Source organism: Numenius arquata, chromosome 9 (genome assembly GCF_964106895.1).
Source record: "Numenius arquata chromosome 9, bNumArq3.hap1.1, whole genome shotgun sequence".
In the NCBI taxonomy this organism is placed as follows: Eukaryota; Metazoa; Chordata; class Aves; order Charadriiformes; family Scolopacidae; genus Numenius; species Numenius arquata.
Genome location: NC_133584.1, coordinates 9,967,495 through 10,110,390, shown reverse-complemented (window position 1 = coordinate 10,110,390; position 142,896 = coordinate 9,967,495). Strand labels below are relative to the sequence as shown.

At 47.2% G+C, this 142,896-nt stretch overlaps 1 protein-coding gene across 10 annotated transcripts; it reads left to right on the top strand.

Annotated features, from left to right (window-relative positions):
• The first annotated feature begins 25,586 nt into the window (after positions 1-25,586).
• MBNL1 (muscleblind like splicing regulator 1) lies at positions 25,587-103,614 on the top strand. Of its 10 annotated transcripts, XM_074153430.1 has the most exons (10): positions 26,432-26,605; positions 74,018-74,188; positions 80,053-80,253; positions 86,440-86,697; positions 87,658-87,711; positions 88,551-88,704; positions 94,411-94,446; positions 95,143-95,237; positions 98,556-98,630; positions 100,216-103,614. In XM_074153430.1, the coding sequence occupies exons 1-9, from the start codon at positions 26,432-26,434 to the stop codon at positions 98,610-98,612; spliced, it is 1,200 nt and encodes a 399-aa protein (XP_074009531.1). In that variant the 3' UTR covers positions 98,613-98,630; positions 100,216-103,614. The 10 variants fall into 10 exon arrangements, with proteins under 10 accessions (XP_074009534.1, XP_074009539.1, XP_074009533.1 ...); XM_074153432.1 differs by lacking the exon at positions 94,411-94,446 and having other exon boundaries at positions 25,949-26,605; XM_074153433.1 differs by lacking the exons at positions 87,658-87,711; positions 94,411-94,446 and having other exon boundaries at positions 25,587-26,605.
• Positions 103,615-142,896: the final 39,282 nt, after the last annotated feature.

Below are 142,896 nucleotides of genomic sequence, written 5' to 3'. Positions count from 1 at the left end.
TGGTCCTTGCTGGCTGCGTGCACATCAGTTTGGTCACCTCCAGTCACATACGCCTGCCTGCCTATAGGCACCAGGCCTCCGTAGGGTCCCTGAGGCTGCACGGGCAGGCAGCAGGCTGCCAGGATGGCTGCTTTTATGAAGTAATGATTGAAAAAAACAGTCTCTGTGTTGGCAGGTTGCCTTCTCTTGCCCATACTGAATGCCATAAGAAACCCATCGCTGAGGAAGGGCTAGAAATGATCTCTGAAGCTTCCATGATACAAGTTTCTTAATTCTGCAGACTTAAGTCACCTTTCAAAGTATTTATCACATGTGTAATGGCAAAGAGAAAATTTAAATATATTTTCACTTATGTCCCTACTGCCATGCCTGTTACAGGATGACCTGTCACTCAGAGTTTTCCCTTTAAACTTTTTCCTTCAGATCATTTCGAAGTAGGAAATGAAGTGGGAAATGCTTTTATTCTGCTTGACGTGTGGTTGTGAAGAGGATGCCCACAGCTATCCTCATGCACGGCACCCAGGACATGTTGGTGTCCCACTGCTGTTCTGGTGGGGCTTCTGCCAGCCTGGGCTGGGTCCTTGCTGGCCCTGCAGCCTTCTTCGCTGGGTTTCCAAGGAACGGGCAGGCAACTGTTGCACAATTTTTGGAGGTCAGACTCTTGCTTCACTTGTGCGAGAGCTGCATTAGCCCAGCCAAGAGAGTTCCTCTTTTTTGCTCCAGTTATAGTAACACCTAGTGACTCTAAAACATAAAATGTCTCCCAAAATAATTTCTCTGTACACAACATGGTTCTCTTTTCCCTTGTCTCCTAACTTATGTCTTTTTGTTTGAATGACATATGAAACTAAGTGTACAATGATGGTTGGACTAGATGATCTTAAAGGTCCCTTCCAACCTAGACAATTCTATGATTCTATTCTATGATATATTTCTTTACCTTTCTCTGCTGGAAGATAATTAGTCCATTGCTTTGTTTGGTATCCCAGATGATAATTGTCCTTATCAGATGATAATCTGGGATACTCCTGGATCTATGATTTCCTACAGTTTCCTCTTTACCATGTCCTGCCTGAACATCCTGTTACTGCAGAACTTGTGCTTGGCCTCCATACTCTAGGTTTTAACCACCTGTAACCTATATAGACCGATGTGAAAGAGAATAAATTCACTTTATAGGATATAGTGACAAATGACCTCATGGATGGACAGGGCATAAACCCAATGGTAAGGCAAACTGGCCCTGTGCCTTGTCAAAGATGGGAGGTGTTTGAGTGGGGTTCCCAGCAGGAAGGGCTGGCAGAGCTGCTGCCCGCGCAGGCAGCAGGTACTGAACCCAGCAGACAGGTCTCTGCGTGCTGTCACATGAAAATGTATTTGATGGGGAAAATGAAACTAAATAAACCTCATCTAGCAGCTCAACCAAATAACTGCTCTGGAGCAAGGCCCTTTAACATGGGGGTAGAGAGGGCTGCCATTCCAGCTGGGAGCATCTTGGTGTCTGTATCCACTCTGCTGCTGCTGCTGAGGCAGCACAAGGAGACACAGTTTAGACACCAATTATCTTTTAAAGCTACCTCTGTGTGTAGAAAACCTCATTTCTGCAGACACTGGCCTACTGAAGTTATTTAAGAGAAATCTGGGCAGCAAGGAGTTTGTACAGAAAACTTCGTGACTGGAACAACGGCTTTGAAAATGCCCAGTGTACTGATGTAAGCCTATAGAAAGGAAATGGCCTCACGTATTTCTTTGTGATAGAACAGAAACAGGAAGAGCAACAAATGATCCATTATGATATTTGTTCCCAGAGACTATCAAGGCGTGTACAACCAATGCTGAAGTTATCTGAGTGGTACATCTGTACCACCACTGCTTTATATAATGTCAGGCAAATATAAAAATATGATGGGATACCATTTATCATTAATTTCTTACTGATCTGGATGAAACTTCTTTGTAACATGAGTGTAATTTCATGGCATATTCTCCTGGAAGAAAAAGGAGTAATTCTTTATGTCTTTTCAGTCTCTACTTTCTATAAAAAAGCCAAAAAAAGATAAACAGAAAATACCAGAAAGCCCTCCCAGTCGGTGAGGTGCCTTCACTTCCCTGGGCACTCAGCACCCCAGGATGCTCCCCGAGGGTGCTTGTTCTGGGCAGACCCCAAGGAGGGATGCTCAAGGCATACCAGTTCTCACTACCAGTTCAGAAGTGCTGTGTGGTCTGTTGCAGGGTGTGATTAGAGCACACAAGAAGAAAAGTTAATGCCAGGCTGTATAATAGAACAAAAGGCCTTAAGAAGGAAACAGCTGGAGTTCAGATCTCTTGAGCAGGTAATGTTATTTATCTCCCAAAGTAAAGCGAGGAACTATTCATTAAAGCTGAAAAGCAGGTTATCACCTCATTTCACAAAATATAACTCTTTGCTTAGTTCAGCCCTGAGTACAGATCAGGAAAAAAGGCAAATTTAAAGGCAATTTTCTTCTAGTCTCCAAGCCTAATCAATTTCAAAACAAACAGAAAAGTGGTTTGGCTTATTCTGTTACGGACTGAAGGTTGTAGCAGATATAATTCTGAGCAATCATTTGAAATTTCAGAAGTGCACAGAAACTCAGTATCTATAAATGAATAAAAGTGGCATTCAATTGCAGTGGAGATGCCACTTTAGTACTGATTTTTTTCATTTGTAAGATAAAAATAAACATATTCTGGAACAACTGGGTATGGGTAACAAGTGATGCTCAGAATTATAAACACAAATTACAAGATTTGGGGGAATAAAGATAAGGATGAGAGGGAGAAGATGGAAAGACAAAGCTCTCACAGATCTATAACCCTCAGTGTGTTTGCTAGGGAAAAAAAAACTGTTGAAACAATGCGTCTGTGTTGATAGAGGTGTTTAACACGAGCAAGTTACACTCCTGATACTTGAGATAAACGCTTTGCCTTTTTCCTCATCTTGTCTTCTCCGGTGTCAATGTGCCTTGTAGCTTCCTTGTATTCTGCTGTTCATGTTGACTGGAGATGAACACCAGCCTCACAGTTTTAAAAAGTACATGGCAAAGGACTCTCAGTCTGCAGAAACAGGGAGAAGCTGAAATTAAACCATGTCTGAAAATGGGATCCTGCCTGGGAGGAGGGAGGCCGTGTGTTTGTTTTCCAGCCACAGGGCACCACTGCACGACCGCTGCTTGTCACAGCATTCAGCCCCAAAAGCTGCTGTGGCCACCGTGTGCATCCAGTCGAGAGAACCCAGTGTGGTAGTAGCAAATAGAAGGGATCAAAATTCAGAATAAGGTCATCAAGGAGCATAAGGTGTAAAAGACAGAGGTGTTCAGAATATCAGATGTTTCCACACAAAAGGAAGTGAGCAGGGAGAGAGATGTGGTGCACGGGACATCCCAAGCAGCACATGCACTGGAGCATTAAATCAGCCCCTAGGTGATGTGCCCATGCTGGACTGGGGGACTGGCCTGAGCTGTCAGGGAGCTAGAAGTCAGATCAGACCAAATTTGAAAACTGAACTACAGAAAAGCCTTCTATAGTTTCTTGTGTTTTAATTTCTGAAGTGCGTGGTACCCAGCTCCTTACAGTGGCTCTTGAGCCCCTTCTCTCGCTGTTCATGCCCCTGCTCTGCAGTCCCTGATGGTGAAGAATTGATGTCTAACAACTGCAGGACTTCAGAAAAACCTCCTCTATAAGGAGGTTTATTGCCTCCCTATAGACATTGTGATGTCCTTTTGGCATGGTGTAGATTCTGCTGGCAGCAGAACTTGTTCATAGGATTCACACTCTTTCTCTCTGTGAACACTCATTTCTTTGATGGCTCTTAATTTTCATAACCAAAGCAAGGAGAAAGCTCTATGGAGGTGGAGCTGTGAGTGTTTGACATGTCCATTTTGTAATGCTCTCCAAACATAAAAATAGCAGATAAAGCCTCTGTGGAGGTTCCCAGTGGTACCTGTCATTCCTGCGCAGAGGCGGGAGCGCAGTGCTGGCAGCCAGCAGCTGTGGGTGGCCACAATGGTCCTCCGGCAACCTGCCACCAAGATACCTTCAGGGTGGGGACAGGCATTAGCCCGGGCTTTGACACCCGCTGGAGCTGCTGGGGCAGAGCCAGCACCAAGGGGGGAAGAAGGGATTTCCTTGTCTTGACTAATTGGCCTACCATTAAACTTAGTAACAGGGACCAGGGAGGAAGAGAAACTGCTGGAGCAACATAATAGTTCTCTGAATTGTTCCCTATGGAAGAAAACAGAAATCAAAATTAAAAGTTTAAGGGAAAAGAGAGTAATTGAATTTTTTTGCAAACATATGTGTATATGCATTGAAATATACTCAGCCTTATCAATAAACAGTTGCTTCATATGATATAATACTTGGAAAAAAATGCTAAGTAAAATGTGTCCTGGAACCAGTGCAAATATTTGTAGGGTTTGGGTGTGAGTTCAGCTAAGACACGACTGCTGCCTGGATATCAAAAGACAAAGTCAGAGAATCCTGCCACTGATTTTATTAAAATGGTAAAATATAGAGAACTGAAAATCATAGTTTTCAAAGGCATGGGACTCTTTTATGGCGAATGGGAAAAAAAAAAAAGAAAGAAGGAATTAACAATGTAAGAGGTCTATTATGAGCCTCGGGGATGGAACAGACTGCAGACTAAAAGAGAAGTATAGATCAAAAAGAGTAAACCTCGGCAGGGTCAGAGGAAGAAAGAGCTAGAAGAGGGACCACAAAAGGTCACTTAATCCATTCCTTTGCCCCAGGCAGGATGGAACATACCTAAATCACTCCTTGAGATGAGCGTCTAACCTTGATTTAGTATCTTTGCCAGTCCTTTTTTTCCCCCTAAGTCCAGCCTGAATCTTTCTCCCTGCAGTTTAAGCCTATCTTCTTGTCCTCATCACCATAAATACAGAGACGAGATTGTTCCCTGCTCTTTATAGCGTCCTTAAATCTTGGAAGATCATTGCCGTGCTTCCTCCAGTCTTGGTGTTGCAGGCTGTTTCTAGTTCTTTCCATTGTTTTGTCCCCACCACCATCTCTGGAGCTCCTGTCCTGCTTCCTGAGCCCTGGTGGGCTGACACCAATGGCACCGGACCCACGTGTCCCCCAGCGCCCTCTCGCACCCCACTGCTGGCAGCCTGTCTGCCTCTCTGTGGTTTTGGGTGTACGCCCTTCTCTTTTTCTGTCGCTTAGGTTAGTGCCACATTGTTTTGTTGAGATTTCTTTGCGCGTGGCCCTAGATTTGAGTGTCCTGGCAAGGGACACATTTATGTTGTGTCTGACTAATCTACAGCTCTGTGACCCTCAGCACAGGAAAGACATGGACCTGTTGAAGCAGGTCCAGAAAAGGCCACAAAGCTGATCAGAGGGCTGGAGCACCTCTGCTGCGAGGACAGGCTGAGAGAGTTGGGGTTGTTCACCCTGGAGAAGAGAAGGCTCCAGGGGAACCTTATAGCCCCTTCCAGCCCCTAAAGGGGCTACAGGAAAGACGGGGAGGGCCTCTTGATCAGGGAGTGTAGTGATAGGATGAGGGGTAATGGTTTTAAACTGAAAGAGGGGAGATTTAGATTAGACATTAGGAAGAAATTCTTCACTGTGAGGGTGGTGAGACACTGGCCCAGGTTGCCCAGAGAAGCTGTGGCTGCCCCATCCCCGGAGGTGTTCAAGGCCAGGCTGGATGGGGCTTTGGGCAAGGGGTGCCCCGAGGTACCCATGGGTGCCCTGCACCAGCCGGTGCAGCCCCCCGGGGACCCCAGGGGCAGCTGGTGGACTTCAGGCTCACTTCATTGGGACCCCGTGGGCAAAAATGTCCGGCTCACAATGCACTTTATTTGCCAGGACGAAGGCAGGGTGGGGAAATGGGATGAAAGCACGGCCTTTTTGCCTGCTCTGGAAAGAAGATCAGTCCTTTTGCCTCATTAGAGTAAGAGCATTTTGGGGGGCGGGGGGGGGGGGGGGGAGGGAGGTGGTCTGGAAAAATAGTAGTACAATGTCTGGTGCAGTCTGAGGGCGCTGGCGCGGGCGGCGGTGCGGGCAGGGCTGTTGTGACGGAGATATTTTCCACTCGCTTCCCTCCCCCCGCTTTTCTTTTCTTTTCTTTTTTTTTCCCTTTCCTCCGAGCCCGGAGGCGGCGGCGGGGCCGGGCACGTGTGCTGGGGCCCGGGCACCGTGACTCATGAGGCGCCGGGCCGCTCCGCCGCGGGGAGGATGAGGGAGGCGAGTCCCCGGGGGAGGCCAGCCCGCCACGCCGCCGCCCGTCACCGTCCCCTCCGTCCTGTCTCGCCGGGATCCCGGAGCCTGCGCCTGGTTTAGGTGAGCGCGGGGGGCCGGGGCTCCCCGCGGGGCCCTGACGGGGCCCGGGGCCGCGCTTCCGGGCGGGGCGGGGGCGGCGGCGGAAGCCGGGGCCGGGGCCGGCGCGGGGAACCCGGGCCGCTGCCGCCGCCTCCCGCCCGCCCGCCGCGCCGGCGGCGCTGTCAGCATGCGCCCCTGACTGGGCCGGGCCGCCGCGGCCGCCACCGCCGTGCCCGGGCCGGGCCGCCGCCCGCCCGCCCCGCCAGCAATGCCTGAGGTGAGTGCCGGCAGGGGCCGTGCAGCTCCGCCACCCCCGGCCCGGAGGCCTCCCCCCGGCGCGGCGGCTGCGGGCGGCGGGCCTGCCCGGGGCGGCGGCGCGGGGGAAGCGGGGGGAGCGGGGGGGAGGTTCACCGCCCCGCTCGGCCCGGCCCGGCCCGGCCCGGGGGAGCCGCCGTCCTCGGGCGGGGGCGCCGGTAGCGGCGCGGCCCCGCTGCCCGCGCCGCCCTGCCTGGCGCCGGCGGGGCCGGGGGTGCGACAGCCCGGCTGTGGGAGCCGGGAGCGGCCCCGGGGCGCTCGGGGACGGGAGAGTCCCGAGGGCGGGAGGGGAGGAGGGCCGGGCCGGCGGCGGGGTCCGGGGAGGCGGGTCGGCCACGGCAGGCCGCGGTGCGGGGCTCCCGCCCGGCCGCGCCTCTCTCCCGGGAATGCGGGTGCTCCAAAAAAGCGCAGTTATTTGGGTTAGATTTTTAAAGAAGACGGTAACTTCAAAGGGGCGTCGGCGGTGCGGGTGCGCATCGCGGTGTCGGGCGACATCCCGGCTCGATAGGCACTGGCTGTACTGCCCGTCCCCTCGGGAGTTTCTGCGTTAACTGGGTAGAAATAGGTATTTATTTTTTTTTCCTTTCGGGGGAAAGTTCTTGAATTCGGAACTTTGTTTCACATCTAGTTACTGTAAACAAATCAGTTCGTTACAACGTTAGTGCGGTGGAAGAGAAAAACGGTGAAATGTCTGTATAAAAATGTTTATTTTAGAAAAACATGTGATTATTTATTTTAAAATAAATGATTTCTTTTGATGATTGTTTGGAGGGGAGGGAATATGTGCTGCAAAACATGGCAGTAGCAAAAGGACACAGGTGACGAAGTAGAGATAGTGAAACTGCGTGAGAGCAGGTTCAACAAAGATGTAATGGACAGGTACATAAATAATGAATAATAACACTGAATAAATAGCTGGACTATGTATTGTGTAGCACTACGGAAAAAAGGGTTCTAATGAAACGACAGCACGTTCCAAAGTGACAACAAGGAAATCATTTGCATAATGAATAATTAACCGATGGTACTTATTACTGCAGGGGAGGTTTGAGGGTGAGTGCCTGAGGTCCAGCGCTTGGAAGCTGCCACCCAGGCTCTGCCTGCTTGTGGGTGCTGACATATAACAATATTATGACAATTCAAAGTAAACAAAAGAGAAAGAAAGTAAAGGCTTGGCATGCCCAGCTTCACTGGAGTGGGTGACAGAGCTGCTGTCAGTGGAAGGCTGGGAGGTAGCGGTGCAGAAACCTGGGGTGTCGGGGTTGGCATTGTGGGCTGAGTGGGGAGTGCTGCCCGGGAGGTTTTCTGTGGTGTGGAGCACCCCAATGGCCCCTCTGGAGGGGATGGGGTGCTGGATGCACGCCAAGCTGAGGTCTGCAGTTGCAGCCTGTGCTTTTACAATTTAAATTTTGTGAGGCCTACGCCACTCTGCTTTCCTCAGCTCCTGACGGATCGGGCTGGACTAGGACATTGTAAAATGGAATTGGACTTCCCTGCGTTCAAAGGCTGGGCTTCTGATCTACAAAACTTCTTTAGGCTTAGTTGAAGCAAAAGATGTTTAAATAGAAAAGTGATGGCGATGACTGAACATTTGAAGTTTCATAAGCAGTTAGTCTTCAGGCTTGAGAAGATTTTGAAAACTTATTACTCTGTACGTTGTATGTATGAATTAACAGTAATTGTGGAGCCTTCCTAGTTTATGTGCCACCTAAAAATACAGGATTGTGCAGTTGTTATTTACTAGGGCTACTGAGGAAAGATACACAGGCAACAGATTTCTTAGTCTAATAAATGAGAGAGAAAGTGACAGGGCGTATTTATTGTCTCATTCCTTAAAGCCATCTTTGTATTAAATTTATTTTGAATGGCAGGCAAGGGTCTGAGTCCAAGGATGCTTTGTTGTACTCTGAGGCAGTTGTATCAATGGGCAAAATTGGGGCATTGTGTGAGCAATTTGTAATTCACTTGAGTAAGGAAACGGTGCCAAAGCTGTCCTGTGAAACTCCCCCTCAGCTGCAGCGGAGGGTATGGTTTCCATACATCCACTGCACAGCGCTGGCCTTCCCTGCGGTGGGAACAGCCTTGCTTTGTGATTTCTTTTTATTTACCCACAAAATCCTCCTTTATGCTCGCTGTCTCAGAAGTGTTGCGAGGCACAGCTTTGCCACGTGCCGGACAGGCGCGAGCTTCGTGTTTTTCTGGGCTGAAAGCTGTATTGCAAATATGGGAAACGGCCAGTTCAGAGGTATCCAATGGCTGCCTACAGCTCGCACCCCCCTAGGCAGATGTCTGACCCGCGTTCTTCATCCTCGTGGCGGAAGATGTTAGAGTTGTAGATCTGGGAAATTAACGAGATAATGGATAGTATCTGTCTTCAGGAGTATCAACAAAAGAGTTTAATTAGTGGAAGCAGAGAATTTTAATTTGAAATTTCTCTGGTATATTATTATGTAATTGCAAAAGTAATCATAATCATAATTCAGTATAGTCTTTACTCAGAGGTTTTTCTGTAGGCACTCAGGGCTAAGGAGTTACTATTTCACTGCCTCACTGTGGACGGTGTACAGTGTAGAGGGGACTTTCACACCGTGGAGAGTTGGGAGATCACAAAAGCATAATCCTATGCAAGATCCGGACATGGGGGGTTAGTGGGGTGCTGTGCAGGTTCCTGGAGCACCCTCCCATCCTGCAGCAGCCGCACCACAGGCCCCTCAGAAGGGCTGAGGCTGCAGGCTCTGCTGCTGCTGGCCACAGCATGCTGAGGGACACCTAAAAACTTCAGGGTTTTTTGCTGATTTTACTTTAGATTGGATAGGCTGTTAGTTCATTCTGCTTTGGGAACTTCAACAGTTTAATCAGAAATAATTAAATGTGATTCCAGCTGTTTCAAGCTTTAAATGTAGACATTAATTTTCAGTTTTGGAGAAAGGTTAATTTTGCCTTGCATTAATCCACCTCTTGAATTCTACTACTTTGTTCCTTCACTAAGTCTGAGATGCTGTTCATCATTCTCTGGTATTACTAGGTAACAATTACTGAGTTTATATTTTGTTTCCTATAGCGAGGCCAAGGATTGAATAAACTAACGTTTTTAGACACCTCTGTTGCAAATACCACACGCTGACAAGTGTTTGAAAGTAGCAGGTGCTGCTGTTGCTTTCTTTTATAACCTATTTTGCATGGAGGTTTCTGGTGCTTGTCCAGTTTGCACGTCTCAGGAGCACTGAAAACGCTACTTTCCAAAAGTTCATAAGCAGGGAAGATACCACTGAAAAGAACCTGTAACGCCATTCTCTGCAGCCTGCTCTGCAAGGGATTTTCAGAGGACTGGTAAATGTGTTAATCTGTGGCCCTTGCACAATGTCCCAGCGGCATCGCTTTGCACCCCTGCGTCAGGTGCAATCTGACTTCCCTGAGCTTAGAGCCCAGGGATATTGGAAACCTGGAAAATAAATTTGAAGTATGGGAGATGGTGATGCATCACACCAAACAGCTGAAACAAACATTAAACAGTCAAAAGGGTGTTGCTCCGCAGGGCCATTATTTTGGTTGCCCAGAGGAGACAGACCATTAAAGCTGCATGGGTTTTTACCGTCCTGTCTGGGATGGGTTATGTGGCCATAGCAAAGGTTCTTATACGTGTGCTGTAGATGAAGGTCTCACATCCAGTTCAGATTAAAACATACTCTTTCCCCTCTGTTTTTGTTTCCTATAAGTACTTGTTTTATTCTGTTGCTTCAGATTTAATGTGGAGGTGGTAATGACACAGGAATGCCCGTAATTAGGAGGATGAGCCTTAGCACCTCTTGATGTCCAGAATAGAGGATGATTGCTACTTAGGAACCGTGTGTATAAACTCCAAACATCATTTTTCTAACAGTACTAACCCAGGAAGTCACACATGTTGGATTTTAAAAGACGCCTTGCATTAACTATTCATTACTTTCAAAGGCTTAATATGTGTTTTCCTTTGCCCTATGCACATTTTAAATGCAAATACTATGAAGAGGTGATTTTGCTGTTAACAAAGACCAGCTCATTAAGATAAAATTGCAAAAAAAAGTTCTGTTCCCTTTTGTTGTCATATTTTTATGAGTTTTGTCCATGCCAAGGATGATTTCTGTAACTGAATATTTATCAAAAAATTCCTGCACCTACTCCTGTCCAGAAGGAATTTTACTGTGGTTGTATTTTGTATATTTTTATGACGGTTTTCCAGTATGAACAAGGAAGGACACTCATGTCAGCGATCAGGTGTTGCCTGAAATAATCTGTTTTTTTACTGTTGTTCATTTGTAAGCAGTGGCAGAATAATCCTGCACACAAACGTGCAGGTGCTGCCAGAGGGCTCAGAGATCTGCCGCAGCGCGAGCAAAGCTCGGATGCGTAGATCCAGGATTTTGGTTAATGTGCTTTATACACCTAACAGCTGTAAGGTGTGGAATCTGGCTGGGTTCTACCGCTTCCTTGGGGACTCCTGTGTTCAAATCTATCCTGCTGATTTCAGCCCCCCGCAGTGCAAAGGGGCGGCAGGGGGGCCCAGGGCAATGCAGAGGCTCCAGGGCTTTCCTTTGACTGCATGTGTGGTGGTCTCCACTATTTGTGTTCCTTAGGGATTAGAGCAGTTGTTTATGATTATTATTATTATTTTTATTTTCCTAACAATTATATATTGTAAACTTAGTTTCCTAAGTAATGCAGCAAAGTAAACAACATTTCCTTCCTACTATCCTGTAATTATTTACCGAAAGGATAAACATGTGAATGTTTTTTTTATTGCTATCCTTGGTGATATTTGGACACTCTTCTGCTCTGGCTATGTGCAGTTGTAATTCCCATTGGTGTCAATGAGAGTTCGCAGCAATTAACAAGGAAAGAGAAGGGACCATTAAAACTGTATCACAGTTGTGATGAAACATGAATACATCCCAAGATAAAAAAAATACACATTTAATATAAAAAGTTGAAAGGTGAAGGTTTTGCATATGGCACTGTATAATGGAGCGTGATTCCTGGTAAGGCTATTCAAGTGAGCAGTTGACGTCTCCTGTTCTACCTTCAGCTTCAGCAGTTTGCGCAGGGTGGACATCTTAGTCATTGCTTCGTTTGGAGAAGAAAGCCAGTGACAAACGTCATTTTACACTGCTGTGTGCATTCAGAACCAGCAGTAAGTTTCCTGTTCTGTGGCTGGTCTGAAATTTCTCCTGTAACTCCGGTGGAAGTGACAGGAGAGCCCAGCAGCAGCGCTGAGCTGGGGCAGGTCGCTGCACACGAGGCTGCCTATGCCCTTTGGGCTCTTTGACAGCTGTGTGAGGGTCTGGTGAGTGCTGACCTCGGGATGAAATCAAGCTACGTGTCAGGAGAATTGCTTTTCCTCTGGGATCAATTAATTTTTTAAAATGTCTGGTTGCTGTCAGCTACTACCCTGTGAAATAGTCCTGTTTCAAATTATGTGTATATGCTGCATTGTTATAAACGAATATTTTTATCCAAGATATCTTTATTTGAGGTAGCTGGGAGAACTCTCTTTTAATGTACTATAAGCAAAAAAAAAAAAAGTCAAAGTTTGCAGTGGACACAATCTGCTAGTCCTCACTAAAATCTAACTTAAGTTCTCACTAAATGCAGCTTGAATTTTTAATGCCATGATTGCTATTTGGTATTAATTAGAAATAGCAGCAGTTTAGAAGGTAGAAGTATACTTCTGTCACTAGGATGCTAAATAGTGTAGTCAGAGTTTATTTTCCTTTGAATCTACAGAATGCACAGGAAAATTGAGGAAGCCAGGACTGAGTTAACCAAAATTGGCTGTGAGATTCGTGTAGGCAGAACTATCGTTTCCATAAGGCAAGTGTATAATCAGCACCACCCAGCGCGGGGGCATGAGCAGTGCTGTCCCCCTGCTCAGTGTGTCCTGCTGCAGCCCTGCTGCCTCTGGAGCTGCCGGTTGCGGCTGGCGAGGAGTCTCGGGGAGAAACAACTTCCAGCCCTTATTTGAGCACTCTCAGAAAGCGTACAACTGCCCGTATTGCCCTTCGGACCTTACGCTTTTAGCAAATATGCCAAATATTTGTTTTCACAGAGAAATATTTTGGGACTTAAATACGCAAGCTGTATATCGGTGGCCAAATCAGAATTAATTTCAGCACAATAAAAAGCAAGTACCTCTTAAAGTTAAAATATGGGTTAAAATGTCTAGTCATTCGACATCTTGAGAAGGGAGCTTTCCCGTAGCCCTCCGTTGCTAGCCCAGCTGTATTTGACTCCTATTATCAGTTCTTTAGTTGAATTTACAGGTGGCAGTTTAAACTCCTGCATATAGTCCAGGTTTTCCTGTTGGAAGCACACCTCACTGTCTGCCCCTGAGGGAGGCTGCTGTTGTAAAAGGAATTTTTTTCGCTTACGTACTTGTCATTAATGTTACATTCGGAGTTGGTTCTTACAAAAGTGTGTCAGTCTTGCTTGCGGTGGCACAGAAAAAAATTAACAGAGCACGCACTGAATTTTCCCCTTATCACGCTGTACCACATTTTATATATCTTGTAGGGAGATAGTTTGTTTCTACGGTTTCAGACTTTGTGTTTCAGAAGATTAATAGACTTAGCAGCCCTGTTTGCTAAGCTTAGCGATGATAACAATGTCCTAAGTCATGAGACGGTCACAGATCATCTGGCAAGGCAAAATAGGCCTTGGGCTTGAACTTGGAGCAGGTATTATTTAGAGAGAAAAGTAAAACGTTGAAAGCATTATAAATAACCTGTCCTGACTTGGGTGGCTGTGAGTTCAAGTTTGTCTGAAGAGCCTGCGTGGGAAGCTCAGCTGACAGCATCTGCATTCACCCACCCATAGGTACCCACAGATAGAGCAAGCAGTATTTATAAAGTGCATGTGTGGTATTTCATGCAGCAGGTCCCAAGCACAGAATGGTTCCTCTGGCCACGCTCGGTGCAGGCTGGTAGACCCTGGGCTCCCACAGCCCTCGCTGCCCATGTTCCTGCTGCGCCGCTGGCTCTCGCACCAGCGACTCCGGCTGCAAGCAGTGAGTAAGGACTCGGGAACCCCAAGCGTGTTTGGGCTCCAGGCCCAATCCTGCTTCCAGAGAAGTTAATGGGAATTTTTCCTTCTAAAAAAGGCAGAGCGGTCAGAGCTCTGTTCTGCAAGGCCCTCAGTCCTCCTCTCTTGGTAGTCTTGTAGCCCCCAGCTCCCCCTTTGCCTGGGAGGAGGTGGTCCACTGGTGCGTGGAGGTGGTCCCATGGCAGGTTGGCCTCCAGCAGGCACGTGGGATGGGAGCATGCGGGATGGGAGCATGTGTGCTCCTGAGACCACTTTAGCTCTGGCATCGCAGTGACGTTATCTCCGCTGCAGTGACACCTACACAGTGTTCAAGGAGATCAGCTTTTCTTTTAAGTTTAAGTAAATTGCTCTAGGAGAAAATGAAGTTTGCTGCATTAATTGGGTCTAGATATACCTGAGGTCTCGAGCCTTTAAAGTCCATGCTCCCTGGGGGCACTGTGGAGAAGCATGCAGGCTCCGGGAGCTCGCTGAACCAGGCAGATGTGTCAGGTTTTCCGAGCAGGTTGCCAGGCTGAAGGCAGCAATAATTAGGCCTGGATTCACCATAGAAAATACGTGTCTCGGTGTGCGCTGGCGCCCGAGAGCCGGTGCTCCAACATCTGCTGACTGTTGTTGGCAGAGGTGCGGGCGGGATGGGGGGGCTGGCTGTGCAGAACCACCCGCCCTTCCTCTTCCTCATGGAGCTCCAGTGGGTACTCACTGTCCCGACTGCCGCTGGCTATTTCGGTGGTGCTTGTGCCATGTGGTTTCCATGGAAGAAGGGTCCTGTCGACTGCGCGTACTGATAAACACAGCATGATTTAGTTGTGAGACACACTACACTCTACACTCTAGTGGGTTTTTTCTGTGACTCTCTGAGGCTGGGAAAAAAAAATCCAAACAAAAAATGTTTCTTCCGGTGTTTGGAAGGCTCTGTTAGCACCTGGGCAGCATTCTTGACTTTGTGTGGTCACTTTTGGTTTCCAGTGAAATCCTTTCCATATGTAATTTTATACAGGAATCCTTCAGTGCTCAATATGTAGGCAAAGCTTAAACTGTCTTTAAGCCTTGTTTCACAAGCAGTCAAAAATCAGAGGTAGAGAGTCCGTGGTACTGACAATGTAATTTTGTGCTTTTCAGCTTTTTGATGTGTAACAGTTAAAACGTTCTTCTGGGAGTGCAGGCACTTGCTGCTATGACTTAGCTCTGCAAACTGCTTAGAAGAAAGTCCCTGGGAAAATATCTTGCTTGCTGCTTATCAGCATTTTATTGAGCTCCTGTATTTATGTGCAAATATATTTGATAAATAAATCTTTAATGATGTGATTTTATGTGAAAAGTAGACACAGCTCTTTCTTCTAATTAAATACAGCTCATGGCGGCAACTAAAATGCAAGAATTTGAACTTCTTTCACTCATTTTTCTGCCTGCCTGACAAAATTACTGCTTTGGGTTTGTTTGTTTTGTTTTCTACAATTTCTGAGTATTCTGTCTTTAATCACCATCTTTATAAAAATTGCTTTTTCTTAAATCTTTTCAGAAGCTATTTTCCAAATATTCCATGTTTTTTGTATAAGACTAGAACTCTAAACTTTCATGTTTGGTATTTTTAAATGGCTTTTAGAGGTAAGAGTGGGAACACAAGGAAAATAGTAACCTTTTGAGCATTTTCCAAAATTCCTTCCCTGTGTTGTTCAATTTAGGTAATTTGTGCAGGTACGTTAGCGGAAAAGGAGACGCATCGAGAAGAACCCAAGTAGGGGATAGGGAGGAATCTTCCATGTGAGAAATATTTTGGGAAAGCAGATGAGGATGGTGGAGGTGGACAGTGATGAGAAATGGTTCGGGTATGATGCGAGCTTCTGCAAGACAAGAGTTCCTTGGAGTGGAGCTGGGGGGCTTGCAGGGGCTGGTGCGGAATCACTGGGTGCCCTTGTCCCCAGAGGCTGCGGGGTGGTTCGGCTGTTGTCCCCGTGCCGGCTCCCCAAGCGTGTGGGCTTGCAGCTTCAGCATCTGCTTGGCCAGGGGACCTCTGCTGTGGCTCTCCTCTGGAAAGAAAATAGACAAGGAGCTGTGGAGTTAGTGCTCAGCGCGTGAGTGGCACCATTAGATGGGCTTGAGCATTTTTTTATCTTGGGTTTTCATATGGCGTCATTCTTGAAGCTGTTCTTTTGGCTAGTTTCAACATGATGAGTGTTTAAGGTAACTAACAGCAGGGGTTTAACTTGAGTGCTTCAGATACTTTTAAAAAATTGTCTAGCCTTTTTGGTCCACGCCTGTGGTTCTTTGACATGTTAACATTGGTATTTTTATTCTGTTGTAGCAGACATTTTGGGGCAAGTGATCCATTTTTACATGGCATGAATGTATAGAGGCTGTTTCATCTGCAAGAAGAATTAATGAGAGTTTGAAGGTTATGTGTTTTGTGATTTGGCAGCGGTTGAGCATAGAAGAGGTTCCCTACGAGAGCGAGCAGAAAGGACACAGTTCACTTCTTGCTCACGAAGGAGACTATGGGAGCCCAGACTGGTGGCCTTGTGTGCAGGGTTCTGCTGGGGCGGCGGGCAATGCCACTCCTTGGCCTGGCCTTGGCAGGGCGAGCTGAGAGCGAGGGATAACAAACAAATAAAAGCAATCCAGCAGCTATTACAACGTGAGCCTATGAGGAATACACGGATGCAAGAGGGTAATGAAGGGTCTGCATTTGTTCTGCCTGAGACATTCCTTGATTATTCCGTGGAAGACAGGAGGTCAGAAACTCTTCAGACAGCTTAGCTGTGCAACAGCCATAAATAAAAACTCAGCAAGGTAGTGATTACAACCCGATCTATAACCCAGAAACAAAAGTTATTCAAGATCTGACTGGCTGAGCTGAAAACCCCCTGTAGCTACCATTTGCGGTGATGCAGAAGGTGCCACCACACTCACTGCACCTTCCGTGTCGGGCTGCTGCTTGGTCTTTTTTTTTTTTTTATTTAATATGATGTTTAGTGAGCTCAGATGACAGCAGCCTGTGGGAGATGACGTGTGCCTTCGAGTGTTACACCAATGGTGTCCCTGAAGCCATTTTTGCTTGGTGGCCTCAGGAAGAGCCCAGGACCCCGTGGTGGTACCAGCTGGGGTTTCTGCTGCGGCGCTGGCTGCAGGCATGACAGTGTTGCAGCTCCCTTCTGTATGAGCACAGACCCTCTGGAAGAGCTGAATTAACCTGAAATCTCTTTTTCATCCTCCCCCAACTTCATCTTTATTACCCACAGCAACAGGCTAAAAATGAGAGAAAAGTTGTATGCAACCACGTACTGAAGCAGCCTAACACCAGCTGGGTCATTCATTCTGACATCGGGGAATCCATGAGCAAAATGCGTGTTAGCAAAACTCTTCACCAAAGCCAGCTCTTGCTGGAGGAAGGGAGGAAGACTAACCCTGAACCCCGTGCGCAGGGCACCGCTGCAGTGGGAGGGTGTCCCCAGGACACCCTGCTCAGGAGTCACAGCTCGCCTCTGCCAGCCACGGTGCTTCTCTGGGCTGAGGTTTTGTGCAGAAGAAGCTGTTCCGAACAGGGGCCGTTAGTGCGTTGTTTTTCAGGATTATTATTGTTAGCTACGTAAATATCATGATTCAAGATGAACAAGCGTAACAATAAATTATAGCAAATACTGATTTTAAAAGCGGTCTCAAGGACATTTTTCATTTCTTTCCTAAAATAAAGCATAGTCATTCACTTTCTCTTACTTCTTAATACTGGTGACTAATTTGGAGGTTTTCCTTGATATCTGAAGGCGCATGTATTTATTTAGCTTGGGTGAGATTGTTCACAATGCAAAATTAATCACATCAATTAGTGTTTCTGTGCTGCTGAGCACTGTATGTGTAGTGATCTCTGTTAAGCCAAGGAAAGAGTCTCCTAAATTTGATTAGTTTTGCTGTATACTGAAGAATCATTTTGCTCTTATAGTGCATAACAATTATCTCGAGTACCTCAGATGGTGACAGAGCATAGAGAGTAAAAAAACCCTATTCTCTAAGATTTAGAATCTTACATAAATAATGAAAAGAAATTATTTTAATTTGTTGTATTTTCTGATAAGTCGTACAAGATTTTACTGTGCTGGAAGGATATGACGGACAAATATAAATTAAGGCCAGAATGTATTAAAGCATAGAAAATACTCTATTTTGGATTTGAGATTCTTTGAGAAACAGAAAGCTTTGAACTGAAATGCAGTTGGCTTCATCTGCTGTCTTCCAACAGATGCCGGAGTAGTTTTCCAGCACTATCCTTGCCTTGTGATTCATGTTAATATTACCAGGAGCCAGGCAGTGACATCCTCGCACCAAGCTGGCCATGGCTCCCTGCTCCAGGTGGCCCCGGTGTGGCAGCGGTGCCACTGTGGGTGACTGGGGGGCTTTCAGAGGCGTGGGTCCCTGAGCCTGTCCCAGAGGTTCTGTGCCGGGCTGCTGCTCTGTGTGCTGCGGTCCCATGGGGTGCTGCTCTCCTGCAGTCCCTACCACATCAGCAATCCCATTTTCACCCATTCCCATGTCATTTTCTCATCCTTGGAGAGAAGCATGTGATTGTCACAGCCCTGCCACAGCTCACCATTACTGAGCTGAAGTGACCCAGCCATCGAAACCTGCGTTCGAACTTGCTGTCGAAAGCGGAACTCTGTGTAACGTGTTCCTCATTATCTGTATTCATGTTCCTTTTTGTTTGCCCTCAAGTCAGATGCAAGATGAAGCAATGCACGCAATTATAACTTCTGATTCGCCTGGCTAGGAGCGTGCCGTTGGGGCAGCGGGCAGTTGGGGGTGAGAGGGGGTGCCCCACACTGGATTTTGCTGAAGATGCCACTGCGGCAGCCACCTCTCTGCAGGGTGAGCAGGGATGTGTGGCCATTCAGGGGGCTGTCGCTGGGCGTGGGAGTGGGACAACGCACTGGCTTGGAGCAGGGGACATGAATGGCCTGTTCCCTTTCTGGTCATTAAGTTCAGATTTAATTTCATTGATTAATTTGATGTGGTGGCTGCATCCAGACTCCGAATACATAGTGATTCACATAGCAAAATGATCAGCATGCTGCCCTGCAGCATGACGATCAAGAAGAAGAAGGGCAAGAACTTTGAAATCTAGAGTCTGGTGACAGGGACAAACGTGGGAGGAGGTGCCTGGACTGGGGCAGGTTAGCAAAGCTAAGTGGAGGAGCTTGTTGGCTGGAGCAGATGCTATTAATAATAAATTAATAATAATGTTTGTACTGACCATATATATGCTGTAATCCATCAGATGCTCACCTGATGGTCTCCCAAGACTCATTTTACCCACTGCTTTATCCAGCCATTTCTGGAAGGAAATGGGAAGGAAAAAGCCGCCCTTTGCAACCAGGGCCGTGTGGCAGCTGCTTTAGGAAGGGAAGTGAAAAATGATATATCGGATTGTAAAAAGTGGGAAGCTTAGCAGTAATAAGGTGGCAGTATGTTTTCCCTTGCTCTGAAGTAGATATTAAGGCATATGACCTGCAAGATGCGAGGCTGGGTGTCTGCTGCATCTCATGCGAGGGAGAACTCCTCGGGGTCACTTTTCTTCTCTGAAACCATCGGCATCAGCTGAATTCGGTATTACAGGGAAGCGGTTGCTTCCCTTGCTGAGTCATGGATGTCGCTTTTTTCTGTAGTAGTTATCACAGATGATGCTAATAATCATGTTTTTTATATATATATACACACACAGAGGTACAGTTAGAAATCACCTGTCGATATGGCAGTGTTTTTCAGTGATGTATAGCTATCCTTTTTGTCACTGTTACAGTTACCTCCCAGTTAGGGGTCCTAGTTGTGGAACTTGTCCTGACATTCATCATGTGGCCGTGTTCTTGAGGAAAACACCCGAAACCTGCGGCATGTGGGGTGGTTGTTACTAATGTTTGGCTGCATAATCGACAGGCACCCCAGCCTGCCCTCAATTAAACAAGCAGAAGTAACACGTAATATAAAATCACACGCATGATGCAGGAGAGAGCAGGAAACATTTTACAGGTGAAATGTGCCTTTCTGGTGGCAGAGGACAGTGTTGGGTGGACAGTTGGGAGTGACGGAGACACTGGGTTTGTGGGAGACTGATCCTGGTGTGATGCCATTGATGTAGGTATCTCACTCCTTCATCACTTGGTTTATGTATGTTTGCAGTTAATCAAACAAAATGTCTTTCAGTGCAAGTGTCTGATTAATAAATAGCTCTGTACTTTTTGGAAGAGTTGTTTTGTTACGGCTTCTCAAATGTCTTTCTATAGAAACACAATGTTTAAAATTAATATTAATTAGAACAAGCACATGGGCTTTTGGTTATTTCAATTCAGGCTGTTTTCTTTTTTTTAAAAAATCCTTAGAGTTTTTAGTTAAATCACTACTGTTATTTTTAAAGAAAAAAATTCTTTTTAGACTTGCATAGGAAATGTCATGTCTTTTATGGTTGAAATTCTCTTATATCAGGATAATACAGAGCTTGTAATGTAAATGTTATGGTAAAGGAATTGTAGTATGGATATGTTTTTACTACCAGAAATAATATTTGCAGCTTCAGTGGTGTGGATGGATATGGGAATGCTTTGTAATACAGAAATCAACAGCAAAATGGATTCAATGCAGAGTAGTCCTTCCTGCCATTTTGTGTCTCTGGCTTACAAGTTGAAAGAGCAGAATAACAGCCAGTGTGCACATTTCCCAGTCTGGAGACAGACTCTGGCCTTCCCCTGTTTTAGTCCATAAATACACATCCATCTAATGCTGTCAGATAATGTGAATTCTGCCTCTCTCTGAAGTCCCAAATTTTGTAAAGGAGATTGATATATATCATAGGTTATAGAAAATAAAAATTTCAACAGGCATATATCTTGAATTCAGATGGGTTTTTTTGTTTCAGTAACAGTTCATAACCGTCTGCTCTTAAAAGGAAAGAGCAATTTTCAGTATAACTTTCTGACATGAAAATAGCACTACTCTAATTAATCTAAAGAAAGAAAGGATTGGGCTATGGGATTTGTACGTCAGTGTCTTTACACTGTTGTTGGGATTTGATTCACAGTTTGATGAGGGACGTAAATCTTGGAGAACTGATTTCAAGGAAGTAGTTTCTTTCCACACACTGCAGTAGCACATATGAAATTGGGGCCACTTACTTTATGACATGTTGCCTCTTTTTTCATTATTTATCCAGTTTTCATGAACTAAGTACACTTGGATGTGTTAAATTCAGATGTAATATCACAGTTAGGTGTTTCTGCTAAAACGGTTTCAGAAACTGTGAAATATACTCAAGATAAAAACACATCTGATGAGGATCTGCCTAAAAAGCCCACTGAAGGCAGTGGGAGGTTGCATTGCCTTCCCAAGCAACTCCGTCAGAGCTAAAACAGTACTGAAATAACCTTTAAAACACTACTACTAGTACTACTACTACTAAAACTATGTATATGATGCAAAAATATCTGGGTCATAGAAGTAGTGTTGGCAGTTTTTTTACAAATCTGGTGTGGGACTTGCTTAGTAGTTCAATGCTTGTAGTTTTACCAAGCTCTGCTTAAGTCACAAGTTGCTGGGCTGTGGGGGGCTGTGAAATACATCTCAACTGGTGCAGTTACCCGGGCATTAGTTTTACTAAAGAGTATTTTTCTTTAACCAATCCTTCACTGTTGTGTGGCCAAGATGTTAATTAGCTTATTGTTTCTGCTTAATTTCATGACAGCGCTATAATTATATCCCTCAATTGTGCCATGCAGTAATTGCTGTATCTTTTCCAAAGTTTATGTTGAGATATGTTATTGGTAAACTTTGAATTTGGCAGAGGTGTTTTGAAAATACTGTAAGGCAGTCAGTAATTTTTGTATTTCTTTCTTTAAAAGACAGCCATTTGGCAATTTCAGGCTTTGAGACTGTACTGTCAATGTAAATAGAATATTGATTTTATTCCATTTCCTATCTCATTAGAGTCATTGTCATGAGGATAGATTCATGTTGTGTAATTATCTGTTCTTGCTGACAGTTCTCATGTCATTGAGACTGGCATTTTCAGCTTCCACTTTGAGCATAAAAATAGCATTCTTCACTGCCATGTTCTTCTTTAGTGTTGTGCTTTTTTGCCTGTCCAGCTTTATACATCTTTCTTTCTGAGAGACGTGTGTGAATTGAGATGGAGAAAACAGGAATGTCCAGCAAACCCAGTTACAGGAAGAGTGAAAACAATGGCTCCTCGGGAACAGTTCCCAGTGCAGTGAGACACTCCCGTTCAGATAGCTTATTTTTGTGTCAAAGACTGTAATGAAGAGAGGAGGAAAAATGTATCATTAACCTGGCAGTACAATATTTCTTTATAGCAATAATGGGAAGTAATAAAAATTGAACATATTTAATCAGAACTTAGAAACCATAAGCACATGGTCCTTTCTGTGTTACTTTCACTTTCTTGGGCGCTTCCAGATAACCTTTCCATTGATTTGTGAAGCTGTTTCTTAATTGTTTTCATTGACCCAGCTCAGCAGACAACTAAGTTGCCCCTCTTAAGGAATGACTTAGTGTTATTTCTCTCTTTTGCCTTCTGAGAATCACTTTTTAATTTGCTTTCAGTATTTTTAGCTTCATTTTCCTTGTATTCCAAATAATCAGTGAAGGCAAGGTTATGCTTTGTCCAAACCAATGTTGCAACAGTCCCAAGACAAGTAGCAAATACTTTCAAATTTCAAAAGATGAACTGCAAAAACCAGCTGTGGATCAAGAACAGCCTTTAATATTGAATGGCCTACTAGGTGGAGTCTGGAAACTGTCAGCCCCCAAATACATTTTAATTTTTATTTTTTTTTAAATTATTAAAAATCATCTCAACCCCGTTCTTGTCCTCTGACTATGGTTCCTCCCTCTGATTTGTTGCAGTCTTTCCTAGCTTATCAGAGACAGCTCAAAGAGAGACGTCAACGTATCTGCTGGGTTTTTTTTAAACAGTGATATCCTTTAGTATTTGAGGCATATTGGGGACTCCTTATTGACTTGGAATATCACAACATAATTTCAAAGGGAGAGAAAAATAGTTTATGCAGATAAAAAAAAAATATAATTCTATGCCACCGTCTTCCTTTATTTAGTGGAGATATTGAAGATAGGCCACTGGTCTGAAGTCAGTCTTTATTTTTGCTAGAAGGCTATTTTTAAAGCTGACATTTCTGGCTATGTTTTCAGGTAGATAACAAATTCTGACAAAACAATTTTTCTTCAAGTAACTGCGCAGACAAAATATACATCTGGCATTTCTTCGCATCCAGAAGATTTACCTTTGAGGCATCACAGCTCCTCAGAGTAATGCTTTTCTTCTCGTACCTGGCAGCCTGAAGGATGAAGGGTGAAATTCAGCCTCGTCTAATGCAGTTACAGATATGTCACTGACCTCAAGAGGAGGAGGACTTCACCGCAAGTAAGCGGCTAGTCCGACTCCAAATAGAAAACTTATTACAAAGCTAGGAATAAAACATAGTTTTTTGAGTTTTACCAGGGAGATTACTCCTTTCACTACAAGTGAGCACAAAAGATAGTTTTCATCTGTTTTCATTTGGTATGTTGCCTTCATGCTATCTTTCTTTCCTTGTTAGGGCTGACTACTCTTGTAATGAGAATGAAATTAAATATCTTGTTTTGAAAATGTGGTCTTTAACTTGCTTTGGCTTTAGCGTGTAAAATATCTTAATTGCTGCTCTAACTCTTCTTGGTGTTTGGAAAAATCAATGCTTGGTGTGGATTGTATACCAAACTGATGAGCAGGAGAAAATTCCTGCTTAGAGCTATTTCACAGCTTTGTTGTAGAGCTCTTACAGTCTGCATCGGCATCACCCTCTTCTGAGGGTCCCACAGGGAGTAAACGTTCGTAACAAAATAACACTCAAAAGTTGTTGTTTTGTGCTGTGCAAGAGCGATGGTGGGAGGAAGCAGATACATCTATTATCTGTGTCTGTGGAGGACAGGGTGGGTTGTGGTAGACCTTTGCTGGAGGCCGGATGATGTGTTTTGGGATTCCGAAAGCTGTCTGATATGAAGAGCAGTCCCATACAAGGCGGCTGGAGATGCCTGGAGCCTGTCCCACCAGGGTGCCCATATGGGCCCACTGGCATGTGGCCAGGGCAGGTAGCATCATGAGATCCTGGCATATCGTTCGGAGTCGCTTTCAAATCTCTTGGTGCTAACCTGTCATGGCTGGGTAGGGAGGCACAGGTGGGAGACCCAAACTTGTTTGCCTGAGCACTTGTTATGGAATGAGTTTTCAAGACCTGAGTCTCTGCTGTATCCCCAAGTGCTGATTGGTAGTCGCTGCTGGCATGGGATGACTCTGACTTCTGAATTTTAGGCAGTTGAAGCAAATGAATATCTGTGTTTACCGAGAAGGCACCTAGCTGTTAACTTGTGCTTGCAAGTAATTATACGTAGTTGTTTCTCTCCTGCTAGCGGGGATTAAAAATGTGGACATGATTAGAAGTGTCCTGGCAAGGAAACCACAGTGCCCGTTATAATCTTATTAGCTGTATTAGGTGTGCTTTACTTCTGCTGTAGTTTGTTGTTCTAATCACTTAGTCCCTAGAAAAAGACTCCTCAGATTTTCCCTGCCTGTTGGTTTGCATCCATGCTTCCCAAGATGTGTTTCTGATGACAGCGGCAGTGATCCTGCTTTGGGGAGTGGAGCAGTAATGTACAAATTATGGAGTAGTGTCTTAGAGAGATGAAGACATGAACAACCCTTCCCCTAAATGCGGGATGCTGCTGGGGGTCCCGGTGTCGGCAGGAGAATTCCCATAGTCGGTGTTGCTGGCGGGCTCTAGTGTTGTCCTGCAGGCACTGCTGTGAGGGCCCCTCTGCTCTGTGCTCCAGGCACCTCTTCCGAGATCCCCAGGCAGGACAAGAGTTATAATTTATTATGCAGTTATATTTATATGTAGCACCGGATTCCATGGCAAAGCTGGGCATCTGAAACTGGTCTCAAAGAAACAACCATTCCACTTTGCCATCTGAGGGGCAAGGTTTATCCTCTCATTTCTTACATGTCTGGGTGTTTTTTTAAGCGGATGATGTTCATCACGAAGCTGGTAGTTCACCTGCAGTATGGTAATGAGAGGAAGCAACGTGCTGAGTAATCGTTCTCTCCCGGACGGTGCAGCCGCTCATGTGCCATCGCCTCAGCCCTCGGTTGAAGGCAGACCCGGGCTAGCCTGCGGTGACCCCGACGTGACTGTGTGCCAGTGACTGGGGCTACACAAGAGGGCACGGCCGTTGCCTCGGGCAGCCAGGGCCCAGCCGGTCCTGCGAGGAAGCGCCGTTTCGGGTCTGTCCTTAGGCGAGTACCGGTGGGGGCGGAGAGGCCGTGCCGCCGCCTGACCCCGGCCGCGACACCCGCAGCGCTGTAAGGGGATCCGGGCGGGGCGGCGGGCCTGGCTCTCTGCGGCTGTTCCCCAGGGGGAGCCGGTAGCCCGCGGGGAACCGGTGCCCGGTGGCCGCGGTCGGCGAGGCCGGGGGGGGTGGGGGGTGAGGCCCGGCGGGGCGGGGCGCGACGGCGCGCAGGCGGGTCAGCGGACGGTACCATTCCCGGCGCTGCGGCGGCGGCGCCGCCGCCATGGTCCGTCCCCCTCGCTGCATGCCGGGTAGCGCCCGGGCCCGCAGGCTCGTCCTCCGGCGGCCGGGCGAGCCCCGTCGGGCGAGCGAGCGGGCGAGCGGGCGGGCGGGCTCCGAGGCAGCGCAGCCAGCGTCTGACAGGCGCGACCTTTCATAAGACGGCCCCCCGCCATTGGCTCCCTGCCCGGAATATCGCTGCAAGGCTCTCTGCGATTGGCTGGCTCCCCATCATGCCCCGGCTCCGCACGGGGAAGCGGCCCCTCTCCTGGCAGCCCGGCTGGCGTGAGTGCCCTGCGCGGGGCGGCGGGGAGCCGCGGAGAGCCGCCCGCTGACTTGTAACGTGTCTCTTCTCTCTACAGGTTGGTACTAAGAAGTGCCTTTCCTGACGTCTCTGCTGCTTGGGACCGCTGCTAGAGCCGCCGCCGCTGCTTTTTGCCTTGCTTGCTGCCAGCGACGACAGCGCATCCGCCGCCAGACACCCCTGCTGCACCCCGGCCGGGAGAAGGGCGCTGGCGGGCCTTGCCGCAGGCTGCTTTACTGTAAAAATAAAAGTGTGCTGAGAAGGTCAGATATCTTCTGCCCGAAAATCAAGGAGAGGAGGAAAAAAAAAAAAAAAAAAAAAAAAAAGCAACCCCAAAACAAACCCAGTCTCGATCGTTGCTCTAAACTGCTGCATCTCTCTATGCCAAACTAATCGATACCGATTGCACCACAAAACCCCGCTGCAAATTCCGCTGCGTGGAGATTACCTTTCAGACAACTTTACCGAAAGCAGCTTGGAAATCCCGTGTCAGAGGGTCTGCTGTGTTTTCATGCTGGCAGCGTGGGCCCCGGTGGGCGCTCAGGATGGGTTACTGAGCGCACGAGGCTGCACTTTTTAACATTCACCTTGCCGGTAATCCTAGCGTTTCTCTAAGTGCGAAACCTCTGTCGATTAACAGTGTCACACTGTGAACTCCTGGTGGCACGTCTTTGAGGTTGCAGCCACCCAGTTTTACACGTACTTTTAAAATAGGGAGCAGGGGAAAAAAGTATTCTGGAGGTGGCACTTTCATCATTTCCAGTTTATCAGTTCAGCTCCTCGTTTGTCCGTTTTATTGGAAATTTTAACTACCTGTAAAATCTAAAGATGGCTGTTAGTGTCACGCCGATTCGGGACACAAAATGGCTAACGCTGGAAGTGTGTAGGGAATTCCAAAGGGGGACTTGCTCACGACCAGACACGGAATGTAAATTTGCACACCCATCGAAAAGCTGCCAAGTTGAAAACGGACGCGTAATCGCCTGCTTTGATTCATTGAAAGTGAGTAAATATTATATTATTTTCAAGGATATATGGTTAATGAAAGAAGCAGTTGTAGCCAGAGAAACCCTGGAGCCTGACAGGGAGCAATTGCTGGCTGCCAGCAGTGGGATGTTTTGCTGCTGTTATTTTACTGATGCTTGTTGATTTTGCTGTTTTCCTCAGGGGAAGGGGAAAGATAGGGGGAATAAAGGGAAAATACGCCTGTCAGGGCTCAAATCCTCTGGTATGGCTACAGTGACTGGTTCTTTGCCTCCAAATTATTTTCTGCCTGTAGTGGAATAAAGGGCACTTCACGTAGAAACAGCAAAGTCACTGTAAGGATTCTTTGTTTTTAATAGCACAAACCACGTAAGCAATATGATGATTTGTTTCCATCTCGTAATTACCAGCGGGTTGTTGGTGTCTCTGGACAGCTGATGGTGAATCTTAGAAGAGTGTTTTCCTCCCTAGGTTACTTGGGTGCCTGTGAGCACCCTGCTTGAATTTCTGCCTTCGGAACTGCTGTGGTTATAAGCTGTCTTTTTCACAAATGCACTTGCTTAAGGGAAGGGCGACACTCAGCAGAAGACAAGGTGCCTCTAGATGTGCAGACAGGGCTGCAGCAGAGATCAGCCTCACGGTGATTTTTAGGAGGCATATCCAAGTTATGTGCTGTGAATGTATGGCTGCTGTTCTACTGTAGCTGTAGTTTCAGCCATAGGTGTTAAACATGCGAATCCCAGCCCCTTCTCCTTATTTTGTATGAATTAACTTACCTTAACATTTAAAATACCCCACAAACAGTACAGAATTAATTCAGTAGAATCATAAAAAAATCAAAAGTTGGGAAACAGAAATATGCCTGTCAGATTTTTCTGCAGTCTAATTTTCTCTTCTTGGGACCAAATCCTGGGAAACAGAGCCGAGCTCAGGTGGATGGAGTTGGCTCACGGTGGAGACGTGCTCTGGGGAGGGAGTTGTAGCTGTAACCAGCTACTGCAGGTCGCTTGTGCAGCCAGGCCCCGATCGCAGCGGCAGCTGGGCAGGAAGGGTGTTTATAGCCTTTTTATATAAATCCTGCAACGCTCCTGAGTTTAAAAACGTGTCGTGTCTCAGATCAGATCTCCTCCTTTTCTCCCTGACGTTCTGGGGGAAGAGGGGAGCTGTGCAAGTGGCTGCATGGTCCTGGCTGCTGGCTGGAGATAAACCACAACGGTGGTGAACCTTTAAAGTGTTCTTGGCCCAAAATACCCAGCCCCACCACCTCCAGCCATGCTTTAACTTACAGATATTGAAATGTTTTCATTTTTGTCATTCAAATTTATTTTAAAATTATATTATTATTAGGCAGGGGGGAAGAAAAATTCATTTTTATAACGTGGAAAAAAAATGTTTCTATGCATTAAAAAAAGCATTGGTGTTAGGAGCAGTGCTAGGGGCTGCCAGTGCTGATGGGGAGTCCTGGTCCTGAGGGCAGCGAGCCTGCCTGGCACTTCTGCACAGCAAGGCATGGCATGGCGTGGGCCAGCTGCTGCTGCAAGGATGCTGCACTGTGGGTGCCACCGCAGCCGTCCCTCTGGTGTGTCAGCAGTGGCCGTGCCACAGCGCTGCACCCACAGTAGCATACCTGCCAGAAACGTGGGCTTGCCTCTGTGTGAGGGTGAAGATGCATTTACTCCCCAGTTTGATTTCCTACCAGCTGGTGTTTCATGGCACAACGCAGAGCAGTCACGGCGGCATTACCCCACTGACCCGCGCTTTTCAGAGCGAGGGTCCAACAAAAAGGTTGAAAGAAATCACCAGAATTAAGTGGATGTGAACTGGATGTGAATCTCCTTCACTGCGGGAGGCACCTCCCAAGTTTGCTGTCCATCAGCATCCTCCGCTCAGGTTTCTGAGGTCCATGGTGATGGGAAGTGCCTTAAAATCTCGGTGCTGGTGGCAGCAGCCAGTGGCGCTGGGGCCAGAGCGGCAGCGTGAGCTTGTGTCCTGATGAGGGACCAACCAGGGACAGACAGGCTTCTTGGTCCCTGCCGGCGCAGCTGGCTCTTCTGCTGCCGTCAGCAAGGCTCTTCCGCTTCCTTTCTTAATGAAGGAGATAATGATCACCTTTGTAAAGAGCTGCAAGGTCCGCGTATAGTAGCTGTAGGTGACACTACGGCATTATTGCGTTCCTTCAAAATGCCCTGTGGAGAAGAGTCTTCTGCTGCCCAGGTGAAGTCAGCGCAGTAGCCGAGCTGTAAGCCGGCAAGGAGCCTGCTGTTTTAAAATACACCGCTTGCTGTGTATGTTTGCTTGTGCTGGTGCTAAAAGGTTTGCTCCTGGTTTGCTGTGAGCTGGAGTGGCGCCGGGGTGCGGGGGTCCCCTCGCTGCAGCCCGGGGAGCAGGACTGGGTCCTGCCGGAGCTGTGGACGCTGCTCACTCCCCAGCGCTGCACTTTTTCTTTTTAGTTAAATAGCTTCTAAAACTATAACTTCTATAACCAAGGTATGAAAACACCTTTGGTAAACAGAAAGTGGAATACCTCCTCATTGAATTTCCTGTCCGATCCACATAGCAGAACAGTAGTTTGCTCAGTTTTGGTTTTGTTTCGGATCTTTGTCAATTTTTGTGTGTGCTCGGTTAAACAAGCACTAGTTACTTTGTTACCTTTTCTGCAACATCACAAGCTTCAGATGTTATACAAAAACAATTTAGGGAAACATTATACCGGATTTGTCTAGACCCTGCAAGGTCAGTTAATAGTTTATCAAAGGGAAAAGAAGATTTTTTTTATTAGGACATTCAGAAGTAATTTTTAATATTTCAATAACTTGACGTAGGTGTAATGTCCTTGCTCTTTACTAAAATTGCAGGACACCTAAAAATTGACCTTAATAGTAAAATACTTGATTTCTTACAAATGTATGTAATACTAGTATTAAATGAACAGCTATTCTTGCATTGTCTCTTGGACATAAGATAGATATTTATTTACTGAATTTTTCTTTACAAACGATATTTGCATCTTTCACTCATAGTGCTCCCAAAAATTAGAGTGTCTTAGAAAAAAATGTTTTATATTTTCTGCCACCAGGCAGGTGTGTGTCAGCGCTGCAGAGAGCTGCAGCCCCTGGTAGCGATACTTGCTCATGAGCTGGAGATGGCCGGTGTGCTCTGCTATATTTAGAACATAAACAGGCCAAGCGAATACTTTCTGCAGGGACCCCATGAAATGGCAGTACCCTTCAGCCCTGGCCTCCGTCCCAGGTGTCCTGGAGGGTGTTAGGCAGGGACAGGCACACGGAGCTTGCAGGCAGGCACCAGCAAGGGCGACTTATCCAGAGGGAAAGAGAGATTTCAGAAGCGGAATGTTCAGCTTGGGTAAAAGATTATTTTTTTATTTTTTCCCTCCCTGTGAAATGAAAGCAAAACCTGTGTATGTTGGTCTAGGGCAAAAAGAAGGAGGCATCTCCTCCCTCCAATCTCTCCCCCACATTGTGTTGCCACCAGCAGGGACCTCGTGGAGCGGTGACACCGACCACAGCGCTTGTCTCCGGACACGTGTCGTCTGTTGGGAAACAAGTCCCGGGTGTGCACCTGATGGGTTCTTTCTTAAAGCTGAATTGGTAACAAGCGGAGCTTGTTACATGTTAATTAGAAGTGTGGGAGAGAGAAAAGAAGATACACACACGTTTCTGTGACCCCGGCGGAGGCAGTGCAAGGAGGAGGTCAGGGCCACGACAATCACAGCAAGATTTCATCATCCCGACGGTGAATACCCTGCTTCATAATCAGTCCTAATGAAAGCGGCAAGGCTGTCCTTAGGGTAGTGCATTAATCAAGATAAATGTGTGTGGGATAATGTAGCCCTTAGATATTAGGAGGATAATTTTAAAACAAGAATGATTATGTAGTATATTCAAATTGTGCATTTGAGTGGCTGAGTCAGCTCCAGCTCTGGCTCTCTGTTGTTTAAATGCCGTAGGATTTTTCCCTAAATTTGGATGCCTAAAAGCTGGCTAAACTGTCTACAGCAAAAATAAGCTCTGAAGTTCCTAAATCAGGAAACCAGTTTGCAGCAGAAATTAGATTTTTAGCATAATTTTAAAACATTTTTCTTCATTTTTTTTCTTGGAAAAATATGCCTAAGTAGAATTAATTTTTGAAATTACGTTAGCTTCATCAGATGTTCCGATATATGAGTCATCTGACGTTTCCTGAAAACTGAGATAAAGATGTCTTAACAATGGGGAGATGGATGTCAAATGCAAATCTTGTGGGCGGCTGCAGATGCACCGAGGACACCCCGTCAGGCTGCCTGCAGCTTGTCTGCGCGCGCCGCATCCTCTGGCTGCCACGCCATCTTCCCTAGCCGTGGTTTTTTGAAAGTATAAAAACAGCAAGGATGAAAGTGTGATGGGGACTGGGACTGTCTTTGCTGTCGTGCCGCCCGGTTGTGGTCAGCGCTGCTGTTCGTTGGCGCTTCTCCACTGCACTCAGTGGACTTTCCGGGGGTTGCAAACTGTTGTGATCCAAAACATGCCGGTTCTAAGTGATCATGATTTTGGAGGACTCGGTAAACACCACAGGATTTGGGCTGAATCATAGTTTGTCCCTTTGGAGCTGCTGTCCACTACAGGCACCGCAAATTTCAAGTAACTTTTTGCTCTCACAAGTTATGCTCCTGCAAAGGCAGCTACTTCATGCTCAGGTTGGATGACCTAATGAAGTATAAAAGTTTTTTCCTGCTCTTCCTTCAACAGCTGAAAAGTCTTTAAGTTTCACATTTATCTGCTTTTTTGAAATTGAAAGAAAAAACGAGAGACTGGAAGTGCGAGTCTTTTCACTGGTGATGTCTCAGTTTGAAGCTGTGGTGCCTTGTGTCTAGATTCACCAATATATAGTATGTTAGTATTTTATCTTCTGTTGTAGAAGTACTTATTTTTTTAAAATGAAACTCCTGAACTCTGTAAAAGTGACATGCCTCTTTTTACCGAGAAGCCTTAAAAATAGATAAATGCAGTATTATTATTATAGATTAACTCACTGAGTACCTTATTTCTACCACCTCAGAGATGTAATTGTTAATTGTTCAAATCTCTCTCCTTTGTCACTGCTTCAAAAAATAATGATTTTTTGACTTGTCATTCCCTTTCGTGTTATTCTTATTCAGTACCTGTAGGTTAAGTATCTTACTTATTTATTATAATGCAAAGAAAAGGAGATAATTTTAGGCGTATTTCACTAGTAATGTGAGAATGGTAGATCATTGGCTCTATCTCTCCTTTAATTAAGGCAGAAGAAAAGATCCAGAAACATAGTTACAGAACACTTTAGTGGGTGATTCTTTAGTATTTAACTTTGGAGTGTATGGCATCACTTGAGTGTGAGGCACCAACAGCATTCGGGGTGCGGAGGTGAGGTTTGGCTCAGGGGCTGGGAGGCAGATGGACCACACATCTGATTCCAAGGAAACTCGTAAAGCAGTAACCCTTGGAAAAAAAAAAAAAGAAAATATAAACAGTGTTCAAATTCCTGAGATCTGATTTGCCATTTTTCTCCTCTTCAGCCTGTGCGTCTGCCAGTAGGCTAAGCTCCAGAAGAGGAAGCAAAAGGAAAGCGGCAAATACATTGGGAAAATGGTGCAATTGTTAGGCTGAGTGGCAAATAGTCCATTACAAAAGCAAACAATCGAAACCATGCGTGTTCCTCTATGGGAACATAAATGGCATTTTGAAATCTTATCAGATATTCAGACAAAAGAGTTATGGTTCACTGTGATGTTCCGAGTTCATATTACAGTTTCAGTTCTACATCTGCAGGAAGAAATTAAAAAGAAATTAAAACATTGCATTGCAGCATTTGCGCTATCATTTTTCTAAGAGGCTGTACGTAATAGAAACCAGCGTGGATTTCTGTTACGTACAGACAGGAACTCTGCTGGGTACAGTCAAAATCAGTAAAATTCTGAACTAATTTGTGGGGATAATTTTAAGATGCATGAAATAAGAAAAACTCATGTCAAGAATATTCATTTTTTTTTTCCCAAACCTTTCCAATGAGTGGTCAGAAGCAGCCTGTGAGGCCTCTCTCCTTCCTGGGATGACCCCAAGTCTCTGTTGCTCTGTTTTTCTGAATACAGATGCCTTGTTGCCAAGGTTCGCTCTTAAATTTGTTGGAAGCAACAAATTACATTCAAAACCGAATGATCACATCTGGTTTTTGACTTTGGAGAAGCATTAACGTTTCTTCGCTGGGACTGCATAGCCTTGTTAGCCCGACTGGACACCATTTAGGAAATGCCGCCCTGGGTGCTGTGTAGAAGCCCGTGCACGGTGTCAGGAATAGCTGCCGTGTCGGAGCCGTGTCTAGCATCTGGAAATGGCCAGTCTTCTAGAGAGGAAGTTTCAAAGCCAAGGCAAATCTGCCACTCTCCTACCCATTTGGTCAGATTGTGAAAACCCTGTTAAGAGAAAAAACAGCATTGTTTCGGGGGTGATTAGTAATAGGCATCTCTTCAACCCTCTCAATGTTTTTCTTGTGCTTCCTTCTGCACCGCGTTGTGTTTCCCCATGGATTGGTGATGGGTGGTGGGGCAAGGCTCGGCAGAGAGCCGAGCATCTGCTCTCCCTCTTTTGCAGCAGCGGTTCTCGCCCTGGGAACCACCTCCTGGCACCGTCCTACTGCTGGTCGGGGTCTGGACCAGAGAAGGGACAGCAGTGTACAGGCTTGGGGTAGAGAAAGCTTTGGTGAAGAGCAATTAAAAACCATTCCTGTGTATCTTATGTCATTCCCTTGCTTTGTGTTGCTTTCAAAGGGAACAAAAGGGAGAAAGCAGAGCCGGGGCAGCGCTGCCTGCAGCGCCAGGGCAGCTCTCCCCTTTATGGACCAGGATCTCAGGTGACAAGCAATTGCAGTGACACTAATTGCTTGATTTTGCCTACCAATTGCCTGACTGTGCGTTTCCTCCCACCAGCATTGTGTTAAACTGCTTGGGGAAAATCAGAGGGTGATCTTTCTAGCCTTTAAAGGATAAGAAGCCACCTCAGCGAGTCTCTCTCTTGCCGGCCGTGCTAATTGGCGAGCTTGCTGGCAGCCTTAATCGCGAGGGACTGGACTTGTCCAGGTGAATCTGCCTGCAAGCAGCACGGCGGCAGCTGGGACCTGCTTGCCTGACTGCAAGCCCCACGCAACGGCTGGGGGATCCAGGCTTTCAGCTTCTCTGTCCAGGGCTGCACAGCAGCGCTTAATTTAGTTCCCTGTATAAAATAACAAAAGAGATGCTTTTATTCTAATCCAGAGTTCTGTCTTTTTCCTTCATTTGCACGGTGCCACTAGAAGAATTACTGCTATTGAAATAAGATTTAAGTAAACGCTGAATTGTCAGGTACTGAAACACAGGATTATGCAAATGGGAAAACCTTTTTAGGGTTCATGTTTGAATTTATTGAAATACTTAACGACTTATCCCTTTCATTAGGGAACATCTCATTATTTAACTGATAGAGAACACCCGTTGAGGTAGTTGGAAGCACTGCAACGTCTTGATCAAATAGAGGAAAATATTAACATCTGATGAAGCGGATTTTTAAAGAATAATAATAAATCCAGCTACTTCATCTGCAGGGTGTAGTGATGCTGGAGTGCTTCACATCAGCAACAGTAGTCTGTGGGATGCAGCAGCTTCATGAGCTCCTGCTGCATTACTAGCAGCAATGTAGGAGACCTCGTGGGTCCACCAAAAGGTGTGCTGGAAACTGGTCGCATACCCAGGCAGTGCTGATTTGAGATCTGCTCCGTTACAGAGAAGCAGAGCTGCTTTTCGTGGGCACTGCCTCGAGAGGTGGTGTCCCTGCTTCAGGGGCATTCCTGGATGTAGCAGATATATTGATAATCAAACAGGATCTGTTTCCTCAGGTTGCATTTTTTTATGTCCCGGTCACTGCATAAACTTCTCAGTTGACAGAAGTGCTAAACTCAGCAGCCTCTTGTACCCCAGTACACTTTAACTGCCAGCTATCAACCCTGGAGATCCTCAAAAGTTCTCTCGCTTTCCAGAGAAGGGATCCTGGGAGCACTAGTGCTGCTCCGATGGGAAAATGCTGATACTTTGGAAGTCTGCTCGAAGGCTGCTGAAGAGCGGGGGTGCTTTAGCAGGAGGGTTTGAAGGGGCCGGTGCAGGTAGCAGATTCGGATCAAGTTTGCATCTCGAGAGCACTTCAAGTCCTGTGAAGTTCCTGGAAAGACTCTCTTCGGCTCCAGACTCCTCTGGACTATTCCTAACTTCGCAAAATAGTACAGAGAGTTAGTAAAAAAGGAAGAGAATACTATTTGAAGAAAGGAGAAGTTTTTTGAGGAAACAAAGCCATTTATTTTTTGTCAGCATGATTTCACTGAAATTGAATGGGATAGTTTCCAGGCTTAAATATAAACATAAACAGCTGTGAAGTTGAGATTGGAAAAAGAAGAACGGCAAAGAATGGAATTTGTCCTTTATGTAAGTGCCCGCTGTCCATGTTGCCCTCCTGGCTGCAGGGGAAGGCATGTGTCCTTATGTGCCCAAGGGGCCAGGAAGCGGCAGCATAGAGAGGGGGCTAATCTGAGGGAAATCTAAGGAATAACCATGTGTAAAAGTGTGCCAGTGAGGAAGCAGAGTGCCGTGATGAATTTGTGACAATGGTTACACTCTACGAGCACAGACTGATAATCCATTCCAGAAGCTAATTTCTTTATCCTGACGGGATTCAGTCTAAAATCCTGTGTGATTGCGGTGCTGGTCTTCTCTACTGGGTGAGGGAGAGGTTGCACTTTTTTTTTTTTTTTTTTTTTGGAGAGAATTCTTTCCGGTCTTGACTGTCCCATGGAGAGGTTTTCACTTCACAGGAGCCTGGCAGATTTTTAGCGGTGTGTAGTAGCTAGCATAGCAGTGTCAAGAACAGTGCACATATTTAATTCATTTGTTAATATAGGAACAAGAGTATGCACGTTTAACTGAAGTGTTTTGAAAACAACAGACAGAATGAAGTGTTTTCTGGGACCTTGGGACTCACTATAAGCTGACATTGATGAAGCAAGTACTTGGAGAAAGAAGAATGGTACGCTGGGCCCTGCTCTTTGAGCAGAATTCAGCTGTCAGCAAGCAGCAGTTCAAGGCACGTTGTAGAGCTGAAGCTGGGCAGGCTGCTGGCTCTCGTCTCGCTCCCCATTTTCTACGGTGGAATCAGGGTTTAGAGCCAGCTTTTGATGGTCAATTGTGCCTGTCATTCAGCTTTCTAGTGGTGGGGCACATTCAAAAGATCATTCCCATTAACATACCCTTGCTTGTCTCGTAACTTGGTAAAATCTTCCCTGCAATGAACTGAGTTAAGAGACAGCTTGGATTTATGCAGTGATTGCAACTGAATAGAAATACAGGCAAGTTAGGAAAAAACCTGAGTGGGCAAACTGAATGATTAAAGATTTCACACTCAAACTAGGTGCTCCTCAGAGGAAACAGAAGAGTCGGTTCTTTCTATTTATTATGGTGTTATTTATTCCTGTTGTTTATTGAGTACTGAGGCTGCACCTGGTGTTTTATGGAGCAGAGTAAGATGCTTCCCTTGAACAGGGCATGCAGGTAATGGATGGATGGATGGATACTCATGGATATATATGGCAGCTTTATTTCAAAGTAAAGTACCTTAAAATGCAAAGTTCTTTTTGATGGTGAGTGAGAGGAATTGTTTTGTGAGGGAAAAAAAAAAAGTAATTTGTGATTTAAATATTTCCAGTTCATGCTGGGGGGGCTTATGCTGAGGTTTGTCCATCAGGGGAATTTCTCTTGGCCAAGCGTTTGTTGCACAGAAGCGAATGTGCCTGGAGCTGCAAACTGGCAAAATATACCTGCAGCAAGAGGGTAAGCACACGGTAACTAGAATTGAGTATTTTAATCTTTTTCTGTGTCTGGACTGAACAGGAGGAAATAGGGATTTTTAGAATTGTAGTACCATACAGCTTCAGTTAAAACTATCTTTTTTGGAAATTATTATAAACTCTTGAAAGCACTAGTTAAAAGGATCTCTAGACTGTAAAGTCAACTCAGCTTTTCATTGCATTGAAAATAAAGCTATCTCCACTTTCCTAATTGAACTAAAAAAGGTAATATCATTATAGAATTGGATGATAGTTTAAAATATCACTGGAAAAAGTGTTTAGAAGTATTTAAACTTTTTTTTCTCCCCTAGCAACTTACTTGTAACAACTTATTTGCAAGTTGTATTTTGTGTTCAGAAAACATTCTTAGTGCTGATTTCATTAATGTGCCAACAGAGCAGTGAACACGGGTGTCATTTCTGCACTGTCCCCTGTGAAAATGCACTGGGGAGATAAATTTGCAAGGAAGCTTACTGAGCTCTTTAGGAAGAGTTTAGTAGAAACACATGTAATCATATATTATATTTTTTCAGGTCAGCGGTTTTCCTGATGACTTGAATGAGAGAAGAATGGGTGCTATTGCATAAATTGGAAAATAAGACCAGACATATAAATAGCCTGTATAATTTTTCAGAAACACCTAGATTTGAGGGAGAAGGGCACAGTGATTATATGTAAACCAAAATTTAAATGTCTGCTCAGTGTGATGAAGCTGACTTTTGTTTGTGGTACAGCTACTTGTATCATTAAAATATGGTAAGGATGCCATTGTGAGAAGGCAGAAATACCAGCTTTTTGGCAACTGTATTCAGTTTATTAGATCATGGATTACTGTGTTTAAAGCTTTCCTGGAAGATTACTTTCATAAGGCCTGGAAATTGGCTGAAATAAGCTTAAATTGTACACAGAGTCAAAGTCTGGTGTATATACTCTGCCTTCTTCAGAGGCCTTACAGTGATTACTGTTATTGTGCAATCATTTGCCTGCCCTCAGTTAAATTTTGGTGGAACAGGACCTCGCAGCCCTCTGCTCAGAAGGGAGTGTGGGGTTCAGCCTGTTGGTGATGCTGGTGGCAGCGGTGACAGGAGAGAGACCCGTCGGTGAGCTGTCAGAGCAGACAACTTCCTTAGTCTATAGTCGGTAATGCTAAAAGTCAGTAATTTAAGTAGCTGTAAATGATTATGGGTTTTTATGTGCCTGGTTCCTTTGAATAGAGGTGAGTGTTCCAAAGTGCAAGTTGTGTGCAGTGTTGCTCATTTTACTTTTAAAAGTTTTGAATCATGCAGATAATTAATTCAAATGCTGATTTAAAAAATGCAAAAAAAAAAAAACCCCTTTAGAATTATTTCTCATTTGGTTTTGAAACCTCCTAAACCATGTCCCTCAGCACCACATCTGCATGTCTTTTAAATACCCTCAGGGATGGTGACTCCACCACTTCCCTGGGCAGCCTGTTCCAAAGGTTGATAATGCTTTTGGTGAAGAAATTTTTCCTAATATCCATCCTAAACGTCCCCTGGCGCAACTTGAGGTCATTTCCTCTTGTCCTATCGCCTGTTACTTCAGAGAAGAGACAGACACACACATCCTCACTACACCCTCCTTTCAGGTAGTTGCAGAGAGCGATAAGGTCTCCCCTCAGCCTCCTTTTCTCAAGGCTGCACAACCCCGGCTCCCTTAGCTGCTCCTCATCAGACTTGTGCTCCAGACTTGGCTCCATTCACTTCCCTGCATCCCCCTATCTGACAAGCGTGGCACGGGGGGTGCATGGGGAAGTGGCCCCCACGCCACTGGGCTCCTCTTGGCCATGGTCCCAGGGTTGGGGCCCTGAGCAGAGACTGGAGTGTGGTGGTGGCCACCCCTCCTTGCCGCGGGGTGAGCCTGGTGCTGGGGAAGGCGCTTGCGGGTGAGATGGTGGAGTACGTGGGTGAGAGCAGAAATGGAGATCTTCAGAGGGAAGTGAAAAAGGAAAGTACTCAAAGGGGAAGAGGGGGTGACCACCACGGGCCTTCTTCAGCTTAAAGAAATAAAATGTGTAAGGAGGTGGTTAAATCTCTAACTAGACAAGAAGACGAAGCAGAAGGAAGAAAGAAAGAAATTAAAAGGAGAGACAGAAGACAGAAAAAAGGCGCGAGGCTGCAGGAGGATAGATGCTGTCACACCACTGATGGATAGTGAAGGAGAAAGGACTCGTTTTTAAAAGCATGAGCAGGCAGAAGGGGAAGAGGAGGAAAGAGACGTTGAGAACTGAACTGTTCAGGGCAATGCATTGGTTGGGTGTAGCATACAGAAAGGCTCTTAAATTCCCTGAGAAAATGCATTTGTTTTCAGTTTCTGCCGGCAGACAGCTGGCAACAGCAGGACAGTTCTTTTGTACCTAGTTCCAAGCGTGGTTACTGGTGTGGTTTTAAATATATCTGAAGAGAAAACTAATACTGTTGATGGATTTTTTTGAATATGGAGGAAAGTGCACGTAAAGTTGACTTGTTGGAAACTTTTAACATTTGACTTAATTAAGGGAGGCAGTGAAAACACGAAGGGAGGCAGAGGCCGCTTCTTAACGTTTTAGGCCATTAGCTGAAGATATTTTTAATGCCTGTAACAATGTAAAATATTTTTACCCAGTGTTTGTCACATGTTTATTGTTTAGATGTTTCTGGTGGTTTTAGATGTGTAAATACCTAAGTGGTTAGACACTGCAAAAGTGTCTACAATGGAAGCTACTTGTTATGAAGGTTTCAACTAAGCGTTTTACTCTGTGCTATACCTATGTGTGTATATACACACTGTATGCTATTTGTATATATATATGCTCAATATATACTGTATATATTATATATAGGTCTGTATGTATATGAACATCCCAGATTAATGATAGAAAATAACTAAGCGAGGTTCACTGCAGGCAGGTGAGGGACAGGAGCTGTGAACTTTCAGAGCTGTGTTGGTTTGGGGTTTTTTCAGGGCTCACACCCCAGGTGTGAGCTGCAGGAACAGCCTGTGCCAGCGGCAGCAGCTTCCAGGAGATGCTCAGTTCTCCCTTCCCTGGGGTGGCCACACGTGCCCCAGTGCTTCCAGTGCCACCTGCCATGGAGCATCACACTGTGGGGCTGACCTCGAGGTACCACCCAGCCCCACTTCCTCCGCACGGCTCCATACCCTTCGTGTGCGAGCCGGCTGGCTTCACAGCCAGGCAAGCGCTGCTTCAAATGTGCTTGAAAGGATCATGCAATTAAAGCAGATCCGTTATCAAGATCGCTCTGAGGTTCCGGCAGTGGGTTTGGATGCTGATGAAAGCGTTTGGCACCCAGGCGCGGAGAGGTGTTGTCGTTCATTAAGTAGCTGTGAGCAGACAGGCTTGCAGTCCTCGGGAGCAGGCGCGTGTGTGCGCACACATGTCAGCAGTGGTTATTTGCGATACCTCTGTTGTGCATTTGCATGATGTAGATAGCAAAAGGTATTCCAACTGGTATATGTGCATTGCTAATGCTAATCGCAGTGCACTTCTTTCTCTGGCTTTATATCTATCTAGATCATGTATAGTTTTTTCAGTCAGGCTGTTTTTCAAAATTCTTTTATACTTGCTTTCTTTCTGGTGGCAGTTGACGAGCGTGCAGGAAACCAAAGGAGACCTCCCCCCAGAACACGTGGGTGAGAGGCAGGGGAAGTACTCTCGTTAGGTTTAACAGAAGCAGGGCCTTGGGGTAAGGATGGAGTTTTGTTCCCTGCAAAGACATGAGGGAAACACCAAGTGACCTGACTTTTTTTTTTTTTTTCCAGTGGTAAAGCTTAAAGACTTAGTAAAGCACAGGACATGCAACAGGTGAACTATTTATTTAGTTTTTTAAAGCACCTGTCTTGAACTCTAAATTGGCAAAATTCCAGAAGGGCTCTGGAGCTGAAACGTCCCTTTTCTGTCTGATATTTTTCTGTCTCTGTGCGTATGCCTTCTGATAAAGTTATGGTTGGTTGTGGTGGGTTTCCTTGGTTTGTACGTATGGGCAGGTGTTACTGTTGCCGTGTATTTTCACAGCACATTTATGATTTGGTTTTAATGGTTTCTGAAAAGGATTGTTTTCCTAATTTCATTCCCCATATACATTGCTTGAGACCCAAGGGAACTGCTGCCGGTCTTTTGGAAGGTGTGACAGTGAGGCCCTTCTGACACCCAGAAGGCACCTCGTGCTGAGACCGGGCAGGGTGGCACTGGAGGGTGTTGCTGTGGAGATTCAGCAGGAGTGCACAGCCCTTGGCCTCCAAAATGTCACCGCTTGGTGTGGCCCTGGGCAGGCGGGCGCCCACGGGCACTCTCGCTGGGGACATACATGGGGATTTCCCTTGGGGGGGGAGGTTGGTGGTTTGGGATGACAGAGAGTTGATATCACTGTGATACACACTGTGACCCTGCCTGTAGCAAGGAGATAAAGTGGCCATGGATCACTGGGGTGTCATCCTTAGGCACCAGCAATTTTGTCCCATGTCTCTTGAATTCTTGGCTTTACTATGGATTATTCCAGCAACTACAGCAACTGGTGCCAGGTGGCTCCTCCAAGTTTTTTTCAGGCTGCTGTGTTTTGTGTATATACCTTGATTTGGTATGCTTTGTGCTTAAACAAATTGAAAATAGCAGTTGTTAAAAACACACCCATATTTAATTTTTAAAATTTGGAAAGCATTGCTAAATTTTGTTGTTGTCTGGAGCACAGCAAAAGGTCCCATGTCCAGCACCACCCATAGTTGCTTCATTCTTTTCTCTCTGTTCTACTTAAATGACAAGTAGCTAAATGTTACTGCCTACTTAAGTTCTGTTTTGATCACCTGACAAATTGCTTAGTTCAGCTTCAGCTCCTTAGCTTTGTTTAAAAAATGTCTTAGCCCTTGGGGGCTGCAAAAGGCAGTGGTATTGCCCTGTCACTTTGAGTGCTCAGAGGTGCCTTACCTGCTGGAAGCTGGGACCTGTATTCCCAGGCAGAAACACTCAGTGCTGAGCACTTGGTGGAGAACGAGGAACTCTTTTTCAGGGCCTGCCTAATGCAAGTTCAGACACTGTTGTCAGGGCCAAGTCCAGGAGCACGTGAAGGCATCACTGGGTAGGGTCCTCGCTCTCTCATCTTACTCTCATTGCTACGAAGCCTGAGGAGGAAGAGGAGGACAATGGTGCATGGTGTGGCACCACCTGGAACAGCGGTGGGAGCAATCACAGGCAGGAATTCCAGGTCTCCCTCCAGTCTTCTTCCTCCTTTCTTTTCGTCTTGGCTTCTGGTCCCATCTCTCCTTCTCCTCCTCTTCTCCATCCTCCTCCTGTTCCTGTGACAGGAGCAGACAGGCTCCAGCCCTCATTCTCCGAGTGGGAAAAATAATTTTGCCAGCACTGCTGAGAAGCCTGATGTTAAGTGGCTTCATCCATACAGAGGAAGAGGTGTGTGTGCTGGTGAAGCTGTGTCTTGTCCTTTGCCATTGCCCTTGGAGGTGCCGCAGTGGAGTGGGATGTGAGGACCGGGGCAGACAGGGGACAGCACCGGCTGGTGGGATCCAAGCATCTCCAGATCCCATGAAATGCCTTGCTGGGGCTTTTAGGGCTTAGCAGTAGTGGTGGGCAAAGCTTTCAGCTTGAACTTATTTTATTGTAGGGAGGTTATAGTGTAGGAAGTTCTCATTGCTATTTCACTTATTTCTTGTTTTACTACTTTTTGAGCCAATCTGGTCTCACTTTTTTTTTTTTATTTTAAATAAAACGTGGGGGGAAAGAGGGGAATTTAATGGTGTTTTTGTTTCCTTTTAATACTCAGACATGAGTTGTTTCCTCCCCCCCTAGATCTATGTGAAACATATTAAAGGAGAATTTGCTCTTGAAGAGCAAACACCTGTAACACAGCCCTCCAGCCCAGCCCTGAGGCCGATGCTCTCATCTCCGTGACTTTGATTCTGCCTCACACATGCTGAACTTAGGGAAAAAGTGCTTCTCAGATGAGATCATGATACGCTGGTCTTCCTTCTGAATGTTACTTTTTGTTTCATCAGTTCAGTCGGCTCCCACACATGGAAAATTTTTAATTTCCCACCAGCTATGTGGCTGAACACTTCAAGCGAGAATGTTCAAGTATTCAGGTCGTAGGCATGTTTTTGAGCTCACACGCACTACAGATAATATCTGCAGAGGTTGTATTTTCTTTTTCTTGGTGTACACGGGAAAGGTAGTGGAACTGTTGAAAAGTCTTGCAACGAACTTCAGCTGCCATTAGTACGAATGCCACTTACTACAGAGAGGTTGCTTCTGTAAAACAAATATTCCCCCCCTGCCCTTTTCATCATTGCGTTTGGGTTTTGGTACCTGGCCCCAAGGGCAGCCGCAGCCCGGTGCCGGAGGGACCCGGGAACTGAGCTTCCATCCGCAGGAAAGCTGCTGCGTCTGTCGGCACAGTTTGTGCTTCTGACAGGACATTTCAATTGTCAGTGCCCATGTTAAAATAAACAATTGAAGGGAATTCTGACCGCAAAGCAGTATTTTGACATATTTCGTGATTATTTAACTGTAGAAAAATAAACCCTGCCATCTGTGTTTCCCACTAATTCGTGTCCATTGACCTCCTCTATTCAACAACTCAAAATAGCAAGGGCAGATTAATCTTCACCTCTTTATTCCTTCAGGGCCCAGATGCTCTCTAAGTCCTTACAGATGCTGAAAAAGTTTCTGCTGTTTATTTGTATTTTCTGCTCCTCTAATGTCATTGTCACATATTTCATGAGCTATCATTGCCTTTTTTTTCCCCAATACATGACTTCAACAGAGTTCAGCTTTTCAGGGCTTTGATACTGAATATTCATCCTGCAGCCACGTTTCTGAGCACACACGGGATTTTTACCTGGCTCCTTTCCGACGAGAACAGCACGTGTTTCTCAAAATCGTACTAGGGCTGCCGGCTGGTGCCAAGGCCAGCGAGCAGCCTCCCCTCGGGAAGGGGCAGGAGATGTGGGGATGTGCCTGCAGCCGAGGGGGACGGGCAGGCACCGTCCTGGGCTGCACCGAGAGCTCCCGGCCCGCTCTGTGACGGTGCTGTGGTGTGTGGTCCGTATGCTGCCAACCTTGCCTGGGGCCGTGTGGAGTCCCAGCTCCTCAAATGTGAGAACCATCAGACTTGTTCTAACAGCATGGATCTATGCAACGGAGTAAAAATTCTATATTTATTTGCTTTAACAAAGAGTTGCATTTTTAAAAGTAAAGCCTATACAGGGGCTTTAGCAGAGAGGAGATGGAGAGCTCCTGAGAGCAACTGATGTTTTCTCATAGCCTTAATTATATTTGTACTGCACCAGTACGGACAGCGTAGATACTATCTTTATTTGCACACTGTGACTTACAGTAGATCCTTTGTTCTGTCGTTTTATTGTCATTCTGTTTTATGTAGAAAGCGAGCAAGGCCAAATCTCTGGTGTAAAAGCTGAAAGGGATACAGAGTGTGTGATTACAGCAGCGCTGCTTGTTAGATATGGTTTAATTAGTGCATACATCCGTCATGCAGCTTTGTCTTTGTAAAATATTGATTTACAGTATCAGTGTTATGAGTCCTGGAAAGCACTTAGTGCAGGAAATTATTTCCAAGCTATATAGAAAAAAAAAAAAAAAAAATCTGTGACTGATACGGGTCCTGTTTGAGTCCAGCTTTGCTGTGGGGTCAGCAGCATCCTGCCATTCCCCTCCGCTTCAGGTGGTGTGGTACAGAGCTCTGATCAAGAACTTCGTATTGATATGCATTGAAACTTTTAGGTTTTGATCGCGTTTCCATGACCCAGTGTTAATGATTATTGGATCACAGCGTGTCAGTGGTGGAGCCAGACACTGACCTGGGGTGTGGTGGCTGGATGCCTGACTGCACCCATGCCTTGGGTCTTGTTTTGCTATTGCATGCAGGAGCTGAGCTGCGACTGGCCACCACAAATTAGAAATTAAACAAAACTTTACTTGTGGCATCAGGTTATCCCCTCTGGAGCCAGACAGTGGAGACCTGGTGTCTGCAGCACTCCCCTGTCCTTTGGTCTGTGGAATGCGATGGGTGCAGACTGTCCACGGTGTCCCCTGGGTGAGGTTTGCAGAGCCAATGCCAGCTCTGCTTGGCCAGCCTTGTCTGCTGCTCGGCCCTCTGCCTGCGCCTCTGCAGGGCCACACCACAGCTTCCAGCAGAGCTCCTGCCCGGTGCTGGGCTCATCCCGTGCTGGCCGGGGACGCTGGAGCCGGGCGCTGGCGTGTTAGAAACATGCCCATCACGGCTGTCCTCCCCACATGTCTCTAGTGCTGTGTCCGTGACGGGCATGTTTCTAACGAGCCATGCAAACTTCCCTCCAATCAGCGAAGACTGGTGTCCTCCTCTCGTTCTTTTTGTTCTTAGATGTAGCTGTTACACCACTTCAGGATAGGTTTACTTTTTGGTGTTTTTTTTAAAAAAACCACTGGCCATGCACCCAGTTGCTTGATTTTGCCACAGCTGCGGTTTGCCTGTAGGGACTGGAGGGTTGTTTATTTGGTTAAGAAGCTTTTATTGTGCCTTAGCACACATTTGCTAGGTAAAACAAACCTGATGTATCAGCCTTTATTTGCCCACAACACTTTTCCTGTGCTACCCTTGCTTGCTTAAACTTGTTCTTTGTTAAATACTTTTAACTCTCCCTTTTTCTCCCATTATCAAACGTATCAATGTTAATGGTTCTCTTTCTTTGCCACTGAAATCTGAATCGCTTATAGACAGATCTTTATTGTAGTAATTTTTAAACCATGAACTTGGTTAAGTTTTTTTATTTCTCTGCTGCTGAACCATTTATTCATTACATCCTTTCTTCCCTCTTTTGCCTAAGCAGTGAAAAACTTTGTTAATCAAGCTTGTCTGTCTTTTGGCGTGGTTTGGTTGCTTTTTTTGTCTAAGTATTTTAAATTTATCTTTCTTTTTGCTCTGCATGCCCCCCCAGATGATGTAGTAAAATTTTGGATTGGTGTTTTTCTAAGATAGTCCCTTTACTGACATCCAGTGCTGTTATCCCTTCGTCAGTGAGCAGTGCAGACCATATTTTAAGGGTAACGAGTACTTTTCAATGTGGAAGATCGCCATCAGGGTAATATAATAATCTCTTCAACTTTTTTCCCCACTTCTGAGGCTTCTGCAAAGTACCCTCACGGTCTGCATACTGGATTGCTTGAGAACCGCCAGAAATGGGCTAATCCTGTACACAAGCAAAATGTTCTCCAGCTTGTGTGAAGCCTGAGGGTTACGCTTTGGTGTGATGGTCCATGCTCTTCCCGCCTGGGTCCTGTCCTCAGCTGGGGTTTGCACAGTCCTGTGCAGCCGCTGGTCTCTCTGGTGGTCCCTAATGGGAGTGAGCGATCACTCTGAAAGGTGGCTGGTGTCCTGTGCTGCATCGGTCGTACTGGCTCGCCCTCTGAAGCAGTTCTGTGGTTTGAACGATAATGGTAATCAAAATTAAATATATCTTTAAATTCTAACTGCTGTATGTCAGCCCTCCTTGGCCTCCCCTGGTATTTTCTTATCTGCCCCAAGCTGAGCAGTTGTGGTGCTCTCCATGCCTCAGAGGTGGAGGAGAAGCAGTGATGTGGTTTAAACTAGGTCACAGTTTAACTTCAGTCATTAGCACCACTCATTAGCAGGAGCTGCCTGGGGATGAGGAGCCTGTGCAGCAGATCCTGCTGTATTCGCAAAGGGTTTGCTGTAGCTGGGGTGCCCATCACTTGGCCTGACACCCCACAAGGGCACCCACGCAGGACAGCCCTCCTCCCCTGCCCACGCCTGCTCTCCTGCAAGCTGGGCTCTGCTCTCCAGCCCCCCCGGCCCAGCCCAGCCACCCTGCTCCCCTCCGCCCCGCTCTCATATGCTTTGCTTTTTTTGTCCAGAAGTGACTAAGCTTCCTGTTATTCCACTCTGTCATTTTTTCCCCGATACTGGTGTCGTGTTGAGCAATATTTACTTGCCAGCAGCTTCCTCTGCTGATGTCCCGCTCCAGCTCCATTATGTTCCCGTGTACCTTTCACAGCCATGCCATTAACAGCCCTTACGGGAGTTTGCATTCACACAGTTGCACTTGTATCCACCCAAACCGGTATTTATAAAGAGGAATCAACCCCAGAAGAGCTTTAACTCTTGCAATAGGACGAGGGGGAATGGTTTTAAACTGAAAAAGGGGAGATTTAGATTAGATATTAGGAAGAAATTCTTGACTGTGAGGGTGGTGAGACGCTGGCCCAGGTTGCCCAGAGAAGCTGTGGTTGCCCCATCCCTGGAGGTGTTCAAGGACAGGTTGGATGGGGCTTTGGGCAACCTGGTCTCGTGGGAGGTGTCCCTGCCCATGGCAGAGGGATTGGAACTAGAGAATCTTTAAAGTCTCTTCTGACTCTAACCATTCTATGATTCTATGAACTAGTTACTCCAGGGCTGCACTGTGAACCAACGGTCAGTCTGCAGAAGGGAAAATTGCACTTTGGTACTTCCTTTAAGCATGGGTATGGGTGCAGCCAGAGTGGGCATCGTTAAGTTGTCCTCAGCTATCCTGAGCTGATAAATGCTGTTTGTGTGTATAAAGGAATTGTTTCTACCTCATCAGAAATCATGGGCACACTGTGATTTAGAAGGGCTTTCCTCCAGACAACTGGAAATCAAACGTTTCTCCTCCGGCAGCAGCAGTACAGGTGCTGGCAGACTTTCCTTCTGGAGCTCCGAGGGCAGAGGAGGAGGAGGACATGGCACTCCCCAGGTGCCGGGCCCAGCTGGCAGGACGGGCAGTGGCTGAAGGTGTTTTTCACCTACCCTCCAGGTACAAGGACCTCTCCTAGCCCTGCAGGGCACCCCTCTGCATGCAGGTGGGTCGGCCGGGGACGTCCCCAATCCAGTGCCCTGTGGAGTTCGTGCACCCGGCCCCGGCCACCTGCCTTCACTGGGACCGATGGCAGCGAACCTCCACAGCCACACAGAGCTGGCTGGGTAAAAATAACACATCAGGAGGAATAAACAAGTTATTTTTGTGTATTAGGGGTGGCCATGCGTAACTGACTCAGGGCCTCGCCTTGCTCTGCCACCGAGGGCTTACTCAGACATCCCGAGCATTTAGAAACAACTTGAGGCGTTTCCCCTGATTTTCAGAAGGCGGGATGGGGGCCAGCGGGCTGTGGTGGGGTGTCAGTGCCCCAGGAGGGGCTTCTTGCTGCCAGGCAATGCCGCTGCCTCTCGGAGCAGCGGGCATCCGAGTGCCAGGTCCAGAGGTCCTGCAGCAGGACAGGCTCATCCTGCCCGAGCCACTGCCAGTTCTGCTGGTGTTTGTGCCTGAGACACTGCTAATTACACTAGCGTTTCAACAAACTACAAGGAATACAAAGCACTCAGCCTTCTTGAAAATCAACAGGTTTATAAAAAATCTGAAAATTATACCCAAATTCTTTAACTAGTAATTTTTGAAATGTTGCTGGCACCGTTAAATGGAAGGAAAAGAGCCTGTTTTGCAAAGTTGGTGCAGCTGACTGCGACCTCCCCATCCCGCTCCCGTGGCTGCGCTGCAGGACGCTGCGGCTATACGCTCCCTTTGGACAAGGTTAACATCTTGCTTTCCTTCAGAGAAACCTTTTCTAAACGTTAATAGGGATAAAGCTGGTAGAAAATGAAGAGCGCCCAGCAGAAACTGGGCATGAAAAATATCAGAGTGGAAAATAGATTCTCTTTTGTAGAATTAGAGTGCTTGTCACCTACAGACTACAGCAGGCCTGGCTGTGCTGGGGAGAGCATCTCCCTCTTTCTTTCTTTCTTTCTTTTTTTTTGTTTTTGTTTTTGTTCTGTTTTGATGGCACTGTGCCACTGTAAAAGGTATTAATTTTAATTGTTTTAATTTGCACTTGTTGAATTCTGTCAATTACCAAATTATATGGAGCAGTACCCATTCCCAGTTAGGCTCCATGGGTTTTATGGTCATGAGCAATGATCATATAACAAGGCACTCCTCATTTCTCTGGGCTTTCTCCCTGTCCACTTCTAGAGGTTTTCTTCTACAATAGCAGGCAAGGCTTCAAGTGTGCTGTAAGTGGTTGTACCGGAGCCCATATTTTTGATTTAATGTTATCCCAGTTTTACTTACATGGATACATCATTAGCACTGGACGGTCTCTCTCCGTGGCCAGTGAAGAGGACTGTTGGGCACCGTGTTGGTTGCCAAGCCATCTGTGGCCCGGGCAAGTGCCGGCAGCTGCCCCGGCTGCTTTGGCCAAAGGGCCGTCTGCGCAGCCCTTAGATGCCTGTGGAAGGAGACGTCTCTTCTTTGACTATAAAAGGTATCTGTGCAAGTCCTCGTTGTTTGTTTGCAACCGTATAAATAGCTGCCCGCGCGTACCTGGTGGTGCGAGTGCTTTGGCCAGTGTTTGGCAGGGGGCTGCCTCTGAAGCTGCCCTGGCCAGACTCCCACTGCTGCCCCGGGCTGCCCGCAGGCGCTGACGCGGAATTCTCTGCAGCTCCTCGTATTGCAGGCACCCAGATGTGAATTATGGGTGTCTTCTGGGTCTTTACCAGAGCAAGAGGCAGCCTTCTGCTCTGTGTTGAAGGTAAGGAACACGAGAAACGAGTGGGTATTAACGAGCAGAGAGGATTTAATGAGCACTGGCCTGGGGACAGTTTGAAGGAAGATGGACAACATGGGGAACTGGGCTGTGGCCACAGATGCAGTCATGACACCTGGTATGTGAGCTGTTACCAAGCCTCCTGCCCGCGCTCTGCCTGCAGTCCACATTCGGTGCCTTGGGTCCAGAGAGGTGAGCTTCCCACCCAGCCTCTCGGGTGCTGCTGTTGTGGTGTGGTGTGAGCAGAGCCCGAGCCTCTGGGCTTTTCCATCTTCCTTTTGCAGAGCCTTTTGTTCTCCTCCTCTTTAGTCCTCCTTCTCCACCCCTCTCCTCTCCACTCACTTGCCTTGTGGTGGTGTGCTCTCTCAGTGCTTTTTCCTCATGCTCTTTTGTCTTACCTATCAAAACCAATTGTTTCTATTTTCTTTTCTCTTCCCTGTCCATTTATTTTGTAATGGCATTGATTTTGATGGTTCTCCAGAGCTTTGCTGTCCTGTCCTGAGGGCATCTTTTTCTGTCACCAGCTATTCCTGGCACGTTTCATAGATCTGGCCTCCAGCTTTCTTAAAAATTCAACTTATTACATCTCCCTTGTGTTTCAGCACCTGCTGTCTGACAAATTTCATGTGTGATCTCTCTTTTCCACAAAATCCTCTGCTTTTCAAACACCTCCTTTCCTTCCACACCCAGTAGACAGTAAGGAGAGTGAGAAGGAGTTGTGAAGAGCAACAGAAATTATCACCTGCTTTACCCTGTGGTAGATTGATATTTTTTTTTTTTTTAATAAGAGAAGTTTCGATGAGGGTTGTGTGCCATATAGCCAGCCTTTCCGCTGTTTCCTTTTGAAGTGTGTTTACTATTCCTTTCCATAAAACTTATTCATATATATGGTTGCTAGTAATCAGTCTAACTCTAAGAGAAAGATTTCACTATTTGGTAGAATATAAATTTCATAGAATTGCCTAGTTTGGGAGGGACCTTTAAGATCATCGAGTCAAACCATCAACCAAAAGGATGGAAAGTGGCTTTGTGGCTGTGGCTGGGGCCAAAGCTAACAATTTTACTTATGTTGTAATTATGATGCAGTAGAGAGGAAAAAGAGAACAGTAGTGTTTGTTCTGTCTTGTGCAATTAAGGAAAAATGCCAAGTCTAATTTTCTGTCAGCCTAATCTTTATCTTTAATGATTGTTCTTTGATTTTCACTTCAAAAAAGACAGAATTAAGCTTTAAAAGAAAAATTTCAAAGGTATGGGGGTATTTAATTGCCAGCCAACAGAAATCAAGAGGGAAGGTGTGGGGACATGGCAGTGCCCTGTCAGTGGGTGGCACACCAGGTGTCAGGGGTGATTGCTGCTCTGTGGAGGCTTTTAGGTTAGAGGTCCAGGTGTTGTCATTACTCGTAGGTGCATGTTGCTGGGTTCATTAGTTCCTCTTGAACTACTGATTAAGTCTTGCAAAATTTCCTTGTCATTGATAACTTGTTAAATGTAGTAATGTCAAGCTACAGGAAAACTTTGTAGTTGTCTAATTGCAGCACAGGCAGCATGGTGAGATGTGGTTTCACACTGACCCTTAGACAGCTGGCCTTGATTGCCCATTAATTACCGCTTTGTTTAGTGTACTTCTGCTTGCAGCAGCTTCTGACAGCTTCAGCTCCATCACTGCAATAAATAATAATCAGATGCTGGCACTTCTGGGCTTGGCTAGATATGCAGACCAACTGTTTGCTCTGGATTCTTCTTGCACCCATCCCAGGGATGCAGTTAAATTAAATACCTGTTTTGTCAAAGTATTTGTACCTGCCACTGCAGCTACACGTCTGTGGCTCCAGCAGTCTGTGGCTGCTGGACTGTGGGGCACACGGGGGGTGCCAGAACTGGGGTCACATGAGTGGCTGCACCTCAGGCTGCTGGTGGCGATGCCCGGTATCCTTTGGAGACAGGGTGGGGGGACCCTGTGCCATGGGGGCTGTTGCGGTACAGGAGCACGTGCCTGTTCCCAGGGTTGGCCAGCACCTGTGCATCGGCCTGGCTGTTGAGCGGCTGCTCACAACTCTCATTTCTGCCATCAGTCTCAGGACTGAGTTGACTGCAGAGAGGGTGGTGGTTGTTTTTTAAAAGATGTGTTTTGTTGGAAATCACTGCCTTGTCAAAAGCTGAAGGCATTGGCTTCACTGAGTTCCCTATTGCAGAAAACAGTTGGAATTTTTTCTTAAAAATCATTAAAGTTTTCCTGATTATTTTTTGGTTTCTTTCAGAACAGAAGTTTGTCAGCATTTTAGTTTATGAAATTCTTGTTGGACAGGGGAAGTATTTTCTGCTTTACTCAAGAAGTTTGTGGTTTTGTCCTTTCAGTTGTAGCAGTGATGCTGACTGGAAGAGGGATGTCCGCTGGCCTGATGTGTCTCATATCTGGATGCTCTTCGTGTTTTCCTTTCCTTTTCTATGTATTGTGAAGTTTTTCAATTCTCTTTTTTGTTTCTTTTAAAACAACCACCGTAAGTTAAGCCTCCGTTGTGCTATTTCATTGTCCTGTGCTGACTTGCTGAATTCTGTCTCATGCCTGGTACTGAGATTAGCTGGATGTTTGGCAACTGGGCACAGAAAAGTGCATCCTTCCTCCTGCGGTAGAGGATGCCCTGAGCAGTGCCCACCAGCACTCATCCGTCAGCCCTGGCATCCTCATGTACCTCAGAGCTGAAGCTTCCATGGAAATTACATCTCCAGGCTTAATGCTTTGTGGAGGAATGACATTAGACTAAACTGGTTTTGAAATCCAGTGCAATTAGGGGTAAATGTGAACCATGCCTCCTGCATAGGCCTTTCTTGTGTGTCTGTGTGTGATATTTCATAGATTCGTGGAATCATAGAATGGTTTGGGTTGGAAGGAACCTTAAAGGTCACCTAGTTCCAACCCCCGTGCCATGGAGTGGGACACCTCCTACTAGACCAGGTTGCTCAGAGTCCCATCCAACCTGGCCTTGAACACGTCCAGGGATGGGGCATCCACAGCTTCTCTGAGCAACCTGGGCCAGTGTCTCACCACCCTTGGAGTTATGCTGCACTGTCAGTCTCTCCTTTTTTTTTTGTTACTGAGCAGACTGAAGTGCCGTAATTTGATTACTGTATAAGCAACCTGTACAAAAAGGGCCAGAAGTGTTAAGTTTTCAGTTGCCAAGGGCAGAATTTGGTGTCAGCTGCCAAAGGCAGCCTGTCCTCTGCTGTCACACACCTCTGCCCGAGTGACACCTACATAGGTGTCCCTGCAGCTGTGAAAATGTAGTTATTTGCTGAAATGCCCAAGAGACTGTCTGTCGCAGTCCCCTGACATCTCTCCCCCTTCCCCTCCATAGCTACCGCTCTCAGTTTATTTTGGCAGTCCCGAGTATGTGCAGTAATTAAGTAGAAAGGTTTGGATGTTATTGAAGCAATATGTTTCCATCTAAGAAAGTTTACTGTATTGTAAAATGTCCCAGGCGTGGGGGAGTCAGAGGCCGGAGAGTTATTTGCATTCCTGAAAATCAGGTCACTTCTCCATGCCTCCTTCAGCAACTTTCAATGCAGAGCCGTGCCCTGCAGTTAGTGGGATTTCCCAGCAAGCGAAATGCACTGGATTTAATTTGTCTGGTTTGACTAAAAATGCTGGCCAGCTCTTGCAGAACTGCACAGAGAAGCAGAGCTTGTTGCTCAGCGGAGATTTCAGTGTGGCGTTACTGAAAGAAATTCAAAATCATTTCTCATGCTGGTAATTCAAAGTTGTGATCCTTTGTAAACTTGGAAAAAAAAGTTCTTAGTGGTGAGCCTGGTTGTACAAGTCTGAGTACGTATATTGTCTGTCCAATGCGGCAGGATTTCTGCAGATCGTAGATATAGAGTTCATTGTCTACCTGAAATGTTTGGGGATGGAAGTAAACTGTCTTACATTGCTGTTTTTTTGAGGATTTTAGCATATGGGTGATTTTGTGGCCAAAGGAGTCTGAGAGAAAGCAGCTGTTCACTTTTCCAGGTAAAAATAGCAGATAACGATCGATTTAGGGGGAGAGGACAGGTATCAGCGGGGAGAAGGCATCATTTAGCTCTTTGCTGTTGGTGCATTCTCAGGCATCTCCTTCCTTCTTTGCATGAGTCTGCCTGCTGACAGAAGAACCGCTGGTCCTCCTGGCTGAGACCTCATCTGCCTTTTAGTAGTGGGAATGACCATTTAGACGAGAGAGTTTTTAAATTTTGGAGTTTTCAGCATTTGACGTGAACGTAAGATAGTTTTTCAAGCACAGCTTTGAGATTCCAAAATCAGCTGAAATTAGCCCCTACCCAGTGTAGTTCCTTCCAAAGGAGGGAGACCAGCAGGACTGATGCAGCCAATTCTTGCGAAATATCGAGTATCTCCTGCGGGACACTGAAAGCCTGCAGCTTCCAGTAGTTGCAGTTAAGGTTTGGGGTTGGTAGCATCCCCAGAGGGGAGCTGACCTTGCCCAGTGCTCCTTTAATCCCAAGTCAATGGGTCTCTCCTGTCACAAAAGAGGTGTTAGAGCAGGGCTGGCTGTGTTTTGGGGTAGGAAGCACAGTTCTGGTGTTTCCAGCCTCTAATTAACCTTTTGGTGGGTCCATCCACCTCTGACTTGGACAGCTTAGGCTGTGGTAGGGTATTTCTGCTGCAGAAGTGGACCTGAACATCGTGTGTTTGGATTTGCTTGGGAAAAGAATCTGGTTGTGAGAGAGACTTTGCCAGGAGAAGAAATCAAAAGCACCTAAGGGTGCCCTACAAATGGGGCAGGGTGCGTGGAGATGCCCAGCGCAGACACGGGACCCACAGTGGAGCAGCCGTATGGGGCCCGTGGGATGGGGTGGGAGAGCGGCAGTGCGGCCAGGTGCTGGAAACGCTGCTGGGAGGTCTTACCATCAGAAAGCAAGTAGTGGGGTTCTCTGTTCAGATGCAGTTTGGAATACAAACACGGAAAGCTTTGCTTCACTTGTGCTTAGTTAAGTTGCAAAGTCAAATGTTATTTTGAAATTAATAGTTTTCCATATTTCAATCTGAGTTTGTCATTTAACTTTACTTGAATAAAACAGTAATTTGCCAATTATTTTTCCCCCACAGATGTTGTTAGGTTATTTTTAGTAAAATTTAGAAATAGTCAATCCAAAGTCATTATTTTTCAATCAATAAACTATTTACCTGACAAATTCCTTCCAATTGTACTTAAAATAATGTGTTGAGATACTGTACTTGCTAAGAACAAGGAAAAACACTACAAAAGGGATAGCAAGGCCTAAAAACTCCCATCTGCAAAGCAAGAAAATAGAGAAATGTATAATTGTTACGTAAGCAACGTCGATAAGAACCCCAGACATGTCAGTGCGTTGGCATTCTCAGGTTGGGATTCCAGCAGTGGTTTCCAGTGTCGGTGGTGTGGGCCTGCAGTTTTCACCAGTGCTTTTAAATCATCCTCTCTTCAATAAAAATCCAGACAAAAAATAATGACCGCGATTGACCTTCAGATCGCTAAAGGAGGGCTGTCGGTGTTACTGTTGGAAAGTGGAGAATAATTTATTGATATGACGTTAATTTTTTTGTTATTCAGCAATGACCTTAACTATAAATGCGAGAAGAGGCTGCATGGCGTTGGCACCCTGTGCGGCCACTGACGTCTTGCCAGCACAGCAGATCATTGCAGTCTGTGTCCTCGTTTCACCTGGGGCTTCGTCCCTCAACAGCCAAGGATTAATTAATTAGGATGGAGGTAGATGAGAGACCTCCCAAGTTTCACTACCTACCTGTGTAATACAACATGCAGATTTGCTTAAAACCTAACCTTACAAGGGACCCCAAGGAATTTCAGGAAAAATTAAACACCACCACTGCAAAAAGAGAGTAGCAAAAGTTATGTGCCTTGTAGCGGGTAACGCTGCATGGAAGTTTGTAGGAATCACTTCTTAATACAGAATGAGCCTTCAGAGTAAGTCTGATGAGTGTAGGATGTTACAGAAGATGTTTATAGCAATGAAGATTTCTGATATCCTAACAAAATGGGTGAGATTAGTTTAATGCAGGAGAGTGAGGCTGGGGAACCTCCTTCTTGTCATTGTGTGACTGTCTCAGCCTGGCTCCCCTTTGCAGCATCTTCATGGTTATACTCTGAATACCTGAATCCAGGCTTTTCTTTTCTGAACGAATCTCCACACTGTCTCGTTTGGGTGTTGTAGCAGCCTGTTATCAGCTCTTGGTTTTATCTTTGTTTTTAAATTAGTCGCACAGGTCTACAGCGCTCTGCTGGTTTCATGCCTTGAAAAACAGGGATATATTTCAGCAGTGGTGGAGAGGTGTAGTGTGGGCAGCTCCAGATACCGCTGTATGGCTGAGCATTCACTGGCTTCTGCTGCTTCCCGCGTTATGTAAAGGATTGCCTTCATATTACTATTATTAAAAAAAAAAAAAGGGCACTTTGCAGAAGCGGTGGAAGTGCAGGCAGGCACAGCTGTGTGTGCAGCTACAGCGCTGTGGAAAGCAGTTGGAGCAACATGCTGGAAATGAGATGCAGGGCTTAAAGAGGGAAATTAATCTCATGTATAATTAAAGTGAAATTTTCTGAAAATATTTTATATCATTTTTAAAGGATATTTTTGGTTGTTCAGCGTGTATATTGTGAATTGCTGATCAAATCAGTGCTGTTTAGAAAGAAGCGTGGCAGTTTGCAGCTGTAATCTGTTTAACGTTGCTCACGTCTCAGACACCGTAATTGCAATGCAATGGTGTATCACTACCATAAAGCCTCATCACAGCTTTAAGGAGGGAAAAGTGCTCTTCCCCTTTAGAAGTAAAGGATTTAATACGAGGAGGAGAGATGTTCCCCTTCTCCCCTCCTGGTCTTTGTTCTGGAGCTCACCCCAAGCTCCCTGGGCATGCCTTGGAAGGACCCTTTGGCCTCTGGCGACATCCAGGCGCGGGCTGGGGGTGCTGGTGCCATCGTTGTGTCACAGGGCTGGGGGATGCCAGGCGGGGGGATGCCAGGCTGGGGACGTGCTGCAGCCACAGGTATCAGTGGGAGCGAAACACAGTCTTCAGGGGTGCCGGGTCCCTCCTGCAGCGGGTGTCCCCTTCCGGGCTCGCTCCCGTGCTCGGACCAGCACAACGATGGTGCCTTGCCCCCTCTTGTGCGCCTTGTTTGCTTTGCCTGGTCTGTGTGGTCCAGGTTAGATTTATTACAAAGATGCTGTAGGAGTGCTCGGTGTCATCCCTGTGCAATTTAGGGAAGAGCTTTATAACCGAGCATCAGACTGGTGTCGCTGCGGCTGGTGAGCTTGCTGTGCTTGGCCTCAGCTCCCTCCCTGCTCGCAGATGCAAGCAACAGGTGATGGCAAATTCTCTCTCTTGAAATCACAAAAGCAAGATTTTATTCTTAAACTGTAGCAATTCAGTTCTAAATATAGCAGCTATAATGGAGAACTCTGCTGCATATTTACACTTGGGTGAGGACACTAATTATCCAATTTAGATCACCATGCCAACCACCTCCAACCTTTCTCACCAGGTAGAAGAGACTTAAAATGCCAGTGGGCTGCAAAAACAAATGAAAATAGTTACATCTGGGTTGGTTTTTTTTTTTTGTATTTCACATGTGCCTATATCTGCCTTAGAAGTTACATTTGCTATCTAATAAGAAAACTATGCTTGAATCAAGGGGGCCGTAAAGAGCGTGAGGGCAGGTGCTGGAGGCAGCACAGAGCAAATGCCCTGGGTGACAGCAACAGACCTGGGGCTAGGATGGTGGGAACACCCCTGCAGACAGCCAGGGCAGGTTTTTAAACAATTTTAAAACACACACACTGGGTAAAAAGTACACGGTAACATCCACAGTGTCATCCCACTCGTGCTATTCCTCTTTTAAATTTGCCATAAATAACACTGACCCTTTTCAGCAGCTCTGCTGAACAAGGGCCGTGTCCTTTTTGTTTGTTCCCCCAGTGTGGATGCAGTGTTTGACAACTTGCCTGTTTTCTGTCATACCACACCAAAACAAATAGGAAGCCAGAAAATGTTATTAAATATTAATTATGCTGCAGTATATCCATTAAACAGTTGTAGTGGAACCCAGTGGATCTTCAGCTTACTGCTCATTTTAATCATTTACTTGGAACTACTGAGATCCTAAGAGCAGAGGCTGCATGGCAAAGGGACTTTTTCAGACCAAGTCATTTGCAGGGAGATTATACACTGTGAACAGAAATGTTGATAAAAGTAATCCTCAGTACCTGCAGCTGGCAAGGCTTTATACAGCGCTGCTTTGTTCACAGCCACTTGCTGGTTGGCACTGCATGAAGCTGTAATGATAAATAGATTAAATCTTGCCTGTGTTTTACTTGATCTTTACATAAACTCATTCGTTTTACTCTTAAAATGTTAGTTATTACATGCTTGAGTAAGGATCATACGGATTACTAGAGATTGCTCTAACAGGATTTTATGGCTTCAGGAGTTCAGAGAGCAGTTTCTGAAGTCCTTGCTAGAAATGTTTTGTGGTTTGTCACACTGTCATTATCCATGTGCAGCCCCTGGGAGATAACCAGGGATTGTCTTGGGGGGCATTTGGTTTTCCTCTATAGGCCTGGGAAAATACGGTTCCCTGATGTCCTGCAGGTTGGGGGGCAGAGGGAAAGTTACTTGGGGAGAAATCCAGGGTTACTCAACCTCAGTCTACAGAGTTTGTGTGTCTTGCGACTGGTGGTGCTGTAAATATAAATACTGATATACTGATACATATAATGTGGATATACAAATATTTGTAACAGTATGAATATCAATGCCAAATGGTATTAAAGGATCAGAAACATATTTATATTTCCTTAAGCTATTGATGCATTTCCCAGTGGCTGTTATGCAACAAAGATTTGGGGTGGTTTGGTAGAGTCTCCAATGGCCACCTTACCCCCAGGTTACACATTGACTTGAGCTGGACAGATGTTTTGGTGACACCATTGTGAGTGCTGCACAGGAGGAGGAGGTTGCAAAGCAAAGTGGTGCACGTGTGAATGTCCCAATCTGCATCCCTGTCCCCATCACCATGCCCATGCCACTGTTCCTGGAGCTGGAGATCATAGAATCATATAATGGTTTGTGTTGGAAGGGACCTAAAGGATCATCTGGTTCCAACCCCCCTGCCATGAGCAGGGACACCTCCCACTAGACCAGGTGGCTCAGAGCTCCTTCCTTGAACACCTCCCAACTCTCTCAGCCTGTCCTCATAAGAGAGGTGCTCCAGCCCTCTGATCATCTTTGTTACCTCCTCTGGACCTGCTCCAACACGTCCGTGTCCTTCTGATGTTGGGGGCCCCAGAGCTGAACACAGCACTGCAGGGGGGTCTCACCAGAGCCCTGCTGGCCACGCTGCTGGGGATGCAGACCAGGATGTGGTTGACTTTCTGGGCTGCGAGCGCACATTGTTGGCTCATGTTGAGCCTCTCATCCACCAACACCCATAAGCCCTTCTCCTTAAGGCTGCTCTCAATCCATTCTCCGCCCAGCCTGGATTTGTGCTTGGGGTTGCCCTGACCCACGTGTGGGACCCTGCACTTGGCCTTCTGCGCTTCTTGTTTCTCCCTGTCTGCTCCTGCTCGGGGTTGTACAAGGTGAGGGCTTGGCCAGGCTGAAGCAGAAGGTACATCCATTCCATGCCACTGGCCAGGGGAGAGACTTGGGGAAGTGGGGAAGTCCTGGAGCACATCCCCTGCCTCAGTCCCTGTGCGTGGGCTGGCAGGAGCACTGAGCTCTCCCAGCAGAGCCCGGGCAGCTATGGCAGACCAGAAACAGAGCCGGTTTCACCACTGTGCTGTTTTCTTTCCTTCTGGGTCCATGCTGGCAGTCTGCTTACTCTTTTGGGTTTTCTTTCTTTTTTTTAAGACTGTTGCATTTCACGGCAGTAAGACGGCTCCTCTGCGATTCTTCCCGTACAAGTGCCATTAGCGTTATAAGCCAAAGTGATAAATTGCAGGATTTGTGACTTTTATCTACAAGGTACACACACAAAGACGTCATTAAGTGGTCACTTCAGTGTGTTTTATGGCTACACTGGATATTAAAAGATGCACAAAGGTAATTAAAAAATATAAAACTTGTCGCCGAATCAATTTAATTATTATAACCAAGATAACATCATGCCAAAAAAGTTAAAGTGTCTTAGCAAGTTCAAATCAGTCAGATTTCTCCTTTTGTAAAGGCCCGGTAGGTGCCTGCAGGAGACCGGAGTGGCCAGAGCCGTTGGGGTGGGGAAGCAGCACGGCACAGACTGAGTGGGGAGGGGACATGGGGGCTGCTGCTGTCGGGACACCCGGGCACATCCCCGGCCCCATGGCGGCACTGGCAGTGCTGCAGTGATGGCCACCAGCTCCTGTTAGGCCCTGTCTCTGTGGGGCTGAGTGGGGAAATACTTGTTTTGTACTTATTCTGGTACTGCAGATTTTGGCAAAGAGCTCCCAAAGTGACCAGGAATAACTGGAGAAGGCCTCTTTTATTATTTTTTTTTTTTTCCTTTCTGCAATAATAGTCATAAAACTGTAGAAAGAAATATATGATAAAGAAATAAATCAGTGAAGCATATTTGGAAATAATTCTGCTCAGCCACTCATGACTTGATTTAGCTGAATAAATCAAAATAATGCATTGCAATAGCTGCAGCACAGCATACGCATTACAGCTGGGCTTATCAGAGATGGAGTGAAGGCATCCCCTGGCCCAGTGGCCGTGATGAAGTGTGAAGCTGTAAGGAGCGGGCTTGCAGGCAGCCTGTTCAGCTCCCGGGCTCCCTCCTCCTCCTCAGCCCCAAGGAAGGCAGCTCTGTGCCAAGAGGGACTCCGTTTTGGCCGTAGAGGCTCCTGCAGAGCTGGGCATCTGCACCAGAGGGTGAAACCCAGGAGGACAGTGGGGATGTGGCAGGAGGCAGGACGGTCCTGGGTTAAGGACTTAGAGAAATAGCAGGCTTGAAACCAAAGTTAAACTCTTTTCCAGAGCATGGCTGAGCTTTGATTGGTATTCCTGGAAACAGGAGTTAACCAAATGTACTCAGTGTATATCCTAAGCATTTAGAATGCTTTAAAAGCAGAAATTATTTGTTTGCTTTCTACTATAGGACCTTTAGTAGGTTTATTAAATAAGTTTATAGTCAGAAATGAGATAGCTGCGTTTACTTGCACCAGGTTTGCTGAGGTGGGGATGGTGATGGGGTGCTCCCCAGTGTGCTCGGGAGCCTGCCCAGGGCTGCCAGGGAAACTCCTGCTCTGCGGAGACTTCAGTGCTAAAGCCTCCTGTTAAATGGAGGAAAGTAAAGACCAGTTAAAAGCAAAATTATGTTGAGTCTTGCTGACATTGTGAACTGGCTGGTTTGGGGCTTTGCAGAGGAGACTGGTTGGAACACAAGCAAGGAAGAGTGTTGGTGCTGATGGCACGGTGCTGATGTACACGGCTGGTGTAACCGTTGGCTGCGAGGTCCCTCTGCTCTTGTGACATTGTCATGTTCACCACTACAAATCTGCTCCCCGAGACCTGTATTTAAGGGCTGAATAAATGCATATTTCAGCTACCTAATAAAAGCCAGGGCATTTTTTTGTTGTTGTTAAAAATACTTTTCTTTGCTAACACTTGGCAGCTATTGCAGTCCGGCAGAAAGCCTTAAAGGGGAGACATGTTTAGGCTGAACTGAAGGCTCTGGAAAGTTATCCTGATGATTTTTATCCTTTTATTTTACTGTTGCTATTCGTTAAAAATGTGTTTTCCATGAGAACTTCATTGATGGTCTGTGCTGACAGAAATCTGTGCTCAGCGATGTGGGGCAGCATGGGGTGGTTGCTGCTGGGTGCTGCTTGTGATTTATTTCATCTTCCATGCTGCAAGACGCGTGTGTCCCCAGAGCCCCCGCATCTCCCGTGGGGCTGGTGTCAGCTTCCCAAAAATCAACAGGCAGTGGATCAGGCACTGGTTTATAAGTGTGTCACGAAATGGCGAGGGAGAGACGAGGTACAGATTTTTTTATTGCTTATTTTTCTGTTTCTGTCTGCCTGAATTCCAGCAGGGACACCATCCTCGTTCCCAACAGTGCCCGCGACACCTCCTGAAGCTCTTGCATGGGGCAGGGACATGAGGGTGAAATGTGTGGTCTGTAATGCCTTGGTGTCTTGAAGAATTTGATTTATGTAAATGCTATGGAAGTCATTATCTTGGGTTTTATTATTATTTATTATTAAATGGTGAAATGTAATCTAACTGGATACATAACACAAGTGTAAAAAACAAAATGAAGTTTGTAGGAATATTAATGAAGAAAAAATGCTGCAGTTAATTAGGAAGGGGAGAAGGCATGTGAGTGGCAGCTTCCAGTGATTCCCTGTAGTTTCTTTTTTCCACTTGTGGTTAACTTAAACAATGTAAAATTCATAATTTACTGATATCCGTTATTTGGAGTTGCTGGGGTGAGGTGGGGGCAGTGGGACACTGTTTGCCCCCAGTGGGCAGCAGCAGTGCCCCAGGGTCGCACCGGGCCGGCAATGCTGGCAGCCTGTGCATCACAAGCTTGTCTCCGTACACGTGTGGCTGGAGTAAGGCCACCCTCCTGGTGTCACTGGGTGCTGTGACCATGCGCTCAGTGCCGTGCTCCTCAGCTTCGGTGTTTTGTAATTGTAATGGGGATATTCAGCTGTGACTGGCCGCTGCGTGTGTGTGAAATCCTTTTGCTTAATGGAAATTCAGCAGTTGTTGTCAATATTTATTCTTGTCCGCTGCTGTTTAATCAACACCTTATCACGTTGTCCGCTGCTTTCCCTCTGCGAGCAGGGACTCTGCCGTGGGTGTCGTGGCTGCCGGGCTCTGTGGGGCTGTATAGGCTTAGCACCCTGCCGTCCCCAGGCTGCCGTCAGACCTGAGCACTCGCACCCCGTGGCTGCGGGAGGGGTCCACCTCGACTACTGCAGCTCTGTGCTTGGTTTGTAGGTTGGATTCTACCTTACTTATAAATTTCTTTAGTTATTTTGAGGCTAGTATTATAAAGCTCGAGCCGGCAGCAACCCCCTCACCACCATGGCCGCTGGAAGCAGGAGGTGGGACTGGTGGGGAGGGGTAATTAGGCTGTCACTCAGCGTGATGTTTAGGGACAAATTTCCAGACCAGAGAAGTGTGCTTTGGCAGATCAAAGCATGGCGGTGGTAACTGGGGAAACAGATGAGGTCTGAAGGGCAGCTTGAGCTGCTGACGAGGGGAGAGGACCATCCATCACTGCTGGCCTCTGTGCCTGCAGTCCTTTGTAGAGGACTGCGCATCACTGGGCTGCTCGCTGTACTCAAGAGGAAAATGTGTATTTCAAGGCGGGGGGGCGGGGAGGGCGCATTTGTTTCTCCTGATTCTCATATATTGGTCGTAGGCAGCTGGACCAGCACACTTGCTTGCAGGGTAGCCCGACCACGATGGTGCCAGGAATGCAGTTATCCTATGTAGAAAGAGCCTGTTGGGGTGCAGGGACTCCTTGTCCAGCATGTCTTGGGCTGGGTCTTGAAACAGGCTGGGCATCAGCATTGTGTAGTTCCTCACCCATCCCGGTCCTGCCTCTGATTGCTGCCTGGCTTCAGAGCCCTAAGCCCAGCCGCTGGCTCACTGGGATTACAGTTTGTGTGCTTCAAGTCAGTAAAATAAGTCCAGTAACTCTTTTTGTTCAATATGAAAAAAAATTTGTCTGAATGTATGCTTGGCAGGCCAGCTACTACAACAAAGCAAGTGCAAACAGTTTATTTTTAAAAAGCAAACCATAGCTTACGTGTAGTTAAATGTTTTCCTGTAGAACACATGAGCATCGGTATAAATAGTTTTACCATTTACAGGCAATATTCGGATTTTACGTAACAGCCATCTTCCTGCTTGGGTTTTAACACGCCGAGCTCTCTGCTGTCAGAAGGAATTTATACTCCCTAAAAGAGGGAGGTGTTTCCATGTTTGTTTTGGATCAAAACTCTGTAATCTGTTACAGCTGCGCTGTTCAGCATGGCTGCTGGTTTCCTGGCTCTGGCTGTTGTGGAGGCGAGTAGGTCGGGTACCGGCAGAGCCCCTGGCCGAGAGGAGCATCCTCAGCTGCGGCTGCTGCCATTCTGCATTGTGGCACATTGGGAATACCCAAAAGTGATTGATTTAATTATGTTTAATTACTATTTCATTAATAATTGTTCAATAGCGATGGGGCGGTAAATGTTCATGCAGTACAGTTGGGATGTGCAGCACTCACAGGAGTGTCTGCTGGCCACAGAAGCTTTTTCTTTTATTTTTAAAAGGTAGCCTGAAAATATTAGCCGATTATTATGTCTGATCTTGAAAAGCAGGACTGAGTAACTCCAATGGCACAGAAATGCTTTGCTGAGTCCACCATAACATTGCAGGTGGTTAAAGGCCATGGTAGCTGCTGAAGTCCGTCAGCAAAGATTACAGCCTTCTTCTGGTTGATGCTTTTATGTTTAAAATCCAGTTTCTTTGCATCCTGTGACATGGAGGTTGTCTCATTGATTTAATGGTGGTGACAATGACAGTAATGCTGCGTGCAAGATCCTGTATTTAACCATAATTTCACAAGGCCACCTGAGGAAAAAATGTTTGCTCAAAACCCGGAGCAACTCCATGGGGCTGGTATTTCTTTCACTTCAGTTTTATTTTGAAATAAGCGAGAGCAGAGTTTGGCTGCAGTTCGTGTTTTCCTGTGGCACTGGAGGGCTGGTTTTACCTGTCACACACGAGGTGCCCCATGGACACCTCCACCGAGGCAGGGGTCTGGCACCGGCTGTGGGCTGCGCAGAGGCCAGCCCGCATGGGCACCCCGCTTTTCTTTCCTGCATCTCTGTTGCTAAGCAACAGTTTTTAATTGGAGAATTAATTTGGTTCCAGGACATCCTGAGCAGCAGTGCATGCTAAAAATTTCAATTGAAAGGTTTGTTGTGGTTTGGACTGGGCTGACCACTAAATGAATGGCAGATGCTCTCTTCAAACCAAGGCAGAATCATAGAATCTCAGAACGGTTTGGGTTGGAAGGGACCATAAAGACCATCCAGTTCCAACCCCCTGCCATGGGCAGGGACAACTGCCACTAGACCAGGTTGCTCCAAGCCCCATCCAACCTGGCCTTGAACACCTCCAGGGATGGGACATCCACAACTCCCTGGGCTCCAGCCCTCTGATCATCTTCGTGGCCTCCTTTGGACCTGCTCCAACAGGTCCATGTCCTTCTGATGTTGGGGACCCCAAAGCTGGACACAGCAGTGCAGAGGGCTCTCACCAGAGTGGAGTAGAAGAGCAGAATCCCCCTTCAACCTCCTGTCATGTGTTGTTGCATCAGTCCTGTACTTACTTTGTGTTTATAGGTGACAGGCCCTTTTTAAAAAAATTTTGTTAGCTAAGGGGAGCGAGGGTAGGCAGCTGCAGTCCCAGCGGGGCAGTGCTGCAGGGATGCAGGTGAGTGTCTCAGCTCTGAAGCCGTGGTTAGGCGAGCGTGCCATCCTAGCACCGGTGCCTGTTGGTGTCCCCTCTGTGCCGCGCAGGGCTCCACACTCCTCACTGGGGCTCTGCCGGCAACAGGGCCGGGATGGGAACTCGGGAGAGAGCTCCAGGTTTGTTCCAGGGACCTTGGGGAAAGAGCCAGGGTTTGTTCCAGTAATGTCTCCATGCACAGAGAGTAGCACAGTGGTGGTCTTGGTTCTCCTCTGCCCCTGGACTTCTACGGTGACATTTTAATGGTGCAGTGTTGGTGGATTGATGAAGAACCAGAAGCTTTCCCCTTCTGCTTTTGTGAGCAGTAGTTCTTGTATAAACACGCTCAGAGTGGTGGAGCAAGTGGTCGGTAACTCGGGTTGTGCTACCGCAGTGGTATAAAAATAGCATAAATAAACAGACCCAGCAGGCTGGCGCAGCTTCGTTTTAAGACTTTCCCAGACCAACTGCATTTATGAAACTTCTTCGTACAGATGTATTTACTTCAGATACGCAGAGGGTGGTCAATGCTGCCCAACTCCAGCAGCACAGAGAGAAGCTCCGTGTGGAGTCAGGTGAAGCGAGTGGTCGGTGCCGTTCTCGGGCTGGGCAGGGTCAATGGCACACACGGGCTTGCTGGGTTTGTTTGTTTGTTCTGGTTTTATATTGTTGCAGAAGGATAACCTTAAACAACGATGGTGGGATCACTGTGCTCCGTGTGCACTCTCCGGTGTTTATAAAATGATGGCAGTAACTGTGATCTGATGTTTCCTGACCCTCCCAAATCAACTTTTCTGCAAAGGATTCCCCCTCTCCAGAGTGCAGGCTTGCCCAGCACTATCAGTCAGTCTATCACTGGTAACATTGCAAATAGAAATGCAAACGCAATGTCGCCTCTCAGCCACTCTCCCATGGATTTGGTTGCAACCATGCGGTGCCAAGCGGTGTCCCCCCATGGCAGTGTCAAGCAGTTTTCCCCCGTGGTAGTGCATACCCTGTCCAAGTCCAGAACCCCTCTGGGTACTAGAGAGAACACTGACAACGGTTATACATGATGTTACTGCAAACAGCATCCTTGTAGAAATAACCAAATAACAGGGAAAGCCCTGCTTTGGGGAACCTCAGCCTGAAATTCAGGGGTTACTGGAGGCAGCAGATGTGGTGGGCTCCCCAGGGCTCCTTCTGGGAGAGGAGGGTCCATGTTGGGTGTTGCAGTGGGATGCTCTGGGTCCTCCCTGCCTTCCTGCACCCTGCGAGGACTCAGTGTGGAAAACCTCCCATAGCCTGCTTGCAGAGTTTCTGAGGACTTCAGCAGTGCCCCCGCACAGGGGCTCCTCTGGGACCCTGCAGGTCCCTGGTGCAGGCACTGTGGTGTCCTGATGGGTTTTGCCTGGAGGAGTAATGATCTTGCAAGAGCAATTTGCTAATTAGACCTTATTTATCGCATCACCAGGCTGTGCTTTCCAAGAAAGTTTTAGGCTGGAGCCAAGTCCACTGGGGTGATGAGTTTGCTGTTCTTCCTTTGTGTGACACATTAGATGATGTTTCTAAGGAGAGGTATTGAAAAGTAATTATTTTGAATTTGAATTGGCTTAAAGTTTATGTGGGTACTGAAGCTGGAGATGTTTGCAAGTTCTTAAAACAGCTTTGAAGACCTGATAGCAACTACTCAAACTCAAACTACTCAGGGACCTGCTTTTTAGACCTCGGTGTAGATGCTTGCATGAAGTGTCTGTACTTTCACCTGAGTGTGACTGAGGTAGGGGTTCACATGCACTTTACCGGAGCGGAGGCAAAAACCAGCAGCCATGTGCTGGAGATGCCTGGGCCCCAGGTGCAGGAGTTGGACCCAGTGCCACTCCAAGATCTTCTCTGCAGATTGTGTGGTTGGACAAGAACAATTTGGATGCCATTAATTTGTAAACCCACCCGGTGTCAGCAGTGAGGTTGCTCCTGTGATCGCTGCTGCTCCAGTGGGTGCGGGGAAGGCTAGCGTCTGGCCTTTAAAAGAGTGTTTGCAGGGTAGGGAGAGTTTTGGCCAAAGCCGTGGGCTGCGCCGTAACAGTGGCCGAGTGTCAGGGCTGTTGCAGCACCACGACGTGTGTCTCAGGCTGCCGGCAGGTCACGCTCCTCTGCTGGGCGGCAGCACTCCTGCACAGAGGGCTCCGCAGCACTCTAAGCTCAAATTGTCTGCATGTTAATTAGTTATTGACTTCTGCTGATATTTCCATTAAATATCCCCTCAAGGAAAAAGTAAAATTATTAGTACCCATATTACCTCAGCCTAACTGTAGTGATTAAAGGAGTTTACAATCTCAGAAGTGAAGCCCAAGAATACTTTTTCACTATTAAACATGCAATCGGTGTATTTTCTAGAAGGAAATTATTTTTGGAGAGCAAGAATTGCTGTTATATTTCTAACAACTAGTGTGGGATCCAAAAACCAGGATGTGCTGCACTTCACAGAAAAATGGTGTTGTAGAGAAGAACATGGGAGCAACCTCACAGAAGTGACCTCATTTCTTGCTCATAATATCTCAGTGTATCATCAAAATCCAACAGGTTTGTCAGGTGAGCCAAATCTTGTAGAAATGCTTATGCTGTGTTTTCAGAATGCAGAATTTCTGGGGTGTTTTTTCCAAGACAGAATTGACTATGGTTCCCTTTTTGTCTGGGTTTTGCATGTTTCCTCTTCCATGATTCTGAAAATATCCACACCTCCCACTTTGTGGGGAATAAAGCCGAACTGCATAGCTGGGAGATGCTGCTGGTGGTCTGTGGGGGTACCTGTCCCTGCTCCCCTGAAGGCATTGGGAAGAAAAACTCCCGACCTGACCTTTGATCACCAAACCTTGATGAACCCCACGCTGCTCCTCGGTGAGGCATTGCAGGAGATGGGACACCACTGGGGTCAGGCACGGGTATTCAGGCTGCAGCCAGGGCATTCTGATCCCATGACCACAGCAGACTGGTCTTTACAGCATTTTTGAGCAATGAAAGTGAAATGTACAGAATAGGAAATAAATTTGTGTATTAAAAACTAAGACAAAAATTGAGACCCAGCATGAGTTTAAAAGATTTACTTCTGGAAAGAGAGTAAAAGGAAATGTGTCCTTGCCCCCATATTTCAAATACGACTTAAAAGTCTGTCTTTGTGTAGTAGCTGCTGTCAGCTAAAAAGATTACTCTTCCTACTGGTATTTTAATGATAATTCAAACAAAAACCTGCACGTCTAAAATGTGTCTGCCCCAATAAGTAATGATTTTCCTCTAAGAGAATATGAAAAATAAAGTAAGAAACACACATTTCCCTGTGGTTCAGAAGTAATAACGTCACACAGAAAGGTTTCCCCCTTCACTCCGTCCCTTTCGTGTCGCAGTGGTTTCCCAACTACAAAGGCAGGTGCTGTTGTCCGGCGCTCAGGGGAGGCAGGGTGCGTGCTGAGAGGCAGCGCTGCTCGTTGCCACCTGTCTAGGGAAATAAATAGAAAACGCAAAGATAAGAGGCATTTTCTGTCAACGAATGAACAAACAAAGTAAATATTTTCCTACAGACACGTTTTAATTAATATCTATTTCCAACTTAAAACTCCTCAGCGCAATAATCTGACTGGCAGTTTTTACAAAAAAGCAGTAATCTTCATGAAAATTTCAGGCTTTGGTGTGTAGTTCATAACAAAAAAATGAGATCAGCAATAACCAATTTTTTAAGGTATTCAGCGCTCTGTATGGTTTGGGGTTTATTTTTTATTTCTTAGGGAGCTGTGTGAGCGTGAAGAAGCCGTGTTTGATGGCTTCCATGTAGCATCCTGGTGTCCCCGGCCCTTCGGGGCCGCTCCCCCCTAATCCGCTTCTCCTGCAGCATGGCAGCCCCCCTCTTCTGCAGGGACTGCTGCTCCCAGGTTGGCTTTTTTCCCTTACCCAGCTGCCAGGAGTTTGGCCAGGGTGCAGATCCAGCCTCCCCGGCGCAGCGCTGGGTGCCGATGCCGCCTGGCAGCGTTGGCACAGCCATTGGCGTGTGTGCTGAGCGCCCGTGAAACCAGAGGCAGGTCTGCCAGCGTCCGAGTGGCAGACGAGGACCTCCAGGCATTTGGGGTGGAGGTGCAGTGTGTCCCCGCGGCGGGGGCACGTGGGCTGCAGCAGCGCCGCGCCGCTCACCGGGGTGAGAAGGGCTCTTGGGGACACTGCTGGGAGGAGGAACGGCGTAGAAGGCAACAAACGTCTTTTCTTGGCACTGCCCTTGCAAGCCTCATCATTACATGAGGTTGCACGGTGTTTAGATTGGGCAGGTATTCAGAGGTAGGCCTGATCCAGTGGGTGGTAAGGGCAGATGGATTGACAAAGCCCTCAGGGTGATGGTGGGCCTGTGGCCCCCCCACCCCATCCTTCCTGCCTCCCAAAACAGTGCTGAGGAGGCTAATGCCAGACCCACGGCAGGCACCGTGGGAGGGGGGAGGATGGGCATCTTCTGGGGACTCACACAGGTCCCTGATGGGTAAGTGCCACCCACTCGTCCCTAACCCTGTTTTTTGCCAAGGCTAGACAGCTTAAAATACTGCAGACATCACGCTGCCCTGATTTAATGACAGTCGGGCTGGCTGTTTAGTTCAGCCTGGGCTCTCTGCCTGCGCGTTGTTGATATGATAGCTGGAGAAAAACATCATGTGAGAGCGGCCCGCGCGGCCCCCGCTCCGGCATTCCTGCTGGGAGGAGGCCGAGCCGCCTGGCTGACGGGCCGAGCTCGTCCTCTCCTTCCTCGCTCCGCAGGACGAGTTTCTGAGCAGGACGTGCACCAGGGCTGGTCACAGCGCGGGGTGGCGTCCTGGCGGTGACACTGCTGTCGGGAGGGTGGTACCACTCATGTCACCCCCCCTTAGTGTCACGCTGGGCACCTCGTGTTTCCCTCCTGGCTGTGCCCGTGGGGGTGGCTCTGTCCTGCTTGGCTTGAGGGACCGAGATCTGCGGGTGGCTTCTGCTGAGGAGTGTGCCCAAGGAGCCTCAGGAACATTTTTAATAAGTTTTAGCCCAGCAGGATCCTGGTAAAACCCCACCACTGTGCTCATACAGCATTTCGGGACTCTGCCAGCGTGCTCAACTTCCACTTCTCTGAATTTACCCACGTATAGCATTCTTTTTTTTTAATGACTGAAAAAACAGCAAAGGATTCAGAAGAGGTTCAGAGAGATTAAAATCTGCCTTAAACTTTGTTGACTGAAGTTAGCAGAATCTAGTGAAAAGGTAATTAAGGAGCTAGTTGTTCACAGTATAAAGGAGATGAATGCAGTCTGTGTGCCTCATCGAGATTTTTGACAGTGGTTTTCAGCCTGTGTTTTCTGACTCCTGCACACTCTGTGTACCATTTCTGAAGGTCCATTTCCCAAACAGTTAAGTCTGCATTTCTTTTGGAAAATTTGCTAGGATCTGAAAATTCACAAAGGTTGAAAGTTAAATGCTGCACTAGGTTCCAAAGCAACATACAAACAAGAAAGATGTAAACTTTTTGATAGTAGCTCATGATAACTATGCATAAACACAGTTTACCTGCGGATGTGGTATATTCTTGTAGTCTTTAACTCAGAGTGAATTGTCGCCCTTAGAGATCAGCTGCTAAGGGAAGAGAGATGATGGCCTTGATGGGGAAACAAGGGAAGGGGCTCCTCGTTTCCCAGGATCCTGAGGGCATTGCATTAGATCACTGGCTTGATTTCTTCTGGCCTTAAAGCATTTGAGTCTATGAGGTCGATTGAGCAGTCATGATCCAGTCTCTGGATCCACTCTGGAGAGGTGTGGAGCAGCCTAAACCCCACCACTGGAATTAGGACGTTGAGTTTAATCTGCATTTCGGAATCAGGTTTGTTAATTGCTCCTCTCTGATTGCAGCAACACATGTAGTTTCATGTTACTCATTTAGCAGTAATTAAGTCTGATTTTTACACTGTGCTAATGTAAGATATAATCTTCCAGGCAGCTAGTAAATGTGTAATTTTGCCCCATGTTACTGAGTGGTAGCAACAATTAACATGGGTTTTAGGATCAAGAAAAAAATTGACATAAATGAAGCTGTTCCAACGTGCTTGCCTTTTACCTACCGTTTCATATAATTGTGAAGTGCTTTGAGGGGGGTGAGATGCTGTAATGAGGTTGGTTTATTTGTGCAGAATGGCTTAAATACTGAGCTGTGTTGCCAGTAAGGTATTTAAGGAAAGAACTGAGGGTCATTTTGTCCAAGCGCATCCCCACAGGCTGAAAGCGTGCTTTCCCCCCAAGCCTATGGACAAGCCGGGTGGGAGATATCCTGTGCGTGGTTCCAGCTGGTCCACCCTGGGCTGCGCTGGCCCTGCTTGGGTCTGGATGCTGCGCAGGGCTGTTGGGCACTGGCTTTGGTCCCCAGGGACATGGTTGGGCACAGCCCCGCCAGTGGCCACCCACCACTCTCTCAGTGCAACGCTGGAGGTGTCTTGGGGAGCTCCCGCGAGCGAAGCAGCAACCAGCAGATGCATACAGGCATGTATGTATAGGTGTATATACACACACACGTATAAAATTCACACTCCATAAACACCGATTCCTGTTGCCACCATCAATTTGTCTTTTCTACTTATGAATCGTTGTTAATGTTTGTTACTGAAGTAATCCTTATTTGCAGTAGGAAATCCTTATTCTAAGTATTTGCAGTAGGAAACTCCGTTCCCCTGTAAAAATATTTTCTCAGGCCGCACATGATGTTTTCCCCTGTCTTTATCTGTAGGATAGGTGTTGTGCTTTTAGCTTTTGTGCATTTTCTGTCCCCTGTCTTGATTGCTTTCCAACATTTGGAGCTGTGTTACTTGGGAGATTTTCTTGCAAGTGACTTCAGTGGTCCTTTCCGTGCATCAGCCTTGCCGAGGACAGCCTGTAGACCCCTATGTTGAGGGGGAGGTGACGGCCCCTGCCAAAGGACATTAGGGAGTCCTCCTGCATGCCACAACCAGAAGTCCGAGGTCTGCAGCCCCAGGGCCAGCAAGTCGACAATCACGGCATGACTGTGTCTTCTCCTCTGCAGACAGGCAGCAGTCACTCCACTCTTCTGTTCTCTCTGGAGGTGGACGGGATCGTGTGATGGGACATGCATTTTGTTCAAGGAAATGTCCTCAGGGATTATGAGCGGATGCTCTGAAAGATGAACTTTCTTTGCCGTTCATTAGAGTAGTGGTCTGCATGTACATGGGACTTTGTATAATCTTGGTGTGTAGCCTGGAGATGTCCACAAAACTATATGTATTTTTCTTTCTATCAGGTATATCTCTTATGCAAGGCTCACTCAGATGTCAGTTGACTCACTAGGAAAATGAGTTTTAAGGAATTTGGACTGCCAGCAGGAGAGATGGATTGGGACGGGAGCAGCAGCAAACCGTTTATCCCAGCCTTAAGGGGAGACAAAAATCATCGTACAAATTAGATTTCTGGCAGATCTTATAACAAGAATACATTTTAAATTTCGAGCAAAATTGCAGTATAAGGTCAAACTATATTGAATTAATTTGTTTTCTGATAAAAATGATTTCTTACTTAAATTAAGGCTGTCTTTAGGCTGTCTTTTGCCTTGTCATTGTTCCTGTTTGGATTTATTTCAAAGATGAATGAGTAAAAGAAAAAAAATGTAATTTAAGGAATCTGTTTTTTTCCAGAAAAGGAATCAGTTCTCCTTTTTTAGTTGGTTTTTTTTTTCCTTATTATTATAATCCCTTTAGTGAAAGTATGGGGTCCAGTGTTACTATTCTAAAGAGCAATTAGTTTGTAAAGCTTTCGTATTAATGAATGTGCATTTTATGAAGTCTCATGGCATGCGAGATGACAGCTCACGTGCCATGAGAGGAGGGGAATCTCTTCCACAAGAGAGGGGGGTTTCTCTTGCCCAACCCCCCTCTGTCGTGTGCCGCGGCTGGGCAGGCAGTGCCCTTCGCTCAAGCTCTGTCTTTCATTTTAGAGGTTTTTACAGCGGAGTCTCAGGGGGAGACTTAGCGCTAGTTTTCAGAAGCCCTCTTCATGCCCAACTCCCTGTGCCCCAGCCACTGGTCAAGTGCCCAGTGCTGCCCAGCACCAGCCGCCCCGCTCCCTGCCGGGAGCCTGCAGGTGGGGGCACTTGCAGCTGGAAACCACATTAGGAGAGATCCCCAAGCAGGGATGTCTTATCTCTTAGGGGTGGAGCACCTCTGCTGTAAGGACAGGCTGAGAGAGTTGGGGTTATTCAGCCTGGAGAAGAGAAGGCTCCAGGGAGACCTTAGAGCCCCTTCCAGTCCCTAAAGGGGCTACAGGAAAGATGGGGAGGGACTCTTTATCAGGGAGAGTAGCAGTGGGATGAGGGGGAACGGTTTTAAACTGAAAGAGGGGAGATTTAGATTTGATATTAGGAAGAAATTCTTGACTGTGAGGATGGTGAGACACTGGCCCAGGTTGCCCAGAGAAGCTGTGGCTGCCCCATCCCTGGAGGTGTTCAAGGCCAGGCTGGATGGGGCTTTGAGCAACTTGGTCTAGTGGGAGGTGTCCCTGCCCATGGCAGGGTGGGTTGGACTAGATGGTCTTTAATGTCTTCTCCAACCCAAACCAATCTATGATTCTGTGTGAAGCTGGATTACTGGGTAACAAGGAGGTACAGTGGGGTTTGGATACAAGTACTACATAGAATTATTTTTTACTATTTCTTCATGTGAATAGTTGTCAAATTGATGAATGTCCTTTCATCCAAATAAAATCAGTGCATGAAATTTATTGTTTACCACATCTGAGTGTAATGAAAAATTTAGAAGCAAGTCAATTCTGATTTTCTTGTTTGGTTTACATAATTGTATCAAAAATGCGTCATGTATAAGAGGTTTTCTTCAAAGATGTTGTGTTCCGCGTCTAGTGAAAGCACCGAGCTGGTGCTGTTTTCCTGGTAATAATGCTACTTTGACCACACGTCTTGCTGTGCGCTCGATGCGTATTGTGCACAGCAGAAAGAGAAGTGAGCCTTGATCAGAGTAGCATGTGAGCTTTTGTAGGCTCAGCGCTGCAGCCGGACCGTGTTTCTTTTGCTGGGTTTCCGGCTCCGCAGCTACCAGCATCCTGGAGGCGGCTCTGTGGGCTGGGGGAGCCATGCTGGACCCCGTGGGCTGAGCTTTCACTCAGCAAAGACCTGTGCCCACAGGGATCAGGCATACTGTACTTTCAGAACAACTGATGCTTGCTCACCTTCAGCAACTTTTAAAAGAAACAGTATATTTTTTAGAGTTGTACTGCAGGAATACGTAGTTTAGAAAAGCAAAGCAAGAAGCTGATGCTAGAATTGCCAAGTTGCTCTGGTCAGTTTGTGATAGCCTAGAGAAGTAGCCGGGGGCTTTCCTTCTAGATCAGCAGCGTGTTGTGCTTGCTTTAGGCGATGACATAAGGATGAAGATACGCCTATAGCTTCTAAGCCAATTGTGTCAATTCTCTTCTTCAGGGTCGATGTTCAAGGGAAAACTGCAAATATCTTCACCCACCACCACACTTAAAAACGCAGCTGGAGATAAATGGACGCAATAACCTGATTCAGCAGAAGAATATGGCCATGCTGGCCCAGCAGATGCAGCTTGCCAATGCCATGATGCCTGGTGCCCCGTTGCAGCCTGTGGTACGTGCACTTTTGGTTTTGATCAATGAGTATGATGAGTTGCAGTTGAAGCAAGTTAGGGGGTGTGCTTACATGCCTGTAAAATCCCACAAACATTGGGTGCTGGTGGAGAAATCAAATACAATGAAATGCTGGTCTGTATGTCTTTGCTTAATTTTCCCTTGCCTGAAGTAATACTGTTAATTTAATTAATTTTGTTAATCATTTATTAATTTAATTCCTTTTTTGCAACTTATTTCTTAAAATTAAGAAAGTGAATGATCTGCCTGGAATTTTTGTAAATAGGCGTTTCCTTTGCAATTTCACATGTTCTAGGAGATTCCTGGGTTTGAGAATATTCCCACTGGATGTTTTCCATTCACTCAGGGGAACCTTCTCAGGGAATTACTTGCACTTTGTCAGGCAGAGCAGAAAGCTTGTCCTGGGTGATGTATGGTGCATGTCAGTCTGACCTGCACGATCACAGCTCAGCTTGGCAGAAGGAGAGGTACAGATACTCATAATTTCTACAAAAATCTAAGGGGTGCGGGAAGGAGAATCTGTCAGAAATCTCTCATCTGGTCACAGTAAAATGTGATCATATATTACCTCATACCTGTTTCTGTTATACCTTAGTAAGTAAGCGCAGTGCAGTGTTCCACGAAGCCAAATGCCGTGGCTGAATTTCTCGCTCTGCAGTAATCCCTCCTTTCAGCAAATGTCAAGATGATTGGCATCCACCCGCCATGCACCTACGCCTTTGGGAGCTGAACACCCTGTGCCAGATCCCTCTCTAATGCAATCCAGAGAGGTCATTCGAGCTAACCTATGGATAAATTTGGCCCAGAACCCTTTCGATATAAATTTCTAGCTCAGACATTAGAGGGTACTGATTAATGTATGAGCGAGACTGGCATTGATTAATATATGAGCAAGGCTGGTATAGTCTAAATAAAAAGGCAAACAATGCTCCCCTGGCTCCCCTCTCTTTCAATGGGTAAAATGGCAGCAAAGGAAAAAATAAGTTGAAAAATACATATAAAATAAATATGTCTGAATTACCACTTTTCTGACAGTTCTTTTATTTCTTCCTTGCCGGCAAAGGTAGAATTTAGGGAGTTTAATTTAGTTCTAGATACCTTCCTTTAGGAAACCTATGTTCACTCCGTTAGATGAGTTCTTCAACTTCTATTTCAAAAAACATAGTGACAATTAATACTCCTCAAAATATAGCTAAATCCTTAGGAAAAATCATCTCAGCAGAAAGGGCTCTCATGTTTGTGCCAAATGGTTCTTTGGCTTCACGTGTTGTGGGTCTGCAGAATACCAGTAAATACTATGTGGTTGATTTGATTCAGTTAATATAACTGTGATTCTCCCACAGAACTTTATGCCTCGGCCGTTTCAAGAAAAAAGTGTGTGCAGGGGAGAAAAGGAGAAAATGTCGTGGTAGGATCGTCACAGTAAATTGACTTTAGCACAGAGTGAGAAGACACCACGTTTTGTTTTCTCTCTTTTGATTGGCTTTTCTTGGAATAAAATTGCCTGTATCAGCAAGGCAAGGAGATGAGCTGGGGCAGCATCAGCGCCCAGACGGTGAGTGCTGTGGCACCGCAGTGCTTCAGGGGATGCCCTGACGCTGAGCCGTGCAGCCTGCGCTCACTCCCCTCTTGCAGGAGGGACGGGGCTGCCTGTGCGCTGGTGCCCGCTGCTGATGGCTTTTGGATCGGAAACAAAATTAACTGTCTGTACAGCTAGACAGCTCAAAAGCAGGCTGTGCTTTACGTGCTCTAACTCCAGAGCAACCTCAGAATGATTTTTCAATTTCAACAGCTCAAAACAGACATGTTCACATGTCACAATTTTATTTTTATTTCCCAATTGGAGTACAGTGATACAGCCTTAGTGCCAGCAAATTCATATTTGGGACTATAAGAAAGCTTAACTCAAAATGCAGCCAACAGTAAGAACCATTACTTAAAATATTCTTCTCTCTTAACCTGTTTGTTCGTTTGTTTCATGAATTGTAACCAAATAGGGCTCCCTCAGGGTTATACAAAGCAGTGTGTAGGCACACACCAACAGTTGGGTAAACATGAAAAAAAGAATACTAATGCAGTCCTTAATATAAAGAGAAGCTAGTGTGAGGACAACATTCAAATCAAGTTTAAATTCTCCTTTTTGCTACACTCCTACTGTCCCTAGCAAGCAAAATTTTAAGTCAGTGTATTTCAAAGTGCAGCACACCTTCTACCTGTGCCTGGGTAATTTTTGCGTACATCACTTGAGTTCAAACATTCCAGACTGGGGAGTTTCAGAATTCAGTCTCATTCAATACGAGGATTCACAGCAAGGCCCATTGGCTGTCCCAGCAGTAGTGTTTCCAAATGGATGTCATCCTACTAATTTGGCCTTAAAATGACTTTATTTTTTAGCACAGTTGAAAGGGATGTTATTTCAGGATGTTTTAGCAAGGGATTTGTATCATCCCATCTAACGATGCATCAGTCAGTTTGTTTTGTTTTACAAAAATCAATACCCTATACTTTAATAAAAGTAAATGAACTAACTTAATGAGAGACTCTAATTTGGTAAGCAAAGCAGTAGGATCCTTTCACTCATATTTCTGTTTGATAAATGCCCTAATTATCTTAGTTGCAAGTAGTGTCTGTAGACTTTCCCCATCTTTCCTTTTTAGTTTGCTCTTTTATCTGTCTTTGCCTGGCACTTGAGGGGAAGGGATTCCAGATGGTGAGCAGGGATTGCATGTCCTGCTGGCTGCAAGCGCTGAGACCCTGAGGAAGAGGGCTCTCTGCTCAGGGTGGCTCTGCCCTCCTTGCTTCTAAACCGGTTTAGGGGGAGCTGGGCTCAGCTGGACTATGGCTTTGGTACTGGAGCATCACTTGGTACCAGCACACCAGTGGGTGATGCTGAGCTGCTTCCCAATAGCAGTGTCAGGCCCTGGATTTGCCTTTTCCAGTGTGGAAGGGCCTGAAGAATGCTAAACAGAAGGAGGAAGGTGCAAATGTGAGACCAAGCGAGCAGAGATGGAACCCTGAAGGTGGCTGGAGACCCTGGGGCCATCCCTCACCTACAGGGACAACATGGGCAGCCCCAAGCCCACATGCTCTGTGCAGGCCTGAGCGGTGGGGCTGGCAGTCGGGGATGGGTTTCTGCAGAGCTGCAGGGGTGATGTGCTGCACAGCACCCGTGCGGATCTGCAGCACAGCAAGGTCCCAACCCTTCCTGCAGGTCTGTCTGTAATTCCCCAGGAGCTGTAGGTTGTCAGTGTTTCTCTCTGTGCATCTGGTACCCTCTTGTGCTTCTCTTGGCATGGCAGGTGCTCAGTAGATGACCATTAAGGATGAGTCAAACAAGTCCGGCTCCTTCCCTGCAGGGCTGGCGAGCTGAGGCGCTGGCAGAAAGCCCGTCTGTCTGTCTGTCTGTCCAAGGAGGAGCTGTGTCTCTGCTGCGCTGCAGAGGCCGATTCCCAAAGGTGCCCCCATGTCTCCTTCCCTGTCGATAGACCTCGTTAGCGAGCAGTACCTCTGAAAGGCAGACCCATGGAGATCAGACCTGCTGTGAGGTTCACATTGGTTGTGTGCAGGGATTTTTAGAGCAGAATTATTCAGTAGATGGGGCTATGTGGATTATGGGGCATCTGGCAGCACAGAGCTGCATCCAAGGCTGTGTCCTCCTTCACCTCTATTCTCTGCTGATCTACAGGAGCTGTTTTTTTTTTTTTTTTTTTTTCTCTCCAACTGTTTTGCATGATGCAGAGCATAGTAGGGCCCAAACTACAAGGCCAGTAAGTAATTGTATGGTTTGGTCATGGTCATAGAGAAATAATACCCTTGCTTCTAGAGGTGGGGGAGTGAAAGCTTGCTGGAAAACAGTGAACAGGAGAGATGAGTCCAGCAGCTCAGACTGACCTGGAGCCCCCCCATCTCTCTGTGTGGCATCAGGGTCCCAGTTCTGAGCAGTTTGCAGTTCCAGGCTGTCCCTTGGCTGATGCTTATGGATGTCAGGGCCATGCCTGGGGTGACCTTCACAGCAGGGTCCTGCTCCTCCTCATCCTGCAGCCCTGGGTCAGTGCTGGGGTGGCTGGGGAGATCCTGTCTCTGCCATCTGTCGTCGGGGCCACTGTATTGCCAGAAATTTTTCCTGGGTGCAGGAGCGTTTGGGTGGCTTTGTGCCCTGGCAGACTCCTCTGCTACCGAGAAGGGGTTGTGTGCTGCCCAGGCTTCACCACTTCACTGTCTCTTTCTGCCAGCAGCATGGCTGAGTCTGGCCTGATACAAGTGTAGGATGGGTTTTTACCTCCTAATTTACATGTATACAGCATATTGCAAAATACCTTGAGTATCAGAATAATATGAAGTGGCTCTGATAAAACATGCTACTATTTTGCAGTGGTCTAAAGGCTATTTAGGCTATAAAGAATATTTATATTAGTATAAAAGTATCTCAGTAGAAAATAAATAGATAGTCTTTTATTTACTGTACAGTGAGTATATTGGGCTGAAATCAAACATTGATAGCTCTTAAGTTACACACTAACAGACTGGTTTGTAGTTTTATTTTCAGTGTTCTTTATTACATAGCTGATAACACAATAATGAAAAATGCAGTTAATTATTAGTGTAGTTAAGAGTAATCTTTTATTTCCTGTAAAATCTGCCTGTTTGTTTTTCATTCACATAGATGAAGAACCAGAGACATTAAAGAAATTATTCCCATTTATACAACTTTCAGTCTTTTTTTCTTCAGTAATGTTTTTTTTGTCCAGTGTTTTCAAATGGACCTGTTCTTGCTTCCAAGCAGTTCAGTCATTTCCTCAGGAATACAAAAACATGTGGTGTTATGTGCTGTCTGGCTTAAACAGATATGAAACAGAGAAAAAGAGTTGCGTTAACTCTGTAGTTGTTTTTCCCTCTAAAAAGTAGTTTGGAAGAAAAATCTAAATGCCTTGAGTAACTACTTTATTTAGATACTAAAGATAAACACTCCAGACTAAATTTTATTTGGCAATTACACTGGTAGCACAGTGTCTTTGGATTCAGCAGGGCAGAAGAGTTATTTAATCTTTACTGCAGCGTAACAGCTCCGCATTTGGTCTTACAGTATTATTTGGTCTTCTACATCCAATTATCTTCACAACATGCGATAGCCTACAAGGGCACCTGACTCTTTCTTTTTTTAAACAAGCAAACAAACAAAAAAAAAATCAGTATTTGCATGCTCTCTCTTTCTTTCTCTGGCTTAATGTTTTAGTCTAAATAAAGCATATCCTTGATGCATTGGGTTTCTTTCTGAATATCTGTGTGGACAGCCTGTTTAATTTTGTAAAAATAAATGATTATGGTCATCTGGTCTTGGTCCTATAATATCTCTTATAATATCTCTGAAATTTCTGAACCAGTGCTAGCTGTCATCAAGGTCAGAAATGTGTTTATCTGGGTCTGAATGCCAGATGCCTTTTTCCCCAAGAGTAGATGTTTGTACACGTTTTGGACGTGTCCCTCTGAGAGCTTCAGACTTCTCCTGTGGCCATGAGGAGTGCTCACTTGTGATGGTATTGCTCAAGTGCGGATCAAATAGAGTTTGCTCCAAGAGCTGCCACGTGTTGTAATAGTGCAGGGGAAGCTTGAGCAGGAGAAGCAGCAGAAGCTGGTGGGAGGCACTTGTCCTCGTGGTCTCGCTCGTGTGTGAACTTTGCACGGGTGTTCTTCGTGTCCCACAAACATGACAAATGCTTCTTTCCCATTAGTAACAGAAACTCGTCACCTTTATGCTCCAGATGATAGCCAAAATGTTATTAAGCTGATGGCATGGCAAGTTATATATATTTAAAGTGTCTTTCTTCTTCTTTTCTCTGATTGTAGCCGATGTTTTCCGTTGCACCGAGCTTAGCCACCAACGCATCAGCCACCTTCAACCCCTACCTGGGGCCCGTCTCCCCAGGCCTGGTCCCAGCGGAGATCCTGCCCACTGCCCCGATGCTGGTGACAGGGAACCCTGGTGTCCCAGTTCCTGCTGCTGCTGCCGCCGCTGCCCAAAAGCTGATGAGGACAGACAGGCTGGAGGTAGGAGCCAATATGTATAACTTATTTTCAGAGGTTGTATCATTTATTACGTCTCCCAGATATAAAATATTTTTCTTGCGAAAGAAAAGAATGCAAGTTTTACTTTAGCTGATAATGTCATATCTTGGTGATGAGTAAGGACGGGGAGTGACTGAGTGATCACACAGTAAGTTAATGCTTGTGGTTCTGCTTCAGACCCTCTGTTGCAGAAAGAAAGGGAAATATAGAGCCCTTTTAGGAATGAGTGCGGCAGCAGCAAGAGCGCCTCGAAACTTTTAGTGTGTGCCCAGGTGTGACTGTGCAGGTTGCGCTGGAACGGGTACAGAGCACCAGGGCCGGGTGTAAGGGCAGAGCTCCAGCTGCCTGGGTAGAAGATGGCTTTCAGCCTCTCTCTGCTCTGGACAGATGGTGCCAGTGCTCCCCCGCCGGCCTCCCGCGCCTGGCTTATCAGCCCTGCTACAACCCTGACAAGTGTTAGTGCTCTCTAGATGGTACTCTCCCTTGCTCTGAATCTTTCTTATCTGAAAGGCCTGACAGTGTTTTCGGCACCTTATCGGTGTTGCAGCAGTGTGGGCAGTGAGCCAGTGCCGTGCCGTGGCTGCCGCGTGCTTGAGGTGTGCCTGTGAACACAGCCGGCGAGCACAGCCGGTGAGCACAGCCGGAGAGCACAGACACAATTACAGTCCGTGAGCACAGCCTGCAAGCACAGCCGGTGAGCACAGCCTGTGAGCACAGCCACAATTAGAGCCCGCAAGCATAACCGGTGAACGCAGCCACAAGCACAGCCAGCTAGCACAGCCTGCGAACACAGCCGACAAGCACAGCTACAAGCACAGCCAGCGAGCAGACGCTGGGCAGCCCCGGTCAGCCCTGGTGGTTAAAAGGTAGCGATGGGAGAGGCCAGGCAGACAGGGAGATCCCCTGTCACCCCGTTTGTCTGTTGGCCACAGTGCTCCCACGGCCGGTGATGCTGTCCCTCACCGGCACCACGGCAGCTTCAGTCGGCGGTGGTGAGAGCCAAGCTGTGCCTGCCCCATTCCTGCAGCCCCAACCCTCCTGCTCTGCCGTGGGCCCCCAGCCCAGTGGCCAGTGCTCAGCACTGTCGTTCTGTAGCCTTAGTGCAGTGGCAGGTCTTCGAGATCCTGGTACTGCAACCTCTCCTCTGCGTGGGGAGAGTGTGAAGGCTTGGGGGTATGGGGGGTGGGTGGGTTGGTCTGCTCTTCGATATGGTCCCTGAGCTCAGGGAGCATGACGGGAGGAACCAGCAGGATCTCTGTTTTAAAATTGAAAGTTGTAATTGTAATGCTTTTCTTTCTGCCCATGCATCTGCATTAACAGGGATTAATTCTCCTTACAAGGAAAATTAATTCCTTTTTCTTAGTTGCATCTCTGACTGACAAGCTGCTGCTCAGAAGGCTGCGAGCTGGGCGGAGTGGAGGGTCATCTGGCAGCAAGCATTTCCCGCTGCCGCTGTCACTATTCTCAGAGCTCACGTCACCGCAGGTTCCCCTTCTGTGGGATCGCATCATTTCCCTTTTTAGAGATGTTTTCTCTGAGGAAAGTGTTCCCCAAAGCACGGTCAGGTTACAGGAGACGCAGCCACACTGAGCTGAGAGCTGGCGCACAGATGGCTTTTTGGAATCACCGAGGGATGTTTTTCCTTTGAGGACTCTATTTCACGGTGGATACCTGCCAGAGGTGGTTTAAAACCAAAATGCAATTAGATAAATTCGTAAATAAATCATTCTAGATTGAGAAATGAGTACCAAGAGGAGGATGCTGATGGCAGGGAGCCCTTTGGGTTGCAGCGTGGAGGCTAGCTGCGGTGTTTGATTGTGCTTCCACCCATGCAGGGGCCATGGCACTGGTTAGTGATGTTGGGGACGGGGGCTCAAAAGCTTTCTGTTCGTACGCAGAAGTAGGACATACCCAAATTTCCCGAGCACCAGCTCTGCCCATAGCCAGGGAAGCGCATCCGTCGGTGAGAGCCCCAGCGGGGCTGCACGGGCTGCGTGGGGTGTGTCTTTTCCTCCTCCTTTTTTCCCTTCAGCAAATGCAGTTTAAATAGTGCAATATGTAGGTGAGAAGATAATTTGCCAGAGCTTTCCGGTGTATTGGCTATCTAATCTGGAGTATCCAAATTTAGTATACAAATAGCAAATAAGCACATCATTTTTATGAACAGCAAAACATTTTAATGTATTTTGTAGATTACAGAAATGCAGAACTGATTTGAAAGATTTTATGGGGTCTGGTTGTTACCTCTCAGAGAAGCCAACATGCATCTACCTGCTCTTTAAGTGAGCTTATTGCTGTCCGTATTGTCATTTGTTATGACATGATTAGAGAGCTTTATATGGCTTAGCTCGCTCTCCCTTGGAATGAACTGTCCTTGAGAAAAATAACCGCTATGATGTTAGCATCTAATCTTGGAATATGATTTGTTCTGCTTAGAATTTTAAATACTTATTTTCAAGAATGATGTGCTCTAGTGTTAATGAAGTTAGCATACGTGTTCTGGGATACTGAATCAGACTGTTTCACAACTAAAAGCTCTCATTGCATTTACCTGGGATTTTAAGGAAAGCAGGCAGACAACACAAATCTGCCAGGCAGTGCACCTGGTCTCCTGAATTAATATGAATATTCATAAGATAAGGTCAGTGACTGTTACTAGCAGTAAGCTTGATTTAATACATATTTGGACCGTGTCGCCTGTACAGGTAGCATGCAGATGTTTGGGTGTCCAGTAGCCACTCCCATAAGGAATCTGCATGGAAATTTCATGGGTTGAGGCTTTTTCTCACGCTCCTCTCCTGCCAGAAATAGCTTGAACGAAAGTGTGGCTCTTCCAGTGAACTAGAAGAGAAGTGAGAAGGACAGGGAAGTGAGAGAGAAAGGAATTGCCTAACCGTTTTATTTAAAATGCATGTGTTTCCGTTTGAATGCCATCATTTTCTATTAGAAGTATTCAAGAATCAAGAATGACCACAACTAAGCTGCTGTTTCCTGCTTATTTCATATATACCTTTTTTTTTTCCAGAAAGAAGCCAATTTCTTGGAGATTTTCAGATTTTGGATAATCAGGAAATCTGACCTAGCGGTGCTGTTTGTTTAAACGTTCAGAATGTACTGGATAGTAATATGCCCATTTTGGTAAATTCTCTTCAAGGCAGAGAAGGAGACCAGAGAAGGGATGTGCTCAAGGAAGGGCAGGGATCTCAGCTCTGCTGTCCATGTCCCTCCAGCCAAAGCTCTGCCCAATTTTGGGTGAGCAGCATAGGACCTCTGTCGTGGCTGAGGTGATGCAGCAGTTGTCTCCCCACCAGGGTGGGATTCTCTCCCAACTTGAATCCGAGCGGGGTGACCAAAATAAACTGAGCCCAAAGTTAGAACAAATTAGGTGAATTATGACAAATCAGTAATACTGCAGCACTAACTCAGCATTTTTGCAGACGGGCTAGAGATGTACAGGTGACTTTTTTTTTATGCTCCTTGACATACTGAGTTGAAAATTATGATACTGATTACAGGGCTATTAATAACTAACTAAATAAAAGCTCTCCAGATCTGAAAGACCAGACAACATACCGTGCTTCCATGCCTCTTTTTACTCAGGCAGATGAATGATATATTACTGCATGCCTGTGGCAAAAAATAACACCATTTTCAATGCTTGCTTTTAAATAAACAAGAGTTGGAAACATTCTTGGCTACCATCACGGTAGCTGAAAAGCCATTGCTGGTCACACTGATTAAAAGGACTAGCAGTATTATAGTTTGTATCTGACTGCTGTAAACCATCGTTCAGAGATCTGTTAAGGAGCACTGAGAGACCCATCCATTGCCTTATCTCAGCTACTGTGTGACAGCTCTGAAAATTTGCTCGGGACATGCCAAAGATTGTCTTTATCTGCCTATTTCAGTTTTCTGGTCATTCTTTGTGTTTTTAACTGTGATAAAATTAGCTTATCTGTGGATGCTTTTTATTTCTCTCTCTATGTATAGATACTTTTTATATATATACATTATATGTATATTTGTACATATCATCTTTGTGTTATTAATGGAGTAGTTGTTGCTTATGTGTGGAGTGGTTTTGAGACTTCGATTTTGTGGATCACCAATACAAGACAGAGCAAAGACAGTCAATTGACATTAGTTGCACCCTTTATCTTCAGAGGAAAAGACTTCAGTTAACTTCTAGACTGCAAACAAATAATCAAATGAAATTATCCATTTTTGTCTGTTTGGGAGGTCTGTGTTTGGGTGGAAGACACTGGTTTGTGGCCCAGAAAGTATTCCTAGGTGATGAAAGAGAGCAAGCCGTACCCCAGGCGGTGGGGCTGACCAGCCTAGCACAGTTCTCTTGGAGAAGCAGTGACCTACCAGCTCCATTGGGTGTATGCTTGAGAGCAAGGGGCAGAGAGACCAGGAGTCTCCTGTGAGCAGGGATGGTGCTAGCACCCTACAGGTATCAGAAGCAGACTTGTGGTTTTTGATGGCTTAAACTGGCACTGCCTCCTTCCCCAGTCACTCCCTGTGTCGTGCTGGCTGGCAAAGTGGTCCATGCTGCTACATGGGGAAGGGATCTGCTGCGGGGAAGGGATCTGGCTGCAGAATTACCTGAAGGCAAGTTGTTATTTGCCAGCTGAGGAATTTGCCCATTCTGTTTCACGTGTGCTGCAGAAACAGTTCTGCAAGCACCGAGCTGCGAGCAGTATGTCCAAGGGGAGGAACAGGAGCAACGGAGGTGCCTGAACTGGCTTGTTTGGGCAAATATACATCCAGAGTCTTTGTCACTGCATGGAAAAAAACTATAAATAGGGTTATGCTGGAATGACCCTGGAAAAATGGATGTTTCCTGTGAGCAGGTTCACAAATGGTATTGTTCTTGTCCTTTGGGGATGTCATTTCATAGGTCTTAGTTGATGGGCAGCTGGTACTTGAAACAGCACAGGGGTTAAAAGGCAGCTAGAGAACTAGCATGGATGGAAACCAAAGAACAACCAAATTTGGTCTGTTGCAGGGATCAGAGCCAAGGTCCTTGAGGAAATACTGATGATCCAAGCTCATGGGCACCCACCTTTAAAAGGAAATTCCATCCACTAAAGTGGTTTTATTTTTATAAAAACTTGCTTGCTTTTGTCCCTTCTGTTTCCTATAGCCTTTGGAAAACTAAAATGACAAAACGCATTTTTCTTTGCGGTTTGTGAAGAGCTGACCATGAAAAGAACACACGTCATTTTTTTAAACATAGGGTTTGCAAGGTGTGTGAAGAGGGAGCCAATGCTTGTCTCGCTGGTGATGGAGTGAGTGCCTGCACCGCTGGCGGGGGCTGGAGGTCCAGGGGGTCTGTGCCGGCTCGGGGCCAGGCAGCGGGGATGCTGCAGGGGGATGCCCTCCAGCCAAGCAGGTTTCTTTGTGCAATTTCCAATTCCTTCAGCTTCGTTTGGCTGCTGTCACGCTGCAGTGGTGTGACAGCGGGACCGGTGACCGCTCTGGCTGCAGCCTGTGCTCTTTCCCAACACAGGCCACCTTCCGCCGATCCACAGGGGGAATCTGAGCAGCTTGGGAGAGAGGCGGCCGCCACTGCGGGTTTTGGATTGCCCTCTCGTGGCAGATGCCTGGATTGTGGGGACCAGTGTGGCACTGCATGCCCCACCGGTGCAGCTCGCTCCCCGGCGCAGCCATGAAGCTCCTGCCTGGTGGGGTGCCCGGGGTGGCTACGCCGTCATCCTCCCGGCACCACTGGCCGGTCACCTTAATTAATGCATTGAGCATTGCTAACTCGGGCACAGCTGATCCCAGTGGAGCCAGACTGCGTCCGAGCACTGTGATGCTTGGGGTGATCTCTGAGAGACAGCCTCTGTGCGTTTCTTCAGAAAACAGAAAAAGCTCTGTGGGTGGCTAAGTGGGAGCCAAAATAAAAGCTGCTGCGTGCTTGGCTCTTGATCCTGGTGGGTTTTGATGCTCTTTGACATCAGAAGGGGCTTTTGAGAAGCCAGGTCCCTGCTGCCAGGGAGCTGAACCCACCATCCCACCATCGCTGTGCTCCTCCCGGACCAGGAACCCAAGCATCCTTGTGGCGCTCTCGCAGACATTCAGAAATCCTGACTGTGCTCCGAGCCATTCCCGTGACACCCATCACCCAAATTAAGCGACTTTCTTTTCCCGGTGTCACAGGTATGTCGAGAGTATCAGCGTGGCAACTGCAACAGGGGAGAGAACGACTGCCGGTTCGCGCACCCCGCCGACAGCGCCATGATCGACACCAACGACAACACGGTCACTGTCTGCATGGATTACATCAAAGGGAGATGCTCACGGGAAAAGTGCAAATATTTCCACCCTCCTGCACACCTGCAAGCCAAGATCAAGGCTGCCCAGTACCAGGTTAACCAAGCTGCAGCTGCCCAGGCAGCAGCCACTGCAGCTGCCATGGTGAGTCTGGAAAACACCCCTGGAATAGAAGTATGTTGAGGAGAGACGATAATTGATGTGTTAGCTGTTCTTGCTGGGGGGGTGGGGGGTGCGTGCGCTCGGGGATCCCAGTCACGACATGGTGCGATGAGCTTTCTCAGCATGTGGTGCCAGATCTGCTCTTAAGTAGTTTCAGACCGTTAAGGTGTTTCACTAATTTTGCCTGCTGATGTACAGAGTATCTATATGTACATATATGTGTGCATACGTGTGTGCGTGTGTGTACGTGTGTGTGCATATATGTATATATAGTTTATTGTATGTTTGTGTGTGGGTAGACATGTATCTATCTAGTTGCACAGATAGATAAACCCGTATTTCAGTTACCCTAAGTCCGTGTTTGCAGAGACTTAGTTTGAAGTGGATCTTAGTGCGTTAATGCTGTTCCTGGCCCACCTGCCCTGGCCCCCACCCGCGGGCTGTCGGCAGCTCTCGCAGGGCGCTAGAGCAACCCCCGTAGCTGCAGCACCCAGATCTGGAACCTCTCCGGGACTGGTTTCCCCGCCTGGGGTGGCCAGCCCCCGGCTCAGGGCAGTGGTGGCATGTTGTCCCGTCTGCGAAGCCCCCGTGGGGTGTGGGAAGAGGCGCACGGCGGGCGCAGCGGCAGCAGCATGGCCGGCGGCGCAGGGCGGCCGGTGGGGTCCGGTGGCGGGGACCCCCCTTTCCACTCCCGTCCCACCGCCGTGAGCCCCGCACCTGGCCGGCCGGCCCGCGGGAGGGGGTCGCCCTGCCCGCCGGCCCCCCGTGCATGCCTAGTCTTGTTACCGTTGTACACGGCATCCGGTGATTTGTTTTTATTTGTTTTTTCTCACCTACCCAAATGCACTGCTGCCCCCATGATGCACCTCTGCTTGCTGTTTATGTTAATGCGCTTGACCCCACTGGCCATTGCCATCATGTGCTCGCTGCCTGCTAATTAAGACTCAGTCGGCTGTCAAATCACTGAAGCGACCCCTCGAGGCAACCTTTGACCTGGTACTATGACCTTTCACCTTTTAGCTTGGCATGTAGCTGTATCGTAGAGTCGAGTTTGGGGTTAATGTCTAGAAATGGAATATCCCGGTTCCCCGCTTCCCGATCCCCGGCGAGGGGCGCAGGGGCGGCCGGACCGGGCTGGGCCAGGCTCCAGAGCGGGACCCCGCCGCCCTCGCGCCCCTCGGCCCCTTCCCATCCCCTTCCTTTCCCTGTCCCCCATCCCCTGTCCCGTCCCCTCCCGAGGGTGCCGCGCGGGCGGCCGCGGCGCAGGGTGCGTTGGCATGGCTTCGTGGCGCGGAGGTGGCCCGGGGTTGCCGGCATGCGGCGCGCGCTCTGCATGCCCGGGCAGGCGCTGGGGCCGGGGAGTGGGTTGGCGCCAGCGGCCCTGCCATCCGCTCCGGACGGTGACTATTAACATCGCTTCTACGTGTTGATCCTCATGGAGCTAGCAGTGCTGCTTCCCCTACCCCAATACCTCGCTCCTGACCAAAGCCCTGAAGCTTTACAGTAGCGTAATACCTATGCCGGTTCCTATAACGTACAGCTCCGACACGTTACCTGTGCCGCTGTAATGGTAGGCTAAAGTAGTGCTCCCTCGTAAAGCTTTTACCTCGCCTTTTATTTGGTAGTTAAGTCTGCTATGCTGCTTGCTTGCTCATGGATAAACATGGTGCTGCCTGGTTTTTTTGCCTTCTACTGATTTTTCTTTTTTCCTTTCTCTCTTTTCTTGTCTTCTCCCTCCCTCCCCGTTCTCCTCCACACCCTACCCTCCCACACCCTTTTTTGTTTTTTTTTCTTTTTTTTACTGGACTTTATTTTTATACCCATCCATCATTCAGGGAATTCCTCAAGCTGTACTTCCCCCATTACCAAAGAGGCCTGCGCTTGAAAAAACCAATGGTGCCACTGCAGTCTTTAACACTGGTATTTTCCAATACCAGCAAGCTCTTGCCAACATGCAGTTACAGCAGCATACAGCCTTTCTCCCACCAGGTAAGTGCTTCTCGTTTGCCTTTTTCTGGGGAGGGGAAAGGGGGAATTCTGGAAAAAAATACCCGAGGAGATAACCGTGTGTTCCTGGCGGCAAATGCGTAGAGGTATTTGCGCGGCGGCCGCTTGTGCGGGGCGGCTGCTGCCAGGCACAGGCAGCCTCTCTCCCCGCTGAGATGCTGCCGTGCCGGGGAGCCGCGGGCAGAGGAGGTGCTGACTGCAGGAAGGCTGGCTTCTCTCTGCTTCTCTCGGAAGCTGGGTGGGTGTTTTCCAGTCTAACATAAAAATCAGTGTCATGCTCTGTCATGCCAAATCAGAACTTGAAATCTCTTCTCTCGTTCTTCTTTCCCTCGATTAACTTCTCTTCGTTACACATCTCTTAAGCTGTTGTATTTGTTTCTCTTTGCTGTAAGACCCCTTTGCCTTCGTGAGCTTAGCAACAGTTGCTCTGAGTCACACATTTGAAGGTTTCGATTTTAATTATGGTGCAGTGATCATAAAAGGCACAGGCAGGCAGTCTCGCAGACAGGCTAATTGTGAACCTAAGCAAGAAATCAAGGTTCAGGCCTCTAGCACTACAACCTTAGAGCTGATTTTGGACTAAGCAGAACCAAGGTGCACTTGTTCTTACTCAAGTGATCAAATCCACATTTTTCGTAGGGTAATTGCTGAAGAATTGTACTATTTACAATAAGCAGAAATCCCTTCAGAGGACAAGTGATGGGACTTAAAGTTGGAATATATGATTGGTTCTACAAATAACACTTCATGAAAAAATATAGTATGTCATGTGAATTTATGCCTGTATTAACACAAGTGAGTTGTGTTAATATGAACCCACATTAAAACAGCACTATTGTTCTAGGAGGTATGCAGAGGACGTCTGATAGATCTGTACTCAAAAAATTGGGACAAGTCTGTGAGGACAGCTCTTCGTAATGCAGACTAGTTGAGGGCAGGGGAAAAAGGAAAATGCAGCTATTTAATCTTTACCAAAAAATTCAAGGATTTTATCCTAAACATTTTTGGCAAGTACGTTCCCAGGAATTCGGTATAATGCCTTTTACTGTTCTTTCTTGATCATACAACCAGCCTTTCTTGGCATACAACCAACAAGTATAATTTAAATGGCACAAAAATCAGTTGCTTGATTTAGTACATTGTAATAACTTATTTAGGTTCCAAAAATGCATCGCAACCACTAAAGTATATCAGTAAAAGCTTGTTGCAAAGCTTGTTGGAGTCAATAGAAAGACTCTGATTGAGTAAGCTTTAGGTCAGGGTCTGTAGCCCACATACTAAAATTCATATAAAAGTGCTTATGCAGTCACAGTCCTTCTGTAGATATTAAACAATTTCACAGATTTGTTTTGGCAAAGCACAACTGATGTAGTTAGCAAACACACAATTTTCCAGCTCCCATTAAATCAGCAAGGGGCCGGGGGATTTCTGGAAGAACTCAAGCTGCTTTGACTCACACCCTTTCAACTTAGAAGCTGGGGTTACCATTCGTGTGCCTCAGACCTCATTTGCACTACATCACTGACTGGGACCTTTCACGTCAGCACTTACACACAACCTGCCTCAGCTCTTCTTCTAGCAAAACTGTGAAACCTACAGCAGTTTGTGCAGTGGTTCCTGATGCTTCATTTGACCTTTCTTGACCACCAAAGCTTAGTATATGTTAAACAAGAAAAGCAAAGGATTTTTTAGCATGAGCTACTATAAATTCTCTTTTTATATTTTTCAGATAGCAGCCGTTTGAGCTCTTCAGTAATCCAGTACTTTCCTGAAAGTTTGAAAGTTGTATTTGCCACATTGCCCATTTTAGTTTTCCCCACTTAAAATTAACTAGTACCAGTCCTGTTTGTGCATAGTCATCTGGAAACAGAGCTTTTCTATCAGTCCCTAAAACCAATGGGAGAGCACGGAGGGTGGGTGCCCTCAGCTCCACTGCCATGGAACAGAGGCAGGTTAATTCAGGGGGTCTGAATTAAAGTGAAATTTTTCAGGTTCAGACACCCTAAGTGTAATTACTCATATGTGTTCTTAGTTGCTTCAGCTGCAATGTATGAAAATGCAGCAGGTCTGGAGCGCAGGACACCCAGAACCTACACGGTGTCAGTGTGTGTCCCTGTGGAGAGTCTTGGCAGGACCCCCCTCTCTGTAGGGCACTTCACTCTTCATGTTTCAGCCTTGAGAGCTTTGTTCCAGACACTCGTGTTCCAGACAAACCCAGATACCTCTTCTAAACTGTAAGGCATAATTCTGGCTGCCTGTATGCAGGGGCATGTGAAAGCAAATAAAGGGATCGTCCATGCCAGGGGATGGACACTGGCACTCCAGCACGCTTTGAACGATTACATGCTTTTAGATACTCATCTCAGCACTCTCAAATAAACCACAGATCTTTGCACAGCTCCCTTGTTGAGGTCTCCCAGAAACCTTGGCCGCTGGAAGCTGTCCCCAGACTGAGAGGGGAGTCCGAGAGGCGTTGCAAGAAAGAACTGGGAACACTTGTGGTGCTGGACAGTTGAAATAAGTGGAGTTAGTCTCCCGAATGAGAAGGCTCTGCACAACTTAGTAGATGTTCACAGCTTGTTCTGGTACTGGTCCTGGCTGCTGACTCTTGACGCCCTGGCAGACAGGCGGGCAAACGTTTCACTGTGGGGCTGTGAACTTGCAGAGCACCGGTTACTTGGTGTTCACCACTTCTGCACGTGCTCTGTGTCCTGCAGTAACTGTGAGCTGGCTGGGGCTATGTTTGTCTGTACAGATAGAGAGCTCCTATGTGCAACTAGATGAAATTCCTGCCCTGGTGCTTGTTGCCATCCTGTGCCTCAGCTTACCGTCTCCTCAGTTGTGTGTATACAGCTGTTCCCAGCCTTGGTGTGTCAACTGGGTGACCAGAACAGTCTTTGAGAAGCGTAATCCTCCAGAAGAAAGGGGTCAGGTTTCCAGGATACCCACTGGAGCTGTTGTCCTGATGCACCGGCAAGGGGCAGAACTGCAGCAGGGCAGCAGAACCACCTCACCAGCCACAGCAAGGCTTCAGCCACCTCTGCTGTTAAGTTAACGCATTGCATATTTATTTAGTTATTGCAGCTTCAGCTCCAGAGAACTTACTCATGGTTGGGACTCAGTCAGTGCACAGATGCTTTCCTAAAGCAGTGTCTGTGTAATCACCTTCCTCCATGGGGCTTCTGGGTCTGTGTAAAAACCCTGCTCGCCTCCAAAATGGTAGGGAGCGAAAGATCAGGCACAACTGTTCACCTCAACAGGAGCACTTATGCTGTCTATGGCAATATTTTTAATTAGGGTGTAGTAGATTGGACAGACTAAATAGACTGAGGGGAATAACTTGAAGGAGAGAAAAGAAAAACATGCTTAGAACACCAGTAAACCTAGAATGTTTATAAAAGTAGCTTTATTCCGCTGCAGAAATAATCTGGTTGTGAAGTTATGATCAGTTAACCGAGCACATCCTTGAATTAAAATTCTGCCTTGTGCTGAAAAGCTAGGGAACATTTGAAACTGCACATTTATTATTCATGCATTCTCATTAGTCAGTCAAAGCTTCTGAAGTCAAAAGGAGTATTAAGGTCACAGCAAAACTGATTTTTATTACTGGTAAGAGGGTCATACAGCACTATGTCTCCATATTTGCAAGTTATTGCACCCTAGCTAGTATTTTCATTTCTGCCTTATGTTCATTTGCTTCAATTCCCTTTCAAAACTGTGTGCGCTGGTTATAAAGTTAATGATGATAACTCAGACTAAAATTTTGAGCTGAAAAGCTTTACAGTGATATTTCAGAGTCATTATGGAAATCTAACTCATCTTTAGCATGTAGACCTAATTATGCATGGAATGACGTAATATTCCAAATCTAATGAAGTATGTACAACCTTATAAATAGGGCACTTCTGCAGAGGCAGAACTCAAAGGTTCTTCTGTGTAACCTCATTAACACCATAGAGATGTCATAAGAGGGACCGAGAAAGCAGTTTTTACTTACTGTTTGTACTTTATAGCCAAATTTTGCTCCATTTTTTAATCTTGCAAGAGATCCTATTGACTTCAGCCATGATTCGTGCATGAGGAAGTCAGAAAAGCTACCTTCTTTTATCTAACCTTTCTTTGTGGATATTTTCAGTCTCTTTCACGACCCAGAAATAGAAGAGTAATTAGGAAACATGATTATGCCCTTTTCTTTGTAGCCTTGCAGATACAGTGATGACAGTGAATAACCTTGTCCCCAGCAGTAATTATACTGACTGACTTTTTCCCTGCTTAGTTTAATGCTCTTGAGATTGTGTGAGCCACTACAATGCCTGGCACCAGCTAAAACAATTTCCTGTCCCCCCGTTACGGTCACGTAATGTCAAGGAAGCAGCATTGCTGTGGCTCCCACTGGCAGTCTTCTAGAATAGGTTTCCATTTCCACTGCAATCTCTGTTCCAGGATTTCAGAATTTATTTCAGTCTCTGCTGTGTCAGGCATAATTAGCGGTGTTTATAAACGTTATTTGTTAAATAAAAAAGTAAATCGCTTATTAAAAATGGATATTATGAAGTATCCATTATCTTTTTTATATGGGGAGCAAAAATAGAAGATTCTGACTTCATTCTGGTGGAAGGCATTTTGCTATGTAAAGTAAACAGAATTAGCAAGTCAGTGATAGTTAAAAAATGATACCATAATGTTCCTAAAACCACCGCACTGCAGTTGGCTCTCTAGTTGCAGGGCAGAATTCACCAGGTGCTGTCGCTTTAATTATTTTTGTGTAGCCTGAACAGAGTTGCAGGTTGTGAGCCCAGACACCAGCAGCTTAAAATATATCCCGTAATGTAGAAAAAAGCGCTGAACAAGTATTCTTAGGTGCTGCCTTGAGCTGTGTAGGAGACTTCAGCTCTTCAGTCCCTCCTCTGACCTTGTGTATTAAGCAAACAGACCAGAGGACAGTCAGGATGACTTTCTACATATATGAAGGGGTCATACAGATATGCCAAAAGTACCACACGCCAAATTCACCTGGGTTTTGCCTATATTTTACCTAAACATTGGAGCAGCCAGATTGTGGCTAACAAAGCAGTGCAGATAAAGTCATGGCTCGCTCCAGCCCATAGGGGGAAGGTCCCCAGTTGAAGAGGCTGCTCCAGCAGAAGGGGAGAGCCTCACTGGCCTCTCCCCATCCTCTGCCCTGGAGAGAACCAGCTCCTGCAGGAAAAGGGCTTAGTAGTGCTGGTCCCATGCTCTGTCTGGTCTGGTGTCCCCATGTCCCAGCAGGGGAGGACCTCGGGTACCTATAGGCAGGTGCGACTTCAAAGTATTTAAAGTATAATCTGAGGAAACCAGGGTAAGGACCATTAGAAAGCTTATGTTAAAAGGCAAAAAGATCTAAAAGAGTTTTAAAATAACACTAAAGAAGCTTTTCCAAGCCATGCTAATAGTCCACAGTGCTATTAAGGCAAACACGCTATACCAGCACACAGTTCGGTCAGCTCTTTCCCCTTCACTGAAGACTAGTTCTAATGGATCACTGTGCTATTGTATGGTTTGATTGTGCTGACAGTTACATGCCACTGTTCCCATAATAACAATTTTTCTTCTTTGTTCAAATGAAATTTCTAATTACACGTGTGATGGGTTGTTTTAATTCTTTTCCCTTTCCAAATCCACCTTCCTGTTGCAATGCATGATGGGCAGGCTCAATATTGTGCATGACACCCGCTACAAGTGTTGGTAGGTGCCAGCTTTGTTTCTTGATTATCTTAAACCTGTGGTGCAGCTCACGGACCCTCAAAATCCACTGCTAGATTTTAACTTAGAGCTCTCGTGCCAATCCATCTCCCTTAGCCTCCTGCACTAACACCTGTCAATTAAATGCAATTGTTTAATTTAATTGACACGGACACATAGATGTTGTTAATTTTGTACAGCAGTTGTTTGAATTGCACATTGTTCCTTGGTGGATTTTGATTGGACTATGAGTTCCAGTGTTTAGAAACTATCTTGTGTTAAATAAAGACTGTATCTTACTATAGACACGTAGACATATACTGTCCTTCAACAAGATTAATTTTTGTTTGCAGTAAATATTTGGGTTGAATTTTTAAAAGACAAATTTGTAAATATAAGGGCATTTAAAAATTCTTCTGTTGATTTTTGTATTGAAATGGTTAAGCTTGTTTGTGTCGATTTTCTTGATTTGATGGTAACAAGCATTTTCCCCTTTTTTTCTCTTTCATTTCCCTCCCCTCTTTCTCCCTGGAATGTTGTCCTGCTTTGCACTGTGATTGCATGTCACGCGCTGGCAATGATGTCTCGGGCTTTTTGCTGTGATAAATACCATGCTCAATTATCCTACCACATGTCGCTCTGGTTCCCATACTGCTACACTCTTCTGTATGTTTGCTTATATGATTTTCCTTCCGAAAGTTCCCATGGTGCACGGTGCTACGCCAGCCACTGTGTCTGCAGCAACAACATCTGCCACAAGTGTTCCCTTCGCTGCAACAGCCACAGCCAACCAGGTTTGCTAATTTACAGCTTTGTTCCTTACAGACAACTTGAAATTAGTGCTTTTAATGAGCATGGGGGTTTTGATTTTACCTCTTGTTGGCCTACACATTCTCTCTAAGACCTGCAGCACAGCTTAATAAGCCTTTATCCATGCTCAAAAGGTGCTGCAGTTCCATTTCTGATGCTAAAAATAATTTATAATGGAGTTTCTGACTCAGTCTTAACATTTACGGGCTGTGCTGCTCAGTTCTGCTCTAGAGATGTAAAGAGAAAGGGATAATACTCAGAACCCATTATTTATTTCTATTTCTGTGAAACCGACAGTTCCTCTTAGTGCAGAACTCTAGTGAAAGCCAGTAAAACCTTTGTGCAGAGGGGTTGCAGGATCAGAATTTTAACAGTCTGAATTGAGCAGCTGAACATGTTCTGACTCTCCTCTTCCAAGAGCAAAACAAAAACATTTGAGCGTGGGCCACACAGAAGCTTCTTTTACACCTTTGTTTCAGCTTGTGATTCTGCTAGGAAAGGGCTGATTTTTTGTTGCAGTAGCCAAGTTAGGAAATGTCCATTAGAATCTGGGTTTATTTCTAAATAGCTACCCCGATTGTTGCCATGTTTTGATGTATTTCAGGGAAAAAACGAATAATGCTTTGCTAAGCAAGTGATTAAAAGTCCTCCCAGAAAAGCCAGACATGATGCTGTGAAGACAAGCACCAGCAGCCAGGTGCGCTGCTGTCCCCACACGGACCAGCTGGAGCTGCACCTGAGAACAGAACATGGCCTGTTGTTTTTATCTAGCTGGGCTGTCAAAAATGCAGATTTCTGTAGTACATCCGGCTGGAAGTGCAACAGTAAAAATTTTTAAAAGACCCTTTTCTTCCTCTTATGAAAAGAAATGATTTTTTGAGATATTCTAGGAAGTTGGAATTGCCTTATGTCATGAAACCATCAGTTCTGGCCCAAGATGCAGATATTACTCTCAACTCTGTGGGAATCACACATGTGACTTTTAGAAAAGGGTACTCAATGGTTTCTGTAGCATTTTGCAGGTGTGGTTCTGTTATGTGATGTTAATCCTGAGGATAAATGTTAGTTTTTTAAGGCAGGCTCACCAAGCATGCTCAGCTCCCTAGGTCCTTAGAGCTAACTCTGTAAGCAGTTTCAAAATCCCACCGTAAAGCTGTGACATTTGCCGCTGCGGTTGGATATTAAGCAGCAAAACCTGTGTCCTGCCGCACCCGCACCTCCGTGCTTGGGGTTGATCCTGCCATGCGAGGGGCTGAGCCGGCTCCCGCTGCTGCTGGAGCACCGAGCCCCGCAGGCTCTCGCAGGAGTGAGTCCAGAGTCTTCGGCTTCAAGCCTTCCCACCTTTGCCTGTTGAGAGCTACCATTTTGTACTACACCCAGCTGTACGTTCTTTGTTAGTCTGTCTGCTTACTCATCTCTGGAAAAGACTATTCCAAAAATTGCACTCTTGCAGTGATATATAGATGTGCACATCCCCAGTCTTGAAAGGGACCTGGATATTTTATGATTCCAAAAAAATACTCAGGTTAGTCTACTTGGGAAGTCACACTTCCTGCTCTTGAGAAACGTTTGCTGAATGACCATGTCACTCACAGATTTAAACTAGCATAAGAATTACTTTGTATTTTGGAAAGCTAGTTTATAGGTAGGACTACCTCTGCATACGTGTCACCTAAGCAAGCAACCACCTGTATGCCCAAAGTATCTTAGTATTGTAATTTATTGCACCATTTGATTAATTTAAGTGTGTCTCTATCCTCTGTAAGTCCAGAGACCTGTGAGAGCAAGCCAAGCCACAGAAAAAACATCTTTATTTTTTAAAATCACCTCTGTCTAAATAACCATGCACTTTCCCAAATAGATTACAGGGAAACTTTCTGTTGTAGAATCTGATCATTTCATGTGTATCCTCCCTGGAACCTCATAACACACTTAGTAAAGTAATGCAGCCAAACCTCAATATATACATATATAACAAATATATGTATATACTATGTGAGCAATGCTGAAATTATTTAATGCCACACGATGCAATGTGCATGCATGCCGAAAGTCTTAAGATCTGGCCCTTCATCTTCATTGACTGGTGTTGAAGGTCCTTGGTATGTTCCGACAGCACTATCCCTGATGCTTCTACACAGTTGGGTGCAACAGCCTGTCCTGCAGCAGTAGGAAAAAATGGTATGAGAAGCTTCATTCTGCTTGAAGCACATTTCTGTACAAGTTGGCGATGTTGTGGACTTGTGTGGAGTTGTTAGGGGAGGAGAGGGCACAAGGGGTGGAAAAACTGACCGCAAGACCTATAAGCAATTTAGTCAAGAGGAAACCTCCTCGTTCCCTTTCTTGTGTGGATTGACAGGTCAGCTTTTAGTATCCGTCAAGAAAAAAGTAATTTCAGGTGCAACAGCCATTTGTGATGATACAAATCAATTTTGTGTCATATGCCCCAGCATGTTTCCCTGTGCGTGGGCCTGTTTGCTCCCTCCAGCTGGACTGCTGGTCCCATATGTAATGGAAGGTTCTCCCGGTTCCTCCAGCGCCTGCATGCCCTGGTGCTGCTTAGGCTCGCTCCCCGGGGCTTCAGCCCGTGCACTGGGGGTGCAGAATAGAAGTTTCTTATTCCTACTGCTGGTAATCTGCTCTGATTTTAATACTATTTTTTTTAAGTGGGAAACTCAGTTGATGGGGCACTTCAAGAGAGCCACGTACTGAATTCTGTTTATGCAGATGATTATTTTGAGAATTGTTTCACTGCTTTGGGGAGTCTTAGCTTTTCAGCTGATCCACCGTGATGCCCGCAGCAGCCGTGGGAAGAGCAGGCAGCCTTCTCAACAGCGGATTTTCACCAGCCGTGAAAATCAAGCTCAGGGCATCTTAGGTTTGGCGTTCAAAAACCAAGACAGTGAAAGCAGTGAACACTTCACAAAATCAGACTGAAACAAGGCCACTGTAGAATTTATCGTTATAAATGATACACTGAAAGCACAGAATGTTGTGTAGGCCAACAAAAAGGGCTATTTTCAATTACTGCACTGCATGACTTTTGTAGATTTTAACTTCTCTTGTTTCCTAAACAACCAATAATACTTATTTATATTTGTCAAGTAGTACTTAACACAATGTTTTCCAGTTTAAGTTGCTATTGTAGCACTTCAGTTGACTTTAACTTATAGTTACAATATAAAATCCACCAACTCACAGCTGATCCTCACTTTTCCAAACTTATGTTCTATAGCAAAATGCTGTGTCTCTGGGTTGGCTCATTGCACTTGTTATTCATTGTTTAAATTTTTTACCTATAGATACCCATAATATCTGCCGAACATCTGACTAGCCACAAGTATGTTACACAGATGTAGACATTTTGTCATCAAACAGTAAGTTCCCAGAGTGTTGTTGCTTGCAGTTTTCTTACCGTTATATGTGCATAATTTGTCTTTTTTGGGACGGAATGTTTTTATTTTCTTTCTAAGAAAACTAATAAGATATGGGGGAAGAGGCTCTGAACTCCGCTGATATGCCGTTATTCTCTAGGTGGAGATCCCATAGTTAGCAGTGACCACGTTAGCCAGTGTTTTGGACCAATGTTGGTATTAGTTTGTATATATATCCATATAGCAAAATCAGAGAATCTAAAATCAGAGTTTAACTTTTTGTTTATAAAGGATGATAGCTCCAACACTGATGTGAGCTGAGGGCCAGGTCTGGGAGGAGGTGGTTACATTCTGTCTTTAGAAAGAACTAATTTTAAATCTCCAAATTTGGAAAGCCAGCATCTCTGAAAATACAGGTTTAGTCATCTGCGTAGCTGAAGCCTGATTTCTCCTGAGCGCAGGTTGTCAGACCACAATGTGTTATGTATGTTTTTTCCCTGGTGTGGGTGCTGTGGCAAGGAGAGGTCCCGCAGTGCAGGCGCAGTTCATACCTGCACTGTGTTGGTGTGAACGGCGACTGCAGACAGCATCTGTCAGATTTCGTACCGTAACCTTTCACCCTGCGTAGTTTGAAATCTAGGTTTGTGTGCCTAAGCTTGAGAGATTTTTTTTTTCCTGAATCTTCCTATGAGTAAACTGCAGTTTCTAGTCTGTCATTAAGCTGCCTGTTGTCATTAAGACCACCCGCAGCACATCACCTCCCCTCGGGCAGCTTGTCATTTGTATTCCCGTTCTCTCCCCTGTGCTTCATTTCTGCTGTGTTTTTTACTGAATGGAAATACCATAATGGAATTATTACTTAGGGTGAGGATTAACGGATTTACCACAGTGGGTTTATAGTAATAGTTATTCCTTTCAGCTGAGCATAAATAGTGTTAAACTGCTTGAGTGGTTCAGGTGGGATGGCTCTAGTCTGCAGCCTAAGCTTGCCGCCAGGCGTCCCTCTGTAGTCGGCTGGGGTGTCCCCATGGTAGGGACTGAGGTGGAGGAGGAATCACTTTCTAGGGGTGTGATGAACAGTAGGAACGAGAGAAATAGCTACACTAGGTGGGCAGTTAAGTAAGAAAAATTACCTTAGGAATATAGGGCCCAGGTTTCTAAGGATGTTTAGGTGCCTCTCAGATATTGATTGGGTTCCCAGGTGTTAGTGGGCACCAGAGCCTGGGAAGGGAGATGGGCACAGGGATACTGGGCAGCGCTCACACAATGCTTTGGGGGAGCTGCCTCACAGGGTCTAGGCTCTGGAAACTGTCCCCCAGATTCTGATCCCACGGAGGGAGGCTTGGGAACAGCGGCAGGCCAGTGCATTGTGTCCTTTTATCACTGCAGAATTCACGTGTAAAGTGAACCTCTGCTGCAAGAACGTTCCCGAGGGGAAATCCCAAAGGGGTTTGGGTCCAAGGCTTCCCCAATATTTGGGGGCAGATTTGAAATGCAAAGTTGCAAATGCAAAGTTTGGGCTGATGTGGTGCAAACAAGAAGTTATGACTGTGTTGAAAATACTTTCTCTTGTTTTTTTCCTTTCTAGATCATAACTAAAGAGAAAAGGACAGTGTGTTTGGGTTGAGAAGAGGACAAGCTCATTAGCCATAATGTACATACCGTCAAGCAACACTCAGAAACTCCCTCAGCAGTAAGACATCCACACATTGCATGTTAGCGAGATGAAACAAGAACTTGGAAATCCACTGCACACTGTTGCCTATATACTTTGTATATTTAATTGATATTTGTGCTGAGGTGATCTTATTGTCTAAAAACTACAACATTGTCTATCTTTTCTAGCACAGAAGTATGCATATGGATTTGAATATGCATATGTGGTCTATTTCCTACATAATCATGTATGTCACCTTGAAAAGACAGACGATGATGTAACCATAAATCTATTATGTATTGGTACGTCTGTAGACCAAGATATAATTTTTTAAAGTAAGTTTATTTCTTTCAAGGTTTACAAATAACAAAGGTGCACCTTGTATTTAAAATTGCCATTATAGATGAGAGCGTGCATGCACAGTAATTTTTGTTTAAGAGTAATATTTTTAATGTAATAGATTGTAAGAAGTGGTAAGAGAGGTATCTGACAGAGATGAATGTGCCAAGCAAAACCACAACTGTGTATATTTTAAAGCACATCAATGGCTTTAAATACCATGTTGTTAAGGATTCTCATGAAGTGCCATAGACTGTACATCCGATTAGAGTATTATTTCTGCAGTGTTATTTTCAGAACCACGTTTTCACTTACTTTATTAGTACTAATCAGTCGAAGGGCACCATTCTGTTTCAAACCAAAGCTGTCTCAGAAATGGCCAACTATTCCTTACAGTAACAGTAGACAGCACAAGAACGATACTCTAGCCGTACAAATTAACCCATACTGGACATATATATAACCTATTTTAAGGCGTTGTAGTGTAATATTTATGCATATTTTACTGTATAACATGATATATGAAAGGGAAAAGCCATTTCTGAGACACAGTCACAAATGTTCGAGGAACTTTTTTTGCTTCTATTTATAGCCTCTGTCGAAAGTCAAAAGGACTATAAATGTTTTGCAGAGATGGGTTTCGCTTTTACTTCATCAAAGTCACGCTTTACATGGTGACTCTAAACAAAGACAAAAGAAGCACTGACATCATCAGATGCATGACAAACCAAAATATGAAAAAATGGAGATGTTAATTAGCATAGAAATTGGGTGGGTTAAATACTTGGGTGAGTTTTATATGTGATTTTTTTTTTGTTCAAATTAACTGCTTATAGCCTTAGAAAGCCTTTACAAAATAAAAACAAAAAAATAGATGTGCATTCAAGTTTTAAGAATGGATTCATCCAAAGGAATTCCTTTTTGTGGTTTGGATGTTGCAGCTAGTAAAGGATATTTTTGCTCTGTTCAGCAAAGTGCTGAAGTGGGGGCCAGGTCACTGGTAGCGTAGCGTGGAGTGGAAGAAGCGGGAGTTCGGTTGTAGAACTCTCCATACTTCCAAGTTTACTGCGAGTTTTTATGCTTGAGAGAGATGCTTTATAGTATAAGAATGATGTGTTGATTTTACTGATTGTACTGTACATCTATTAAAGCCTTAGATTATTACATTACGGGTTAAAACCCATACCAATGTAATTTCAATCGTGTTAAGAAAGTATAGGTGACTTCACATGTTATTGTAGTTACTTAACATTATAGAATATTACTTATTTTTTTCTTGTTAAAAGTGTAGTTTTTATTTCTTACATTTATTAGATTGTTTTCATTTTCTATTACCAGTTGAATACCATTTCAGTTTATAGAATTTTGTTTTATTAGAGTTTACTGATGACTTTTTCAAAATACAAAAAAAAAAAGTAGTTTTCTTCATAACATACTCAGTTTTGAATTTACATGTAGTGTCATATGAATATTCGTATTATTGTTAACTAAATGATTTATATTTTACTGATTTAATATTACAATGTAAGAATGTCAGTCATTGTTAGTTCTTGTCTAGTTTTCATTAAAAGAACAAAGATCTTTTATATGGATATCTTATAATTATATAATCATTGCTAAGTAAGAAGTTAAGTTGTTGCTATCGCAACAATCCTGGCAGACAATTGAGTAATATTTTGATGATTTATTTTGTTTGTAATTAGTTATTATGAGAAAATCTAGTTCCTAGATATTAGAATAAAATTTATTTTCTACTGTATCCATTTCAAATGTTAAAATATTGTTTAAATATTTTTTGAAATCCCTGAATATCAGGCCTTGTTATAAATAAGCTGCATAATCAATAGATCAAGGGACTTTTTGTTGATAATCCAAATACTCAAAGTTTACGTAACAAGAATTATAGTGTGTGTGTGCAAACTCTTGAGGGTTGATTATGCTGCAGTTTAGCATGTGGGAACGTATAGAGAGAAGGTTGACTTTTTGCACTTCTGTATATAGTCAAAAAAGAGAGAAAACTGTATAATAGTAAGATCTTATTTTGAATAAAAATGTCTATAATTACAAGGAGTTTTGTTAAGGCTAATAAAATGACAGGCTGAACAAAATTGCTTGCAAAAGTGGCACAGAGTTAGCACTCCATACCCCTTCAAAAAAGTTGCTTTGCTTTATGTGGACAGCTTGTAGTTTGCCAGGATTTTTTCAGCTGGAAAGATATGCCATCCTTCCAAGATCTCATGACTGACAAAAGCTCCACTGGTTCAAATCTGCCTGAAAATCATTAAGAAAAAAGAAAAAAAAAAAAGAAAAAAAAGAAAAAAAAAGCAGGTACTTCAGAACATCAAGGTGAAATCATGGATCAAATATTCCGTACATTATTCAAAAACTACTGCATGTTTAAAGTATCAAAAAATATATTAAAGATATATGCTATTCAAACCAGTTTCTGACAATTTCAGTGGTTTATTGTTCACAAAAAAGATTCTTCAAAACAAATACTGACTTTCACAAAAGAGTTAAATCATGAACAGGCAAACCAAACAGCACACCGTAGCTGTAGTTGTTATGTGATTATTTTTTATTGCTGTAGTGGTCCTGTTCTTTTAGCAGGTGAAAAGAAAAAAAAAAAAACACCCTGGGAAATTTTACCGTTTTAATGGAAAGCATTCAAGGAAACTTGTCGTTATATATGCCAAAGCTGGAAAGAAAAAGTGATTAGACCATTACTTTATCTGATCTCTCCAGTACTCACACTGAATAATTAATGAAGTTGCACTTATTTGCAACCCCGCGACTTTCATCTGCTGAAAGGACAGATGTGCTTGGTTTTACTATTATGTAATCACAGACTTACTTTTTGCTTGTAGTTGCTCCAAATTATGTACTCTGTCCTGGGCTGCAATTTGTTTTTATGCTTATTTTATTATTACTGCTATAGTTGACCTTGCTGTATGGAAAAAATAAAGTGAAATTGCCCTAATAAAAATTCTCTTTCTTAATTATGTTTTCCTATATCAGGTTAAAAATCACGCCGCTTTCTTTTGTACACATTTTTCATTTTCCCTGCATGTTTGTTTGACTGGAGGGATATCATTTATTTGTGGGGAAAACTCTATGTGCTGGTATTGGGGTTTTTCCTTCAACGGTGCATAGTATGTTAAATATACAGGATATATATTAAGAAGGCACAGTATACATGATATTATTGTTAAATCCAGAGGATAAATATAAAGCAACAGGATTCCCCAGATCCAGACCGAGCTGTTGTTACCCTCTTGTGGCAACACCTCCAAGATGCAGGGGAGGGAGGGAAGGAGGGAGCCCCATTTCCACGAGTGACGGTTGCTCAATTAGTCGCACACAAATCACTCCGATAAACAAAATTACTGACCAAGAAAAAAAAAAAACCATCACAGGCTTAATTTGGAAAAGGAGACACATCGGGATGCTTGTTTTCCAGGAGGATTTCAGGTGTCTCCCGTGTTTGTGAGCGCAGCCTGCGAGACCTCACGGAAGAGGCGGCGTTTATTGAGTTCATTTCTCAGCTCAGCGCATCGGGACGTTCCCGTCGGCTGAACACCCCGCTCATTTGCACCGCGTTTGCATCCACACTGGCGATGACGCCAGCATTTTAATCTATCACTGCATTTAGCTGCCAAGTTAAAAAATAGCGTGTCAAGCAGCGCAAATGTTCTAAATTAGCGGAAATAACATGACTTCATTCTCCTCTCTAAACCAATGAATGCGGCCCCGTGGGTTCCCGTGGTTAATCAGACAGCTCCGACTAATTATCGGTTAGTGCTCCCATGACCAAAGTCAGGCTGGAGGCTGCTCAGCGGCGCTGCCTGGGGTCCCCGCAGGAGGTCGGGGTCCCGCAGGACCCTCCAGCACAGCCAGGTTGGGTCTGTCCATCGCACCGAGGCGGTGCTGGGGGCACCTGTCAGCAGGTACCGAGCAGCAGCGCTGCCCGCAGTGAGGGTCTCATCGGAGAGCTGGGAGACAATAACCCCTCTCAGATGCTGAGGAGACAATAACCCCTCTCGGATGCTGAGGAGAGCCACGAGAAGGAGCTGCTGCCAAAGCAGCATCAGCACCATGCTGGCCGTGGCTGGGATGGTAACAACCACGGGAGCAATAATCACAGCTATGTTAAAAACAAAATAAAAAGAACTTTGTTCAAAGTGATTCACGTGTGTCTGCAGCTGAGATGCTTTCTGAAATGGGGGAAGGATTCTCAGCCTTTGGGGAAGGAGGAGGAAAACCCTCCTGCAGCAGCCTGGCTCTGGGCAGCTGGGGACCAGGGCTGAGCCTTTCCCTGGGCGCCCCTACCCTCCCAGCCTGGCTTGCCCTGTTTCTCCCATGGGAGCCCTGCGAAGGGCTCAGCCCCACAGAGACGCACTGGAATGGGACCTGTGGCAGCTGGGGAGAAGCAGTCACTGTCCTGTCTTTTGCTTGGCAGAGTTAGTAAGGAGTTTTAATGGCCTTTGTGTGATTTGTGATGAGAACAGGGAATGGCATCAGGAAGAAGGAAACAGAATAATTTGGAGAATCTTTTTGCATCCAGATATTAGTTCTAATTAAAAAAAAAAAGGCTATTTCCTGCCCAAACAGAGCTGATCACACTCCTTTCTGTACTCCAGGCAGCAGCATCACGCCATGCCGTAATGCTGGGGAAAGGTGCTGGGTCGGGCATGGCTCTGTCCTCTGCCAGTGCTAGGGACACACAGCAAGATGTGGGGCTGGGGAGGGTGGCACAGCCAGTCTGAATGCCCACTGCAGCACCGCGCTGTGCCAGGGGATGACAGCACAGCACCAGCTCCTGCTGCCTCTGAGCTACAGGGAAAGCAGCTTTGGAGAATTGCACAGGTGCCTGTGGTGGTGCTGAGGGCCCTAGGGAGTGGATAATGATGGGGCTCAGCTGGAGGGATGGGATCTGTGGCTGCAGGAGGGAGCTGGGATCTCTGGGAGTTCAGGTAGGAGCTGGTTGCTGATGGGGTGGGCATGGCTTGGAGTCCCTGGGGGAAGATTCTCCAGGACTTGCCTCCTCTGCAGCCTTGGAAGGGCACCAGCACTGGGGGAGACCTTGTTCTGGTGCTTGCCCTGAGGACTTGGTGCCAGGTCCACCTGCCCAAGGTCCAGCCCAATCTGTCTGGTTTCTGGCTCATGGTGCAGAGCGGTGGTGGGGCTGTAGTGCCATGGGATTCCCCTGGGTTTATGCCTCTGTCGTGGCTCTGAGAGTGAGTGATGAAGTGTGGGGTGATAACAGATCCTTGATGCTGCTTTTAAGGGGTTAAGAGGGGGATGGACCTTTTCCAGTTGACCTGCCAGAGGTAGTGGGGCTCTTCCGTGGGGGCACCTGCCAATGATGTCGGTGGACCCGCCTCCAAATGCTTCCCAGCTTATTGCTGTGCAGAGCTGTTGGGTGCTGGAAAGGCTTGGAGGAAAGGCTCCGAGAGAAGCTCCTGTGCAGCTGCTTGAACTGGTGTTTCCCATTGCGTGTCACTGGCTGGTGGCACAGGGAAACCCCTGGAGGGCGGGATGGCTGGTAGAGAGCAAGGCACCTGACATTGCTTTGTGGTGCAAAAACTCCATCTGGTGAAGGAGCTGTGCCGTGTGCCCGTGGAGACCTGAGCGCCGCTGGGTGCCTTGTGCTGGGTGCTCACTGCTTGCAGCCCTGGGACTGGGGGGTGGAGGAAAAGTCTCATTTATATGGACTCTTACCCGAAAGCAGGTAAGAAGTTGGTGCACTGTTTTTCATGGAGTTGGTGAAGACGTTAGAAGGTGCATTACTGCTGTGCTAATAAATCGCAGGAGGAAATGAATCACAGTGATATTTCAGGAATCCACTGGAAATAAAAGTGCAGTTACTCCTAAGCACCCCAAAAGCGCCCCGAGGGTGCAGCCAGACAGCATTCATCACATCTACATTCTTGGTACCTAAGAATAGCCAGTTTGGAGTCTTTTACCCATTGCAGGAATTCAGCAAGCTTGTTGTGGCATATATTGGCGATTACCTGGCACCAGTAGGGAAACATTCAATTAAATAGTGGCAAGAGAAAAGTGTCAAAATATGGGATGGGAAAAGACAGGTTATGTTCTTCTGAGAGCAAACAGCACATGGCTTAGCACTGCATCTTCAGCTCTCCTTGGGGTGGTGGTAGCAGGGTCCCTCTCTGGCAGGCACCCTGGGAGGGGTGGGATGGGGGTGCTGTGGACACAGTACGGACCCTTGCCTTTTTGGGTGGAGAGAGCAAACCCACTCTGACTGTTTTCACATGCCCTCAGCTACAAGGTACCGCAGCGGTGGGAGGCACCTCCTGAGGATGAGGATGTATCTGGGAGAGCGAGCCCACCCTGTCCCCCCAGGCTGGGGGAACAGGAATGAAACCGCAGGGCTGAGCACGGGCGCCTGAGCCGTGGGGTGCTGGTGAGATGCCCAGATGGGCTTGGCCAGGAAGGAGGTGGGATGCTCCTGCTGGAGAGCAGCATCTGCACTGAAGAAAACATCCAGTTATAAGGGGAATGTTTTTTTCTCTGCTCTTGCTTCATTGCTGTCATTAATCCGTGCTGGTAATTAAGCCATCCGTGCCTGGCTGTGCTGGTTCTCCAGCCCCGGCTGCGTACGGAGCACACGGTATCTGGGGCTGCACTCACCGCGTGCTACACGGGGCCAGGCTGGGCACACAGCCCCGGAGCAGCTTCACAGCCGTGGCCGCCCCTTGGCTGTAGCACTCTGCAGGGGCATTGCAAAACACCACTTAAGGAAAACAAAATAAACCCTTCTGCAAAGCAGTGTTGCTAATTGCCTTTTCCACCCACATCTCCTTTTTTCTCTTCTCACTGCACACCTCTGGTCCAGGGAAAGGTCAGCAGTGGGAGCTGCTGCTTTCTAACCTTCCTCTCGAGCACATCAGGCTTTTAAGAGCCGTAAACTACACTTTATACAAAATGAACTGTGCATGTTACTGTCAGTGTTAGTAGGGTGCAGTGTCATGGGGGAAACTCCTGCAGCGACAAGCTGACCTCCGCTGAGTGGGCACGTCTCAGCCGCGCTGCTTGTCTTGGTAAGGCTAAAAATAGACTTCTGTGTCCTGCCGATAGCACCCTCACCGCGGGTCAGGCACTGTGTCCTGCCATCGGCGCACAGAAGAAAAGCTTCTTTAACTCATTTGACTCTGGGTGCATTTGGGGCTGGCTTGGTGCTGAGCGGTGCCACAGCCCAGGGTGCTGTCAGCTCCGGGTTCTCCCGGGGCACACGTGCATGGGACCCGCCGTGGTGTAACTGTAGGATGTGTTCAAATCGTGAATGAGAAGCATGAAGCAGGGCCCGGCTTGGCACCAAGCTCTCTGTTAGTGCACGCTCATCAGCGGTGGATAAAAACCAGCACCAGGCACTGAGAGCCGCTGCGCTGCTGGGCTTAGGATGCTCTGCATACTGCTCTGTGTCTCGTTTCACAGGGTATTTCTGCCACCAGTCAGGAAGGGTGGCAACAGCCTGTGCAGGGTGTGTGTGTCCAGCCTGGGGCTGTGGGTTGGCATTTTCTCCTCCACCCCAGGTCACCCCCGGTGCAGCAGCCCCCATGCTGTCCCCCCCGCCATGCAGCAGCACCTTTACCCGTGGTGGGCAGGAGCTGGGATCGAGTGCCAGGTTTGGGTGACTCCAGCGATGGGCAAGGGGGGCCAGCCCCAGCGGTGAGCTGATCCTGGCAGCTCCGTGCAGGCAGCAGCTGGGATGGAAATACCTCTGAGCTCTGGGCAGGAGGTGACAGGCAGCCACCCACCCGTGCCTCATCCTTGCCGTTTGCTGAGTCTTGGCACCGCTGGCCTCATGTGCTTCTGCTGCAGAGCGTGGGGCCGGTCACCGCTTCTCACGGGACTGTCACCACCGTACCACGCCTCCTACAGCAAAACTGATCCGGTGGTGAAATAACACCTGTAATTAAAATGCTGTCTTTGTAGTTAGTACATACACACGTGCTAAATGCATCGGTCTCTCTCTGGTGTCTGGCTGGGTAGACGGCTGTGCTGCGGGGGAAGATGGGCACCTCCTGGGCTGGGCTGGGGGAGCAGGGCTGCAGGACAGCCGGTGTGGCAGCCAGCGCATCCCTTGCAGTGCCTGCGGTCACAGCCCCCCCTGCTGCATGTTACCCAAATGTGGGGTTTGGGCTGAGAAGGAGGTAGGAGATGCCGACACCTGATAGTGAAGGGGTCTGTGACTGTGGTCACAGGGCCTGCGGCATCAGCAGCCATAAGAAAAGGGGGAAAATATATCCAGTGTGTCATTTTACCCAGCCTCTGACAGCTGCTGCTGGCTCCTGCTCCTTCCGCTGTTCGTAATTTCTAGTGCAAAAAGGAAAATGATGTGAAAAGATTGTTACTGCATGAAACCCAGTTCCGAACATCTGTGCTGAATTGAAAATTTCATCCTAAAATAGATGCGCAGATACAGAGTGAAAAGGAACAACTCATGGAAGAGTTTGAGGGAATTAACAAGAATCTAACTTGCCCTATGAAATAGCTCCGGGGGTATCTGAGCATGTATCAACATTCCTTCCTAACTTCACTTGCTGCTGCGCTGCTGTATGAATTTCTCCAGATACCAGGCATCATGGTCACTTTAACTGTGTCCATTCTCTGACACAACTCTCTGCTGTTTGATGGGCATGTGTCCCTAAATTGTGGTGCAAGCGTTGGGTCTGCTTGGCCCTTTTAGGTGTTTTATCTGTAAAACAAAATCAGTTGGCCAGGAGATCCCCGGGTACTTTGAAGCTGGCAGCACCTCTGGCACACACTGCTTTGCCATGAAAGTTGGTCAGAGATCACGGCTTTGCTGATTTCCATCACTCTGACCCTGGTAAGTGGTGATTTGTTTGCAAAATCCCCTTCGGTTCAAAACCCCTTTTGCATTCAGTTCACTGGGCTCTGCCAGAGCCGTGGAGGCTACGGCTGAGTTAAACCAGAAAGTGTAGTGCGTGCTGGCTGCCAGAGCCCCGGGCCGCCCTGGGGGGTTGCAGGTGGGCTTCAGCAAGTGCAAATGCCCCACAGAGGTGTTTTCCCCCAGAACAGCTGCTGATTTTCTAGGGGGCTGGCATATTGAAAATCAGGGGTTTATTGGTTACACTGAAATTGCCACGTGCAGCATGGAAAGGCAGGATGGTAAGGTACGCCCGAACATAACCCACCTCCTCAGCTGGTGGTTGGTTTTATGAGTTGCTATAATGGAGTTTGTTTAGTCTGCAATTAAATTATCTCTGTTCATAGAAACATAGCGTGGTTTGGGTTGGAAAGGACTGTAAAGATCGAGTTCCAAACCCCTGCCATGGGCAGGGACACCTCCCACTAGACCAGGTTGCCTAAAGCCCCATCCAGCCTGGCCTTGAACACCTCCGGGGATGGGGCAGCCACAGCTTCTCTGGGCAACCTGGGCCAGTGTCTCACCACCCTCACAGTCAAGAATTTCTTCCTAATATCAAATCTAAATCTCCCCTTTTTCAGTTTAAAACCATTACCCCTCGTCCTATCGCTTTCCTGTAGCCCCTTTATGGACTAGAAGGGGCTCTAAGGTCTCCCCGGAATCTTCTCGTCTCCAGGCTGAACAACCCCAACTCTCTCAGCCTGGCCTCACAGCTGAGGTGCTTCAGCCCTCTGAGCGTCTTTGTGGCCTCCTCTGGACCCACTCCAACAGGTCCATGTCCTTCTTATGTTGAGTGCCCTGGAGCTGGATGTAGCACTGCAGGGGGTCTCACCAGAGCAGAGCAGAGGGGCAGAATCCCCTCCCTCACCCTGCTGGCCACGCTGCTGGGGATGCAGCCCAGGATGCGGTTGGCTTTCTGGGCTGTGAGTGCACACTTACACAGCATGGATCAGCCCGTCCCAGGAGCCCTGTGCTCTTGGCTCAGCTGTAGTTCAGCAGCATTTCATAGGGGTGACTGGGCCAGGGTCTGCTCACCTTTAGTCTTGAGATAGGAAACAATAAAAGATGATGGCAGCAGAAGAAGTTGGCTCAGTAGCTGACAGAGGCCGTGTGCTGGCACAGCAAGTGAAGGTGGTGGGGCAGGTGACAATGCTCGTGTTGGTACTGGCCCAGCAGCACCCAGAGCGGGTGCCACGGCAGGTGGGGGAGCCCGGAGCCGCCAGCCAGCCCAGCCTGGTAAAGGTTTCCCCGAGCTGTGCTGTTCAGGGAGAGAAGGCAGGATTCGCTCCTGTGACTCCAGGGCTGAGAACCACCCTTCCCCTACTTTGCCTTTGTATGGAGCAGAGGGAAATAAAGCACTGGGTAGTTGGGTTGGGGAGGGTTCTTAGTTGCATATTGCCCATAACGTAAAGCTTTCTCTTGTCCTCTTGCTCCATAAGCAGCGCGGGCTGACGCTGAGAGGAATGCTGCCACCTCCCGCTCAGCCACAGCCTGGAAAAACTCCGGAGTTGCAGCTAACTCCCGGTGTATTTGGTAGGGAATTGCTTTGATCTTCACTATTTGTAAACAAAATTCTGGAGCTTGGCTTGAGCGTGCCAACTTAAACTGCTTGGAGAAGGGCCAGGAGGTATTTTATCACTTGAGTAGGTCGGGGAGAGTAAGTGCGTACATCAGGGACTTTTCTAAAACCAGCTGAGAACGTGTTTGTCATCTTGTACCTATTACATGCTTGAGAGGGCTGAGCAGTTCTTAGTGCTTTTTGAACAGAGAAAATCTGAGACGGGCTAAAATCAAAGAGTGTTTACCTCCGTCTACAGCTCTGTTCTTGAGCTCAATGACCAAGCTGGGGACTTGCAAGAGACAAAACAGAGCAGCTCCATCATTTCAGCTGCAGTAACTCGGATCCCAGGCAGGGCTTCTCTGACTGTTTCTGGTCTCACAGCATTTCCTGCTGCTGCTGAGCCCCTGCCGGCTCCAGACACAGCTCTGAACACTCTCATGTCTCCATGATCAGACAGAGCAGAAACCCCTGTGGGGACAATTTGGGTCAGACGTGCCATTTTCTGCGTCCCAGCAGAGCCGGGCACAGCACCCACTGTGACGGTGCTGCCCTGGAGCTCCTGCGGTGCCAGGTGGTGATGGAGGAACCAGATGGGATTCCATCTTCCTGCTGGAGCTGCTCATCAGGGCTCCGCAGCAGCATCCCGCTGCTAATGGGGCTGCCTCTCCCAGGGAATCAACACGTCCCCTGGGATTCCTGCCCAACAGTACATGGGCAGAGCAGGCAGCGGGAGATGCCAGGAGGATCAGGGATGATACCTCTATTTAGAGTTCAGTTTAGCACTGCCTTTTATTAGTGCAATACACATCTTATTTAATTCCTAGAGAAAATGAGAATATGTGAATTAATTTACTGGGATTTTTCTTTTTATTACAAACCCTTCAGTGCCTGTCTGGAGCACTGATCAGGAACTGCAGCGGCGCTCGGGGGCTCTGGCCATGCTGGGGCTGGGCGTTCCCCTGCTATGGGGACTGGGATGGGGATACAGGGATGCTGCTGGGCAGGAAAGCGGTATCTCTGGGTTGCACAGTGGAGCTGAGAGGTGCTGCATGTGCAGAGCAGAGGTATCGAGTGATGAATTGCGCCCCTTGTTCCTCGTGTGCAACAACATGACGCCTGGCTGATCTCAAGGAAGATAAACTAGTGAGGGCAGTCTCTTCCCAGCCCCAGAGGGGCAGGAGGAGCTGGTGTGTCAGTAGGGCCGGGCTCCTGTCAGCAAGCCCACCTTATGCACCAGGCGGCTCCTCCACAGCCCCTGAAGTGCTGCCAGCCAAGGGTGTGGGAAAGGGATGCTGCAGTGCTGAGGGAGCCGTGACCTGTGACGAGCTGCCAAAGCAGGAGTATTGTCCATGAATAGCCTTAAACATTGTGAAAAAATGAGGGCAAGCACTGATCTGCACGCTGCCTTGGCTACACCAGCTTGCCCAAGATGCTCCAGTGAGTGCTTGCCACCTGGGCTCCTCCTCGTGTCTCAGGTTCAACAAGTTTCTGTGTCCTACACTGCCTCAGTAATTGAACTTTAATATGCTATATGTTCAAGTTTACTTAGGTTATTTTACTTTGGAGGAACCTCATATAACTAGGTGTAGGCAAACACAGACGTTGGCTGTTGTCAGAGGCAGGCTTCTGCATACCCACACTTGATAACAAACATATTAATGACAATAATAAAACTACCACTGTAACCTTAAGGGGGTTGTTTACCATCATTGCTGGAACTGGTCAGGAAAATGCTGGGCTGTTTCAGTTCTTGCTATCCCCCATAACCATAGCTGCCCATCATGGTCCCCTTCTCCAGTGGTGGCTGTGTCACTGGAGTAGGCTGTGTCTCTGGGACTGTGGGGGCAAGGATGCTGCTGGCTGGGGCAGCACCACAACTCTCTGCTCCCAAGTCCCTGGCCAGGATTTGCCCAGTGGCTGCAGCACCAGGTACCAAACTGAGCCTGGTCCCCACAGAAATCTCTGCGTTCGGCAGTGGCTGGGCTCAGCCCAGTGTGGAGCCTGACGTGCAGATCCTCTGCCAGCAACGTGAGGGGGTGGTCCCCCCGACAGGTAGTTACTGGCTGCCTTCAGGTACTCCAGTCAAACAAAAAGCACTCGCTGCTGGAGAGAAAACATGCCAGGTTTGCCACTTTCTGACTCACTGGTAGGTAAATTGGGCAATCTTCTGTTTCCCAATCTGTTTTCTTTCTTGGGAATTCAGTCTTTGCTTTGCTTTCAGGACAGCAAAAACCCTAAGCCAGCTGCTAGTTCACACATGCTTCTCTCTCCCTGCTCAACAGATGCCGGCAAAAGCCCTCATTCATAACAGGGAGGAAGTCGGGGCTTTGCCCAGCACCCTGGCAACTGCCCACCCTCCTGCCGACCCTCACAGGGCTGTGATACACTCCCTCTGGTCCCTTCCTGCAGCCCGTCCCAGGGTCCTGGCAACCCCACATCGCTCCCAGGGTGACTGCTGCAGCTGGAGGCTGCTGTGGGGCCGGGCACTGCCCTGCTCCCGCAGGGACAGAGCAGGGTGGGACGGGACAGGATGGGGCTGGCCCCATGCCCTGAGATACCCCAGCGCACAGGCGCAGGGTGTCGTCCCACGGGCAGCACCCAATGCCAGAATCTGCCAGAACCAAACTCTGCTCTTCACATGCCTCTACTGTGGCATTTCATATTCAGCGCTAAAATGTAGGCCTCGCCACTTCCCAATTTATTTTCTGGCATTTTACATTTTGCCACGTTTCAGTAACTCGTGGCGCTCCCCTTCCCTGGCAGCCCCCAGCCCTGTTTGTGGAGGGCAGCGCCCGCGGGCTCTGCTCTGCCGGGCCGCTCAGCGTCCCTCCACCCTGTCGCTGGATGGACAGGTGACAGGGGAAGGGACACGCTTCCAGTCCTTTCCCTTTTTTAATTTTTTCCTTCCTTTTTTTTCCCCTCCACGCCCCCCCCCCCCCCCCACCTAATCCCAGGCAGTGGCTTGTAATGCTGCAGTTTGAAGGTACCCGCTCATGGCAGATGGGCAACATTTCTTGTACTTTATTTGTAAATTCTTTCCAAATAGAGTGGATATTAATAATTATATGAACCAAACTGCTACTTCAGTCTTTTGCTTTCCAAATGGCATCAGTTCAGGCTACCACAGGGCAGAAATCGGTGAAGAATTTGGCACCCCACTTCAAGCATGCTGTGACAGTCCTCTCAGGCAAACAGAATTTTGTATTAATTTTTTAATCCCTTGCATCCTACCCTTCCGAGCTGAAGACTCATTCTGGGAAGAAATCTGTTAAATGTGGCACGTGACTTTCTCGCAGCACCACTTGCACTGTAGTTTTGAATGGGAACAGGAAGAAATGTGTCAACAACTTCATGTCTCTTCTTGTCGGGAAAGCAGGGTCCCTTGCCAAGTCGGCAGTGCCTTTCGGGGAGGCGCGCCGCCTGCCAAGCGCATCTCTGCGCCGCGGGCACCCGTGCTCTGGGGGATGCTGCTGGGAGCCCTGCAGACCAGTGGGGTCTCTGCCATGGCCATGGACCTGTGGCGTGTGGCAGGGACCTCTCCACCCACCCGCTCACGTGTCTGGCAAGAGCCACGTGGTTTGCACGGCTCCTGCTGCACTCTGAGGGGGAGGCTGAGTCATCCCCTCCTTTTTAATAGTCCGGAGGAGGCCCAGCTGTCTCCCCGCCAGGCGTGGAGCGTCTGTGCTGCACGGCTGCAGCCTCCGTGCGAGCGTGGTGGCTTCCCACTTCATCCTTAATGTCATTGTTCCTGGAGAACAGCGTGTATCGGCAGCGTACCACCCCGTCCCGCAGGTCACTCATTGTCGCTGCGTATGTTGGGATTGGCTTAATTAGGGCTAAAATATGGCTGTGTTCACACCTTCTCTGTAGAAAAAAAGGGGGAGGGGAGCATTAAAACCATGCTGGAGTTTGCATTTTGTCCTACATATTTGTTGCAGCTGAGGTGTGTTGGCTTCACGTACCTCTTTCCTTCCCACACTTGCTCCAATGGCTGGCTCAAGGTGGTTTTGGTAAAGTTTTTGGTTGTGTCCTCCTTCCAAATCTGATCCAGTGCCGTCAGTCCGTGTCCCGCCAGCCCATCAGCTCTGCTTCGGGCAAAGCTCACAATGCAAAATGTTGAACCCATGGCCACAGGGCAGCTGCTGGCTTGTATCGTAACCTGCAGCAACAGGAATCTGGATGCAGCCCTGGTGCTGGGATGGAGCCAGCCAGGCTCTCGCCTGGACCCCCCCGCATGCAGGGCCGTGCCCCCAGTCCCCCAGCCACAGCAGGGCTGAGTGGCCCTGGACTGGGTGCCACAGGCACCACCAGTCTTGTAAGATCCCAGCCCCTTCACGGGCATCGCCACCGCATCTCGGTGCTTGTTTCTCTGGGGCAGTTCTGGTCTTTGAACATTTCTGCAGGGTGAAAAAAGGATATGAGAAAGCGAATGTATATTCCTGAGTTTCACTAGCTGATGGGGGACGGCCACAGTATTATACAAGTCATTAAAAATATTCTTTTTACGGGTAATGCACTGTAATTTAAAAAAAAAAAAAAAAAAGGAAAAAAGATTGTTTGCAAATCATGTGGGGATTTGTTTTAATTAAGTGTCGCCTTGTCAGACACACATTGGGTTACAGAGGCTGTGAGAGCCGAGTTTATCTCTTAATTAGCTGACGAGGTTCCCTGGGCAGCGGAGGCTGGCAGGCACAGGACATGTGTGGGGGTGACCCAGGCTGGCCATAGCTTGGATTTTTGTGGAGGGAGGAGAACAGCAGCACAGGAGCTTGATTAACTGCCAGGAGAGACAAATGAGGAAGTTAACATTAAAAATAAATACCAAACAAACAAAACACCCCGAAAGAGCCCAGCCCCTCAGTCCCAGGCAGGCAGTTGTGGCTTTTCCCATGGCTGTGCCTGGGCGACCAGGGGACTCTGGGGCAGGGATGGTCCCTCTGTCCCCATGTGGGTGATGGAGCAGCACCCGGAGCGGCATGTATCCATCAGTGGTGCAACACAGAGCTGTGCAACGGGGACCCAGCGGTCATTAGAGCTGCGTTCCTGCAGAGTCCTTGATGTTAAACAGATGCAGACGTTACTGAGATAACAGAAACATGCCATGTGTTTGTCAGAGGAGGAAAAAGGACCACCCCACCCACACTCTTCGCTGCTTAGGGGATGTTCTAGCTCAAGCATGGGGACAGCTCGAGCCTGGGCAGGAGCTGCTCTCTGATTTACCATCTATGTTTTCCCTCAGCCCGGCTGAATCCCAGGTTTGCCATCGCTTGCCAGGGACTGCAACTAGCAGGGGAGTAAACGCAATGAGAGAGGAAAGCTCCTTTTAACTCACTCCGTAAAACTGCATGGATTTTAAAAAGAAAAAAAAACATGAATGTTTTCAAAGGTCCTTTAAAATATGGGTTAAACAAGGAGAACTTTGGAGATCAGAATTACAGTGTGGAATTAAGCTTTGGTGAGGAGAGGTTTCATTTCCTGTTAGTTCTGTTCATGGGTTTATGTTAGTTTTATGAAGTCGTGTGGTGTAATTTATCTGGTCTGTCCTATTCATGGAACGTTTTAGAGTACAATGTTGTTAGCAGCTTGAAATGCTGCCATGCTCTCGCTTTTTTTTTTGTTTTAACACTATTCAATGTGAAAAAATTAATATTTTGACTCAAAATACTGAATAGCAAATATGAATGCTAAAAATTTGCAGCTCATTTCAAAATATGTCAAAATTTCCCAGGGAACAGAAATGTTGTTTTGTTTATTTTTTTGGACCAGCTCTGATCTTGCCACGAAACTGCAATGGGTCTTTGCAGCAGAACTGTCAGTGACCGGGGAGAGGCTGCCGGGGTTTGCCAGGGCAGAGCCCCACGTCAATGTTCCACGCACGTCCAAGCCTTTTACAGAGAGAGGAGAACGCCCTCAGGTTTCTGTCTAGGGAAGCTCTTCCAGGTGCAGCTTGCTTTCAGTATTCGGCGTTTTCAACAGAGGTGTGATCACCTTCAGAGGTACTGGACTGCAGCCAGCACCACGGAACCTGCTGCTGGAAAATCACAGTATGGTGTTCCATGGCTGAAAGCTATTCCCAGAACTGCGGGAAGGGGCAAACTTTAAAAACTTCAAATCCCTGACCTCCCAGAGGGTGTTAGCCCAGGTAGCCAGGAGAGCTTCCTGGGGAGCCTGCTCTGCCCCTACACTCGGGCTGCTGCGTTTGTCTGTTGACTCCTAGTAAAATGCCAAGTGCAGGCCTGGTTTACTCCTTCAGTGCACCGGAGGAATCTGTGCAATATTCCAGTAATTAAAAAAAAAAGACATTAATTATTAAGCAGGCATGTATCTGAGGTCAGTGAGATAACTTAGCCTAAGAGATATAACTGTTTGCAAAACTATTTGTGCAGAACATCTGTTTCTGCAGAGCAGCATGCTGTGGGAAGAATATTTATAAATAAAGAAGTTATAAAATGTTATCATAGGCTCTGGTATGAATAGCCAAACATTCAGATAAAATAGGAGCCTTATGAGCTGCTTTTCTCAGCCTTTGAAAACCGATGGGGATTTTTCAACAGTAAAAATTGTTTGACCTTGCCTGTGAAGCCGCAGGGTGATCCCAGCCCCCGGAGTCCCGCTGCCAGCAGGGCTGGGCTGCCTTGGGGCAGGAGCCCCACTGGCCCCAGGCCTTGCCTTCCTATGGGGCACCACGTCCCCCTGCCCCACAGCCAGGTGCCAGAGCTGCGCAGGAGTGGGGCGGCTGGTCTTATCCCATCCCATCCCACCCCATCCCATCCCGTGGAGCAGGGAGGGGGCAGGAGCAGAGCCTGGCCAGCCACCCCGGTCAGCTGCGAGGCATCCCGGCATCCTGGGTAAGGAGAGAGCAGCTGCTCCCTGCATCTTCTGATCTTGTTACCATCCGCTGACACTGAAACCCCTAATAGCTTGTGCAAAATTAGCTTTACTGGGAAAGCGTGTGTACTTTATCTCTTCGCTCCTAATGCATCAATTAAGGCCCGTGTTATCTGGGATCAGCGCGGGGAGGCCGGCAGGAGGCGAGGGCAGCTCCTGCAGAAGCCGGGCTGCAGGCAGGGAAACGGAAAACCACCTGGCAGTGCCCAGGGCTGCGGGAAACCTTCACCCTGGTGCTCCTGTTCCCAACCTTCCCCCCACTGCCTCCCTGCCCCTGCTCCCTCCTGGCCAGGTGAATGTGCCGTGTTCTCCCACGGCTCTGCTGGGGGGAGCGGAGGGGACAGTGGCTGCACTCTGGGGGTCAGCACTGGACCCACTCAGTCTACCCACTTGGCATGGGGCTCAGGGGACTCGGGGAGCCCTGGCCCAATGCACAACAGCAGCTTCCAGAGGAAAAACGAAAAGGCTGTGGCACAAAGGGAGTTAGTGTAGAAATGTGCTCCCAGACTGTGGGAACTGCAAATTATACAACTCAAATGATGTTTCTCATATCACTGCAAGGACTGGCATTTGCAGGTGTGGTTGCTAGTTGTGTGAAGAGTGCAATTTTTTTTTTTACTGCTTAAATAATAGTAACTATGCGCTTAAAAAAACAAAGGCAAACAAACCACAACCCTAAACGGATGCCACTGAAATCCTGCACCTGGGATAATAGGGAGATCAAAGAGCAGAAAAAGACAAAGGCTCTGGTTTTGCTTTGCCTCCTTGCTCGGCTCATCCCTCTGACTTGAGACTGAAGGGAGGGACCTGTCTCTTCTGCAGCAAAACCTAGGTTTTTTTCCACTGGCTGTATTTACAGGTCAGATTGAGCTCATATGCATAATGCAATGCAGTTTCCAGCATTAATTATGCATCGTCAGAACTGGCATGTTAAGCAGAGAAGTGGTGGGGATCCTGGAGGTGCTAAGGAGAGAGATGCGAGGGGAGATGCAGAAGGGCTTCTCAGGCCGCCTGAACAGAGTCGAGCCCGTTTGGCTCATCATTTGAACACCGTATTTGTGGCTGAAAATTAGCTTGTTAACCAGGTTTAAACCCCCCTGTGATGCCGTTGTTCCAGCCAGGCTGAGAGCAGACCCAGGCAGCCGTCCCGGTGCGTGCCGTTCGCGGAGGCAGGGAGTGGTCCTGGAGGAGGCTGGCGTCGGGCTGCTCCACTCCTCTTCCTCAGCACAAACCGGGCTGAAAGCATTGGCTTTCGGATAGTCTTGAGCGAGGGGGGTGGTTGGGGTCTAATTACAACTGGGCTCATGGAAAGCTCGTTTGCAGTGCGCTTTGTGCTGCAGTGCTCCTGTGCCTGGGTCAGGCTCCGCTCGGCTTTAGCGAGAGGTAAATCGGTGATGGGGGCCTCCTGCTGTCAGATGCACAATTAAGTAACTGCATCCTTGCGTATCTGCTGCTTACTGGTGTAATGCACTGCTGAGGATTTATTCTGATCCCCTGTTGAAGGCCTCCACTGGTTTGGGGTAGTTTTACCCAAGGGTGTTTTGTTTGGTGCTAGTTTGAACACAAAACGGAGATGCTGTAGAGAGGCCGGGCTCCCTGGAGGAGACCCTGCCTGCTCTCCTTTGGTGCTCCTCCATTTCACACAGGATAAAATAACCATAGAGCAGTTGTGGTCAGGCAGCAGCAGCAGACATCAGATAGAGTCAAATTTGTTTCCTGCCTGGTGCGAGCCTGGCCAGACCCAGATGCTCCCGCAGCTGGAGGAGCAGAGGGGGTTTCTCTTGGTCTCGAAATGCCTCAGCAGAGAGCTGTGCGCTGCAGCCCTCGTCCTGCCGCTCGCTCCTCCCGGCCCTCCCAGCGTGAGCAGCGAGGTCGCTGACACCCAAGCATGGTCTCCAGGGAGAAAAAACAAAGAATTTGGCTACACACACTCTGAGGACAACCAAGGATGATTTGATGAGCCAATAATGCTGTTTCCTTGTTTTCAAACTGGACTTCTGAGAGGGTTTTTTTCCTCCTCCGCTTCCTTTTGGCTCCTCCTTGTTGCTCATGTCTGAGGAGCAGTGAGCATTGCTCTCTGCCTGTGGCCGGAGAGCCCACCTCCCCCCAGCACCAGATGGATGGTGAGTGCAAAAACCAGCTGCTGAATCCCAGCCTGTGTTTGCAGCTCTTAACTCTTGGGTCATAGATAATGTATGTTGAATGTTAAAGTTCTATTATCCCTCTACTGTAGATTTAGCTCTTTTACAGGCCTTTGCACTTCTAGATTTCCAAGTGTTTTACCAGGCTGGTTAGTTCTGATTATCCTCGTTTCCTTACTAGCAAGCTGAAGCAGGGGCAAGTGAAGGGTCTTGTTCCCTGTTGGAGCAGGTCACAGCTAGAGGAAAATGCCAAGCTTCCCTTCAGCAGCCTCCTGCCCTCCCACTAGCAATCCTGCCTCCACTTTTCTATTAGAAAAGCTCTGCCTGGCCAACCACGCTGGGATCAGTTCTTCTTTTAAATGAATCATGCTAAAAAATTCATGACGATGGAGCGGAAGGATTATTTTTTCAGAAGAAGTCTTGTCTGCAGGAGGCACGGATCCCGGTATAGTAAACCTTGATCCTCCCTGCTTCCTGCAGCAGGCAGAACCTATGAATAATGAAAAAATGCCCTCCTCCTGAAAACCCCCCTCAGCTCCCACCCGGTGAGGGGCTGGCAGTGCCCCCGGCACCTCTGGGAGATGCTCTGCTGGGGCTTCATCCCATGAGCATAAAAGTGGGCCTGAAAGGAAGATTCACCTGCCCACCAGCCCCAGCTGCCTCCTCCGCCCATACCCCTCTCTGCCATCCATCCCTGCCCATCCCTGCACCCAGCTGCTGTTCCTCGATGAAATTACTCCTGGTCACCCACTGCTTCGTGGGAAGTGACCTCCCTTCCACCAGGTTCTGCACCAGGGCCACCTCACAGGGCAGGCAGCGAGCCTGCGGTACCTGGCCAAGGCGATGATGGTGGTAGCCACACACCTAGCATCACATCTGCACATCTGCGCGCACCCAAAAGCCACAGCCTGCTCCTCACCTGCCCAAAGTGGACTTCTCTTACATTTTTTCCTCCCACCGCTATGGGACTGCATGCACACATGCAGTCATGGAAAGGCCCTTGAGGTTTTTTTCAACCAGAAAACACCATTTTGAAATGCAATGCGAATATAGAAGGCTGTTTGCACTCCCTGTAGCAGAGTGCTTCCCTGCCCTTGGGTCTGCAGCCCCTGCCCGCTCCTGCCCTTTCCCTGTTGACTCTGCGGGCAGTGTGGCTGCCACCCCAGCTGGGTGCTCTGGTGGCACTCCAGCCCTGCGCCCGTCCCCAACCCGTGGCACTGCGCTTGTCCTACATCACGCCTGGCCCAGCAGGGCTGCGTGGCGGGCCCAGAAGTGAGCAATATATGTATCAGCAGGAGTGCCTAATTGCTCCAGTTTAATGGCTTTTTAACTTAATCATCCTTCAGATGGAGGGGGTGAAGGGAAAAGCCACTTCACAACACTTCTGAGATGCTTCAGCACTGAAGCATGGAGTGGTTCCGTGCCAGCGGGCATCGGGAGGGATAGATGGGCAGTCGCTTTGCTGTGAATCTATAGGTGACTCACAACGGCAATGCACGCCTGGAAGGCTGGCAGGTTCCTTCCTTTATGTAATGCTCAGCGTTTTCTCTGCACCTCGGTATCCAGAATAGCTATTTCCTGCCTAATGCACCTTGCTACAGCGAGCAGTGACACACTTGGGGAGCAGAGGAATTCCACCAGCATTATCTTAGTGACCGTGTCGCGGCATTTCTTTGCTGCTTTGCAAAAATTGGGGCAGCTGAAAGGCAGACTTGCGAAGTGTCAGCTGGCTTTTCTGGGGTTGTAGCCTTTCTACAACACTTTGCCAAGGGAAAATGTGAACTGTTTGATTTAAATACAACCTTTTCCTAACTTGCCCTAGTAAAGAACACAGGCTTCTAATCAATTTTTCTTTTGATTCAAGTCTTAAAAATGGTTTCTCCAATCAATTATGTTATCGTTAAGAAAAAAAAATAAAGAAACCGCCTTCATAAATCCTCTTGCCTAAGGGGTGAAGACAAGCATGCAGTGGTTTGTTTTCACAGGAAAACTAGTCTTTGTTTGGAGAATGAATCAAACGTGCAGGGACTTTGACTTGGATGAGTTAACCAGGCATTTAGCAACACATTTTTATAACACGTGCGTGATTTCTAATGAACTGCATGACAAAAAGTGGCCAAAACTGTGATTGGCAACAGCAGGGCTGCGTTTGGTAAGGAAGGTCTGCTTCAGTATTTGGCATGGCCCTGCCCTTAAATAGAAACTCATGTGCTTATTGCAAGAGCTTACATATGACTTTAAAATACGTAGATTTGTGCAGCAAATAATATCACCTGCTTGGAAAAAAATGTCTGCATTGACCTCAGGAGTAAAATGATGGGATATTCCCATCAGTATTTAATGGGAAATTGATGTATGTATTCATATGAATTGGGTCACGTTGCACCCAACTCCCGGGCTCGTAATGAGAGGCTTTTTGCTTCGTGGGCTGGTTTCTGAACCCCCTTTGGGGTGGTGTCTGTGTGCTGTTACTGACCCCTGTGGCAGGTTCTACCTGCTGCAGCTATGTTCCAGCTGGGAGAGAGGGTCTGGTGTGGCTGGTGCCTACAGGGAGAGGGCCTGTGCTGGGGATGGAGCACCGTGGTCACATTCCCAGTGCTGGTGGCCCGACAGCAGCTGAGCTGCTGAGGGGTTCTCTGTGCCAGGAGAAGGCAGGAGCCGGATGGATGCTGGGGCAGCTCTGGGTGCGTTTCTCAGTCTGGACTGAAGCTGATGCAGAGTTTGTTGCCCTGTTTCTTGGCTGTTTTTCTTTGCTTTGAAAAGCATCTTCCACACAAGGCACAAGGCTATCACTACATTGGCAATCCCTTCTATGCTCACCCAGACCCTGGAGACCCCTCTTCTCCCTTACTGAGCACAGTTGCTCTGGGGCCCCCAGGGTGCTGCTCCTCTTCCTCCCTGCCCCGGCTGCCCTATGGAAGGTCCTGGGAAGAGCCTCTGAACTGGGTGGGTGCCTCCAGGGATACCAGAAAGGCTGAAAAATTGTCATCATCTTGGCAGTAATGCTGGGGAAACAGAGGGAGGTGAGATGGACTCCCAACTGGAAAATGCCTTTTCTGCCCTCCTCTGTTGAAAACCACCCTACTGTGAATGTAATACTTTTTCGGCTGCTCTAGGAAATACAATAATAGGTTGCACATTCAAACCAGCTGCTCATTTATTTTTTCAACTGCCTCTGAAAAATGCTTGTAATTAGGAAAAATCTATAACAAGAAGTACAAACAAATCAAAGTCTGTCATTAGGCAGAAAGAGTCGGCGGTCTGCCTTAGCTACGGTTTTATTAAATTAGAATAATGAAGCAGAAGCTATACAAAGAAAAACAAGTGCTTTGGAAAGGTCTGAAAATATACAGCCATCAGTTTAGAAAACACATTTTCAAATTTAAACGTGGAGCTGGAAACGTGTTAGCTTGTGCTGTTCTAATACCTCCTTCCATAAGGCTGCGTGAACCTTAAAGAAATACCCAATAAAAGGGAAATAGGAGGAAATATTCTCTAATGATATTCTCCAATGCTTTAAATTTAAACTGCGGAACTGGCAGAACCAGTCCCAGAGCAGATCCCCCCAGGACTCGAAGGTGGCTCCAGGGTGTCCCCGTCAGCAGTGGTGCCAGCAGAGTTTTGGTCGTGGCCAGCTGGTTTGAAGGGCAGCGGAGAGGCTGTGCCGTGTGGGACTCAAAGACGGTTGTGGCATTATATGGATTTGCCTCATCTCCTTAGGGACATTTAATCACCCCTGCAGAAATGCTCTGCTTATGCACAAGAGGCATCATCAAGTGATGTGCACCAGAGCAGTGGGGACACAGGGCGAGGAGATGAAGGACGTCCTGGGGCAAGGGGATGGTCCCCAGGGTATCTGCACCATGTCACACCTCTAGTCAGAGCTTTAGGATGGAAACATGCTTCCGTAGGTTTTATTTCTGCAGGAAAGGTGTTTTCCTGGCTCTGGTGCAGACCAGGCTCAGAAGCCGTAGCCTGCAGATCTTCCTGCTCATTGCTTGGGTCCATACTTGCTTCGTATAATGTCTGGATGCACACAGAAGTGTTGAAGACCTTTGTGGCCCCAGGGACAAAATGCAGGGAGGCGGCTTGAGGTCGCTGCTGCCAAAGGTGGTGCTTGCAAGCACTAGAATAAGCCAGGAGAGGTTGCGCCAGGGGAGGTTCAGGTTGGATATTAGGAAGAATTTTTACACTGAAAGGGTTATCAAACATTGGAATGGGCTGCCCAGGGAAGTGGTTGAGGCACCATCCCTGGAGGTATTCAAAAGACGGGTTCACATAACACTTAGTGACATGGTTTAGTGACAGTTTTTTATTAGTTAGGTTGATGGTTGGACTAGATGATCTTAAAGGTCCCTTCCAACCTAGACAATTCTATGATTCTAAGCCAGTTTCAATGCATTTCACTGTTTCAAAGTTCATTTTTTCCTACCCATTTCTTTTAATAACTGCCATATGGCAGCTTGTTGCATTCAAAAATAAAACAAAAATGACCTTGCCATTATGAGCAGAAAAATACTTTAAAAAATCTTCACCTGTGTGTTTTCTAATGTGTAGTTGTGAGCTGGAAAAGTAAGTCTTTCCCTTAATGCTCCTTAAATGGAGGTGCTGTGGCCAAGGCACTCTGTGGGGCAGGGTGGGCAGGACTCTGGTCCTGCTCCAGGGTCCAGGCGAAGCTGGTGGCCCTCTGCAGGGTCAGCGTCAGGGTCGGGACCCCACAGGTAGCACTTCCCATCATTAGATCCAGATGACAGCCAAAGCCAGATGCAGGGCTCATCGGCTTTTAGCAGCATCGGCACTTGGGGATGCTGATCTCCTTGTGCACAGCGAGGCGTCCATCCCTGTGGGCAAGGTGCTGTGTGGGAATCCGGGGCACAGCCGCTGTGGAGGGTCTGGTTTGAGGGGCAGTTTTTAATGGTAGCTATTCCTGCTTTATGTAAGGCGTGATTTCTGAAGCCTCAGTCTGTGGAACACAAACGCGTTATTTGGTCGGAGTGGGTTTGCAGCACGGTAACGTCATCACCTTGCGGGTGCGTACGGGTATTTACCCACAGGTTGCAATCCCGCTCCCTCGTGCTGAGAGAAGGGACCTCTGCAGAGTCAGGCATTTGGCTGGCAGCTTCCTTCAGCTGAGAACTTTACTGAGAAGGATCACTCATGGCAGTGTTGAACCATAAAAATAACTCATGGCCATGTTTGAGCCCACACTCAGTATCCAGAGCCATACACTGGGCCCCACCATCTAGATCTATCATCTAAACAATTTCTGATTGTTTGCGGGCTACAGGTAACACCAGTCACCTACTCTCTGGTCTGTCTTGCCTGGGAAAACTTCTCTGTGAGCAGGAGCCGTTTTTGAGTACAAACTTTTCAACCGTTTGTCCACAAACTTTCGTAAACAAGCCGCTGGTGCAGAGCCGAGGGCTTTGCTCTTCTCCAGGCTCCCTGCAAAATCTGCTCGGCCCTTTCCCCCACTGGTGCCCGCTGCTGCTCCTGGCTCCGGTAGATGGGAAAGGTGCCTTGGCCAGACCCCAGAGCACTGCCCAGCCCCATCAGCCCCTCAACCCTGGGCTCCTCAGCGGAGCAAGAACTGCACCTAACAGGGATCTGCCATCAGCCAGCCCTGCTGGAGACAGCTCTGTGAAGGAATGTTTGTTTAGTGCTTCAGCGCCAGCCACAAAAAAAACCCTAAACCCAGATAATTGAATATTCATCTTCTGTGAACTCTATTAATTCTGCGCTTCGTGTTCTGAAGAGCAAAATAATTGCCGTAATTTCATTTCAAAACCTAAAGTAAATAACCATAAGCTTGTCATTTTTCTGTGTGTTTTCACTGAAAGGAAATTTATCTGCCTGCCTGCTTTCATTACGAAATGATCAGTGGGGCCGCTAGAAGAACAGCATATTTATTTTTACGTATCTCTGCAAAAGCCTATTTACTCTAAGTGGCACAGTTAACATTGCCAGTGATTTCTTTGTCCTGATTTTAAACAGCCTTTTAAAACCCAGCATTAATTTAAACAAGATAATATAAATTAAATTATGTGGTTTGGTGCAGTTCAGTGTTTCCCCCTTCAAAGGCTCTGCCTTTTTTTAAATAACCCCTAAGGAAATGCATTTTAATATTAATCAGTGCTGAAAAAAAAAAAAAATTTAAAAAAATCACTTTTTATCCACTAGAGAAAAGTACAGAGAGGAGATGAAGTTTAAATGTGTCAATTTGGGACCTGGCACGCAGGATACCTGCAGCAGCAGGGCAGCCGGGCAGGGGCTCTGGGGAGAGCTGGTGACAGACCCATGGGCATGAAGGGGGAACTGGGGAGGGTGGGACATGGGGGGTGAGTGCCAGCGCTCCCCTCGAGCGGCCGTTTGGGTGTAGCAGCCAGCTGATGCGAATCCTGGCTGGAATGGCCACCCCATCAGAAGGTTTCCCCACTCGTTGAGCGTGGCGTGACCTGGGGCTGGCTCTTCTCCCGTGTGGCTGTTAGCCCGGCAAGGACTTGGCAGTGAAAAGCTGCCTGCAAGAGAATCATAAAAAGTAGGTTTTATGCTTTCCCGGGAGATGTGAAGGAAGTCTCCTTATCTGACCTTTTTTCTCACCCCTCTTATCTTCTCATCAATGTTTACCAGCCACACTATTTTCTCATGAAAGAGAAACTCTCATTTTCAAAATTGGGGTCATTTGGTATCTCTGTCACTTATACACTAATTCCTTTGGCCGGGGGCCTGCAGACGGTGTTTATCGGAAGAGAGAGGTGAAGGGGGCAATGACACGGGTTCATATCTCTGCTCTTCCTGCCCAGAGTGAAGGTCAGCAGCATGAAAGGCTGTGCTGCCGAGTCCTTCCCACAGGCAGTGCCTGTGCCAGGGGCGATGGCCATGGGGATGCCCCACCATGGGATGCAGCATCTTTCTGCCACGCTGTAATTTATCCCCTTTCTGCAGCAGAGCATAGTAAGTGTAGCAGCACTGTCACCCGTCCCTGTCCCGTTGCATCCCTCCTGGGGCAGGCAGACCCTCTTCATATAGACACTGCAAAATTTGCTTTCGCAACAGTGCACAGGGAATTTTTCTGACAAACCCTTCAATTTGCTAGCAGGTACGAGCTACCACATTACTGAAAACCCATTCCCGGCTCTAACCCGCAGCTGCTGCCAGCCAGGCTCGCTGGTGGCATGGGGCACATCAGCACACTCCTGTCCCCGCTGCAGCAGCACCCTCCCCGAGGGAGGGAGATGGAAATGGTGCAGCCTTACAATAACCGACTCAGATAACTCGGATGGCAAGGCAGCGACCCCAGCAAAGATGTGACGTCTCGCCTTGCTGGTGACTGCAAGGCAATGGGTTTATCCCACCTTGCCCTCTGGATGTCCCCTGCGGGGAAGTATTTTGGGCAACACGCTGGGAGCTATCGGGCTGTTCCCTGTAAGCAGCGACCCACTTCTGCCCAGTGAGATTGCCGATGGATTTCTAGCTAAACTCTGACATCCTGGGGTTGTCAGTTTTTTTGATTTGGAGAGTTTGGGGAAGGGCTGGGGAGCCCGTGCAGCTGCATGAGCTTATGCTGAGCAAATGCCCTGTGCCAGTGCATGCCTGGGCGAGCTGCTGCAAAGCAGGGCAACAGGTTGTCCATTACAGATGCCAAACTGCAAGAGCACCGGGCCAGCAGGGACCAGGACCAGCACGGTGTTGGGCAGGGCAGGGAAACAGCAGGCATGTCCTCCAGCTGACACACAGCCTTGCCTCTTGCCCTTGTCTCCCCACTTCGTTTGCTAAAACAGCAGGACTCCAGTGGGTCCTACGGCAGTCAGTCGGGCTTATGGCGAAAAAACCGCCTGAGCCAAACCCCACAGCGCAATGCCTTGGTGACACCAGAAAGCCCTTCTGGGCTGCAAACCCGGCATGAGCTCATGGGTCCCTCCAGCATAAACCAACGGTGTTATTTAAGGGGTCATGGTTTCAGCTGGGATGGAGTTAATCTTTTTTGCTCGCAACTAGTGTAGTGCTATGTTTTGAATTTGGGATGGGAATAGTGGGATAGCGCACTGGGGGTTTTGGTTGTTGCTGAACAGTCAAGGCCTGTTCTGTTCCTCACGTTGCCCCACCAGCGAGCAGGCTGGGGGGCACAAGGAGTTGACCCCAGTGACCAAAGGGATATTCCATGCCATGTGATGTTGTGCTTAGTATATAAAGCTGGGGGAGGAACAAGAAGGAGGAGGGGACACATAAAGTGATGGTGGTTTTTTTCCCAAGTAACCGTTATGCACAATGGAGCCCCGTTTTCCTGGAGATGGCCTGCCGATGGGAAGCAGGGAATAAATTCCTTGTTTTGTGTTGCTTGTGCGCACAGCTTTTGCTCTACTTGTTAAAATGTCTTTATCTCTACCCAGAAGTATTTTCTTGGTTCTGCTCTTCCGATTCTCTCCCCCATCCCAACTGGGGGAGTCAGCGAGTGGCTGTGTGGTCCTAGTTGTTGGCTGGGGTCAAAGCACAACAAACGGGAACTGAATTTCATCAAAGAAATTCCCAGTCTCTTTGCAGGGACTCTGGGGTGGGACAATGTTTCTGGGAGGAGCCCTGCAAACACAAAACAACCACTGTGCCAGGCCATGCTCCCAGCCAGGAGCTGGGTGTGCAGCCCTGGTGCTCTGGGGGCACGGTGACTCCCCAACCCCCTGCCCACCCCTTGTGCCACCTCCTCACGCAGGCTGTTGGATGGCAAAGCAGGGACCGATTCATCCCTAGGTCCTGGGGCTGCTGGGGAGTGGGCAGCTGCCTCTGCCCCAGGCGAGACCCAGGACAGCGGTGTCACCAGAACTGCCACATTTCCCTGCAGCCAGCTTTGGCATCAGTGCAGCATCCCGAGGCGTGTGCCGGCTGGGAGGGAGGACAGTCACCGCCCAGCAAGCCAGTCCTTCTCGTCAGGCTGCTTAGCCCGGGCTAATGTGCTGGGCAGGAAAGCTGATGCCATTCCGGCCGCTTGCTGCTCAGCAGGCTGTAAGTAGCTTACGGAGCTGGCACGGGGGCCTCTCAGCAATTAAATGCTCTCCTGCCAGACTCAGAGCACTCCTGCAAAGCGCTTGGGATGTTCCTTGTGCAACAGAAGGCCACTGCTGTGAGACGTGTCTGCAGGGGCATCCTGTCCCCTGGGGGAGGGTCGGTGTGTGACCCACCACCCGCACTCTTGCCGGATACCTAGGCAGCCTCAGGGCAAAGGAGTTGGGGCTGTTGGTGCTAGTGGCCCCTGCAAACTGCCCTGGTTCTGAAGCAGGCTGCCAGATACCTGCTCCCCGAGTTTTCCTAGAACTGGGGCCAATAATTAGACCCATCCATTTACACAGAATTAGTCCTGTTCACTTAACCACCAAATTGCGACTTCAGAGATTCAATCTCATTATTTGGCCAGTAAGCTTGGCAGGATGATCCCTCTTCTCTCATTATATTACAAAAGTACTAAGCCTTTGCCCTGGCTGCTATTTTCTCAGCTGCAGCCGGGACCAGGGATTTGGCAGGGTTCCTGCAGTAGTCGCCTTAGCCAAACAGATGAAGCCTCATTAGCACCTGTACCAGGGAGGTATTTGTTTCCATTAAGACAGCATGGAGGGTGCCGTCCTGCCAGGCACAGTGCAAACACAGCGGGAGACAAAGCTCTGCTCCCCTTTCCTCAAGAGCTTCCTCATCATTTAGTCTCTATATAGACTGTCTGCCAAAATCAGTGAGCAGCAAATGAGCTTGTCTGGAGCTCTGCCCTCCCCTCTTGACAGCCAGTGCTGGCACCCTGGCAAGCAGGAGCATGTTCCCAGTCCCTGGGGATGGGGCTACGGGAGGCAGCCCACCAGCATCCCTGGGACAGGCAGCATGCCCAGCCTTGGAAATGGCTGTAAAAGGGCTGCAGGGGGGGAAGTCTGTGCTCTGGAGCTGGTCATCCATGTGCGGCATCGCACAGCACGGGGTGAGCCCAGCGAGACAGACAGGGTTTAAAAACTGAGCTCTTCCCTGGGCTCTTTATGCCCAGAAAGGATCTCAGGGGGAACCTGACACCACAAAACACAAGCCCTGTAAGTCTCCAGAGGCTGTTTAAATATGCTGGAGAAAGAAGGCACAGTCTTTACAGTCTTCCCATACTTAAACAGATCTGGGGGTGACCAGAGCCAGTGCCCTGTAATGGGCCATGGAGAGGGGGACATGTTGGACCCCTGCAAGGGGAGGCAGCAGAGCCAGCCCTGGGGGCAGGCAGGAGCACAGGGAACTGCCTTGCTGCTGGGGTTCACAGCAGAGAGGGTATAGAATAATAGAATCGTTATGGTTGGAAGAGACCTTTGAAATCACCAAGTCCAACCGTTAACTCAGCACTGCCAAGTTACCACTGAAATGCAATGCCTTCTGGCTTTTTTGGGGAGCTGTTCCCAGGGGTTGCTGCTGCAGAGGCATCACTCCCTGCCCCGCCTGCCTGCGCCTGGGTTTTTTGCTAAATTAGAACTTAGTTCCTGTGCAACCTGTCCATCAGTTTTCTAGCCAGCACAGGGGGAAAAATTCTCAATCTATGGTTTGCAACCAAGCTGTTAGGCGTGGAAGAAGCAGTCTGCCAAGGAAAGACCTGGGCGCAGGGTAGTGGCCGGGCAGAGCTGAGCCTGGACGTGGCTTGGGGACAGCAGCACATTGGAGAGGATAAACCAGGCATATATGCCCCTGTTGCGAGGCACCAGGGCTACACAAATCTACTACAAACACCACTATTTTAATCGGTGGACCTCTCTCTGTCTCCTGTCATTTTTCCTTCCTCAGTGACTCAGGCTAAAGGAATTTTTTTCCCTCTTTGTCCCCTGGTCTCTCCTCATGTAAAGATAAGGGGAAAACCAGCCAGTAGCAACACCCAAGCTCTGTCATAGAAAGGGAATGATGACCAGACACATCTCACTGGTGTTTCCTCTTCCAGACATTGGGAATTCAGTAAATCACTCTCTCTGTGGTTGTGCAGTAGCAATAGGAGAGCACATAAAAGGGCACTACAACTCTGAAGCAATTTGTATTTCTACTTACAGTCACATCCCGCTTGTTTCCTGTAAACCAAGCAGAGTCGTAGGGAACCTTCCCTTTTCTTAACATTTACAATTGTGTCAATCAAGATTTTGAAAATTTCTTATCACGTGTGGTGATGCTATTTCTTAAAGGTCAGGGGCACAGAAAGGAAAAGGCGGGCAGCTCTGTGCAGTTTGGGGTGCCTGCGCCAAGTCAGTGAGGCTCTGAAGGCAGGTGAAGCCCATCCCGGCCCTTCCCCAGCGAGGGCATGGGCAGACGGATGGGGACTGCTGGGAGTAGGAATGGCCTGAGCCGGCAGCGGGAGGGAGATGATGAGGGATGGATTCCCGGGAAGGGTGCTGGGGTGATCCCAGGTCCCCATGGAGCCACAGGTGCCTTTGCTCCCTCTCCCCTCTCTTGCGGTGAGTACAGAAAGAAGCTAAAGCAGATTAGAGTAAAATAACTATCGGTGTGGACAAAGTGCCAGAACACAAATGACAGCCATTGTAAGAACAATTGAAAAACATTTAATAAGGTACATCTTAAATTAGTTATGTTTAATTATTTGAAGAATGAGATAAACGGCTACTGGGGGCAGTGGAGGTTGCGCTGAAGGCTGTTCCAGAAAGTCAGGTCTGGGCTCTGCAGCAACGTGAGTTATCGTTTTGCTGTTACATGCAGAGCGGCAAATTCTGTGTTGGTGCAATTCCAGGAGAGAATTAGATTTTGGCTGCTTGGCTGAATATCACACTGGCTACTTTACAAAAGGCATACTTAAGGAACTCTTAAAGGAACTTTTAGGGAACAATTTTTGCAAAGTGAGAGTTGATTACATGGAATTATGTGGGATCCATTACATGGGATTCACCGCTGCTGCAACACCAGTGCTTCCCAGCAAGCTCTGTGCAGTGATGCTGGTCCTATGTGTGAAGGACGGGTTTCTCTTAAGAAACCCCCCATCAAATGGCAGTATGTTTGAGTATCAATCCTTATCTGAGACATCTCTACAGTTCTGGGAGTAGAGCTTTTCTTCCTGCCCCTATTTATAATTTCTCTTGATTTTACTTATATTAGAAATCCAAGTGGCAAATAGAAACTCACAAAGGACCTTCTGCCTTTCTACACACAAGTTCGTTATGGTTTTAAGTCAGTGCTGATCTTGCACCTCCATTAAATGCCAGGCATTAAAATCAATCGTTAATAGCTTTAAAACGTTCATCCAACAACAACCATACTCACTCATGTTTGAACATTAATGAAGGTATTCTTCCTTAACAGTGGGTTCTTTTAGATAAATTCTAGACATTATAAAAAAGATTGTCTATGCCAGTGATTATTTTTTTCCAGTACATTTTTAGACTAGGCTCCTGAAATAAGCTCCTGAAGCTCCAATTTTAAAAGCCAAAGGTTAATCCCTTAAGAGCTCAATAAACAATCATTAAGGGGGTGGAAAGCATTAGTACAGTGCAAGCAGAGAGAACAGCAAGAGGGAAAGATGTGCCAGCAGCAGGAAACAGCCACTGGCCTTGCTGGGGCATGGGGACGGAGGGTCCCACTGCTGTGGTGGACAGACACGACCCTGCAGGCGCTGCCGGGCATCAGTGGGTGCAGCATGGCCTGAATGAGCTGATTTGATTTTGAGGCAAAAAAGCACCAAATACTAAATGAAGGAAAGAGCCTAAAATTCACCTGAGAGGAAAGAGGGTCTATTCAGTTTGCCTGACCCGTTTCAGGGGACTGCTCATGGTTTGGATGGCTCCACACCTGATTTATCTCCATCTCCTGAGGGATCTCTGTGGCCAGCACATGGTTTCACTCACCCAAATCACAGCTGGGAGGGTCCATGCCCGGAGGAGGGCAATGCTGCCCGGGAATGGACTTGTGAAGCACAGGGGAAGGTGGATGGTGGGCTGACTTTTGGCTAAATTTACCCTTGAAGTAATGATGGTGTCACTGGATACACTCCAAGGATTAATTTAGCTTATTCTGCGTGGGATGTTTTTCTGGGAAAGAGTCAGGAGCAGCCGGGCAAGGGAGGCATCGCTCGGTACCCACCTGGGAGGGCATCTGGAAGGAACTCATATGCAAAATGTTTGCACACAGTGGGGCGTACAAAGTCAGAAAAGTGACTTGTTTGGTATGAAACAGGAGGCAAAATCAGGGACATAAGGAATGAAAGCTCAAATAAATCAGATATAATGAGAGACCTGATCCCAGTGGGATTCGCTGAAAATAGGGGGATTCTGATGGGGATGAGCCATTTGCAGGGACAAGAGTCACAGCTGACCTGTAGCACTGCAGGGACCGATGCAGTCTGTACTGGCACCATCCAGAGTTGTCTGAACATTCGTCAGCTGGTCTGAGACTGGTACTTAATTTCCTGAGGGAGAGTGGAAACTTGTCTGGTTTAGGCAGGACTTCCCGCCAACACTGCGCTGCCGTCTGCTCCTCGAGAGCCTTTCTGTCTTGTGCCCACATACACACGCCACCTGAGGCATGTGCTAACTTTGCTTTACAACATCTCAGAATAGATTTATATTTATGTTTTTTATTTTTTTTCTATAGTCAAAATGCCTATCTTATTTGTTTTATAATGACTCAGATACAAACCAGGTGAGTTTAATTTGTATTTGGAATTTAAATAAGGGAGGTGGGGACCTGGGGACAGAAAGGTCCCTGCAGCAGTGCCACTTCTCACCAGGACTGCAGTGCTTCAGCTTTTGCACCTTAAACTGAAGCTGTTGCTTCAGCAACTGCGCATTGAATTAGAAATGGCCTTAGTAATGATTGCCAGGGTATTTGTTTCCAGTAAAAGCTGAGCTGGCATGTCTTTGTACTACATGATTAGCTTTTCATTAGGCTTTTTTATTTCAGGTACTGACGTATCTTTTTCTTTATTCCTCAGCATCACCTCCTTCCTAATTGTCAATGGGAGCTGTTGAATTTTACCTTAAGTTGTCAGATACATACTGAAATTTCACTGAGTTATGAAGAGCCAAGAGATGAAGAGCTTGGGTGCTCTGACACCTGGCCAGGAAAATGTTCAACACGGCCAGTTTCAGCCCAGTGGCAGGACAGAAACCAGCCGAGAGCATCCCAGTAATGAGAGGTGACTGCGATCCACGCAACAGCTCCCTGGGAGGAACAGCTCTGGGAGGAAGGAAGCCAGTGGGGCTGGGAGGGAGAAAGAGCTGCAGGATAATGAGAAAGGGAACAATAGCTGGAGGAGGCATCAGTGCAGAGGTATGGCTCAGGGTGCTCCTATCCCAATCAGCTTCAAACCCATCAGAAGGAAGTCCAAAAAATAGGGACTTCTAACACTTAGTTTGAACTCCTGTCACTTCTTTGTCATTAGCATATTTTCAGATATTCCCAAAATAAAATAAAATAGAGTATTGGGACCCAGACAGCTGAAAATCCAGGATTCATTATGTGGTGGCACTGAACTGAATAATTTCGTTTCTGTTTCCATTTCCATGGCTGGTATTTTTGAGGCCCGCCCTTCCCCAAATTAAACTGTTCAGGGAGGAATGTGAGGGAGGGCAGCTTACAGAAAAAAAAAAAAAGTGGGAAGAAATGGGCAGGCAGGGCTGGTGCTGTGGGCAGGGGGGCAACATCACCACCCAGGGCCACCTGGGTATCACCACCAGCAGTGAGACTTGGGCAAGGACTGCACCTTGCTTATACTTGTTGTAAAGCCGCTGCCAAAGTAGATCCTTAGGAACCATTGGAAAAACTATTGACTGGTCATTACTGGTAGCTTTGGACCCTCGAATTCAAGAGCAACTAAAATATAGCCAGACTCTAACAAGGCCCGCAGTGGAACAGAGCCTGCACCATTAGCAGGGGTCTGGTGAACAACATCAAGTTACACTAACAGCCTTTGAAAATGCAATTCTAGGGTTAGAAATTCAGTACGTCAGTGTTTAAATGCATAAACACGTAACTGCCACTGTACAGCAATGCAAAAGGGTATGTGGGTGTTTACCCACCTGGAAGTAACAATCCAACAGAATTCCAAAGCCATGTATTTTCCAGTGACCTAGCGGGCACCAGTTCCATTCAGAGCAAGGCAGTCGCTACGGCTCCTGGAGCACCCCAGCCTGGTGAGGCGGGCAAGGGGTCAGACAAGCCTGGCACACATTTCGCTGCAAGGACAGTGCTCGCCCTCGGACATGGCCCATCCTCAGGGCACTGTCAACACTGGACCAAGCCCTCTGGGACAGCAAAACCAGCAGCTCTCATCAGACACGATGGGACTGGTGAGAGCCGCCGGCACAGGCACCTGGGGAGGTCGTCGGGTGCTCCGCACCGCAGCAGGCAAGATGCCACTGCATGGGAAATGATGAGTCACCCGCTTCAGCTCCATCAGGATAATAGCACAGGGGGAGATTTCTGCAGGAAATATAATACCATGCGTGGGTATATGGCATGTTCCTCTTTTTATCTAGATCAACTCATGTAGAACTGATCTGGAAAGAAAACGTGGGCACAGAATAAAGAAAAGCGGAAGGATAAAAGCTCAGAAGGGCTTCAGTAAGTATTTTTTGCGAAGAGCAGCAAGAGATCCCCTCTGCAACTTTTAAATTGCAGTTGTTGCTACCTCAAGTCCATAGAAAGGCAATATGCCAGGCTTTCACCTATTATTACATTACCGGTCTCTGATTTCTTAATCTTAGCTTTTAAAAAATTGTTCCAGATCAGTTTTAACAGGTTTTTTCCAGTGTTTCATACACAGCAGGAAGTTTAGCACCTGAAAACATTGTCTGATTTTAGCTTTCCTATATTTTTAGGGTGGACAAAATTTTAAACACATAGATGACCTGATCAAATACTATAGTAAAATGTCAAGAAACAATTTTGCCTACATTTAAACATATTTATAAAGAAACATAAAAACGGAAGTTTAATTGAAAATCCAGTATTACAATATTTTCTAGTATCTGCTGAACTGTAGCAGATGATGTTTACTATCGATGTGATTTGCCGATAATGCAATTGCAGGTATTTTATAAATAACACTTGACTTCCTCTATTCCAGAACTGGACGTTGCCTCCAGCTGTGCTTGCTGGGCCCACAGCAGGACTGCTCTCAGTCACTGAGCACTGGGAAGTGCATTCCTATAATTTTCCTCTGCGAACCGGCACGAAGCCGGGGTCCAGGCATGCACTCGGGGCCAGTGCTGGAAGCTGACGCCACGTGAAAATGCAAAAATGAGTGAGACCTGATTCCTCTGACAGCATCTTCTGACCACCCTGCACTAGCCAGGGGACGTGGGGCCACCTCTTTCAGGTCCCTGCCTTGGGTGGGAGTCCAGGACCCAGCCCTCCCCATGCCCGCACTGCGATCCCGTGGGCACGGTACAAGGCAGGGCCAGCTCCTGCACACCAAGGGGTCCCTGCACATTATTATGGCTCGGGGTCATTGACAGGACATCTCTTGACACAAACAGTAAATCGCCACTGTCAGTGCAGACCATCCAGCAGTGCGAGTGCGTTTGCCAGCAAAGGCACCATTTGCCTTGGCCACGGTCAGAGATGCCCTTGAAGATACATCACTGACGCCCAGGGAGCAGGGGTTTGCTGCAGCCGAGCCAGAGAAAACCGAGGGCTTTGCTCTGATCTCTGCAGCCTGAAGAACGTGACCGCTACGCTGATTACCAAATTCTTGCTGTCAGTACGGGTGCCTAACCGTGCCCGTGAGCCATATGTATCTACAGGAGGCAAGACAGAGCTGACACCTGCCCGGGAGGTGAGGAGTGAGGACATACACAAAAATCCCGGCTTCTGAGGAGCTGTTCTGAAGAAACGTGGCGCTCGCACCCATTTCCATCATCTCAAACAGGATCACCGCTGGGATCACTAACATGGAGTGCAGAGTTAACCACGTGCTTGAAAGCACCCGAAAACGCCCCGCAGCAGCAGGGCTGTGAACCAGGGGTGCTGTGCAGCTCCCCCGAGCGCAGGCTCTCTCTGCTCCATCCCACTCCCGCTTCCTCACAGCCCTCGCTGGGCTGGGAAAACCCAGCTGCCTTCCCTGCTGCTAACTTTGGTCCAGGTAACAGAGAAAAAGACAGAGAAAGGGCTAAAAAAACCAGTCAACCCATTATGCAGGTGTACCCAACTGGACATTTAAGTGCAAGCTGGCTCCAGTGAAAACCAGAGTTAGGGCTCAAAACAGCATTAGGGCGAGATGTGGTGCTGTCGTCGTGTGCTTGGCTGCGTGGGGAAATCCAGGTTTGCTGCAGGTGCGAAAGGCTTTGGGGGAGCAAGAGGAGCCAGGCAGGGCTGGAAGGAGGCTTCAGGCCCCACTGCCAACCCCAGGTCTTCCCGGCCAGCCAGTGGAGTGGCCACGTGGAGGTATGTCCCTGCAAACAAGAAAGCCTGTCCCTGTACCCCACCGAGATATGCTCGTAGGATGCTTCGGTTACAGCACCTCAGAGGGAGCACTGTGTTCATTTCTCTCAATGCATTAGGTAGCACGTACTTAATTGAAATACTTAATTTTGTCTCCCTTGGTATGCGATCTTCACTGTTTCCTGCCTGTTTGTCTCCTTGGCCATTTGAGGAAAGTGTGTAATGTGGGTATTAACGCACTATTAAACCTTCTCAGTCAAATTGTCTTTCTTGGCTGGTAGCTGAACAAAAGACCTTTTCTACTGAGAATAGTAATTTCAATTTAAAATGGCAATATAGGAAGGAGGCAAGATGCTCCCTGCTGTAATTAGAACAAGTTTTCCAGTATTCTGTGTTATCTTTAGACTCTGGAAGTGTAGTTGCTCTACTAGGATTAATAAGTCACCTCCATTAACTCTATTGCTGTGTTGGTGTCACAGGAGCATCACAGTGGCAGTGCTTATCAGAAACCATTTGCATATTCCAAAATACATAAGGCACTCTGAAACAGCAGTTTCGTCGTTCTTGTTGGTTTATAATATTAATAAGGCAAAGAAAGAAGAGAAAAGACGTATAATATTCATCCCTATGGGAATGTATGACAGTCATATCGGATACTTACCAGGGCCTTACAGACCAAGCACTCTGAATTCTCATTCTATCCACTCACCACAGTACCCACTACTGATTATAAAATTACAATCTTCTGCCTGCACAATACTGGGTCATTCCGCCATCCAAAGTTCACAGCCTGTTGGGACTCTGTCGCTCCTTTGGGGCTTACATTATGCCATGTGCAGATCTATTTAATTAGCCCATGAACAGCTTTTGTTTTCAAGACAGCAAAATGTCAGCTCAGACATTAAAAATGCACACAGGCGCGTGCTCCTCTCGCACCGGGGTGGGGGAGCGCAGCTTCCCCTGCCTTAGCAGCAGGCATCGAGGGTGCCATCTCCTTGCGGGCTGTAGCACAGCAGGATTTTGTCACCCCCCCCCCAAACAGTGGGTTGACAGTCTCCAAGAACAGCAATAAGTACCGCAACTTCCACTCTGCAGGGACAGCAAGCACAGGAGGGCGAAGCAGAGTCTTTGCTGGCAGAAGCAGCAGTGGAGCTTTGGGCACGTCTTCTGCTGGCAGCATTCGTGAGCAGGCTGGGAACTCAGTTCAAACTTGCTGTCAACCAGCAGCGCATGTCGTATCTGCAACAGACACGTCTAATTTTTCTTATCAGCTCTTCAACTGTCATTTCCCAGGTTTGTTTTCCAAGGAAAGGCGAACAGAGGCAGCCGAGGCTTGCAGCGGCGAGTGGGTCCCGTGCCGTGCCAGGCTCACTGCGGGGCAGGGATGCTGTGCTGGGGTCGGGGTCCCCCGCTCCCTGTACCTCCCGCTGCATGCCATCGTCCCCTCACAGGGGCCGGGGGGGACACACACTCCTCTCCTGCAGCTGAGCAGTTCCTGCCCTGTGCAGGAGGATCCCTGGGGCTGGCGCAGGACCGCGGACCAGAAACCCACCCCGTCAGCCCGTCACAAGGGGGAAAAGGGAATATTGGGCATCTCTTGTGGGAGATTGTACGCTCCTTCCTGGTTTTCTTTACTGTTACGGATATTTTTGTCTTGCATATCATTTCCTTGCCAGCATTCAGCCTTCCGCCTCAGCTGCCAAGGGCCAAAAGTTCTTGCAGGAAGGTGACAGAAATTGCCTACTGCACAAAAGCGACTTTCCACATACCTGTCTGCTCACCCTCAAATTTCCCAAATAATTTACTCACAAGTCGAGGCTAAACCTGGGCATTTTCAGCATGTGAAGCTAAGGCTGGAAGGACACAAAACCTGAGGTAAAGAGCCATTGCTAACAGTCTGTCTACTATGTATTTTTAAGTATTTTTAGGTAGACAAGGATGAGCTTTGCTTTTTTTTTTTGTACAAATAAGTGTTTTCTCGAATCCTTTAAACCAGAATTTCCATGGTTCTCACCTATGAGCAGGCAGCTGTTGGAAATCCAGCTGAGAGACATCTTACAGCTTTGACAGTGTAGTATTTTAAATACCCCATACAGAAATATTTTTAAATAAAATAAATGAGTATTTCAGGCTCACTGTGGAAAGTCTGCATGCCATATAAGGGGTGCTAGGAAGAGATGCCGTCTTCTGTGATAAATGAAAAAGGAAGTTACGAAACTGCAGAGACTGGAGAAAGAACACACAGTGTGATAAAGCATTTTTTGACCTGCGGAGTTGCCTAATGAAAAGGAGAATGAAGCCCACCAGAAGACAACAGGTAGGTCACAAGCCAATTCAGGTAAAATGTGAACTAAGCATTTTTGCAGCAGATAAGATGTCCTGCAGCGGGGAGTCGAGAGCAGCTCATCCTCTGTGATCTGTGCTCACCCACCCCTTCCAGCAGGATTCCCAAGTGAGACATGCAGTTCCTGATACATATGTGCGCATATATACATATATGTATTTACCCTCACTAAGAGCGGGCATTGTGATGATCATTTATGGAGGTCCTTTCTATCAGCCTCCTGGTCTGTGGCTGGTTTGGGGCTGTTGTTCATACCAGCACACTTTGAAATATTGAAATCTGCATCTAAGTCTTCCTGATAACCAAAACCAACAGGTAGAAACAGCTGGATTTATGTCCAGACTGTTCCCTTTGCACACCCACACACTGCAATAGTTCAGCACTAATTGGACTGACTGGGAATTTCCATTTGCTCTCAAGTGTGCTTTCTTTTCTTGTTAGGGATATATCATCCGTTTGAGTTAAATCAGCTGTTAACAGAACAAAACATTCAGTTTAATGGAAATCAGTGGTATAAAATCCCAGATTTTGCAGAAAGTGCATTAGGAGGCAAAGCTGGAAGGAATTCAGTTTCAGCTATACCAGACAGAAACCTATTCAGCAACAAGGCATATGCTAGAGCTATGAGGAAAAGGTGCTAATGCAACATGCTTTATGGTTGTGGTCCAAAATAAGAACAGATCAGGGATAGAAGCAGGAAGACACTAATTTGCTGGCTGTGTATGAAGGCATGCAACAGTATGGGCGCTAAAAAATATGCCTCGTTCCTTACTCATGTAAGTGCTTGGACCTTTAGCAGCTGAAGCACTGCAGTCAGAATGCGCAAACTGTTAAAACCAGTGTGTGAGATTTCCATTTCCAGTCCCGGCAGGCTCAGAAGGGCGGTGCTAAGACGCGAGCTGCCGATGAAGCAGCAGGGACGTAGGTGCTCGTACAGCACGGGCTGCACGGGGCCGGCTGCAGCGGGCAGACGGTTTCCTTGGTAGGTCCAAAGTGGCTCTAAAGCAGGTGAGAAATGAGGGTCCTGGCAGCACTGACTCCAAGTTGTAGCAAGAGGGGAAAAGTAGTGTAGGCAGAGACAAGAGATGAGGTTTGCCAGGCTAGGCAAAGGATGAAATACTGAGCAGTCTCAGAAGAAATGGCCCTTTTCCACTCTTGTGAGGCAAGGCAAGTGTGGCTCTGGAAAGATGCTGCAGTTTGCAGCACCTAATTGGTGCTGCCTTGGTAGTACCAATTAGCTTAGATTGGTAGCACCTAATCTTCTGATGGTGGAGGTTCTTCTCGAAAGAAGCTGGGAGCTGATGTACGAGTGTGATGTTACACCCTCGAGGGTACCATCAGAAATTGCTGGGGCAGGGGGGCAGCTTGATGCTTGTAATCAGTGCCAGCAACACCATCACAGAAGTGTCTGTTTTGGGTGCCCACCCTTCCAAAAAGCCATAGAAAAATGAGAGGACACTCAGAAAAAAGTTGCATGGATTAGTAAAGTATCTTGGAAAATCCTGCCCTGGCACAGAAGGCTAAATAAATTGAAGTCTCACAGACCAGATTATAAATCTGAGCTTGGAGTCTTTAGTAAGGGATCAACAGCACTGCAGCTGAAGGATGTGAAGCATGGGTTTGGTACAGATTCACTTCGGCCTTTGGACATGTATATGTTTGTATTCAACCTTGAATACGCGTATTGATCCCACAGGAACCTTATGCCAGATGAGGTGTCACCTCCCTGTGCACCCACAGCTTTATGCTGGATCAGCTGTTGTCCCTCCTGCACTTGCCAATGTCACATTGGCATTAAGCCCGAGGTCAGTGTGAACACTGTCACAGGTGCCTGGGCAGACCCGGCACATGCAGCCGCCTGCTCCTGCTCGTGCTTGTGCTGGTGATTCCATCCTTCTCCAAGTCCCGTGTTAATGAACCACAGCCCTGCTCATGGTTGGGCTCAGAAGGCCTCAGAAGGCTGAGAAGTCTCCGCTGCCCCCCGCTGCCCTGAGACCTCAGCCCATCTCAGGCACCAGCACAGAGCCTAAGAAATGCCTCCTTCCCCGGGCAGCTGTGGGCTCCCTGAATTACTACTCTGACCTTTCGTCTCCACAGTTGGGATTTATGGTGCTGCTTAGGTAACCGAGGAAAACAGGCTGTAGTTCATAGTGCATATTTACTGATGCTATCTAACGCTGCTTCGGTATGACTCAAAATTTGCTCAAGACAGGAAATTCAAGGAAGCTGCCAAGACAAGCTACATGTCTTGTTAGCAATGGGACTGAGAAAATCACTAATGAAATAACAATTATAAAGGTAAAGATAAACAAAAAGGCTTCTCATATGCTAATAGCTTTTTTTGTATTTTTTTTTATGCAATAATCCAAGTCCCTTATTAAAATGAACTCTGGTTTGGGCCACACAGCTGATTCTTTGAGGAGCAAGATGGCTTTTTCATAAACCAGCATGGTGGGCTTTATACTATTATACTGTATTCACCATTAGTCTGTTTTGTGGGTTGGGTGTTTTGTGGGAATACGGAGGCTAAGGATTAATTTTTGCTAGCACTTAAAAATCCTAGAGGGCACCACTGAACAGTTTTGTAAGCCGGGCCTGCTTTACAACACAGATTTTACAGGTGTTGCTGTTCGGGTCTCATTTTTTGCTTTCCTTTCTCTTCACATTCAATTTGTATTAAAATTAAGAAGAATCTTCAAAGTAGTAAATATGCAGTTAGTGGATTATTAAAAAAAAAACCAACAAAACAACCAAAAAAACTCCAAAACCAACACTAATACACAAGAAGAAAAGGTCTTATATTTACAAAATTTAAGCCTTTGCTTCAACATCGTAGTCTGTGCAACTTGCCCCAAAAGAGATGCTAGGCTGGCAACTGCATCTGCCTCCTCTTGCATATTCCTACAGGGGTACAATATGCAGCTGATTTCCTAATTAAGCTCTCCCAACAAAGTAGTTTTATAATTTAGACAAGACTCAAAAGTTTGAAAAATGAATACATATTCATGAAGTACTAATATTCCTCCGTCTAGAACACAGCTTTTAGCTG

Coding starts and splice junctions, on each gene's coding strand:
- MBNL1 (XM_074153430.1), top strand. CDS start 26,432: ATGGCTGTTAGTGTCACGCCGATTCGGGACACAAAATGGCTAACGCTG. Junction 26,606..74,017: donor CCTGCTTTGATTCATTGAAA/GTGAGTAAATAT, acceptor TCTCTTCTTCAG/GGTCGATGTTCAAGGGAAAA. Junction 95,238..98,555: donor CAACAGCCACAGCCAACCAG/GTTTGCTAATTT, acceptor TTTTACCTATAG/ATACCCATAATATCTGCCGA.